Here is a 131,425-nt window from a genome sequence, read left to right as displayed (position 1 = left end):
ACCGCCATTCAATATGATCATGGCTGATCATCCAACTCAGTATCCCGTACCTGCCTTCTCTCCATACCCCCTGATCCCTTTTGCAAAAAGGGCCACATCTAACTCACTCTTAAATATAGCCAATGAACTGGCCTCAACTACCCTCTGTGGCAGAGAATTCCACAGACTTACCACTCTCTGTGTGAAAAAAAACGTTCTCATCTCGGTCCTAAAAGACTTCCCCCTTATCCTTAAGCTGTGACCCCTGGTTCTGGACTTCCCCAACATCGGGAACAATCTTCCCGCATCTAGCCTCTCCAACCCCTTAAGAATTTTATATGTTTCTATAAGATCCCCCCTCAGTCTTCTAAATTCCAGCGAGTACAAGCCCAGTCTATCCAGTCTTTCCTCATATGTAAGTCCCGCCATCCCAGGGATTAATCTGGTGAACCTTCTCTGTACTCCCTCTAAGGCAAGAACGTCTTTCCTCAGGTTAGGAGACCAAAACTGCACACAATACTCCAGGTGCGGTCTCACCAAGGCCCTGTACAACTGCAGCAGAACCTCCCTGCTCCTAAACTCAAATCCTCTTGCTATGAATGGCAACATACCATTCGCTTTCTTCACTGCCTGCTGCACCTGCACGCTTGCTTTCAATGACTGGTGCACCATGACACCCAGGTCACGTTGCATCGCCCCTTCTCCCAATCGGTCACCATTCAGGTAATACTCTGCTTTCCTGTTCTTGCCGCCAAAGTGGATAACCTCACATTTATCCACATTATATTGCATCTGCCATGCATTTGCCCACTCGCCTAATCTATCCAAGTCACTCTGCAGCCTCCTAGCATCCTCCTCGCAGCTAACACTGCCACCCAGCTTCGTGTCATCCGCAAACTTAGAGATGTTGCATTCAATTCCCTCGTCCAAATCATTAATATACACTGTAAATAACTGGGGTCCCAGCACTGAGCCTTGCGGTACCCCACTAGTCACTGCCTGCCATTCCGAAAAGGACCTGTTTTATTCCTACTCTTTGCTTCCTGTCCGCCAACCAATTTTCTATCCACCTCAAAACTGAACCCTCAATACCGTGTGCTTTAAGTTTGTACACCAATCTCCTATGTGGGACCTTGTCGAAGGCCTTCTGAAAGTCCAGATATAACACATCATGTATCAGTACACTGAACAAGTGGGGTAAAGGTACAAGCGAGGGTAGAGGTACAAGTGAGGTACAGGTACAGGTGAGGTACAGGTACAAGTGAGGTACAGGTACAAGTGAGGTACAGATACAACTGGGAGGAGAGGTACAAGTAGGGATGCCAACTATCTCACTCCCAAATAAGGGACAAGGTGACATCCGCGCCCCACGTGACCTCACCCAGCCAGCGGCCAAAAGTGAGTGAAGATAAGTGACAAATCATCCTCTGCAATAATCCTCAATACTGGTGCCCTGCAAGGATCTCACCCCCCATCCCCCCTTATTTACTCCTTATACACTCACAACTGTGAAGACAAAAACAAATACAACTCAATTTTCAAATCTTCAAGATGGTTGAAACAGGCCCCTCGGCCCAACTTACCCATGCTGTAAAACATGCCCCATCCACACTAGTCGCACCTGCCTGCATTTGGTCCATAGAGTCAAACAATGTGGAAACAGGCCCTTTGGCCCAACTTGCCCACACCGAGCAACATGTCCCATCTAGATTTGTCTCACCTGCCTGTGTTTGGCACATATCCTTCTCAACCTGTCCTAACCATATACCTGTCCAAATGTTTCTTAAACATTGCGATATTACCTGGCACAACTATCTCCTCTAACTCGTTCCATACACCCACCGCCCTCTGAGAAAGCTACCCCTCAGGTTCATATTAAATCTTTCTCCTCACACATTAAACCTATGTTTTCTGGTTCTTGATTCCCCTACTCTGGGTAAAAGACTGTGCATTTACCCTATCTGATACCCTCATGGTCTTATTTTGCTCTATAAGATCACCCCTCATCCTCCTGCGCTCCAAGAAATAGAGTCCCAGCCTGCTCAACCTGCCGTGTAGCTCAGTCTATCGAGTCCTGGCAACATCCTCGTAAATCGTCTCTGCACCCTTTTCCAGATTGACACTACTTTCCTATGACCAAAACTGAATACCATGCTCTAAATGTGGTCTCACCAATGTGTTTTACAACTGTAACATGTACTCAGTACTCTGATTATGAAGGCCAATGTGCCAAAGGCCTTCTTGACCACCCTATCGACTTGTGACGCAGCTTCCAAGGAACTATGTACCTGCACTTCCAGTTCCTTCCGTTCTATAACACTCTCCAAAGATAGACAATAGACAATAGGTGCAGCAGTAGGCCATTCGGCCTTTCGGCCCTTCAAGCCAGCACCGCCATTCACTGTGAAGTTCCTGCCCTGGTTTGACTTCCCAAAATGCAACACCTCTTACTTTTCTGTATTAAACTTCATTACCATTTCTTAGCCCAACTGATCAAGATCCTGCAGCAATTTTTGATAACCTCCTTCACTCTCTATGATGCCACCCACTTTTGTGTCATCGGCAAACTTGTCTTTCACCATCCAAATTGTTGATATAAACCACAAACCGCAAAGGATCCAGTACTGATCTCGAAGGCATTCTTCACAGGCCTCTCTATCTGAGAAACACCTTTCCCCCATCACCTTTCCATGAAGCCAATTCCATATCCAGTTTGAGTCTGAAGAAGGGTCTCGACCCGAAACATCTGCCATTCCTTCACTCCAGAGATGCTGCCTGTCCCGCTGAGTTACTCCAGCTTTTTGTGTATATGTCCCTATCCAGTTAGCTAGTGCTCCCTGCATCCCATGCAATCATTCCAGAGTGGCCTACCATCCGGAACATTATTAAATGTCTTGTTGAAGGTACGATGATGTACAGTCACAAGGGAGGCAGAGGTATAAGTCAAGAGTGTTTCGATTGTATGTCCCGAAGCGGAACAATGGAATTCTTACTTGCAGCAGGACCACAGACGTGTAAACCTAACACTCTGTAAACACCCTAAAAAAACAGCATATATTTTTTAAAAAAACGATAATAATGCAAAAACAAAAACAATGCCCCCAAGTCTTTGTAGTTTGGAGCTTATTTGGAGGCTGTAGTGTTTAATAGCCTGGTGGATGTAGGAAGAAGCTGCTCCTGAACCTGGACAATACAGTTTTCAGGCTCCTATACCTTCTTCCCGATGGCAGGAGTGAAACGAGAGCATGGTCAAGGTGGTGTGGGTCTCTGATGATGCCTGTTTGAGGCAGCGACTCTTGAAGATCCCTTCGATGGTGGGGAGGTCAGTGCCCATGAATGACTGTGTGGTGGTCTTTGCTCCCTAGCCCGCTGAGTTACTCCAGCATTTTCTCTTATCATCTTACTCTTCTTGGGCTTTGTGTCTATCTACTTGTGCTTTATATTCGTTCAATGTTTTCAATTAAGGACACGTCTGAGGAAGTGTCTTAACCCGAAACGTCACCTATCCATATTCTCCAGAGATGCTGCCTGATCCGCTGTGTTACTCCAGCACATTGTTGTTGTACTTCGTGGTCTGGTATCTGTCATACCTTTGTTATGACTCTGGACGGACCACAAGTACACGTGTTTAAAAGGTTAGAATGCTGGAGCATAAATCCAGGCTGTTTATTCCATGGCCACCTGGAACCAGAGTGACCACCAAATCACCTCATTCTCTTATATACACATTACTACACAGGCAAAGAAAGTAGTCCTTGTGATACAACAAAGTAGTCCTTGCAATATCACAACATCCCCCTTGTGTTATAAAATAAAATATATTTAACAACAAACTCTAAACACAAATGTTTTTTATAAACACCATAAAATAGTAACGAATATCAACGTCTCATTCCAAGTTTCCGGTGGTGCATAAGCTGACAAGCACCACGAGTGCCATGGTTGCTAATATGGTGACTGCAACATTTGGCCTCCTAGGAGCACCGACGGAAATAATCTCCGACAATGGTCCACAATTTGTTGGAGAACCTTTCAAGTCCATGTGCAGGCAATGGGGAATCACCCATACGACGTCCTCACTTAGGTACCCTCAGTCGAATAGACTGGTTGAGAGAATGGTACGATCGGTGAAATCCGTCATCAAAGTAGTCCTTGTGATACAACAAAGTAGTCCTTGCAATATCACAACAATTGTGTCCTTTTGTGTAAACGAGCATCTGCAGCAACCTTACTTCTGCAATTTCATTTATTGGTTCGTTTGACGACCGTTGGAACTGTTTTCTAGTGGCTTAGTGGAATCAAGTTTGATCCCAAAGTGCTCATCTCGTCTTTAATATACTGTTAAATTTGAGGTTTGTTTTGCAAATTTCCTCTCCGATTAATCATAGTTGAAAATTAGTCATAGTTGAAACCTGTATCAGCAATGCACTGCAATAACCAAAAGCCCTTCAATAACAGACCCATCCTTCTTGTAAGAAACATAGAATAAAATTAATATATTTGGCATTTTCTCCCTCAGCATCCAACCAAATTATTTGCAAATTGCAAACCAGAATAATGAAAAGACCATAATTGATATGACGCATTAAAAAGTTTGGAAATAGTTTGCAACGAGTTAGACAGGATCTCTAGAATGAAAAAGAGTTAACATTTCAGGTCGATCAGGTTTCATCGGAATTTTGAATATCCAGCAACCACAGTATTTTGCTTTTGGAATAGTTTTACATACAATAGCCAAATTGAGCCAAATGTGTCGTAGAGCCACAGGGTCACACAACACGGAAGAGCTCCTTCCACCCAACTCATCCAGCGCATCGTTCGATCAGCCGAGAAGGTTGTTGGCTGCAACCTCCCCCCCCCCCCCCCCCCCATTGAGGTACACTGCAAGGGCCAGGAAGCGAGCGGGTAAGATCATATCTGACCCCTCTCACCCTGGCCACAAACTCTTTGAAGCACTTCCCTCTGGAAGGCGACTCCAGACTGTCAAAGCTTCCATAGCCAGACATAAAACAGCTTTTACCCACAAGCTGTAGCTCTACTCAACAACCAAAAGTCTGTTGCCTCCTTTTGCACTGGTATTTTATTTAATTCTTTACATGTTTACATTGTAATGTTTTATTCTTAATTGTTTACTGTATGTCGTGTTGCTACTTGCGAGCAAAGCACCAAGGCACATTCCTTGTATGTATAGTATAAGAAGTGTAAGAAAATAACTGCAGATGCTGGTACAAATCGAAGGTATTTATTCACAAAATGCTGGAGTAACTCAGCAGGTCAGGCAGCATCTCGGGAGAGAAGGAATGGGTGACGTTTCGGTTCGAGACCCTTCTTCAGACTGATGTCAGGGGGGCGGGACAAAGGAAGGATATAGGTGGAGACAGGAAGATAGAGGAAGATCTGGGAAGGGGGAGGGGAAGAGAGGGACAGAGGAACTATCTAAAGTTGGAGAAGTCAATGTTCATACCGCTGGGCTGCAAGCTGCCCAGGCGAAATATGAGGTGCTGTTCCTCCAATTTCCGGTGGGCCTCACTATGGCACTCGAGGAGGCCCATGACAGAAAGGTCAGACTGGGAGTGGGAGGGGGAGTTGAAGTGCTCAGCCACCGGGAGATCAGGTTGGTTAAGGCGGACTGAGCGAAGGTGTTGAGCGAAGTGATCGCCGAGCCTGCGTTTGGTTTCGCCGATGTAAAGAAGTTGACATCTAGAGCAGCGGATGCAATAGAAGAGGTTGGAGGATGTGCAGGTGAACCCCTGTCTCACCTGGAAAGATTGTTTGGGTCCTTGAATGGAGTTGAGGGGGGAGGTAAAGGGACAGGTGTTGCATCTCCTGCGGTTGCAGGGGAAAATGCCCGGGGATGGGGTGGTTTGGGTAGGAAGGGACGAGTGGACCAGGGAGTTACGGAGGGAACGGTCTCTGAGGAACGCAGAAAGGGAAGGCGATGGGAAGATGTGGCCAGTGGTGGGGTCCCGTTGTAGGTGACGGAAATGTTGGCGGATGATTTGTTGGATCCGCTGGCTGGTAAGGTGGAAGGTGAGAACGAGGGGGGATTCTGTCCTTGTTATGAATGGGGGAGGGGGAGCAAGAGCGGAGCTGCGGGATGTAGAAGTGACCCTAGTGAGAGCCTCATCTATAATGGAAGAGGGGAAGCCCCGTTTCCTGAAGAATGAGGACATCTCTGATGCCCTAGTGTGAAACACCTCATCCCGGGTGCAGATGCGGCGTAGACGGAGGAATTGGGAGAAGGGGATAGACTTTTTGCAGGGGACCGGGTGGGAAGAAGTGTAGTCCAGATAGCTGTGTGAGTCAGTGGGTTTGTATGTATACATACTTGGCTAATAACATTTATTAAATTCATCCATGCTGACTAAGATGCCCCATTGAAGCTAGTTCTAGTTTCACACGTTTGCCCCAGATCCCTCTAAACTATTCCTATCCACGTACCTGCCCAAGTGTCTTTTATAGCACCTGCCTCAACCACTTCCGTTGGCAACTCATTCCCCATACCCACTTCCCTCCGTGTGAAGTTGCCACTCAGGTTCCTATTTAATCTCTCCCCACTGACTTATACCCTTATGCATTCACCCTTTCTTTAGTTTTAGTTTTGGTTTTGGAGATACAGTGCGAAAACAGGCCCTTGTGGCCGACCAGCAATCCCTGCACATTAACACTATCCTATACCTACACCTACTAGGGACAATTTCTTTTATCATTCTCGGAGAAAACCCACGCTGGTCACGGGGAGAACGTACAAACTCCGTACAGACAGCACCCGTGGTCAGGATCGAACCCGGGTCTCCGGCGTTGCATTCGCTGTAAGTCAGCAACTCTACTGCTGCGTCACCCCTCAAGAGTTTATATACCTTTATAAGATCATTCCTCAGCCTCTAGCGCTCCAAGGAGTAAAGTCCTAGGTTTACTCCCAGCTCCCCCGGGCTGGGCGATCTACCCCGGGTCGGGGCTTGTCGAACCCCGTGCAGCTTGAAGCTCCCGACTTCGGTCTCAACCCGAGACTGCAAGCTCCTTGATGTTAAAGTCCACAGGCCGCAGTTGGAGTGTTGATCCAGGCAATGAATCGCACGCTCAGATGGTAAATCCACGCCCCGCGGGGGCTCAAAGTCAGTCCCGGGCAAGGTCGACAGCTCCACGACGTTAGGTTGCAGAACGACCGGAGATACGATCCGGAAAACAATCGCATCTCCGGCAAGGTAAGAGATTGGAAAAAAAAGTTTCCCCCGACACCCTCCCCCACCCCCCACATAAAACAAACCAGAGAACATCAACACAGACTTTTAAAACTCACTAAAAATGACAAAAAAAGGACAGGCAGACTGTAGGCGAGGCTGCCATCAGAGCGCCATCCGGAGGATGGGAAATAATGAGACCATTTTAAATTCATATTGTCTCCTGTCACTTTTATATTACTGTACCCACTGGCTGGAGGCTGCACTAAGGAGTTGGAGGATTTTTTTTGATTAGTACACATCCTGTGTCTATATCAACAGGTGGGGATCTGCTTATTTCCTCCCGAAACAAATAATAGAGGTTGTATCAACATTTGGTTATTGTAGACAATAGACTATAGGTGCAGGAGTAGGCCATTCGGCCCTTCGAGCCAGCACCGCCATTCAATGTGATCATGGCTGATCATTCTCAATCAGTACCCCGTTCCTGCCTTCAGTGCTATTCAAGATATGCTCACTGAAATAAAGTTTTTCATCTGTGAATTCCGTTACTTTGTTTTTTAGTTTATTAGTTTAGAGGTACAGTGCGGAAACTGGCTCTTCGGTCCTCCGAGTCCGCACCGACCAGCACTTCAACTCCCCCTCCCATTCCCAGTCTGACCTTTCTGTCATGGGCCTCCTCCAGTGCCATAGTGAGGCCCACCGGAAATTGGAGGAACAGCACCTCATATTTTGCCTGGGCAGTTTGCAGCCCACTGGTATGAATATTGACTTCTCCAACTTTAGATAGTTCCTCTGTCCCTCTCTTCCCCTCCGCCTTCCCAGATCTCCCACTGTCTTCCTGTCTCCACCTATATCCTTCCTTTGTCCCGCCCCCCTGACATCAGTCTGAAAAAGGGTCTCGACCCGAAACGTCACCCATTCCTTCTCTCCTGAGATGCTGCCTGACCTGCTGAGTTACTCCAGCACTTTGTGAATAAATACCCGCACATTAACACTACCCTACACACACTAGGGACAATATTTTACTCATATACTAAGCTAATCACCCTTCATACCTGTATGACTTTGGAGTGTGGGAGGAAACCGACAATTATCTCATAATTGATCTCATAAATTATCGCTGGTATTGTTGGTATCTCCTTTTCAGGTTTCTGTACCTTCAAATCTTTAATCTATATCAGGGAATATTTTCCTCACAGCGCCAGAGAGCTGGATTAAATCCTGACCTTGGCTGCTGTCCATGTGGGGTTTGTATGTTCTCCCTGCGAGCGTGTGGGTTTCCTCCGGGTGCTCCAATTTCCTCCCACATCTCAAAGACGCGCAGTTTGTAGGTCAAAGATAGACACAAAATGCTAGAGTAACTCAGCGGGACAGGCAGCATCTCTGTTGAGTAGGAATAGGTGACGTTTCGGGAAGGGTCTCGACTCTTTGGTTTAAACCAGCAACTACACGGTTTGTAGGTCGATTGGCCTCTGTGTAGTGAGAAGAGGCAAAAATGGGGTAACATAGAACCCGTGTGAACAGGTGATTGGTGGTCAGCATGGACTCAATTCAAAACATATGACAGGCCATTCAGTCCATCATGCTCATACCCAGTCAAAAAGAAATACTGAGCCTAATGCCAACTTCCAGAATAAGATTTATATCCCGGGAGGTCAGAAAACTCTTCAAGCACACATACTGTATACAGTATTGGTAAGACCGCATTTGGAATACTGTGTGCAGTTTTGGTGTCCATATTTAAGAAAGGATGTACTTGCTCTGGAGGCAGTGCAGAGAAGGTTTACACGGTTAATTCCAGGGATGAGGGGGTTGACATGTGAGGAAAGGTTAAGTAGGTTGGGACTTTTCTCATTGGAGTTCAGAAGAATGAGAGGCGATCTTATTGAAACGTATAAGATCGTGAGGGGCCTTGATCGGGTGGATGCGCTAAAGATGTTTCCGATGATCGGGGAGACCAGAACTAGGGGGCATAGTCTTAGAATAAGAGGGGGCTCTTTTAAAACTGAGATGAGGAGAAACTTCTTCACTCGGAGGGTGGTTAGTCTGTGGAATTCGCTGCCTCAGGGAGCTGTGGAAGCAGGAACGTTAAATAACGTTAAATAAATTAAAAACGGAAATAGACAAGGGAATTAGGGGTTACGGGGAGCGGGCAGGGAAGTGGACATGAGCTATTGTTAGTATAGTAAGACCTGAGTAATCTCCTGGACAAGTTTCGATCGCCTAGTTTGGGTTTGGAGAGGAATTTCCCGGATTTTTTGCTCAAATTGGCCTGGGTTTTTATTCGGTTTTTCGCCTCTCCCAGGAGATCACACGGTTCTTTTGGGTGGGAAGAAGGGCGATAGTGGGAAGGAGGTTGGGGTAGGATTAGCCATGATCGTATTGAATGGCGGAGCGGGCTCGAGGGGCCGGTTGGCCTACTCCTGTTCCTATTTTCTTGTGTTCTTGTGTACTATTGTAGGAAAGGAAAGTTAAGTTAACCTCAGATAGTCCCTGCTTTCCCTCTCTAACCCCTCCCCTTCCCAGTTCTCCCTCTAGTCTTCCTGTGTCCGACTACATCCTATCTTTGTCGCGGCCCCTCCCCTGACATCAGTCTGAAGAAGGTTCTCCACACGAAACGTCACCCATTCCTTCTCTCCAGAGATGCTGCCTGACCCGCTGAGTTACTCAAGCACTTTGCGTCGACCTTACATTTACTATTGAATGTGATGAGGGTTTCTGCATCACATCTTCTCACCCCAAACTGCCTGACCACTGGGTGAAAACCTTTCTCCTCAACTCTCCATTTGCCAATGACATTAAACCGTGGGGCAGCATCTCAGGGGAGAAGGAATGGGCGACGTTTCGGGTCGACACCCTTCTTCAGGTGATCGTTGTTTGGCAGGGACTCGGTGGGCTGAAGGGCCTGTTTCTACACAGTATCTCTAAAGTCAAAAGTACAATAACCAAATGTTGATACAACCTCTATTCTTCAGGGTCTCGACCCGAAACGTCGCCCATTCCTTCTCTCCTGAGATGCTGCCTGACCTGCTGAGTTACTCCAGCATTTTGTGAATACCTTCGATTTGTACCAGCATCTGCAGTTATTTTCTTACGTTAAACCGTGGCCTCCCTGTCTTGTAGCACCCCTACTAATAAAAATAGATATTTCTTATTTATTTTTGTCTAGGCTCCTCTTTACTTTATGCACACACAGTTAAACTTTAGCTCAGCTTCTTCCAAGGAAACCAACCCTTCCTTATCCAGAATCCTGGACCTGAAGCACTAATCCTTGTTTTCTCTCTCCACAGATGCTGCCTGACGTGCCAAGTGTTTCTCTCATTTTCTGTTTTATCTCAAATTTTCCAACATCTGTAGCTGTTTTGTTTCAGTGTACTATTTCATTTAACGTGCTCTTCCATTTGGTGATGGTGTTGGTTTGTTATTGTCACCTGTATTGAGAAATGGTGAAAAACTTTTATTTTTGCTTGCTAGCCAGGCAAATCATGCCATATATCAGGTTGCACAAAAGACCGCCCCGATGTGGCAACTCCAACAGCCTGACCGCGGGAGAAGACGGCAGGGGAAGAGAAAAAGACATTCTGGCCTTCCATCACAGTGAGGAGGTGACTGGAGGAGACTCACTGTGATGGATGTTTCTTTTTGTTTGGTGTTGGTTTATGATTGTGTGTTATTGCATATTCTTATTGCTTATTTTTATTGGTCTTATTGTTGAACTGCGGGTAATTTTTCATTTCACTGCACATTTATGTGTATGTGACAAATAAATTGACTATTGTGAGAAAGTGCAGATTATAAAAGTGTAAGAGCCACAAAGAGGTACATTGCAAGATGGGGAATACATGCTGAGCATACGAGAGGTCCATTCAAGAGTCTCATATCAGCCGTAGGTTCACCAGGTTAATATCCGGGATGGCGGGACTGACATAAGATGAAAGAATGGGTCGACTGGGCTTGTATTCACTGAAATTTAGAAGGACGAGAGGGGATCTTCTAGAAACATAAAATTCTTAAGGGGTTGGACAGGCCAGATGCAGAAAAAATGTTCCCGATGTTGGGGGAGTCCAGAACCAGGGGTCACAGTTTACGAATAAGGTGTAGGCCATTTTGGACTGAGATGAGGAAACATTTTTCCACCCAGAGAGTTGTGAATCTGTGGAATTCTCTTCCACATAAGGCAGTGGAGGCCAATTCACTGGATGTTTTCAAGAGCGAGTTAGATTTAGCTCTTTGGGCTAAAGGAATCTAGGCATATGGGGAAAAAGCAGGAACGGGGTACTGATTTTAGATGATTAGCCGTGATCATATTGAATGGCGGTTTGAAGGGCCGAATGGTGAACTCCTGCACCTATTTTTCCATGTTTCTATGTTTCTATCAGCAGGGAAGAAGCTGTTCCTGAATTTCGTGGAATGTTTTTTCATGCTTTTGTATCCTCTAACTGACAGGAGAAGGGAGAAAAGAAAATAACCCAGGTATAAGTGCTCCTTGGATATGTTGGCTACTTTTTCAAAGTAATGTGATGTAGAGGTGGAGTAGATGGGGAAAGACTAGTTGGCGTGATGGACTAGGCTACATCCATAACTCTCTGCAGTATCTTGCGGTCTTGGGCAGAACTGTTCTACAACTAAGTTGCGATGCATCCCAATAGAATGCTTTCTACGGTGCATCTGTAGAAAGTGGTGAGGGTCTTTTAGTTTAGTTCAGAGATACAGCGCGGAAACAGGCCCTTCGGCCCACCAAGTCTGCATGGCCAGCAATCCCCGCATATTAACACTATCTACTCACACCAGGGACAATTTAGAATTATACCAAGCCAATTAACCTACAACCCTGTACGTCTTTGGAGTGTGGGAGAAAACGCACGCAGGTCACACACGGGGAGAACGTGTACAAACTCCGTAGAGACTATCACCCGTAGTCAGGATCGAACCCATGTCTCTTGGCGCTCGCTGTGAGGCAACAACTCTACTGCTGCGCCCCGCCATTATCAACGTGTTGAACTTCCGCAGCCTTCCGAAGAAGTAGAGATGTTAGTGTCTCCCTCCAGTGATACAGAAGCAGGCCATTCCATAAACTGCCCCTGAGAGAGCAAACTAATTACTCCCATTCCCTGATTTCTTATCACAACCAGCAACTTGTCATTTCCAAATCTTTACTTAATTCCCTTATTGAAAGTGATTACGCACATCAGCGGTGATACTATTTACTGCAGAACATGCCTGTGGAGCCTAACGGCCTTTTGCGACTTCTTTCAATTTATCCGCTCTGTTTCTATCATTCTTTCAGGCAGAAAATTTCACAACAACTCATGCAAAAATTGTTTCTATTTTTCATACCCACTTGCCAATGCCATAAATCAACCGTGTTATCACCAGAAATAATTTCTCCTTATCTACTTGACAAGAAGTTCATACATCGTGGCTCAAAGGAGAGCTTTTCATGTTTTTACATAGCCAGAGACCTACCCCCACTTCCCTCTGGAGCCTAATTACAGCGTCCCTGATTATCGTCAGCCGTTTAACAACATTCCCTTGCCTAGTGAAATGTGCAATTATTTCTGTTTCCGCAATTATTCCCTTCTTGTTCCACGGCCCCCATTTCTAAGCATATCTCTGTCGACGAAGAAACATTAGCATGTTTTAATTCTGAATTTCAACTTATGTTAATAGCAATCTGATATATCACTTAAGATAGACCCAAAAAGCTGGAGTAACTCAGCGGGACGGACAGCATCTCTGGAGAAAAGGGATAGGTGACTTTTCGGGTCGAGACCCTTCTTCAGACTGGGTCTTGACCCGAAACTTCAGATCCGTTCCCATAGTCAACTTCTGAGGCTGAATTTGCGAGCCAGAATCTCGCCCCCACCCTCGCCGAGGCCATGATCTCTGTTGGTCCGGCATAACGGATAATCATAATCATGTAGTATAAGAAAATAACTGCAGATGTTGGTACAAATCGAAGGTATTTATTCACAAAATGCTGGAGTAACTCAGCAGGTCAGGCAGCATCTCGGGAGAGAAGGAATGGGCGACGTTTCGGGCCGAGACCCTTCTTCAGAATGTTTGCAGAAGGGTCTCAACCCGAAACGTCGCCCATTCCTTTTCTCCCGAGATGCTGCCTAACCTGCTGAGTTACTCCAGCATTTTGTGAATAATCATAATCATAATCATACTTTATTAGCCAAGTATGTTTTGCAACATACGAGGAATTTGTTTTGCCATACAGTCATGCCAATTAAAAACAACAGAACACACAAAATACATTTTAACATGAACATCCACCACAGTGACTCCTCCACATTCCTCACTGTGATGGAAGGCGAAAAAAAGTTCAATCTCTTCCCTTCTTTGTTCTCCCGCGGTTGGGGGCTTCGAGCCTTCCGTTGACTGGACGATCTTGACTCCCGTAGCCGGCGGCATTTGGGCCCTCGTGTCGAGACGATCAAGCTCCTGCATCGGGGGGGGAATCTCAGCTCCCCGCGCCGGCCGATCTGACCCGGGTCGGGACTGGTCGAACCTTCTGCGATTTGGAGCTTCCCGACATCGGTCTCTATCCGAGACTGCGAGCTCCTCGATGTTGAAATCCGCAGGCCGCAGTTGGAGCGTCGAGGCAAGGCAAGGGATCGCACGCTCTGATGGTAAGTCCACGGCCCGGCGGTGGGGCTCAAAGTCAGTCCCGAGCAAGGCCTCCAGCTCCCTGATGTTAGGCCACAGAATGACTGGAGATACGATCTGGAAAACAATCGCATCTCCGGCAAGGTTCTGGAACCAACGGTGTCGGAAAAATGATGGAGGACCTGCACAGTGGGATATACTGTTGATCAACTTGAGAAATGGGTGGAGAAATGGCAGATGAAGTTTAACCCAAGCAAGTAAGAGGTGTTGCACCATGGGTGGTTGAATGTAAGGAGAGAGTATACTGTTAATGGTAAGATTATTAACAGCATTGATGTGTAGATGGATTTTGAGAGTCCAAGTTCCTAGCTTACTAAAGTGGCAGCACAGTGGAAAGGGTTGTAAAAAAGGTGTAAGGTATTGGATGCCCCATTGTTAGGGGCATTGAATATAAGAGTAAGAAAGTCATGATGCAGCTCTATATAGGGTTGCCAACTGTCCCATATTAGCCGGGACATCCCGTATTTTGGGCTAAATTGGTTTGTCCCGTATGGGTCCACCCCTGTCCCCTATTAGGCCCGGAGAGCGCTGTAGGCCCGGACGCTGTAAGCCCGTACACTGTAGGCCCAGATGCTGTAGACCCAGACACTGTAGCTCCGGACAGTGTAGGTCCGGACAATTTAGGCCTGGACAGTGTAGGTCCAGAGGCCCGGGCGCCGCCTAACGGAGGTTGCGTTGCAACCCATCTCCCGGCCCGGGCGGCCACCATTGGTGGAACAGGAGCACGTGGCCGCAGGCTGGGTGAGGTCATGTGGGGCGCGTAGCGGTGACTTCACCGTGTTCCTTAATTGGGAGTGAGATAGTTGGCACCCCTAGCTTTATATGACTGGTTAGGTCCCATTTGAAGTATTGTGTGCAGTTTTGGTCGCCCTATAATCGGAAAGATGTGGAGGATTTGGAGAGGGTGCGGAGGAGGTTCACCAGAATGCTGCCTGGATTAGAGGGTTTCACCTTTCGGGAAAGGTTGGATAGACGTGATGGTTTCCTCTGGAATGTCGGAGGTTTCAGGGGAGACTTGATAGAAGTATATTAGAACGGAGATGAGGAAGAACTTTTTCAGTCAGAGAGTGGTGAAGGTGTGGAATTCTCTGCCTCAGAAGGCAGTGGAGGCTAGTTCGTTGGATGCTTTCAAGAGAGAGCTGGATAGAGCTCTTAAGGATAGCGGAGTGAGGGGGTATGGGGAGAAGGCAGGAACGGGGTACTGATTGAGAGTGATCAGCCATGATCGCATTGAATGGCGGTGCTGGCTCGAAGGGCTGAATGGCCTACTCCTGCACCTATTGTCTATTGTCTATATAAAATTATGAGAGACATGGACACAGTGGACAGTCATCATCTTTTTCCCAGGCTGGAAATGTCCAACTAGACGGCATAGCTATAAGGTGAGAAGGAAAAGGTTTAATGGAGATGTGTGCGAGGCAGGTGAGGGTGGTGGGTGCCTGGAACACGCTGCCAGAGGTGGTGGTGGAGGAAGATACGATAGTGGCGTTTCAAAGGCTTTTAGATACACACATGGAATATGTACTGTAAATGCAGGATAGTGATCACAGTAAGACGGCATAGATAAGTGATGTTGGTGAACTTAACTGATGTCCAATTTACAAGTTCATTTGTTATAGGAATAGAATTAGGCCATTCGGCCGATCGGGTCTACCCCCATTCCTGGCAAGGGCCAGGAAGCGAGCGGGCAAGATCATCTCTGACCACTCTCACCCTGGCCACAAACTCTTTGAAGCACTTCCCTCTGGAAGGCGACTCCGGACTGTCAAAGCAGCCACAGCCGGACATAATAACAGCTTTTTTTCCGCGAGTAGTAGCTCTACTCAACAACCAAAAGTCTGTAGTCTCTTTTTGCTCTGGTTTATTTCACTCACATGCTTAAACTGTAATGTTGTATTCTTAATGTTTTATGCTTTAATCTTAATTGTTTACTGTATGTTCATGTTGTTACTTGCGAGCGGAGCACCAAGGCACCAAGGCACATCCCTTGTATGTGTACATACTTGGCCAATAAACGTATTCATTCATTCATTCATTCCTGCCTTCTCCCCATAACCCTTGACATCCGTTCTAATCAAGAATTTATCTATCTCTGCCTTAAAAATATCCACTGATTTGGCCTCCACAGCCCTCTGTGGCAATGTTCCCCAGATTAACCACCCTCTGACTAAAGAGGTTCCTCCTCACCTCCTTTCTAAAAGAGGGCCCTTTAATTCTGAGGCTGTGACCTCTGGTCCTAGACTCTCCCACCAGTAGAAACATCCTCTCCACATCCACTCTATCCAAGCCTTTCATTATTCTGTAAGTTTCAATGAGGTCCCCCCTCAACCTTCTAAACTCCAGCGAGTACAGGCCCAGTGCTGTCAAAAGCTCACCACATGCCAAACCCACTCATTCCTGGAGTCGTTCTTGTAAACCTCCTCTGGACCCTCTCCAGAGCCAGCATATCCATCCTCAGTTATGGGGCTATTTAATGAGAAGTTACAAAATTATTGTAGACTAATGGTTTCAGAAACTGAGACAAGTTAAACGTCTGGAACTCCTAACCAATGAAGACTTGTGACATGCAGCAATGGATTGTTGTTCTGAAAAATGTCATAAAGACTTAACCTTCAAAACTTGACATTCGAGCTGAGATAATTCCATTTGTGGAAATAAAAGTTGAAACAATGTTGGCAGCCACAGAGAATTACAGTATACAAGTATGTAGTCGGACAATTGCAGGTCACATGATGCGGTATGAAAGGCCAGTATGATGGGCAGCTCTGTTCCCACAGTAATGGGTAGTGTAAGAAAATAACTGCAGATGCTGGTACAAATCAAAGGTATTTATTTCACAAAATGCTGGAGTAACTCAGCAGGTCAGGCAGCATCTCAGGAGAGAAGGAATGGGTGACGTTTCAGGTCGAGACCCTTCTTCGGGTCGAGACCCTTCTTCGGGTCGAGACCCTTCTTCCGCGCTGTATCTCTAAACTAAACTAAACTAAAGTACCATTGGCCAATGGTACTTTAGTTTAGTTTAGTTTAGAGATACAGCGCGGAAACAGGCCCTTTCGGCCCACTGGGTCCGCGCCGCCCAGCGATCCCCGCACATTAATACCATCCTATACCCACTAGGAACAATTTTTACATTTACCAAGCCAATTAACCTGCATACCTGCACGTCTTTGGAGTGTGGGAGGAAACCGAAGATCTTGGAGAAAACCCACGGGGAGAATGCACAAACTCCGTACAGACAGCACCCGCAGTCGGGATTAAACCCGGGTCTCCGGCGCTGCATTCGCTGTAAGGCAGCAACTCTACCGCTGCGTAACCTGTGCCTAAATACAGTGAAATTCTATTTTTGCCAACGGTTTGGTGACAATCCTGCTATACACTTGACACAATTATACTAAGTACAAGAGTGTAAGACAATATACCGTACTGCACCAGTACACAAGAGACGCCATGTTTGAGGCGCCAGCCATCTTGTACCTTTGAAGTCCGGATTTTTTTTAAAGATCTTGGAGTCTTAACTTGGCCACAAAGGTCTGTTGTCCTCGTGGCAGCACTGTGTTCTGGAGTTGCAGGGATCATAACTCACAGGAACATTCGGCCCATCGAGCCTTGCCAGGGTCAACCCAGGGTTGTCCTGGCCAGGTGATGTGTCGATGTCCTCCACCGCTGCTCGGCCGCTCCGCGCTGCTTTAGGCCGCGTCCAATCCACGTGGAGCGGAGCAGAATCTAATGGAGCCCCAGGCTGCTTCAGGGCTTCCAGCGGCCCACTCCCCTGACTCGACAGCAGCCAGTGATTGTGTTCACATAGTTAAAAAATCACCAATAATGGTTCAGTGGTGCTTTATTGTCATGTGTGCAAACACGCTGTTATATTCTTTACCTTTCATGCAGTTTGGTAAAGTATTACCATATCTAAGCACAATCCTGATTAGCAACATGTACAGAAATAGTCCACTGAGAAGGCACGTATGAGGCACCAGAGTTTGGCGCCATTTTCGAAGTCCAGTCTGCGCTCTAGGCATTATGAGTGGTGCCTGATCCAGGCAGTCCCCAGGCTGCTGCAGGGCCTCCAGTAGGGTTGCCAACTTTCTTAGTCCAAAATAAGTGACAAAAGGTGGCGTCACCGCCCTGCGCACCACATGACCTCACCCAGCCAGTGGCCACGAGCTCCTGCTCGACCAATGGCAGCCGCCCAGGCCGGGAGGCGGGTTGGTACACAACCTCCATTAGGCGGCGCCCGGGCCTCCGGGCCTACACTGTTCGGGCCTACAGTGTCCGGGCCTACAATGTCCGGGCCTACATCGCTGTCCAGGCCTAATACGGGACAAGAGCGGCCCCGTATGGGACAAACCAATTTAGCCCAAAATACGGGATGTCCCGGCTAATACGGGACAATTGGCAACCCCAGGCAACGCCTGTCCACGTTTGTACCTCGGGAGTGCTTCTCGTTGGTTCGCCCATATGGGACCGCCCTTGTCCCGTATTAGGCCATGGGGGGCACTGTAGGCCCGGACGCTGTAGGCCCAGACACTAGGCTCGGACACTGTAGGCCCGGACGCTGTATGCCCGGACAGTGTAGGCTCGGACACTGTAGGCCCGGACGCTGTAGGCCCGGACACTCTAGGCCCAAACCCTCTAGGCCCAGACATTTAGATTTAGAGATACAGCGCGGAAACAGGCCCTTCGGCCCACCTAGTCTGCGCCGCCCAGCGATCCCCGCACATTAACACTATCCTACACACACTAGGGATAATTTTTACATTTACCCAGTCAATTAACCTACATACCTGTAGGTCTTTGGAGTGTGGGAGGAAACCGAAGATCTCGGCGAAAACCCACGCAGGTCACGGGGAGAACGTACAAACTCCGTACAGACGGCGCCCATAGTCAGGATCGAACCTGAGCCTCCGGCGCTGCATTCGCTGTAAGGCAGCAACTCTACCGCTGCGCCACCGTGCCGCTCGGACACTGTAGGCCCAGACACTGTAGGCCCAGGGGCCGCATTAGGCCCGGACATTGTGGGCCTGGAGGCCCGGGCACCGACTAACGGAGGTTGCGTAGCATCCCGCCTCCCGGCCCGGGCGGCCACCGTTGCTGGAGCGGGAGCACTTGGCCGCTGGCTAGGCGAGGTCACGTGGGGTGCGGGGCGGTGACGTTACCTTTTGTCCCTTATTTGGGAGTGAGAAAGTTGCCAACCCTAATCAGTTCAGAGTAACGAGGTACTTCAATTGTAGAAAACAGACAAACATGGACTCTGGAATCAGGATTAAATAGTAAGTCCGAAGTTAAATAGTGCCCCAAATATAGTTGAATCAGCTGCAGGGACAAAGCCACAGAAGGGAGGTCGCTATAACATTGAGGTGAATGACATATGAGACAAGTACATTTGCCTAACATGAGTGTTGATGAAAAGATCAACTTCAAAATGAGAGTACGTTAATAATCAAGGCATGAGCAAAAAACAAAGTGCAGCCTGAAGAAGGGCGGTAGAGTTGCTGCCTTACAGCGAATGCAGCGCCGGAGACCCGGGTTCCATCCCGACTACAGGTGCTGTCTGTACGGAGTTTGTACGTTCTCCCCGTGACCTGCGTGGGTTTTCTCCGAGATCTTCGGTTTCCTCCCACACTCCAAAGACGTACAGGTATGTAGGTTAATTGGATTGGTGGAAATGTAAAAATTGTCCCTAGTGGGTGTAGGATAGTGTTAGTGTGCGGGGATCGCTGGTCGGCACGGACCCGGTGGGCCGAAGGGCCTGTTTCCGCGCTGTATCTCTAAACTAAACTAAAAAAACTAAAAGGGTCCCGACCCGAGACGCTGTCTTCATTTCCCTCCACAAATGCTGCCTGAGCTGCTGAGTTCCTCCAGCACTCTGTATTTTTTTTGCCTACACATCACAGACTGCTGCATCTAGGGAAGAGGCAACTTGGTAAAGTCAGTCCCTCCCAATAGAAGAACCTCTGGCCAGCATAATATCAATGCATCTCAATCGAACATGGAAGAGGACAGGTCAGGGTCAGGCCCAGTGAGAGGGAGGCCCAACGCAAATTGGAGGATCAGCACCTCATATTTGGCTTGGGCAGCTTACACCCCAGTGGTATGAATATTGATATCTCCAACTTCAAGTAACCCTTGCATCCTCTCTCTCTGTCTGTTCCCCATTCTACTGTCCTCCTGATTAAAGATTACTGTTCGCGCGTTGCCATCTTCCCCTCAGCTAACAATGAAACATTCTACATTTCCTTATCGTCATTTTCTTTGATCTGTTATGTTCGCACATTGCCCCTCTAGATCTTTAGTCTCCCTCTCCCCTGACTCTCAGTCTGAAGCAGAGTCTCGACCGGAAATGCCACCCATTCCTTCTCTCCAGAGATGCTGCCTGTCCCGCTGAGTTACTCCAGCTTTGTGTGTCTATCATTTGTGCCTGTGCCGACCCACAAGGACAGAATAAATTAATCCCATCTGCCTGCGCGTGGTCCATATCCCTGGAGAGAGGCATAACCAGAGGCCAGAAACAAGCTGCTGGAGGAACCGGCAGGACACGCAGCATCTGTGGAATTGACAGACCTTACAGGCATCAGTAAGATTGGATCAGCTATGATCTTACTGCATAACCAGAAGTAATCATGAGAGAGGTGCTCATTAAAGCTGAGAATATTGCCAAGCGATGCTCTGCACATATTGGAATAAACAGAGGCGGCACAAAGGCGCAGCAGTAGAGTTGCTGCCTTGCAGCTCTAGAGGCCCATGTTTGATCCTGACTATGGGCACTGCCTGTCCGGAGTTTGTACGTTCTCCTTGTGACCTGCGTGGGTTTTCTCTGGGTGCCCTGGTTTCCTCCCGCACTCCAAAGACGTACAGGTTTGTAGGTTAATTGGCTTCTGTAAATTGTAAATTCTCTCCACTGTGTGTAGGATTCTCTCCACTGTGTGTGGGGTGATCGCTGGTCGGTGCGGACACAGTGGGCCGAAGGGCCTGTTTCCACGCTGTATCTCTAAAGTCAAAGGTCTGAACACGATTCATCCTTACAAGGCAGGGATTATAGTAGACTGATACTACATGGAAAACTAGTGGGTAAATGTTGAGAAAGAATAATGAAGGTACACCAGTGCTTCTGTGTTCTTAGTTTATAGAGGTTTGGCATGTCACCGAACAAACTTTTATTGATGTACCGTAGAAAGTATCCCAAGAGGATTGGAGTCTAGGAGTAAAGAGGTCCTTCTGCAATTGTACAGGGCCCTGGTGAGACCACATCTGCAGTATTGTGTGCAGTATTGGTCTCCTAATTTGAGGACGGACATCCTTGTTATTGAAGCAATACAGCGTCAGTTCACAAGGTTAATCCCCGGGGATGGCGGGACTGTCATATGAGGAAAGATTGGAAAGGCTGGGCTTGTATTCACTGGAGTTTAGAAGGATGAGAGGGGATCTTCTAGAAACATATAAATTTATAAAAGTACTGGACAAGCTAGATGCAGGAAAAATGTTCCCAATGTTGGGGGAGTCCAGAACCAGGGCCCACAGTCTAAGAATAAAGGGGAGGCCATTTAAAACTTTTTCACCCAGAGAGTTGTTAATTTGTGGAATTCTCTACCACAGAGGGCAGTGGAAGCCAAATCACTGGATGAATTTAAAAGAGAGTTAGATACAGCTCTTGGGGCTAGCGGAATAATGGGATATGGGGAGAAGGCAGACACGGGTTACTGATTGTGGATGATCAGCCATGATCACAATGAATGGCGGTGCTGGCTCGCAGGGCTGAATGGTCTCCTCCTGCACCTATTTTCTATGTTTCTATGTTTCTATTAACTGGGTGCATCATGGCCTGGTATGGCAATTCCAACACACAGGAATGCATGAGGCTGCAGAGGGCAGTGGACTCAGCCAGGTATATGAGAAGCTGCATCAAGAAGGGAGCATCTATCATCAAGGATCGCCACCATCCTGGCCATACCGCCTTCTCGCTGCTTCCATCAGGTACATAGAACATAGAAACATAGAAAATAGGTGCAGGAGGAGGCCATGTGGCCCTTCGAGCCAGCACCACCATTCATTGTGATCATGGCTGATCATCCACAATCAGTAACTCGTGTCTGCCTTCTCCCCATTTCCCTTGATTCCACTAGCCCCTAGAGCTCTATCTAACTCTCATTTCAATCCATCCAGTGAATTGGCCTCCACTGCCTTCTGTGGTAGAGAATTCCTCAAATTCACAACTCTCTGGGTGAAAAAGTTTTTTCTCACCTCAGTGTTAAATGGCCTCCCCTTTATTCTTAGACTGTGTGGCCCCTGGTTCTGGACTCCCCCAACATTGGGAACATTTTTCCTGCAGCTAGCTTGTCCAGTCCTTTTATAATTTTGTATGTTTCTATAAGAATCCCTCTCATCCTTCTAAATTCCAGTGAATACAAGCCCAGTCTTTCCAATCTTTGCTCATATGACAGTCCCGCCATCCAGTGGATTAATCTTGTGAACATCCTCAATAGCAAGGATGTCCTTCCACAAATTAGGAAGAAGTACAAATGCCTGAAGTCTCACAACACTGGACTCAGGAACAGCTACTTTCCTACAACTGTTTTGTAGACGTACAGGTATGTAGGTTAATTGGCTGGGTAAAATGTAAAATGTAAAATGTAAAAATTGTCCCTAGTGGGTGTAGGATAGTGTTAATGTGCGGGGATCGCTGGGCGGCACGGACTTGGTGGGCCGAAAGGGCCTGTTTCCGGCTGTATATATATGATATGATATGATATGAAACAACTTACAGAACCCTAATCTGTCCTTCACAGCGAAACAGGAAACTACGAGCACCACTTGCTATACCATGGACTACTTCCTTTTAGAATTTTATGTATAATTAGTTTTTGTTGTTTGTCTGAGTCTATGTGCCTGTGCTGCTGATGCAAGGGAGATTTTTCATTGTACCTGAATCTCTTTGTACTTGTACATCTGACAATACACTTAACTCAACTTGAAAGGTTTTGGAAAATCTATTCAATGTGACACACCACGACGATGTTTGAGCACGCTTCTGCAACTACATGAAGAAATGCTTCACGATAAAAACCCACACAAATTGCTGGGGTCTGAAGAAGGGTCTCGACCTGAAACGTCACCCATTCCTTCTCTCCCGAGATGCTGCCTGGCCCGCTGAGTTACTCCAGCATTTGTGTCTACCTTAGATTTAAACCAGCATCTGCAGTTTGTTTTCCTACACAAAGTGCTGGATTAACTTAGCAGGCCAGGCAGCATCTCTCAAGAGCATGGATCGGTGACATTTCTGATTGGGACCCTTCTAACCAATACTTAAGGATTCATATAAACGCATCACGTTGCACAAAGCGCACTAATTGTTTCAATTGTTTGAAAGATACAGCATGGAAAAAAAGGCCCTTCAGCCCAACAAGTCCATGCCAACCATCGACCATCCATTCACATCAGTTCCATGTTATCTCACTTTCACATCCTCTCACTCCACACCAGGGGCAATTTACAGAAAGGCATTTACAGAAGGTTGTTGGCTGCAACCTTCCCTCCATTGACGAACTGTACACTGCGAGGGCCAGGAAGCGAGCGGCAAGATCATCTCTGACCCCTCTCACCCTGGCCACAAACTCTTTGAAGCACTTCCCTCTGGAAGACGACTCCGGAATGTCAAAGCAGCCACAGCCAGACATAAAAACAGCTTAGTTCCACGAGCAGTAGCTCTACTCAACAACCACAAGTCTGTAACCTCCTTTGGCTCCGGTTTATTTCACTCGCATGTTTAAACCGTAATGTTGTATTCTTAATGTTTTATGTTTTATTCTTAATTGTTTACTGTATGTTCGTGTTGCTAGTTGTGAGCGGAGCACCGAGGCACATTCCTTGTATGTGTACATACTTGGCCAATAAACGTATTCATTCATATTCATTCTACACATCAGGGGCAATTTACAGAAGGCCAATTAACCTACAAAGTCACACGTTTTTGGGATGTGAAAGAAAGCCGGAGCACCTAGAGGAAAGCAACGCAGTCACAGGAAGAACATAAAAACCCCCACAGAGACAGCACCCGAACTCAGAATTGAACGCAGGTTTCTAGCGTGTGAGACAGCACTACCAGCTGCACCACTATGTTCCCTATGTATATAACTGAGTGCCAAGGTGTGGACTGTAAACCCAGGTTATGGCCCAATGCAATGGAAATTCAGGGGGAGAAAGCTTAGCAAACTTGAGTGCTAAAGATTTTAGATTTTAGAGATACAGCGCAGAAACAGGCCCTTCAGCCCACCAGGTCCGTGCCGCCCAGCAATCCCCGCACATTAACACTATCCTACACCCACTAGGGACAATTTTTACATTTGCCCAGCCAATTAACCTACAAACCTGTACGTCATTGGAGTATGGGAGGAAACTGAAGATCTCGGAGAAAACCCACGCAGGTCACGGGGAGAACGTACAAACTCTGTACAGACGGCGCCCGTAGTCAGGATCGAACCTGAGTCTCCGGCGCTGCATTCGCTGTCAGGCAGCAACTCTACCGCTGCGCCACAGTGCCGCCCATAATAATAATTAATAAAGAGTATTACTGGAAGTGGCAGTGAATTATTGGCTGACAGGACTGTGTACTGTGGAGATTTCAATGAGACCCTTGATCGAGCAGTAAACAATGAGCAATGCCTCTGTCCAGCATCTCTACGTTGATCTAACAAGAGCAAAAATCTAAGGTAAATGGCAAATGTCCCATGTTTCTGCTCAGTTTCGTGTAACAAAGAGTGTTAATTTGTTAAGACATACAAATTCAAAGTGGATGGATAGATTCAGGCACAAGGGACAGCACAGTGGCACAGCAGTACCTTACAGCACCAGAGACCCAGGTTCAATGCTGACTACTGGGTACTGTCTGTACGGAGTTTGCACGTTCTCCCTGTGACCTGTGGATATTCTCCGGGTGCTCCGGTCTCCCGCACTCCAAAGTTAATTGGCTTCAATAAAGATTGTAAATTGTCCTTAGTGTGTTGGATCGGGCGGGTGTATGGTGATCGCTGGTCGGCACTGAGTTGGTGGGCCGAAAGGCCTGTTTCCGCACTGTATCTCTGAAATAAACGAAACTAAAGTGAAAACATGACACCATTTTGTTACCGGCACTATAAGTTGCCAACTAATCTAGACTGTACAAAGTGGGGACAAAGAATCACAATTTCCGATTGTGGGAAGAATAGAAAGAGAGGAATTGCAATGGGAAGTTGTGGAAGAATTCTAGGCAGAGCATTTGGGTGTAATTAAATATTAAGGCAGAAGGTGGTGGGCTTGTTTATTAGTCTGGCATCAATAAGAATAGGCATGTTGGTCCATTGTGGACTTAGCCTGTAAATGCATGGTATGTCCGAATTGCAGAACACAACTTTCTAAAGCAAAACACAAAGTCCTGGAGGAACTTGACAGGTCAGGCAGCATCTGTGGAGAGATGGGATGGGTGACGTCTTCAGACTCTTAAGAAAGGTCTCGACCCGAAATGTCACCCATTCCTTCTCTCCGGAGATGTTGCCTGTCCCGCTGAGTTACTCCAGCATTTTGTGTCTACCTTCAGTGTAAACTAGCATCTGCAGTTCCTTCCTACACGGCAACTGTGAAGGGAGTGGACAGGTGATGTTTCTGACTGGCCTTTCTTCAGACTGTCCATTCCTACCACAGATGCTGCCTAACCTGTTGTGTTCCTCCAGCATTTTGTGTCTTTGATTCCATCTTTTGTATCAAGATTCCAGCATCTGAAGTTCTTTGTGTCTCCACAATCACGTAAGGCAGCGCTCCAGATGTGAAAGTGATCTGCAAGGCCATTGCTTCAATGACGGTGAACTGGAAAGAAAAGTTCTCGGTGTTAAAGGACAACTGTTTGAAATAGGTAGAATTAAAGCATGAGGGGCGATGCAGCACCGCAGAATGAATGCCAGTGGAAATAAGATCCATCGTTGCTACACACACGTGCCCTGTTGAAGTGTGTAGGAAAAAAACTACAGATGCTGGTTTAAACCAAAGATAAACACAAAAAGCTGGAGTAACTCAGCGGGTCAGGCAGCATCTCTGGAGAAAAGGAATTGGTGACGTTTCGGGTCGAGTCCCTTGTTCAGAATGAGAGTCAGGGGAAAGGTAAAGGAGAGATGTAGATGGCGATGGAGAGAAAGATAGAACAAATGAATGAAAGATATGCAAAAAAGTAAAGGTGATCAAGGAAACAGTCCATTGTTGGCTGTGAGCTAGGTGTAAACGAGTTATACAGACAATGAAATTCACATGGACGATAGTGAAACTAGTACAATGACAGGTGGGGGAGAGATGGAGAGAAAGGGGATTGAAGTTATAGAAATCTGCCTCAGAAGGCAGTGGAGGCCAATTCTCTGAATGCATTCAAGAGAGAGCTAGATAGAGCTCTTAAGGATAGCGGAGTCAGGGGGTATGGGGAGAAGGCAGGAACGGGGTACTGATTGAGAATGATCAGCCATGATCACATTGAATGGCGGTGCTGGCTTGATGGGCCGAATGGCCTACTCCTGCACCTATTGTCTATTGTCTAAATCAAAATGCATACCGCTGGGTTGTATGCTGCCCAATTGAAATATGAGGTGCGGTTCCTCCAATTTGTGTTTGGCCTCACTCTGACAATGGAGGAGGCCCAGGACAGAAAGGTCTGCATGGGAATGGGAAGGGGAATTAAAGTGATAGGCAACGGGGAAATTGTGTAGGCCCAGACGGACTGCATGAAGGTGTTCAGTGAAACAAGTGCCCAATCTACTCTTGGTCTCGCCGATGTATAAGAGTCCACACCTGGGACAACAGATATAGTAGATGAGATTGGAAGAGGTGCAAGTGAATCTCCGCCTCACTGAAAGGACTGTCGGTGTCCCTGGACAGAGTCGAGGGAGGAGGTGTAGGGAAAGGTGTTGCATCTCCTGCGGTTGTAGGGGATGGTACCTGGGGTGGGGGTGGTTTGGGTGGGAAGGGATGAGTTAACTAGGAAGTTGCGGAGGGAACGGTCTCTGTGTAGAGCGGTGGAGATAGGAAGATGTGACTAATGGTGGGATCCTGTTGGAGGTCATGAAAATGTTGGAGGATTGTGTTGTATGCGACGGCTGATGGGGTGGAAGGTAAGGACGAGGAGGACTCTGTCCCTGTTGCGACTAGGGGGAGGGGGGAACAAGGGCGGAGCTGCGGGGTACCAAGGAGACACCAGTGTGGGCCTTATCTATGATGTGGGATGGCTTTTGGTTAGCTCGTATAACTTTAGACTTTAGATTTTAGACTTTAGAGGTGCAGTGTGGAAACAGGTCCTTCGGCCCTCTGAGTCCGCGCCGACTGGCGAACACCCCCATATACTAGTTCTATCCTACACACTAGGAATATTTACAATTTACAGAGCCAATTAACCTACAAATCTGCATGTCTTTGGAGTGTGAGAGGAAGCAGGAACACCCGGAGAAAACCCACGCGGTCACAGGATAAACGTACAGGCAGCACCCGTAGTCAGGATTGAACCCGGGCCTATGGCGCTGACAGGTAGCAACTCTACCGCTTCGCCACCTTGCTGCCCCATTTAACGGTTATTAATTGATTTTATTCATGATTATTATCTGTGTGTTACTGCATTTACAGGTCTGTTAAGTTGCAGCAAAGAAGAATCTCATTGTTTTGTTGCCAGTACATATGACACTCAATAACATTGTGGGGGTGGCTTCACCAGAAGGGAGGAAGCAATTCAAGGAAGTACTCACTGCCATCTTCTCAAGGACAAGGAAGGATGGGCGTTAAATATTGGCCTTGACAATAGCATGGCTTTGTGAAAAATGTGAGATGAAGTGTATCCTCAGCAGTACATTGAAATGTCAGCAGAGCTTGGTTTGCCTTCTAGGCAAAATCTAAGGGAATGGCCACAGTGAAGAGGTTGCAGACAGTGGGGAGAGCACTCCCATTCTGCATCTAACCCAAGCTGCCTCTATCAGAACAGACACAAAAAGCTGCAGTAACTCAGCGGGTCAGACAGCATCTCTAAAGAGAAGGAATATGTGATGTTTCGGGTAGAGACCCTTCTTATGTCAGGTCTGAACAAGGGTCTGGACCCAAAACGTCACCCATTCCTTCTCTTCAGAGATGTTGCCTGTCCCACTGACTTACTCCAGGTTTTTATGTCTATCTTCAGTTTAAACCAGCACCTGCAGTTCCTCCCTCCACATGTATCTATCAGAACTTGGTGGAAAATTGTGCAATGTTCTGTTGAAATGCTGGAATTTATGTTCATAACAGAATTAATATTCTTTAAAAGAATAGGTGACTAGGTTTCCCCAGCTGCAGTTAGATGCAGATGCTGGTATGCGTGCTGCATTAGGTTTTATTTTATAATTTACAAGCATTGTATTGAGAAGGCAGCGGTCTGTGCCTGCCATGATTGACGGGCGCACAGACCAATCAGCCGCGAACACCAGGAGAAGGCGGGACATCCGCTCTCCCCCCTCCCGACGTCGGAACATGTGGTCGATGGCCATTGGCCGGCGCCGGTCGCCATGACGCTGCCGGCGGCCAATCAGCAGCAGCCATCTGGGCAGCGGCGCAACCTAGCTTGCTGGCGGCGGGGGGGGCGGTTGAGTGGCGGGGGTGACGACCAATGGGGGAGCGGAGAATCAGCTGCAGTGCGGGCGGCGGCCAATGGGAGCGGAGGGCGGGACTGGCGAGGGAGGTTTGTGTGAGGCGCGGGGGTATATAAGTGGCGGGCGGGCAGCCCGTCTCTCCCGGTGGCTTCAGTCGTGACCAGTCCGTCAGTCAGTCAGTGGGTGGCGGCGGCGGCCCCGCACCAGCAAAACATCCCTTCAGAGGTTTGAAAAAAAATTTAAAAACCCCCACACGATAAGGAAAAGATGAAGACCAGGTTGTTGTTCTGCCTGCTGGCGGCGACGGTGGCGGCCGACCCCAATGTCCATTTCACCGAGGACTTCGACGATGGAGGTGAGTTGGGGGAGGCCCGACCCGGCCTCAGGCAGCCGCGTTAAACCGTGTGTAAAGCTTCACCCCCCCCTCTGGGCATGCAGTGCACGGCCTGCCTCTGATCCGGCTGCTCAAGTGTATTTTTTAATGAGGAGAGGGGTGGGGGGGGGGTTATGAAACTGAAAGAAAAGATGGGTTTGAGGGGGTGGGGAGCAGATCTGACTAATCTGCATTTCTATTGTAAATGTATAAGAAAATAACATAGAAAATAGGTGCAGGAGTAGGCCATTCGGCCCTTCGAGTCTGTACGCACCGCCATTCAATATGATCATGGCTGATCATCCAACTCAGTAACCTGTACCTGCCTTCTCTCCATACCCCCTGATCCCTTTAGCCACAAGGGCCACATCTAACTCCCTCTTAAATATAGCCAATGAACTGGCCTCAACTACCTTCTGTGGCAGAGAATTCCACAGATTCACCGCTCTCTGTGTGAAAAAAAACTTTCTCATCTCGATCCTAAAAGACCTTATCCTTAAACTGCAGATGCTGGTTCAAATCGAAGGTATTTATTTCACAAAATGCTGGAGTAACTCAGCAGGTCAGGCAGCATCTCAGGAGAGAAGGAATGGGTGACGTTTCGGGTCGAGATCCTTCTTCAGACTATTCTATTAAAATGTATCTTCATTTGTAATGCTGGTTTTAGCAGATTGTGGTAAGTAAAGCATCAGTTATCCAAAAAAGAAAAAATCCAATTTGGAAGATCATCAACTGCTTTGGAAGATCATCAACCCCAATCTTTTTTGGGGTTTTACAATCATATTACTTTTACTAATGTTTGAATCTGAGCGGGCATTTTGTAAAGGTCTGGTTTTAAATTGATTCTTGTTCCCTGGACCCTGCCGAACGGATGACTTTGTTCATTGGTGGTAGTCCTTCTCAAGTCAAGTTTATTTGTCACATACACGCAGTGAAATGAAAGTGGCAATGCCTGCGGATTGTGCAAAAAACAAAAAAAATCACAATTACAGCATATAAATTAAAATTAATACAGAAAATAAAATTTAGTCCCTGGAGTTATAATAGTTAACAGTCCTGATGGCCTGCTGTGGGAAGAAACTCGTCTCATCATCTCCGTTTTCACAGCATGACAACTGATGCAGCTTGTCTATTCAATTTTAATGTTACATTATTACTTTTGAGTGTTTTAATTTGCGCAAAGCAAATCAAAATTTGGGCTCAACGAACTGCAGATGCTGGAATCTTGCACAAAAAAACACAAGGTGCAGGAGGAACTCGGCGGGTCAGGCAGCTTCGACTCAAGAGAGTCTAATTGTCATTTGTACTGAAATTGAACAATGACATTCTTGCAGCAGCATAACTGGTTTGTAAGCTCCATACATAACAGAATTAAAATGAGCAAAATAAAATTCAATTAAAAAAAAAATAGTATGAAACAATAGCCCCAATCCCTATTGCATCCAAGACTGTAGTTTGAAGTTTAGTAGGGGTTTGAAGTGTTCAATAGTCTGATGGTTGCTGAGATGCTGTTCTTGAACCTGGAGGTCATGTTTTTTAGGCTATATCACCTTCCTGGATGGCAGGACTGAAATGAGGTGTGGCCAGGGTGGTGTGATGAACTGTATTGATCAATGATGGGATGTATTGGGATGGGTTTAAAGATAACTTTAGTTTAAGAACTCAATGATTTTGAATATGACCTATAAGAACTCAAATCCTTTTAAACTAAAACAGTAAATGAATAGTGGGAAAGTAATGTTCTTGTCAAGTTTGTTGTTCTGAAGATAGACACACAGTGCTGGAGTAACTCAGCAGGTCAGGCAGCATCTCTGGAGAAAAACGATGGGTGATGTTTTGGGTTGGGACCCTTCAGATTGATATTTGATGTGGTTTGGTCGTACAAAAGCCCAGCATTTTGACTGTCTCGTACTAGTCTGAGTGACTGGTGAGATTGGAGGAACTGCATGGTTTCACTCAAAAGAGAAACCTAAATCTTTTGCCACAATCTAATGTCCTTTGACAGCAGATTCAGACAGTGCCTCCTTGTGAGCTTTTCTCTGCAAAAGAATTGTGCTTAGTTGCCTGATTTGGGAAATGTAGGATGGCTTGCCCTTCAGTAGAGAGCAAAATGGGGAAGTGTACCAAAAGCAGGAATACAATGGCATTTAAGGATGGCTATATGTTTTAAATTATTTTTTCCTTTTTTTAATGTAATGTTGTACACAACATACTTTTTTTTTGCTAAGGCAGCATTCCACTTGTGTTAATCCTGGAATCATGCTGTCTTATCTGGGATGATAAACGTTTTCATTAACTGTGTCCCTGGTTCTTTGGTAGAGATAATTCCTTAAGTTTTTCACTAGCTTGTATTTTTTTTACATCCTGAATCTTGTGAAACAAGAGATAGTCTCTAAGGGAAGAGGTTACATTGAGACCAATGTCTTAAAATGGGTTTGGAGATATCTTAAAGGAAGGGGGAATTGAGGAGTTGATTATTTTATATTTCCTTGTATCTAGATTGGGGGCCATTTAGCCAACGCCTGTTAGTTCTTGGCAAATTTGCACTTCCCTGTTGATTTGGGGAATTCCAGAGGTTAGATTTATTCCCAGCACCAAGATAATGTTGAAAGTATCATGGGTGTGATCTGTAATTGGACTTGAGGTAATGGGGAGAGGTGGTTTGAGACTAATTAGATTATAACAGTGGAACATTTCCTCGGTGTAAACTGATTTTGTACCAAAGCACCTCTATTCTCTGTCATCTGGTCATGGTTAATGGGGTGTATGAGTGCGTCTAGTTCAGTTGTTTGAGTGGTGTGACTGATGGATTAACAGGTATTAAGTGGGTGGAAGGCTTTTTGACAAGAGCTGATTTTTGTGAAAGACATCTGGACCTTCTGGGGACTAGGCTTTGGCACCATTCACTAGGATATAAACTATAGTACACCGGTTTTATTTTTCTTCTTGAGCTATGTTTTCTCTAAATTCTTCTGTTGAGTCAGCCAATTCCTCAGGCTTGACAAGTATTTGTTGTGTTGAGATGATCCATCTGAAACCATATCTTGTCTGGAAGAATGATTGCCTAAGTTCTCTGACATCAGTCTGAAGAAGGGTTTGACCCAAAACATCACCCATTCGTTCTCTCCAGAAATGCTGCCTGTCCCTCTGAGTTACTCCAGCATTTTGTGTCTAGCCTGGTGGGTATGATTTGGCTGAGGGTTGCTTCATTAAGTAGCTGCAGACTGTTGAACATGAGTGTTGGGCCAGTACAAATGCTTCAACCAGTTAAGAGCAAATGCAAAATGCTGGAGGAACTCAGCATGTCTGGAATATCTGTGGAGGGAATGGACAGGCAATGTTTAGGATTGGATCCTTTAGATTGGAATAGGAAGCTGGAAATGAGGGGGTGGGGATTGGAGCAAAGCATGCCCCAAGATTGATACAAAGATTGGGGGTGATTGTCACTTACTCCACCCATCTTCCTAAGGCTAGAAGTGAAAAGAAACCGAAAGGTTGTGAAGTAATGAAAGGGGAGGATTTAAATGTGAACCTGGGGGGTTCGATATGGGCGGAAGGGGAAGAGGGGTAAAAGAAAATATGAAATGAGTGTACAGAAGAGCGGAAGACAGCAGGGTGACTGGGGTGGTGGACGATTTTGGAAGTAATGTGTGTGTGTGCACTGCGGTAGGGAGGGGGTTATTGCTTGAAATTTGGTATGGGAAGAATCGCAGGGCTTGGGTCGGCCCGCTGAGGTCCTTTCACCGTCCGGCGCGGCCTGGAACGTGGCAACTTCAACAGCCTGACCACGGGAGAAGACGGCAGGGGAAGAGAAAAGACATTCTGGCCTTCGATCACAGTGAGGAGGTGACTGGAAGAGATCACTGTGATGAATGTTTCTTTTTTGTTTTGTGATAGTGTGTTATTGCTTATTTTTATTGCTCTTATTGTTGGACTGTGGGTAATGGAATCTCGTCCAAAATACATTTTTGGATGAAAATAAAGGTTATTCTGATTTTGAGTTACAATGGTTTGCAACTAGGAACTCCAGCGTAAGTGTTTGGTGGAATGGTTGCCTTGTCTATGCTTGGCCTCTGTAACATACAGAAGGCCACATTGGGAGCACTGAAATGCAATGGGCGGTAGGAAGACAAGCATGTAACCTGTCTCACATGGGGTCCCCGGATGGCAGTGAGAGCAGACATGGCATCTCCTGCAGTCGCAAGGGAAAGTGCCCGTGGAGAGGGCTGGTTGAGTGGGAATGAGGGAACCAAAGGGTTGTGGGGTCATCTCTATGGAAAGTGCAAAGGGGTGTGATAGGATTTACAAATATGATTACAACCCAAGACAGACACAAAGCTGGAGAAACTCAGCGGGTCAGACAGCATCTCTGGAGAAAAGGAATAGTTGACGTTTTGGGTCGGGACCCTTCAGGCAACTGCAACCTATTTAGTCGTCAGAACTACAGCCTTGAGCTGTATGATTGCAGTACCATTGACCATTGTAGTTGCTGCTGGATCTCTGGTAAAATAGATAGACTAACCTTGTATTAAAACTGGTTTCTAACTAGTTTGTTTAGTGTTCTCTTGAAAGATAAGCCCGTGAATACTTGAGCAGCTGGCTGGCCATGGTATCGGTTCTCTTGTATTAATGACTCACTTGGTACTGAAATGACTGCTAACAATCTGTTTTATTGGTGATGTATACTTTCTTATAGATTTAACAAGCTGTTAACCATGTTAAAACAAAACCTCACTATGAATTGAGAAAACAATTTTAAATATACTGCAGGTAAGGAGTCATTTGGAGAAAGAAATAGTTGATTTGTCATCCAAGTCTAAAAAATATTGCTTGAAGTTGACCTTTTTTCTCTTCCTTGCCCAGTGTTCTGGTACCAGGTTTTCTTTAGTTTTAGAGATACTGCGTGGAAACAGGCCCTTTGGCCCACTGAGTCCACACTGACCAGCGATCCCCACTATCCTATACATACTAGGAGCAATTTACACGTACACCAAGCCAATTAACCTGCAGACCTTTGGAGTGTGTGAGGAAACCGAGGATCTTGGAGAAAACTCACGCGGGTCACAGGGAGAACTAACAAACTCCGTACAGACAGCACCCGTAGTTGGGATCGAACCCGGGTCTCTGGCGCTGTAAGGCAGCAACTCTACCGCTGAGGGTCTCGACCCGAAACGTCACCCATTCCTTCTCTCCTGAGATGCTGCCTGACTCCAGCATTTTGTGAATAAATACCTTCGATTTGTACCAGCATCTGCAGTTATTTTCTTGTATTATAACTCTACTGCGGTGTCGCCCTTAAAAGAACTTGGAACTCCTACTTTTAATTTGTTTAATTTTAATTTTAGATGAGCCATTTTCTTCTGTGATGCTTCATTTCATGCATATTGTGTTTCAAGTCTTTTTGCCCTGTCAACATCTATCTTGTAAAGGAATCTGAAGGATCTCGACCCAAAATGTCCTATTCCTTTTCTCCAGCGATGTCTGACCCGCTGAGTCACTCCAGCATTTTGTGTCTATCTTGTAAATCCACTGTTACCTCATTCGCTTTGGTAGAAAAGCAGCCATTATTTCCCCTGGTTAATTGGGACTCCTGGAGTATGAGCGCAAAAAAGGAGTGGGGATCCACCCTCTTGTTCCTTCCTTGTTCCTGATCTTCAACTTCAGACCTGAAGCTGGTGAATTCTCTTCATGCTCCCTGTATGGCAATGATATTTTTGGACAAGGAAACCAAAACTGCATGCATGCCAGGTTTGGTTTCACAAATAATCTATGATTATAGTCAGAAATTTTACAGCTTTATTCAGGTGCTCTCAATTAAGGCCATTCTCGCCATTAGCCTGGCATCTGGTCTCTTTTGAATATCAGCATCTCCCAATGTCACTTTTCTTAAATTGTGCTCTGCAATACAAATGTATGAGCTTGCATTTTTCTACATTATATCCAACTGTAGTGTTCTTCAGCCTGTGCATTTTAGCCTGTCTATTTCCTTGAAGCCTTCACCCTAAAAACATGGGTTGTTTTTAAATGTGCTATACAAATAAAATTGACTTGACTTGCAATCCTGCCAGCTTTTGTATTATCAACAAGCTCAGAGGTTTTGTATTTGGTCCGCTTGGTCTAATTGATTGTAAATAGCCTGGGTCTATGCTTTAGTTCTTGCAGTACCTTGCTTTTGTAGAAAGGTCCCACCTTAATTTGTCTATTAACCAGTGTTCAATTTGTATCAGACAAGTTACTCTTTTTCTCCAGAGATGGTGCCCGACCTGCTGAGTTGCACCTGCACTTTGTCTGTCTTTGGTATAAACCAGCATCTGCAGTTCCATTCCACATGTACTCAGTTGCATGTGCTCTAACTCTTCAGTTGGACCTGATCAGGAGATTTCTGAAAATCTCAAATCTAAATGCACCATATCTAATGGTTTCTCTTTTTCCTTTCAATTAGCTACATACTTACTCCAAGACCTCCAGTGAACACAAAAGAGATTGCATGTGCTGCAATCTAGAGCAAAGGAACTTGGTGGGTCAAGTAGCATCCATGGAGGCATATGTACGAATTGATGTTTTGGGTTTCTGCTTGAAACACCGACTTGTACCTTTTCGGATACTATTTAAGCCACTGAAGTCTGGGTTCTATAATGTTTTTAAAAGATTAGAACCTGGGTCTCTGGCGCTGTAGGGAAGCAACTCTGCTGCCGTGCTGCTCCTATTGACTGACAAAGGGTTGCAGACCTGAAACATTAACTTGTTTTTCTTTTGTATGTCTGCTAACTTGCTGACCTTTCCAGCATCTTGTTTTTAATATTTAGATTTGGCTTTTTTTTCTGCGCTGGCTTGTGCTGATTAACTGGTAAGACTATTTAGCTGAAATTCTTGAATCATTAAGTCAGGACTGATGAGATTCAGTTGCTGTAGCTTGCTTTGGGCTTGCATTGGAAGACCATGGTCCATGCACAAAATTCTGCTGGACTTGATGAGTATTTCTATATTTTCCTAATTGCAATTTTGTGCTCTTGAGCAGACACCACAATGTCAATTTGTACATTTGCTTTCACAGGTGCTACTTGACCCACCAAGTTCCTTTGTTCCAGATTACAGCACCTGCAGTCTCTTTTGTCTTTAATCTACTAGAGGTCTTTGAGTATGTGGCTAGTTGAAAAGAAACCAGTTCCTCTGTCCCTCTCTTCCCCTCCCCTTCCCAGTTCTCCCTCTATCTTCCTGTCTCCACCTATATCCTTCCTTTGTCCCACCCCCCTGACATCAGTCTGAAGAAGGGTCTCGACGGAAACGTCACCCATTCCTTGAATAAAATCCATTAGATATGGTGTATTTAGATTTTTAGAAATCTCCTGCAGTTACTCTATTATAAATGTGTGTATTTCCTTTAAAGGGGTCTCGCTGTTTGCAAATGACCTGACTGGACATCTGACACACTAATTCTCGCATAGATCTTTGGGCATTTCCCAACCTGAGTCTTAATTCATTAATGACTTGATGCAGTATCTATTTCATTAAGGTAATTATGGGTAGTGTTGGTGAAATGGGAGGATTACAGCAAGGGAGCGATACTATATATTACTATGAAAATGGGCTAGTATTTGCCCATCTACTGGATTGCTGGTGCTGCTTTTTATTTAACTAATAAAATTTTGTTTGTCTCTAATCCCTTTTGCTTGTCCCTGGAGCTGATGGTCTGGTATGAAACATAGGAACATTGAAAATAGGTGCAGGAAGAGGCCTTTTGGCCCTTCGAGCCAGCACCGCCTTTCATTGTGATCATGGCTGATCATCCACAATCAGTAACCCGTGCCTGCCTTCTCCCCGTATCCCTTGATTCCACTAGCCCCGAGAGCTCTAACTCTCTTTTAAATCCATCCAGTGAATTGGCCTCTACTGCCTGTTGTGGCAGAGAATTCCACAATTTCACAACTGTCTGGGTGAAAAAGTTTCGTCTCACCTCAGTTTTAAATGACCTCCCCTTAATTCTTGGACTGTGGCCCCTGGTTCTGGACTCTCCCAATATTGGGAACATTTTTCCTGCTTGTCCAGTCCTTATATAATTTTATACTTTTCTATATGCATAAGTTTTTCTATATCCTTGGATGATGGTGGACTTTCAGGTGGAGTCAATGGGGAATAATTGTCATGGGAGGTGAAATTGTTTTTTTGCCTTTTGAACCACTGCAAAAACAATGCAGTCTACAGTATTGATTTAGACCTTCCTTTTCTGTTTGGTCAAGTGCTTCTTGAGTGAACATGTTATGCAGTTGAGGAATCACTATGCCTATTGATGTGAAATGAAGAATGTAGTTGATGCTGTAAATGGAGCAAATGAATTGGATTGTAGTTTATTCCAAAAGATTAATTCACAGAGCTCAACATAGTATAAATGTCACATTGTTTGGTGAAATGGTTAAATTCTAAATTCAAGATTCAAGATGGCTTTATTTGTCATCCAATATTGGACGAAATTCAGTCACCCACAGTCCAACAATAAAAGCACTAAATAGGCATTAAAATTACACAACCCCAAAAACACACAAAAAAAGAAACATCCAGCAAAGAAACATCCATCACAGTGAGTCTCCTCCAGTCCTCTCCTCACTGTGATGGAAGGCCACAATGTCTTTCCCTTCTCCTGCCGTCTTCTCCCGCAGTCAGGCTGTTGTGGGTAACTGAGATCTAGGTTGGTGCTAGTGTCCCAATCTAAAGTCATTTTTTAAATGGAGTTGGATAATTGATCATGTTAATATCTAATGATCCAATCATTTAATAAAATTCCTTGTCCATGCATCTCTCCAGCTATTTGGTTTTACCATAGGATTGAAAAATACGGTATGGAAACATAACTTTGACCAACTGACTCCATGCTGATCATCGATCACCGATTCACGCTACTTTATCCCACATTCTCATCCACACTCGGCAGTTTACAGAATCCAATTACCTTACCAGGACTACTCAAAACTTCTGGAGTCCCAGAGAAAACAATCCAAATCTGTCCAACTTCTTGTCGCTACTGCCACCTAATCCAGGCATCATTCTGGTAAACCACCTCTGCACCCTTTCCAAAGCCTCCACGTCCTTCTGGTAATGGAGCAACCAGAAACATAGAAAATAGGTGCAGGAGTAGGCAATTCGTCCCTTTGAGCCAGCACGTTCAATATGATCATGGCTGATCATCCAAAATCGGTGCCTTTTTTCTGCCTTCTCCACATATTCCTTATTTCCGTTAGCTCTAGGAGCAGTATCTAACTCTACGAAATACTCAATGTGACCTGACCAAACGGCAATGAATGTGCATCATGACTTCCTGACTTATAGTTCAGTTTAGTTTATTGTCACGTGTACCGAGGTACAGTGAAAAGCTTTTGTGTGCTAACCCGCCATAGAAAGACAATACATGCTTACAATCGAGCCATTCAGTGTACAAGTACATGATAAGGGAATAAAGTTTTGTGCAAGATAACGCCAATAAAGTCCAATCAAAGATAGACTGAGGGTCCCCGATAAGGTAGATAGTAGTTCAGGACTGGTCTGGTTGTGGTAGGATGATTCAGTTGCCTGATAACAGCTGGGAAGAAACTCCCTGAATCTGGAGGTGTGCGTCTTTTGCCCAATAGGAGAGGGGTTAAGGGGGAGCCGGGGATGAGGTAGCGCAAGGTATAAATGCAGTCCATGAAAAGGAGATTGGTTTGTGTGATGATCTGAGCTGTGTCCACAATTCGCTGCAATTTCTTGCTGTCTTGGATGGAGCTGTTCCCAAACCAAGCTGTGATGCATCCTGATGAAATGCTTTCAGGGCTGCATCACGAGTTCTTGACTTGCATACTCATTGCCCTGATCAGTACTTCGGCAAGCACTTACCACTTTCTTCTTGTGAGGTTGTCACTTTCAGGGAGTTATGGGGTGGGGCCAAGATCATTGGACAATCTTGGTTTGTTCCATTTTGGTAATTCTGTTTTGAACTGTGGAGAAGCCATGCAATGGCACTACCAGAGATGGATAATAGAGAATTGGCACTGTCTTGGTTTAGTAGTCAATGGCACTACCAGAGATGGATAATAGAGAATTGGCACTGTTGGTTTAGTCAATGTCAAGCCTCATTCATGCATGGATGATGATGTGTGTGTTGAGGTCACCTGCAGCTGAACACCACCGACAAGTCTAAGGAGTTAGTTGTGGACTTTTGGAAGAAGGGAACATCCCTTCCCCCTGTCTCCATCAAGGGTGTGGATGTGCAGGTCACCCAGGAGTAAAGTACCTTGGAGTTTACCTGGACAGTACACTGGACTGGGCCAGGAAAGCAGAGGCCCTGTATAAGAAGTGGCAGCCATCTGTACTTTCTGAGGAGGCTCTGCTCTTTCAACATCTACAGTAAAATGCTGCAGATATTTTATCAATTGGTGGTGGCCAGTGCCATCGTCTACACTGTTGTATGTTGGGGTAGCACGGCAAAAGCTGTGGATGCCAACAGAATCTGTGCTGTGTAATAACTGGTCACTTAAATTTCAATGTTATAATGCAAGTGACACTTTGATGCCTTGTAACTATTTTCTGACGTGGCAGATCAATTTCCCTCCGGGATAAATAAAGTTGTATCCTAATCGTTTTTTTAGTTTAGAGCGCAGAAACAGGCCCTTTCAGCCCACCTGGTCTGCGCCAGCCAGCAGTCCCCGCATATTAACACTATCCTACACCCACTAGGGACAATTTTTGCATTTACCAAGCCAGTCAACCTATATACCTGTATGTCTTTGGAGTGTGGGAGGAAACCGAAGATCTTGGAGAAAACCCACACAGGTCACAGGGCGAACATGCAAACTCCGTACAGACAGTCCCCTTAGTAGGGTTCGAACCCCGGTCTCCGGCGCTGTATTCGCTGTAAGGCAGCAACTCTACCAACTCCGTGGGGAATCTACAAGTGTCTTGTGCAAAGTCAGGGCACAGTAACTGTTCAATGCTGTCCTTTTCAAGTGGGGATGTGAAGTTTCAGACCTGTGCTACTCCATTTTGTGATTTGACTTTATTAGAATGCGTAATTTTGTTGAGATGCCACCTAGAGGCCTGAATAATGTGTACACGTAGAAGGAATTACATTCAGTGTTTCACAATTCGCAAGTGAGGAGTTCTCATTCCAAAGGAGGTCTTTGTTTTAGAAGTGTAACAATATTTTCTGTTTCTTTGAATCAGATGCCTGGACACAGAGATGGTCTGAATCGAAGCACAAAACTGATTATGGAAAATTCAAGCTGACTGCTGGCAAATTTTACGGTGATGCAGAGAAAGATAAAGGTGGGAGAATTTCTGTTTTGGTTGAAATTACTAACAGTGAATGGTTTATGCTCTCCCGTTGCTACAATCCCCCCCAGTCAAGTTTCCTGTGACCGATGCAAAAATATTTGATTTTATATTTAATGCAATTTTCGTCTGACTTCCCCTCATTCGATTTAAGCACAGCCTTGGATTTGGTGTAGTGTATAGAAATAGTCCACTGAGACAACATACCAGAATTGCCAAGTTTGGTGTCATTTTCAAAATCCAAGTTGCTTTAAATGTAGCTGGCCATGAATAGACAATAGGTGCAGGAGGAGGCCATTCGGCCCTTCGAGCCAGCACTGCCATTCAATGTGATCATGGCTGATCATTCACAATCAGTACCCCATTCCTGCCTTCTCCCCATACCCCCTGACTCCGCTATCCTTATGAACTTTATCTAGCTCTCTTGAATGCATTCAGAGAATTGGCCTCCACTGCCTTCTGAGGCAGAGAATTCCACAGAAGGCCCGTTGTCCTAGTTGCATTACAGGGTTGGCCTGGCCAAGCGAAGTTGTGGGTGGCACCTTATCCAGTCAAGCCCCAGGCTGCCAGTGAACCGTCTTCCTCTTCTTCCCCGTACAGCCTTTGAGCCGCTAGGGCTCCCGCATCTGACCTTGAGATGGCGAAAGGCAAGCCAACAGTTCCTCGTTCTGGCCGTCTGTTCTTTGCGTTCGTTGCCACCCTCTTGTCTCTTCCCAGCTCCGCCACAAGCAAGCCAGGCCTGCTGCTGTTTGCTGGGCGCAGGACCACACCAAACCTCGTCGCTCCCTCGCCCCCCCCCCCTCCTCCCGAGACTCCACAGAGCAGCCACACTTGCCAATCTCCGGGGCCCAACCCTGCCACATGGCGCTGCCCCACCTTGGCAGCCAGAAGAGGAAACTTTTAACTTGCTTTTTAAGCATGAAGTGTTGCTACCTTTGACCACCCAGCTCGGACATGCCCCCGCAAAGAGTGGGTCGCCCTTAACTGACTCCACGCAGGGGTCTGCCGGTTCAACGCCAACATGCATCGTTGGGGGTTGCATTTATCAGCAGCTTGCGTGTGTGGAGCAGACCAGCAAGCAGTGCAGCACGTCATTTGTGACTGCTGTCCTCCCCCCCCCCCCCCCCCCCGGTTGGGGGGGGTAGACCTCACGGCCCTCGACAACAGCACATTGAACTGGCTACAGCGCCTGGAGGGCGTTACATAACCTCTATGCCTCAAACGCCAGAAGAAGAAAACCTTTGACTATGTTGGATGTTCACTCGTCTCGTGCCTGTTTTAAACTACATTCTGGTACACAAAATAATTTATCTGATGGGAATCAAATGGCATATTTCCATTGGTGTCATTTGACAAAGCAATTGATAAATCTCTCATTATTGCTGTTTGCTGTCCTAGCACTATGTATTTCCATTTTTTCATTGTCTTTGAAAGCCACCTCTAGTTAGTCGAGTGCTTTGTTGTAATCTCTACCAACAGAACAATTAAATTCTTATTGCCACAACATAACAGGCCTTAAATGCGACATAGAAATAGTTATACAAAAAAAATCAGTGAATTATTTTGCGCAAACATTGGGGGTGAAATGAGACTGGTTGGGCGGTGTGGGTCTATGATATTGTCTGCCTCTTTGAGGCAGTGACTCCTGTTGATCCCTTCAATGGCAGGGAGGTCAGTACCAAAATCTTAAGTTGGTAGATGATGGCTCAAACTCGATGCTAATTGGCACCATCTAGACAGTCCACTAGATGGCGCCAATTAGATTCTGAGTTTGGGCCATCATTAACCAACTTACAATTTTAAGTTGCCTGGTTCTCTAAGGGATGAAGGAACATGGAACGGTTTGGCATAGGAACTGTCACCCACGGTTTTGCATGTCTGGTTCCTTTTGGCTGAGAAGTTCAGGTTGGCAGGTTGTTCAGATATGCTGATATGGTTCAGCACAGCTTGAGCTTGCTGACTAGAACTGTTCTTCAATCCAATTGCAAGTAATATACCCTTTCCCCTGCCCCCCCCCCCACTCCAGTGCACACACATCTCTCGCTGTCTCCCACCATCCTGTCATGTGTGCCTTTCCCTTCCTCTGCAGGCACTTCATATCCCTGCTGTTCATTTCCCTTTTAACCCACATTGCCCTTCCCCCCATATCCCACCCTTGTCTTTTCACTTGCCTCCTGCTCTCTTCCTTGCCTGACATCGTTTCGCTGAACACCATTGTCAGAGTGAGGCCCAGCGCAAATTGGAGGAACAGCACCTCGTATTTCGTTTGGGTAGTTTACACATTGGTATGAACATTGACTTCTCTAATTTCAGATAGTCCCTGCTTTCCCCCTCTATCCCCTTCCCAGTTCTCCCACTAGTCATCCTGTCTCCGACTACATTCTATCTTTGTCTCACCCCCTCCCCTGACATCAGTCTGAAGAAGGGTCTCCACCCAAAACGTCACCCATTCCTTTTCTCCAGAGATGTTGCCTGACCTGCTGAGTTACTCCAGCATTTTGTGTCTATCCTTATTTTCCTATTCGCCTCTAGCTTTTGTCACTGAGCCAGGCTGGCTGAGTTCCTCCAGTACTTTATTTCTTTGTTAGTTATCTCCCTGGCGCAGTGAGACTGGGATAACTGGTGTTTCTGTGATGGCCCACCGAGTCCACGCCAAACAACAATTCCCCACACATTAACACTCCTGCAAACCAGTGTCAATTTACAATTTTACCAAGTCTATTAACCTACAACCCTGTATGCCTTTGGAGTGTGGGAGGAAACTGGATCCTAGAGAACGTACTAACTGTACAGACAGAACCTGTAGTTAGGATCGAACTGTGGTCTCTGGTGCTGTGAGGCAGCAACTCAACTGCCCAAGTAAAACATTTAAATGTGGCAATGATAAAATTGGGATGACTAGAAATTATTGGGTACTTGTGCTTGAACAATGTTCCTGGGACTTTGTTACAAACGTTAGCACTTTTTGGTTTAGCACTAACCCTTTCTGGTGGATCTTATGTACTTCTGCAGTATTGGTGATTTTGTGCTTGGTGATTGTAATATGGTGCGTGGTGTGGAAGATAGAGTTGGTATCTCTGGAATCATTAAGCAGGGCTCATTATCCTCTGAATGCGTTCTATTTCTAGGCCTCCAGACAAGTGAGGATGCCAGATTCTATGCACTGTCAGCAAGGTTTGACCCCTTCAGCAATGAAGGGAAGACCCTTGTTGTCCAATTCACAGTCAAGCATGAACAGACCATCGACTGCGGAGGTGGCTACGTGAAGATCTTCCCTTCGGACCTCAACCAAGCTGATATGCATGGAGACTCTGTCTACAATATTATGTTTGGTAAGTGACCCTTTTGGGTAACATCCATCTTCACAGCTATCCAAGAGCACCACAGGTGGTAGTGATGTTCAGAGATAAAGTGCTGAAATAGGCCCTTCGGCCCACCGAGTCCACGCCGACCAGCGATCACTCTGCACATATACGCTATCCTACACACACTAGGGACAATTTACCATTTTACTGCAGCCAATTAACCTACAAACTTGTACTTCTTTGGGATGTGGGGGGAAACTAGAGCACCCGGAGAAAACACACACGGTCACATACAAACTCCAAACAGACAGCACCCATAGTCAGGATCGAACCCGGGTCTCGGGGCCTGTAAGGCAGCAGCTCTACCACTGTGCCACCGCATGATATTATTCATGGACACTTTGAAATTGGAAAGACAAAGCTGTAATGTGGCTTCATTGTTCCATAATACGTACACCTGAAAATGCTTAGCATTTGGGGAGAGCTAGCTTTTGGTTCAATTTTCGTCAGCGATTGCCAACTTAAGACACCTTTTCTTCGAAGTTTCGATGGCGGCTCTGTTCTGATGCAAGTATTTCCAAGATTTTTTTGTTATTTAAGATTGTCAGTGTCTGAAGTATTTTGCGGTGTCGTCTGTTTATACATCCATCTGCTAACAGTTATGAAGTAAAGGTTTGTAACGAGTTAAATTGGACATTTGGGAGAAATCCTTTCCTGCAGTGTTTCCTGCAGAGACGAGTGTTTAAAGGTTTCAACTGTTTTAGTTTCTTTTCTGGGCTAGTCCTCGATCAATTAGCAGTATCCTGTTGTGCTGTAATGTGGTTGAACAATTGTTTATCGGTCATGTGTTTTAAAAAAGGTTTACTATTAAATTCTAGGCCCTGACATCTGTGGCCCGGGAACAAAGAAAGTCCATGTCATTTTCAACTACAAAGGAAAGAATCATTTGATATCCAAGGATGTTCGTTGCAAGGTGAGTATATTGGTCTGCTCAGAGGAGTGATCAAAGCCGTGGGTTTAATATTGGGCATTGGGTCTCATCAAAACTGGGAAATAAACTATATCCCTGCACATGTCTCCTATTCTTTTATATTAGCTTTGGGGCTTTTCAGGGATAGGTCACTTTTGGTGTGGTGATTTTTGTTTGACTTAGTGTGTGCGCAAAAAGGTCGCATGTGGTATCACTTGCATTCAGTTTAGACTGGAGATACAGTGTGGAAATGGGCATGTGGCCCATCGAGTCTGTGCCGACCAGCGATCACCCTGTACACTAGCACTATCCTACACGCTGGGGACAATTTACAGTTTTACAGAAGCCAATTGACCTAAACCTGTACGTCTTTAGAGTGGTGGACATCAGGACACCCGGAGAAAACCCACGTGGCCACAGGGAGAATGTACAAACTCCGTACAGACGGCACCCATAGTCAGGATCAAACTGGGTCTCTGCTGCTGTAAGGCAGCAATCCGACTGTGCCACAGTCTTGGAACATTTCTGTACGGATGCTAGAACGAATTCAATTGGAAATACTTAGTGGCAGAAGTAAAATTAAATGTTTCATGTTGATTACTTGTTTACTGTACACTACTTCCTTTGGGTGGCTGTTGTAGTAATAATTGGAGAGTTCCCGTTACAGTGACCAGATGAAGTGATGCAGTTTAGTGCTGCAGCCTTGCATTAAGGTGTGTGTATTGTACGTGCTCGAGACTATGTTGTAGTCCGTGACCGATTAACAGAATAGTCAGACAACCAAATTCGTTTAACCTCTTTATTCTACTCACCCAGGTGGGAGAGCCTAGGCACTGGAACGTTCAGAAACGCTCAGGCAGCTAGTACAGCCTCTCTCTCTCCGAAAGCTTTCATTTACACACATTTTATATCCGAAATGCATGTGCCAGTATTTTCCATTGCTGCCTTATATGGCAAGTTTACAGTGCCCTATAAATCTTTGTGTCCTCCGTGTCCTCTTCTTTCTTGGGAACAAAGGGCAGTCCATATGGCAAGATGTTCTTCTTAACACTTCAAAGCTTTGAATGCCGGTTGCTGATATCAGAGGATGCTATCAGCCATAAGCCACGTTTCCCTGCTGACAACAGGATGCCCCCGCAATATAATCGAGCTGGAGCTTTTACGCTCCCGCAATAAAACCCACATGACTGTATTCCTAATGTTAGCCCTTACAACTAGCTGAAGCATCTTCCCTTCATTTTTCTAGGATGATGAGTTCTCGCATCTGTATACCCTTATCGTCCGTCCTGACAATACTTACGAAGTAAAAATTGACAACCAGAAAGTTGAATCGGGTAGCTTGGAAGAAGACTGGGACTTCCTGCCACCAAAGATGATTAAAGATCCAGAAGCCAAGAAACCAGAGGACTGGGATGAGCGTGCCAAGATTGATGATCCCGAGGATGTAAAACCTGAGGTAACTGGGGCTGTTGTGGTAATGGTGTGGTTGCGTATTTACACGGTTATTTCCTTGGTGGTCTCTTTAGCTTCTGTTTTTGCCCCCATCAGGACTGGGATAAACCCGAGCATACTCCTGACCCTGATGCCAAGAAACCTGAAGATTGGGATGATGAGATGGATGGGGAATGGGAGCCACCTATGATTCAGAACCCTGATTACAAGGTAACCCCTGACTTTGTTTTTCTTACTGCATTAGCTTGCCTATTCTGCATCAATGTATTTTGATATCTCATCCATGGAGCATCTCAGCGGGTCAGGCACCATCCCCGGAGTACAGTACTGAGGGTGTGCTGCATGAATGTCAGCTTAGATTCTAGATCAAACTTCCACTCTTGCCCCGAAGGATGGACACAAAAGGGTGGAGTTTTGGGTCGAGACCCTTCTTCAGACGTCTAGCCCCGAAACGCCACCTCTTCCTTCTCTCCAGAGATGCCTGTCCTGCTGAGTTACTCCACCATTTTGTGTCTATCTTTGGTTTAAACCACCATTAGCAGTTCCTTCCTACACATTCCACTCTTGCCCCCACTGGTCCTCCTTCCTGTGCCCTTCGTGGTCCCCGGCCCAAAGGTACCTCAGTGACTAACCTCTGACTGCTGCAGCTCTCCCCAATTCTGTTTGTGGTACCCGACCCACTACTTAGTAGAGGACTTGGACCTACAACTTGGTTCTGGCAGGACCTTGTTCCTTAACGGGGGTTCTAAAGCTCCCATCACAATCACTATTTGCTGTGATTGATATCCTCCCTCCCTCACTTTGGCACCCGATTTATGGCATGCTTCAACTGCTCCACAGAGGAAAAAATTTGCCTTCCACTGGCTGGCTCTGTCCTATCTGCTCCCACATGAGCTGACGTGGACTCTGGACTGACCGGTCGCTGGGGCTCACTTTGTTTTCCTCCTGAGCAAAGTGAAAGGTTATGTAAGAAAATAACTGCAGATGCTGGTACAAATCGACGGTATTTATTTCACAAAATGCTGGAGTAACTCAACGGGTCAGGCAGCATCTCAGGAGAGAAGGAATGGGTGACGTTTCGGGTCGAGACCCTTCAGACTGATGTCAAGTGGGCGGGACAAAAGAAGGATATAGGTGGAGACAGGAAGATAGAGGGAGAACTGGGAAGCGGGAGGGAAAGAGAGGGACAGAGGAACTATCTAAAGTTGGAGAATTCAATGCAAGTTAAAGGTTATCTTTCCCAGCAAATCCTCCGAGAACTGTCGCCAATCAACTGGGCTCTTGAGAACTTGCATTCAGACACGTGCTATTCTAAAAAGTTTCAACTTTTATACAGATTAATGGGAATCTTACACACTTTAATTCCTTATTACAAATCACAATATGTTCTTGGAAACATTAATATCTAATAAAAGCTACATGCTATTCTTTCCTCTTTGCGTCTAATCTTTTTTTAAATTAAATATTTTTATTTTTGAAAAGCATATGTACAAATAGAAATAAAAGACAAATTTGTTACAAAGTTCTTACATAGCTTCAATTTTTAAAGAGAGAAAATAAAAAATAAAGCAGAAAGAAAAAAGAAAAAAACCTATAAACTATTGGAAAGAGAGAATAAGAAAATTAAAAAAAGGTATAACTATAAAAATTAAAGCGTCTAATCTTAGCAAAGATAATACTAAAGAACTATATGCTGTACAGATATAGCTAGCTGTACATTAAAGATTGACTAACCTTGTAGGAAAAAAAACTGCAGATGCTGGTTTAAATCAAAGGTAGACACAATGCTGGAGTAACTCAGCGTGTCAGGGAGCATCTCCTGAGAAGGAATGGGTGACGTTTCGGGTAGAGTCTGAAGAAGGGTCTCGGCCCGAAACGTCACCCATTCCTTCTCTCCCGAGATGCTGCCTGACACGCTGAGTTACTCCGGCATTTTGTGTCTGCCTTCGACTCTAACCTTGTGCTGTACATCAAAGGATGTCCAAAGGTCCTTGTGCTGTACAGTTATCTTAACCGTTGTTGTACTGGTACTTCAACATTGTACCTCTTGCCTGGTAGGAGCATCTGTGGAAAGTGAGTTGGCATTTCAGGCAAACATCCCTTGTCAGAAGTTGTAGATCAACCAAAATAGTGATGCCAACAGCTTATCACTGTTTTGGAGATATCCTTTGTTCTATTTTTCTTCCCCCTCTATCCTCAGCATTTGTTTTCTCTCCCAGTTCTGAAGTGCCTTGGAAATGTTAAGTGTATCTCTTCTCACAGTTGCTGCCTGACCTGCATTTTCTATTGAGATATACGAGACCAGAGTTGTGCTTGCTTGTGTCAGGTTTCCTGGTGTCTGATTTAGAATTAATTCTGAATTGCAAGTTGAAGCATGTTTGCTGAATAGTATTTTCTTTAGGAAACAAGAATTGCCTAGGCTGTAACCTCCTTCGGGTGATTGCTGTGGGTCGGTTTCATTATGGCATGAGTCGAAATGGCTGGTTGCTACAATCAATCTTATCTCTCAATGTCTCACCTGTGGACAAATGAGATATCGTGTGTGTGTATTCTGTGTGCCATGTGCACATAATGACCCTTGAATGATGCCAAGTTAGCTGATTGTTGATTTGAAGATTTAAAGAGTAGCTCTTAAGTGCTCTTGTAATTCTCTTAAGTTCCTTGTAATTCCCTTTTTATTATCTGACAGACGCTACCTGATCTAATCAACATATGGAGATGCATGGCAATTGTCAGTGTTCATTAGGTCCTGACAGGAGCAGAATTGAGCCATTCAGCCCATTAAATCTACTCCGCCATTCAATCATGGCTGATTATATCTCTCCCTCCTAACCCCATTCTCCTGCCTCCTCCCCATAACCTCTGACACCCATACTAATCAAGAATCTCCATCTCTGCCTTAAATATATCCACTGACATTGTCTCCACAGCCTTTTGTGGCAAAGAATCCACAGATTCACCACCCTCTGACTAAAGAAATTCCTCATCTTCCCAAAAGAACACCCTTTAATGCTGAGGCTATCAGGCATGTGAAGTTTCTGCGGATTTCTGCAATTAATAAAATCCATTTCCTGTGCTTTTTGCATGATTTCCGTGTTTTTCACTTTACCAAAATCGCGTTTATCAATGGAGAAATCTGATCGGGAAAAAAATTAAAATAAACGATGTGTAGACTTTTCATAAACACTAGGTTTTCGCTAGGGAGTTCCGTGAGAAATCCCCGCGCCCTGGAACTCTCCCCGAAAATGTGGCACCTAGTCTGGGCAAGGCAGCCATTTCGACCTCATAGGGACTTCCACGGCCGATCGGTGGGTTGAATTTGCAACCTGTGGCCGCGGCTCTGGAACTCCAGCCCAGCTGGAGCCAGCACATCTATCCCCATCGCCGAGCAACTTCCTTGGCCAGCTGGATAAACCAGCAAAGCTCTGGAACCAAGAGTGCCAGAAAATCAGTGGTGGAACTGTAATGAGTAAATATTAAATTTAAGTGCAAGATTATATAACTAAATCAATGAAGGCGGGATTAAAATTTAAAACACAGCAGAAAAGCCAATTACCACCTTTTTGGGCTGATTATCAATTAATGTGTGAAATTACTTAAATGTTATTAAAAATATACAGTGACATATTTAAGTTATTTTGTAATGTCCCCTTTTTACTTTGAAATGCACTAAATGAGGCTTAACTGGTAATTTTGTGTAAATTTTCCCCCCAAAAAATCAGTTTTTTTGACCCCCATTGCAGGCACGTGGGTCTTTTCCTCTTTTTTTTAAACCTCACTCGCATGCCTGGGCTATGACCTATCCCTGGATGCTCCCACTGTTGGAAACATCCTCTCTGCATCCACTCGATCCAAGCCTTTCCTATTCTGTACGTTTCAATGAGTTCCTCCCTCATTCTTCTAAGCTCCAGCAAGTGCAGGCCCAGTGCTGACAAGCGTCCTGGCAGTCTGTCGAGGGCACCCCGTCAAGAACAGAGGGACGCAGCGTGAGGGGCTGTGGCGAACAAAGGGGGTGAGGATGAAGAGGGACCATTGGGACTCTATTGAATACTTTTTGTGACTTTGTCGGCGCCCTGTACATGGCACCTCTTTGCATACTTGTGTGTTGTATGCAAAACAAAGAATTTCACTGTAGCAAGTACACGTGACAATATAGAATCAATCAACACTTAAAATGCACATGATTCCTACCCATTTAGCTGGAAGCATTGTAATTCAGGTGAAAATTAATTGTAATCTGGGTTAATAGTTTGTATTGCTCTCTGGATGCTGCCTGACCCAATCTTAACACCATTCCTTTGTTTTTTATTGTCACCAGGGTGAATGGAAACCAGGACAGATTGATAATCCAGAGTACAAAGGAAAATGGATTCATCCTGAAATTGATAATCCAGAGTATACTCCAGACTCCAACCTGTACAGTTACAAAGATATTTCTGTGATTGGCCTGGATTTGTGGCAGGTTAGTGCCTTGTTTGTTCCACAATAGAGGGCTACAAATATCTACCCAAAGAGTATCTAAATTCCATTTTAGTTTTGCACGCATTTAAGGTCTGTGTAATGCAGGTACTGAGTTTATTTTCACGTTTGCTCTCCATGTTTTGAAGTGAAGCTTGGGGCCAAAGGATTGGAAATTCCCAATCTTGGTCTTCCTACCTCATTAGCAAAGGTTTAGTTTGGTTTAGAGATACACTGTGGAAACAGGCCCTTGCAGCCCACCGAGTCCGTGCCGACCAGCGATCCCCGCACATTAACACTATCCTACACACTTTTTTACATTTAGCGACAATTTTTTACATTTAGCAAGCCAATTAACCTACAAACCTATACATGCGTCTTTGGTTTAGAGAGGGAAAGCTGATGCTGACCAGTAATCCTGTACACTAGCACTATCCTACACACTAGGGACAATTTACAATTTTTAACCAAAGGCAATTAACCTACAAACCTGCAAGTCTTTGGTGTATAACCGGAGAAAACCCACTCGATCACAGGGAGAAAATACTAACTCTGTACAGACAGCACCCCTAGTCAGGATCGTACCTGGGTCTCTGGCACTTTAAGGCAGCAACTCACTCGCTGTGCCACCTCTTAACTTCCATCCTGCGATGTATTTTAAACCATGGCCGGCAGCAATTTGTATTTCAATCTGTAATTCACATACTGCAGCAACTGATTTAGCAGTATTCCACACTTTGATTCTACGTGCATTTTGGCTAGTGTTTAATTTGTGGAGTCAGTGATGTCAATGGCGGCATGTTTGTATTTAAAAATGGGGATAATTAAGTTTCTTGGATCAAATTTTTCCATCGTTCATTCAAAGGCAAATATTAAAATGTATTCATTATCTTAGTAACTCAACTTTCCACTGGCTGTAGTTCAATTTTAAATTTTCATTATTTTAAATTGGCATCAAGATCAAAGATGGAGTAGCTGGACATCAAACTGCCTGCCACAAGCACTGAGGGTTGTATTTTCACTGATTTATGGGTAGCTACTTTGTATCTGGAGTTGGTACCTTGATCTTGTTCAACATTTGGTCGTAACCCCACAATGTATATTTTAACTTTTCAGGTTAAATCCGGAACAATATTTGATAACTTCTTGATCACAGACGATGAAAAATATGCTGAGACGGTTGGAAAGGACACCTGGGGAACCACCAAAGTAAGAAGCAACCTGTCTCTGCAGGAAGGGAAATGATTAGTACGGTTGCAGCTTGGCAGCAGTGTTTAAAAAATATCCTATGGAATATTTCTAGCTTGCAGAAATTGTTGACTTTCTGACTTGTCCCAATCGATCTGGTTTGAGAATTGAAGCTGCCCTCTCTCGGAATAAAAGGTGGATAAAATTCACCTGAGGGCATTGTAGTTGGGAAATGAATGCTGACAATTCAGTGAATTAAGGTGCCTATCTTGTCGCCCATTTTTGGGGTGGGGATAATGGGTGGAAAGTCCTAGAGCTATACAGCATGGAGCTAACCAATCTGGTCCCATTTGCCTGCATCTGGACCTATCCCTCCAAAGCTTTTCTAACCATGTGCCTGTGCAAGATCCAGCTTATCATCTTTGTTTTAATGGCACCCTGTAGCACGGCAACCAGGATTATATATAGTACTCCATAGAAAGCGGAAACTTTCCGCCAAATTCAGAAGGGTTCGTTTCCGCCATTCCAATTTTGCCTCGCATTTTTCCGCAAAACAGTTGGTAATTGCAATTTGTCAATTCGGCTGCTAGAGGTCGCTGGGGGTTTCCGCGAGAAATCCCCCCACCCTGGAAGTCTCCCCAAAAATGTGGTACGTAGGCTGGGCAAGGCAGCCAATCTCGACCTCATTGGGACTTCCATGGCCGATCAGTGGGTTGAATTTGCAACCTGTGGCCGGGGCTCTGGAACGCCAGCCCAGCTGGAGCCAGTACATCTATCCCCATAGTGGACGGACTTCCTTGGCCGGCTGGATAAACCAGCAAAGCTCTGGAACCAAGAGTGCCAGAAAATCAGTGGTGGAACTGTAATGAGAAAATATTAAATTTAAGTGCATGATTATATAATTAAATTAATTAAGACTGGGTTAAAATATAAAACACAGCAGAAAAAGCCAATTACCACCCTTTTGTGCTGATTATCAATTAATGTGCAAATTTACTTCAAGTACTTCCATATGCTTAGTCTAGTCTCATATATCAACTTTCTTAACTTAGTCATACATTTTATAACCATTGTTCTTTTATTCAGTACCAAGAGAATTGTGATGTGTAAGGAAAAAGCAAAATAGAAAAAACAAAACAATTCTTTTGTGTTGCAAGAAGTATCTCTGTTCAATAACCTTTCTATAACTAGCAGAATATACTCATGATAGGCCTGATATTGTACATCTGGTCCAAGAACTACAGACTGTTGGAAATAATTGTCGTTTTTCACAAATGAATGTAGTGCAACACCTATGCGCATTTGGCGTGCATACCTTTTTTTTGCTGAAAAGTTGCATTACGTGCCATATGAATTTTGATGTCATATTCTGAATTTTGGACATCAAAATTATGAATTTGTAAAATCAAATGTTGGGAGGTCTGTATTCCTGCCTCAACTGCTGTTTCGTGTGCTAGAGAGAATTGATTACTTTTTGTTGTCTTCAGGATCCTGAAAAGAAAATGAAGGAAACACAGGATGACGAGGAGAGGAAGAAACGCGAGGAAGAGGACAAGAAGGATAAGGTGGACGATGAGGGTGATGAAGATGATGAGGAAGAGGAAGATGAAGATAAGGAAGAAAAGGAGGAGGATGAAGAAGAGGAGGAGGAGGAAGAAGAAACAGAAGCTGCTCTTAAAGATGAGTTATAAGGAATGTAGTATAATGTTGGGAGATGAAATGGCAGCAGGGCAATGTACAGAGAACCTTTACACAAGCAATTGGAACCCCTTATTGGAATGTGCTCTTTTCATTTTTGTTTACAAAAGGTTAGAAAAATGTGGCTTGGGTTCTTTTAGTTTGGGCTAGGAAGCGAGGGACAGTTTATTTCCTGTTTAAAACAATGCATCCACAGAAGGGATTAATCTGGAAGTTGAGTACTAAATTACTAAATGCCAACACATCGTAGGTTTGGGAAAGCAGAAGTTCCAATCTGACTGGAACTGGAGATTGTTTTGCACACTGACAACATCCACCTGACTGCAATGAAGTAGCCACATTAAGCCTGGAAATCAACTGAGCATCATTTATCAATACAGGCTTTCATCAATATTTTTTTGACTGGGGATTTTCACTTTGGTTTTCTAATGGGTCAACCCCTCAGTAAAGTGTTTTTGCAGTAATTTCAGTCTTGTGCACTGAAGAGTGTCTTTAAGCCTGAAATTTTGCAGTTGATGCCTGTTAATTTTCCAGCACGCACTGGTTTAGATTTATTCAACCACTTGATTCTTTAGACGATTAAATCTGGTGGTGGGGATTTTGCATTCAATGGGAATGATCTGAATTAAATTAGAACATTTTCACTTCCATCATGGGTTTACCATTAACGGGCTTCAACTGTAAGTGTAATTGTACAACTGCCTTTGCTCATTCATTTGGAGAACAATTAGGTCTTGCAGGACTGCACAGGTTAAACAATTTTTTGGCTCTTTCCAAATCCAGGGTCTTCTTTGTATTTTGCATTCTTTATATAGGGGTTTCAAGAGGAGGAGGAAAATCTTTATTTCCAAAAAATACAAAACAAAACTTAATTTCTGTACAGACCAAGTAAAGTTTGTCATTTTAACCTGTTATTTAAATGTTGTAAATTGGTGATTTAATCGATGACCGTGTTTTTGGAAAACTTAAGTTCTGTGTGCAATACAGATACGTTTGATCACATTTCTACAATAAATACCAAATGGAAGTGATGAGTTTTGTGGATTTCTTGTTCGTTCTTGTCTGAGGCTTGCAACTTCTGCACACTTTATTGGATTTGTATGGCTGAGGATTGGGTTGGAAATTTCACCATTTGAAGATAGACACAAAATGCTGGAGTAACTCAGCAGGGCAGGCAGCAACTCTGGAGAGAAGGAGTAACATTTTTGTACTGCTGCACTTCACAGATGATGCACTGAGCTCCTATGTGCCCTGTGAGATTCATTTTGGAAGAATAGAACATTTAGGTAGCGCAGCGGTAGAGTTGCTGCCTTACATCACTTCCAGCGCCAGAAACCCGGGTTTGATCCTAACTACGGGTGCTGGCTATACGTTCCTGCGCGGGTTTTCTCCGAGATCTTCGGTTTCCTTCTACATGCCAAAGACGTACAGGTATGTAGGTTGATTGGCTTGGTAAATGTAAAAGTTGTCCCTTGTGTGTGTAGGATCACTGGTTGGTGCGGACCCAGTGGGCCAAAGGGCCTGTTTCCGTGCTGTATCTCTAAACTAAACATTTGTTTCTTGATTCATGGCCAATATTTACACCTTGTTTAGCACTTGCAAAATCTGATCATGGTGTCACAGGGCACATTAATAATAGTCGGTCGTAGTGTGGAAACTCATCCATGGCAACCAAGATGCCTGATCTAAACTAGTTCCATTTGCACATGTTTGGCACATATCCTTCTGCACCTTTCCAATCCATATCAGTCCAAATGTTAATTTATTTAAAGCATACCTATGCCCTTCATTTTCCCCAACCCCGTGAAAAAGACTGCATTCATCCTATTTATTCCCCACTGATTTTCTACGCCTAGGATTGCTACTCGGCCTCCTGTGCTGCAAGGAATAAAATCCTAGCCTGCCCAACCTTTCCCTACAGCTTAGTCCTGACATCTTATGCACTCTTCCCAGCTTAATGGCATTCTTCCTATAGCAAAGTGTTCAAAACTGAACAAAGTGCTTCAAATGTACCTCACTCAGTTACAAAATGACTGAAAACACTGGGTGGCACAGCAGTAGAGTTGCTGCCTTGCAGTGTTGACCGTACAAGAGACCCGGGTGCGATCCTGACTGGGTGCTGTCTGTACGGAGTTTGTACGTTCTCCCCGTGATTGCGTGGGTTTTCAGACCCACACTAGATGCTCAAAGATCAGAAGATTGGGGCTTCTATTTTCAACCGTCCTGATGCCGGAGTTTCGATTATCCTGACCTGAGGGCTGGACAGTTGGCAGCGGCAACAGCCCCGACTGCGGGTGAACAAAGAGGAAGATGATTGAACTTGTGATTGATCACAAGTGAGGAATGTGGAATCTGCTGTGGTGAATGTTTATGTTAAATTTTACTTGATGTGGCTGTGTTGTTGCTTTTCACTCAGTATGGTAACTCGCATTTCACTACCTTAATTGGTACATATGACAATAAATTGATCTTAATCTTGAAGTGTGACCATAATTTGAGGAGCAACCCCTTCAATTATTTGAAGAGTGGCTGCAACCTCTCAGATCCCATGTACATGTGGTTGGTACACTGACTCCAGGCTGCAGAAGTGCCAGGCGGACGAGTCCATGAACTGACGAAAAATTGGTTGCATTGCATGGGTCTGCAGCACACACCACCCCAGGCCACTGTTGTAAAGGGGATGGACTCCTGTGCACAGACACCGTCACTGGGGACCTGCCAGACTGCTGTAGTGTTTCTAGATTGCAGGTGTGCGAGAGCAGCCAATAAAGAAGACATTTCCCTGCATCATGGAAGGAAACATGAGTCACAGTTTAAGAATAAGTTGTAGACCATTTAGAATGGGGATGAGGACAAACTTTCACCCAGAGTTGTGTATCTGTGGAATTCTCTGCCTCAAAAGCCAGTGGAGGCTAATTCTCTGGATGCTTTCAAGAGAGCTAGATAGACCTCTTAAAGATAGCAGTCAGGGGATATGGGAAACGAGATACTGATTGTGGATGATCAGCCATGATCACAGTGAATGGTGGAGCTGGCTCGAGGGGCCGAATGGCCTACTCCTGCACCTATTGTCCATTGAATGGAGGGAACTTTCTGTACTTTGGTAGAACTTTGGTTCACCTGTAATGGGTGAATTCATGCTGCTCCAGCTCCAGGCTTCCGTCCGATGAGAAATTCTGACCAAGGAGAGGTGAGCCAAGTCTGAATCGCTCCACGCTCACGAGACCACCGTGACTGTGGGCATTGACACAAAATGTTGGAGTAACTCAGCGGGACAGGCAGCATCTCTGGAGAAATGAAATGGGTGGCGTTTTGGGTCGAGACCCTTCTTCAGACTGAAAGCCACGAGAGATATAGAGAGTCAAGTCAATTTTATTTGTATAGCACATTTAAAAACAACCCACGTTGACCAAAGTGCTGTACATCTGATTAGGCTCCAATGGAAAAAAGAAAAAAAATGAAACAGTTCACAGCGCCTCCTCAATGAGCCTCAAACGCTAGGGAGTATCATATCATATCATATCATATATCTACAGCCGGAAACAGGCCTTTTCGGCCCTCCAAGTCCGTGCCGCCCAGTGATCCCCGTACATTAACACTATCCTACACCCACTAGGGACAATTTTTACATTTACCCAGCCAATTAACCTACATACCTGTACATCTTTGGAGAGAAATAGGTTTTGAGCCTGGACTTAAAGGAGTCGATGGAGGGGGCAGTTCTGATGGGGAGAGGGATGCTGTTCCACAGTCTAGGAGCTGCAACCGCAAAAGCGCGGTCACCCCTGAGCTTAACCCTAGACCGCGGGATAGTGAGTAGCCCCAAGTCGGCCGACCTGAGGGACCTGGAGTTAGAGAGGGGGGTTAGAAGATTTTTGATGTAGGGGGGGGAGTGTCCATTTAGGGCTTTATACGTGAATAGGAGGAGCTTGAAGTTGATTCTGTACCGTACAGGGAGCCAGTGGAGAGAGGCCAGAATCGGGGTGATGTGGTCCCTTTTACGGGTACCCGCCAGGAGTCTCGCTGCGGCGTTTTGGACCAGTTGCAGGCGGGACAGGGAAGATTGGCTGATCCCAGTGTATAGGGAGTTGCAGTAGTCTAGGCGGGAGGAAATGAAAGCGTGAATGATGTAGAGAGATTATAGAACAGTGAATGAAAGATAGACAAAAAAGGTTATCCTTATCTTTATTTTTATTTATTATAATGAATGTCTCTTGCTATCCACTTTGTTGCTGTTACACTGTCCCCGGTGTGGGACAAATAAAGGAATATATTACTTATTATTATATTAAAACCCACCCAGTCACAGGGAGAACGTGCAAACTCCGTACAGGCAGCACCCGTAGTCGGGGTCGAACCGGGGTCTCTGGCGCTGTAAGGCACCAGATGGGGAGTCTAGGATGAGGAAATCTATAAACGGGAATGGAAGTTTCAGTACTGAATGTACTAGAGGCAGGAAACATGTTCCCAATGTTGGGGGAGTGCAGAACCAGGGGCCACAGTTTAAGAATAAGCGGGAGACCATTTAGAATGGGGATGAGGAAAAACGTTTTGTTGTGTATCTGTGGAACTCAGAAGCCAATGGAGGCTGATTCTCTGGATGCTTTCAAGAGAGTTAGGTAGACCTCTTAAAGATAGCAGAGTCAGGGGATATGGGGAACGAGGTACTGATTGTGGATGATCAGCCATGATCACAGTGAATGGTGGAGCTGGCTCGAGGGGCCAAATGGCCTCCTCCTGCACCTATTGTCCATTGAATGGAAGAAACTTTCTGCACTTTGGTAGACCTTTGGTTCACCTGTAATGGGTGAATTCATGCTGCTTAGGAAAGTAGGTAATGCTGGTTAAGCAGTATGCTGGAGACATGAGAGGGAGCTGCAGGTCATTGGGATCTACCTGGGCTTAAAGGAGACAACTGCAGATGATGCAATCTTGAGCAAATCATAAAAAAACTAGAGGAACTCAACAGGTCAGGCAGCATCTGTGGAGGAAATGGCTTTTCCCAATAACCTCTGACACCTGTACTAATCAGGAATCTATCTCTGCCTTAAAATTATCCACTGATTTGGCCTCTACAGCCTTCTGTGGCAAAGAATTCCACAGATTCACCACCCTCTGACTAAAGATATTCCTCCTCCTCTCCTTCCTAAAGGAGCGTCCTTTAATTCTGAGGCTGTGACCTCTAGTCCTAGACTCTCACTAGTGGAAATATCCTCTCCACATCCACTCTGTCCAAAACTATCTGTCCTCCAGTTTGAATGTAGCCTCACTCTGAAAATGGAGGCGGCCGTGGACAGAAATATCAGTGTGGGGATGGGATCCAGGGAGCCCAGCAGCACTTCCAGGTGAGACAGGTTCACATGCCCCTTCTTGTAACCTCATCTGCTGCATTTGGTGCTCCAGATGTAGCCTCCGTTACAAGTGTAGAGCAGGTGATAGTTTCACCGAATGCTTGCGCTCAGTCCGCCAAGACCTACTGGATCTTCCAGTTGCCAATGACTTTATCGCCCACTCCCCTTCCTTTTACTCTACCATAATTTTAGGTAGCACTGCCCTGCCCCCCATTCCCCCCTCCTGCACCCCACACAGGGGTGTGCAGCCATTTCTCTCACTATCCTTTCCTCTGGCTTCACATTTCACTTCTCTCATCTGACACCCTTTTATCTTTTCATTTGTAACATTTGTTCACCCATGTAGCAATCAAAAACCATTTCTCCGGACTTTAATGGTGTAACAAATTAGGCTGGATCTTGGAACATGGAACGGTACATGTTAAGGGCGGCACGGTGGCACAGTGGTAAAGCTGCTGCCTTACAGCGCCAGGGACCCGGGTTCGATCCTGATTGTGGGTACTGTCTGTACGGAGTTTGTACGTTCTCGTGATCTGCGAGGGTTTTCTCCGGGTGCTCCAGTTTCCTACCACATCCCAAAGACGTGCGGGTTTGTAGGTTAATTGGCTTCTGTAGATTGTCCGTCGTGTGTTGGATGGAACTGGTATATGGGTAATCGCTGGTCATGTGGACTAGGTGGCCAGAAGGGCCTGTTTCCATGCTACCTGTAAACTAAAGTACAGCATAATAAAATGCTAAAAGTGGACACAAAATGCTGGAGAAACTCAGCGGGTCAGGCAGCATCTCTGGAGAGAAGGATGACGTTTCGGGTCGAGACCCTTCAGACTTCTTCACACATAATAACACCCACGCAGTCCACAATGTTTTGCTAAACATGATGCCATGACCATCACTAATCTCCTGCATGTGATCCATATTCCTCCATTCCCTGTGTATCCATGTGCCTTCTCAAAAGTCTCTGAAGTGCCTCTATTGTATTTCCCTCCACCACCATCCCTGGCACCACATTCCAGGCACCCACCACTCTCTGTGTAATACACTTGCTCCTCTAAACTTTGCTCCTCTCACTTTAAAGCCTCTAGTACTTGACATTTCCATATGGGAAAAAGGTTATGACTGTCTGCTGTATCTATGCGTCTCATCATTTTATATACTTCTATCAAGTCTCCCCTCAACCTCCAACCTTCCAGAGAAAACAGTCTAAATCTAAAATAGACACAAAATGCTGGGGTAACTCAGCGGGACAGGCAGCATCTCTGGAGAGAAGGAATGGGTGACGTTTTGGGTCAAGACCCTTCTTCAGACCAATCTTCAGCCTAACCAACCTTTCCCTAGAGGTGAAACCCTTCAAGCCAGGCAGCATTCTGGTAAACCTCTATATTTCCATTTTGGAGAACAAAGGTTCTGACTGTCTACCCTTTCTGTGCCTCTCAGTTAAAATACCTGACACTATTATTTCTCCTATCCCATTCAGTATGCTATCGAAGGAGTAAGGTCTTCAGCAAAGATCTGTCCACGTTGATTAAACTGAACATTTTATCTCGTTTATTATGTTGTTTACAGTGTGCTGTGATTACATATTCTGTTGTGCAGCTGCAAGTAAGAAATTCATATATAGGAAGGAACTGTGAATGCTGGTTTACACCAAAGATGGCCTGTTTCTGTGCTGTTTGACTCCATGTCTCTACCTTTACAGGTATAAGCACTTTGAGCAGGGATCAGTACTGTCAGGATAGGAAATGATAGTACATCTTACCCTCGAAGGTATTTATTCACAAAATGCTGGAGTAACTCAGCAGGTCAGGCAGCATCTCAGGAGAGAAGGAATGGGTGACGTTTCGGGTCGAGACCCTTCTTCAATCTGATGTCGGGGGGGCGGGACAAAGGAAGGATATAGGTGGAGGCAGGAAGACAGGGAGATCTGGGAAGGAGGAGGGGAAGAGAGGGACAGAGGAACTACCTAAAGTTGGAGAAGTCGATGTTCATACCACTGGGCTGCAAGCTGCCCAGGCGAAATATGAGGTGCTGTTCCTCCAATTTCCGGTGGGCCTCACTAAGGCACTGGAGGAGGCCCATGACAGAAAGGTCAGACTGGGAATGGGAGGGGGAGTTGAAGTGCTCGGCTACCGGGAGATCAGTTTGGCCAACGCGGACCGAGCGCAGGAGCGGAGGTCAGGAACAGGTGACTGGTTTAGGGGTGGATCCATGCTGGTTGGGTAACCAACCTAACACCCTTATCCAGGTGGGATGGCAGCAGCAAGTGGAGCTGGAGGACAGGGTATCCGCAACACCCTGCGTGTATCGGTGAAGGACCTCAGGGAGGGGACCCCTTTCTCAAGGGACCTCTTCATCAAGAAGGTGCTGCTGGAGGCCTGTGGATTCAAGGCCGGGGACGTCTTCTGCCTCCAGGACTTCCCAGGTAATGGATATTTTGACGTTACCTTCCAGAACCCGGCGGGATAGCAGAAGATGCTGCAAGACTTCCGGGAGAAGGGGGACGAAGCCCCGCTGTCGCTCCTGAAGGTGCAGCCGCTCTTCACCCTCCCCACCCAGAGGGAACGGATGATCACAGTGCACATGTTTAACCCACATGTGCCCGTCGTGGATGTCCTCACCTTCCTTGCGCGCTACGTCGAAGGGGCAGGGAACTGTGTGGACATAAAGGACTTGTTCGGGATCTGGACGAGCAAGAGGCAAGTGAAGGTGAAGCTGAGGGTGGACGGGAAGGGATTCATCATCCACCCTCCCTCGGTGTTCGCCATCGGAGGGAACCGAGGCTACATGACCTACGCGGGGCAGCCCAGGGTGTGCAGGAAATGCAACAAACCTCGGCACGTGGCGGCAAAATGCAGGACAGTCGTCTGCAGAAACTGCAAGCTAGAAGGCCACGAGACAAGGGACTGTAAGGAGAGCAAGAGCTGCAACCTGTGTGGGGAGGCAGGCCACCTTTGCAGGGCCTGCCCTAAAAGAGCTAGCACTTACGCACAGGCGATAAGAGGGGCCGCTGCCAACACCCCCAGGGTGGTCGAGACTCCTCCCACCACGGCTAAGGCCCAAATGGGAAAGGAGAGCAGGGACGATGACAGCTCGACCACCTGGAGCCCCCAACCGCCGGACAGAGCCCCACAGCCCCCTGCCCAGGAGGGCGAGTCGATGGAAGAGGGGGAACAGGAAGATTGGAAGTTGGTACAGTCGAGGAAAACCCTGAAGGCGCTGCTCACAGAGAAAAAGCCGGAGGTAGCAAGCATGTCCCAAAAAAGAGTCCTCTCCCAGGACGAGGCCAGCAACCTCTCCTCGTCGGAGGATGAGGCGACCGGGAGGAACCGACAACGGAGGCAGAGGAAGAAAACGGGGGAGGAGGAAGGTAAGAGGAAGAACATGTCTGTTGTCCCCCAGCCCCAGGAGACTGGGAGCAGTGCCAATGGGCCCCAGCCCCAGGAGACTGGGAGCAGTGCAGCGGCCAACGTGCGGTCACTACCTCAAACCGTCAGAGACTCCTCCACACTCACCACATTCAAAACATCACTGAAGTCTCACCTATTCAGTACTGCCTTCAACCACTGAAGGTCACCCCACCCTCTGTCTCCTTTCTCTGTTCGTTTACTTATTTATCTATTTATTCACTTCCCTATGTTCTCTAAATCCCTGTAAAGCGTCTTTGAGTGTATGAAAAGCGCTATATAAATGTAATGTATTATTATTATTATTATTATTATCTATGTGTGTGTAATATATATATATATATATATATATATTTCATTGCTCCATCTGGAACATATGTCTGAGTGTATATTTATATATTTTTCACTGTTTTATATGGGACATATGACAATAAAACACTTAACTCTTGACTAAACAAGGAGCCACCATTGCTGGGGCCCATAATCACGTGACCATACCTGAGCTAGGCGACGTCCATGCGTCATCACGCAGCCGGTCTCCCTGGCGATGACGTTACACGCTGACGCGGGCCTTGCGTCAACATGGCGGCTGTCTGAGGCTTTGACACCTGTCCGCCCGCTAGAAATTTCCAGCAAGTTGACGGAGAAGCGGCAACGCGAGCGCGACACCCCCCCGGCGGGGGGAAGACAGGACAGGCGCACCCGCGCGCGGCCACCGTCGCCATCATCATGCTGGTCACCGTGAAAACGCTGCAGCAGCAAACGTTCAAAATCGAGATCGACGCCGAGGAAACGGTGAGGGGCGGCGCCGTGGGGGCGGGGCGGGGATTGGGCGGGGGCGGGGTCGAGAAGGGTGAGGTCACAGCAAGGTGGGCGGGGCGATGGGCGGGACACATGACGGTGTGATGGACAGGTCCTGGCGGTGGGCGGGAGCCGTCGTTGGAGGGAGCGAGGGGGCGTGGTCAGGGAGGGGCGTTGCCATGGGCGCGGGTGTGGTCAGGGAGGGCCGTTGCCATGGCCGATTGGTGATTGGCGGGGGGTGGGGCGGGGCGAGTCGGAGACAGTGCTCACAGGGGTGTGGCAAGGGGCGTTGCCATGGTCGTGGCTTAGGGGCATCTAAGGGGCGGGTCCGGAGCCAGATCACATGGGCGGGGCATCCCGGTGACGCACAGGTCCTGGGGGAGGGGCAGGTTGGGGGAGGGGCAGGGCTTGATGTCGGTAACGTGGAACAGCTGGACAGATGGGTGACCCATCTTCAGACTCTTGGCTTCAATCAAATTTCCTCAAACTCAACTGCAACAAATCTGAAATCATCATCATTGGTCCAAAAACGCTCACCAAATCCACCCAAAACATCATCCTCAATATTGATGGTTTCCCAGTATCCACCTCCCCTCACATCCGGAATCTTGGAATCATCTTTGATCAAACCCTCTCCTTCGACAAACACATCACAAAGACAGCCTTCTTTCACCTCAAAAACATTGCCCGTCTCCGTCCATCCCTCTCCTTCACAGTTGCAGAAACCCTCATCCACGCCTTCATCACCTCCCGTCTGGACTACTGCAACAGCCTCCTCTATGGCTTACCCTCAAAAATCATCAGTAAACTTCTATACATTCAAAACTCCGCTGCCCGTCTACTCACCCACTCCCCGATCCGTGACCATATCACCCCCGTCCTTTACAAACTCCACTGGCTCCCCATCCCCCAGAGAATCCAATACAAAATCCTCCATGACCTACAAAGCCCTCCATAACCTGGCCTCATCCTACCTGACTGACCTCCTCCACAGGCACACTCCCACCTGCACCCTCCGCTCTGCTGCTGCCAATCTCCTGTCCCCCCCCATCCGGACCAAACTCAGATCCTGGGGGGACAGGGCTTTCTCCATCGCTGCACCCACCCTATGGAAATCACTACCCCAAACCGTCAGAGACTCCTCCTCACTCACCACATTCAAAACATCACTGAAGTCTCACCTCTTCAGCACTGCCTTCAACCACTGAAGGTCACCTCATCTTCTGTCTCCTTTCTCTGTTCGTTTACTTATTTATCTATTTATTCACTTCTCTATGTTCTAGAAATCCCTGTAAAGCGTCTTTGAGTGTTTGAAAAGCGCTATATAAATGTAATGCATTATTATTATTATTAAACCCAGGGGAGAGGGGGACAGAGGACAGAGATTAGGAGCGGCAAGGTGTGAAAACGAAACATCAGAGGAGATGCAGCTCAAGGAAAATGTAGACTAGATCATTGTTAGCTTGGGGAAAGACAACGAAGCAAACAGATAAAGTTTAATCAGGGGGACAGTCAGACTGTTTGGAGAAGTGGGAGGGGGGAGAAATGGAGAGAGAGGCAAAGCAAGGTTACCTGAAGTTAGAGAAGTCAAAGAGTGTAAGAAAATAACTGCAGATGCTGGTACAAATCGAAGGTATTTATTCACAAAATTTAGATTTAGAGATACAGCGCAGAAACAGGCCCTTCGGCCCACCGAGTCCGCGCCGCCCAGCGATCCCCGCACATTAACACTATCCTACACACACTAGGGACAATTTTTACATTTACCCAGTCAATTAACCTACATACCTGTACGTCTTTGGAGTGTGGGAGGAAACCGAAGATCTCGGAGAAAACCCACGCAGGTCACGGGGAGAACGTACAAACTCCGTACAGACAGCACCCGTAGTCAGGATCAAACCTGAGTCTCCGGCGCTGCATTCGCTGTAAGGCAGCAACTCTACCGCTGTGCCACCGTGCCGCAAATGCCGTGCCGTGAATGGGTGACGTTTCGGGTCGAGACCCTTCTTCAGAGTGATCTGAAATCAATGTTGATACCTGTAGGAGATAGGTCTCAAACCCGAAACGTCACCATTCCTTCTCTCCAGAGATGTTGCCTGTCCCGCTGAGTTACTCCGGCTTTTTATGTCAATCTTCAATATTGATGCCACTGGGGTGTAAGCCGACTAAGCAAACGTTCCTCCAATTTGGATGAATTGGAATTTGGAGGAATCAGGAGCTGCCATTGGGATGGGTCAGGATCTGTTTCAGGTGTGGATTGGACAGATCCTGGTGGTGGGAGGGAGACATCCTTGGGGCGAGGGCAGGCTCAGGCCCGGAGGAGGGGCTCTAGGGATAAACTAGCAGTCTGAAGAAGGGTCGCAACTCGAAACGTCACCCATTCCTTCTGTCCAGCTGAATTGCTCCAGCTTTATCTGTTTGCTTCGTTGTCTTTCCCCAAGCTAACAGGCAAAAGAATATGCATTGCAACATGTCAAGTAGGAGATATACCTGGTTGCTCAGACTTTCTGAGAAAGGAAAAAGATGAGCCAATATGATGCCAACACCTATACTATCTTTGAAGGCTCACGAGGTTCGGCATGTCCCGAACAACTCTCCAACTTTTGCAGATGAACAGTAGAAAGCATCTCATATTTCGCCTGGGCAGTTTGCAGCCCAGTGGTATGAACGTCGACTTCTCCAACTTTAGATAGTCCCTCTGTCCCTCCCTTCCCTTCCCCCTTCCCAGATCTCCCTCTATCTTCCTGTCTCCACCTATATCCTTCCTTTGTCCCGCCCCCCTGACATCAGTCTGAAGAAGGGTCTCGACCCGAAACGTCACCCATTCTTTCTCTCCTGAGATGCTGCCTGACCTGCTGAGTTCAGCAATTTGTGAATAAATCGATTTGTACCAGCATCTGCAGTTATTTTCTTAAGCATCTTATTGGAATGTATTAAACCTGATTTGAGAACAGTTCCATCTAAGACTCAAGAGAGTTGTGGACGTAGCCCAGACCATAACACAAACCAACCTCCCTTCCATTGAGGGTGGACACAAAGTGCTGGGGTAACTCAGCGGGACAGGCAGCATCCCTGGATAGAAGGAATCTGACGTTTCGGGTTGAGTCCCTTCTTCAGACTGTAGGGGTACAAAGAGCATGCAAAGTGTGAAAAAGACAGATCAAAGCAGATGGTGATCAAGGAAATGTCTAATGGTTCATTGTTGGCTGAGAGGAAGGTGACAACGAGGTGTAATCAGGACAGTGAAAGTTGTAAAAGAACAAGGGTGGGGGAGGGACGGAGAGAGAGGGAAATCAAGGATTACTTGAAGTTAGAGAAATCAATATTGACACCGCTGGGTTTTAAGGCCTATATGAGGTGCTGTTCCTCGGAATATTCATACCTCTAGATTCAGAAACAGTTGTTACTAGGCAACTGAATGGTCCTTTCATCAGCTAGAGTGCCATCCTGACCTCCCATCCAGCTCATTGGAGACCTTTGATCAATCTTTAATCAGACTTTATGGGACCTGAATGTTATATCGTGCACTAAATTCTGTACCCTTTATCAATTTGTATGTACACTTGTGGACATCTAGATTGTATTCATGTTTCTTTGACTGGATTACATGCAAACAAAAGCTTTTCATTGTCTCTCAATCATGTGATATTAATAAACTATACTAAACAAAACTATCTCAGATGGGCAAATGAAACAAACAGGAAAATCAGGATGCCTTAAGCTGTAGAAGTTAATATTGACTTGTGTTCAGATGGAACCTGAGACATTGTTCCTCAAGCTTATGTTGGGCCTCATTGTAACAACGCAGATACCAGTCAGTGAGAATGGGATGGAAAATTTCCACAGATGCTGCCTGACCTGCTAAGTTACCCCAGGACTTTGTGTTTTGCTAGAGTAAAATGGTGCTTGATGGCTGGTGTGGATTTAAAATGTATTAAACAGATTTAGTACAGCTGAGGAACAGGCCCTTTGCCCACAATGTTTGAGCTAAACATGATATCCAGACTATCTCTTATCTGCCTACTCACAATCCATATACCCCAATCCCTGCGTATCCATGTGCCAAAAGTCAAAAATCTCTTAAATGTTGGGCCAAAGGCCCTGTTTCTATCCAGATAAGACCATGACTTAATGAAACTTTTAATGCCCATTGGAAAGGGATAGTTTAATTTCTTGCCTAACAGATTTCAACCATATCCTTTGTCCCGCCCCTTGACATCAGTCTGAAGAAGGGTCTCGACCCGAAACGTCGCCCATTCCTTCTCTCCTGAGATGCTACCTGACCTGCTGAGTTACTCCAGCATTTTGTGAATAAATACCTTCGATTTGTATCAGCATCTGCAGTTATTTTCTTATATTATTATGACCTTGAATTTCTAATTTAAAGATAGCGGCTCCACCTAGACTTTGTGCTCAGGCCTCTTGAAACATTAATCCATTACGACTTGGCAGAGTGGATCAAATGGAAACATTCTGACCGAGTTGCACCGTGAAACCTGATTTTGTGCGTACAAGAAGATGTCAGAACTGCTTCCCACAGGGGTTTAAAATACAGTCATACAGCTCAGAAGACATGGTGGGCATCTGGGTCTTCGCAGCTGTATGGCAGGGTGGGCATCTGATGCACGATGCAGAGTGGGCATCTGATGTACCAGCGGTAGAGTTGCTGCCGTACAGCTGCAAAGACCCAGATTTGATCCTAACTACGGGTGCTGTCCGTACGGAATTTGTATATTCTCCCCGTGACAGTGTGGGTTTCCTCCCACATTCCAAAATGTACAGGCTTGTAGGTTAATGGTTACAGTAAAGATTGTAAATTGTCCCCAGTGTGTAGCGTGTGGTTGTGTACAGGGATAGCTGGTTGGCGCGGACTTGGTGGGCCGAAGGGCCTTTTTCCTATATGTAGATGTATCTCTAACCTAAATTAAACTAAACTAAACAGTCCCTTCAGTCCACCATGACCTTGCTTATCATCAAGTACCTGGCTGTATTTGTTTATCAGCACTTGGTTTATAGCTTTCAAGTGCTTATCTAGATAATTTGCAAATGTGAGAGTACCTGCTTCCACACCCAAATAAGTAGTGAGTTCCAGTTTCCATGCGCTATTTGGGTGAAAACATTCCTCTAAGCCTCTTATGGTGCACTTATACCCTCTTGTTTTAGATACCTCTTTCTTGGAGAAATGTTTCCTCACATCTACCATTTCTATATCTCATAATTTTGCATACTCTGTCAGATCACCTCTCAGCCTCCATTACTCCAAGGAAAACAAGGCCAGTTTAACCAATTTCTCCTCATAAATGAAATGTTTCATCCTGGAGAATCTCTGCACCCTCTCCACTCCACTACAATTTTGTTTGTATTTTGGGGTGACCAAAATTGCACCGAGTTCTTCAACTGTGAACAGAAGGCTGTGGAGGTCAAGTCAATGGATATCTTTAAGGCAGAGGTAGATAGATTCTTGATTAGTACGGGTGTCAGGGGTTATGGGGAGAAGGCAGCAGAATGGGGTTAGGAGGGGGAGATAAATCTGCCATGATTGAATGGTGGAGTAGACTTGATGGGCCAAATGGCCTAATACTGCTCCTATCACTTATGATCTTATGAACCACATACATTGATTTTTTGTTATTATATATCAATAGACAATAGACAATAGGTGCAGGAGTAGGCCATTCAGCCCTTCGAGCCAGCACCGCCATTCAATGCGATCATGGCTGATCACTCTCAATCAGTACCCCGTTCCTGCCTTCTCCCCATACCCCCTCACTCCGCTATCCTTAAGAGCTCTATCCAGCTCTCTCTTGAAAGCATCCAACGAACTGGCCTCCACTGCCTTCTGAGGCAGAGAATTCCACACCTTCACCACTCTCTGACTGAAAAAGTTCTTCCTCATCTCCGTTCTAAATGGCCTACCCCTTATTCTTAAACTGTGGCCCCTTGTTCTGGACTCCCCCAACATTGGGAACATGTTTTCTGCCTCTAATGTGTCCAATCCCCTAATTATCTTATATGTTTCAATAAGATCCCCCCTCATAAGAGTCTCGACCCGAAACGTCACCCATTCCTTCTCTCCTGAGATGCTGCCTGACCTGCTGAGTTACAGCGAGGTGTTCCCTACGTTCTACACTGTTTAATTCATTGTGTCGTCCAACTCTATTTACCCCATTATAGGGATACTTACTATCCCTATAATAGGGTATAATTAGATACCAGTGATAACTAGTAACCTTTGAAAGGATCAATACTTAGAAACATAGAAACATAGAAAATAGGTGCAGGAGAAGGCCATTCGGCCCTTCGAGCCCGCACCACCATTCATTGTGATCATGGCTGATCGTCCCCAATCAATACCCCGTGCCTGCCTTCTCCCCATATCCCTTGATTCCACTAGCCCCCAGAGCTCTCTTAAATCCATCCAGTGATCTGACTTCCACTGCCCTCTGTGGCAGAGAATTCCACAAATTCACAACTCTCTGGGTAAAAAAGTTTTTTCTCACCTCAGTTTTAAATGCCCCCCCCTTTATTCTAAGACTGCGGCCCCTGGTTCTGGACTCCCCCAACATTGGGAACATTTTTCCTGCATCTTGCTTGTCCAGTCCTTTTATAATTTGATATGTTTCTATAAGATCCCCTCTCATCCTTCTAAACTCCAGTGAATACAAGCCTAACTCCAGTGAATACCTTGAAGGTATATTCGGGTTAGTAATTATCATTGACATTTGGAAATATTATTAATATCTTGGCTGTGCTCTATGGTCAGCAACTTAATAGCTTGTTGGATAATTGATTCCAAATGTGTGGTGTAATTTGCTACACTCTGGAAATATTAATAATCCACATAAACTGAAATGTTTGGCCATGAGAATATCAGGTACCAAGAAGCTGTATCTGCTTGCACATAAATGGGATAACTAAATGTACTGAAGTATAAATGCTAGACCCAATGGGAGCATTTATACCTCATTGCATAAAACTAATGGAGTGTTAACTTGTATTGTACAAAGATTTTATTTAACTCAGAAAATGTCACTTCCACCATTAACACACTCTTGATTCTCCTCTCTGTTGGAATACCAAAGATACAGTATGTACATACTTGGTGCAGAACTGAATGCTGCATTGTTGGAAGCCATGGCCATTTACAGAAAACATATTATTTCTACTCTTTCTGCTTGATCAGGTGGATTCGGAATAGATGTAGCAGTTCTTTTAAAGGATAGATTAACCCCTTGGTGAACTCATAATACAAATTAACTAGTGACTTCATTGCATTAACGCTAATAGAATGTTGCTTTTGTGCACACATTGTTTATATAATAAGAGGTTTAAAGAGCTTTGATATTATTTTTGTTTGGCCTGCTCTATGCAATTGTGGCCATATATTACACGTGCCAGCAGTATTGTTTTTATTATGCAGTGTGTTAAAATAATGTTATGTGCAATAATCACTTAAAGTGTTCATAACTGTTACAGAACAGCAGTTTTTAAAAATACATTCACAAAATTAATAATAATAATTAATTAAATTAAGTAAATTAAGTAAATCAATTAAGTAAAATGGCAAATAGTTTAGGGCAGACAACGTTTCAGGCCAGGGCCCTTTTTCAGACATCAATAAGATTGGGTCAGCTATGATCTTACTGCAGAAGGAGAAATAAGATGTCATTAGACAGGTGCACATTAATCCTGAGAATATTGGCATACGAGGCTGTGTAGATAGTGGAACAAACAGGGCTGTTTTGAACAAAATAAAATTTCAAGGATGGATGAGGAAGGGGGACTGTAGATGTGAAAACTGTGTCAATAGTGCGCCTATTGTTGGTGGTGCAGCGGTAGAGTTGCTGCCTTACAGCACCAGAGGCCCAAGTTCGATCCTGACTGCCTGTATGGAGTTTGTACGTTCTCCCTTGTGATCGCATAGGTTTTTTCTGGGTGCTCCGGTTTCCTCCCGTACTCCAAAGATGTAGGTTGATTGGCTTTGGTAAAATTGTAAATTGTTCCTAGTGTGTAGGATTGTGCTGGTGTACAGGGTGATTGTTGGTTACCACGGACTCTGTGGGCCGAAGGGCCTGTTTCTGTGTTCTATCTGTAAAGTCTAAAGTCTAATTAAATTCCATTGTTGAGGAAACTTATGATGCAATTTTTAAGCCGACATTATTTTTTTGGACTGCATCTTTCATCTTTTACTCTTCTGAAGACATTAGCTCTTGAGTCATGGTTCCAGAGGCATTGGCAGATTTTATCTACTTGTTCAGGGAAGCACTCAGTACTGAAACCTCAGATTAACATTTTGATATTTAACATGCAGGCACAGAGGCTATTGAGGAGTTTATCACTATTTGCCTAGTTGTAATCAGTTAACGTGATACATTACAGGAGGAGTGTATAAACGGCAGGGGTGGCACGGTGGCGCAGCGGTAGAGTTGCTGCCTTACAGCACTTGTAACACTGGAGATCCAGGTTCCATCCCGACTACGGGTGCTATCTCTACGGAGTTTGTACATTCTTCCCACGTGGGTTTTCTCCGAGATCTTCGGTTTCCTCCCACACTCCAAAGACATACAGGTTTATAGGGTGATTGGCTTGGGTTTGTATACTTGACATAAGTGTAAATTGTCCCTAGTGTGTGTGTAGGCTTGTGTTAATGTGCAGGGATCGCTGGTCGGTGCGGACTAGGTGGGCTGAAGGGCCTGTATCCTGGCTGTATCTCTAAAACTAAAACTAAACACAGAAAATGCTAGAAACCTCTCAGCAGGTCAGGCTGCACTTTGGAATGAAATTGAGTTAACATTTCAGGTCAGGCCTTAGTATTAATTTAATGTTTTTTTCCCGATTTCCAGCATCAGCAGTTTTACTCTGCATTTTTCATCTTTTACTCTTCTGAAGACATTAGCTCTTGTGTCATGGTTCCAGGGGCATTGGCCTCTGGTAGCTGGTGTGGTTCAGCAAGACATTATATTGTGCTTAAAACCTGAAAATTAGTAGGGAAGAGTTAAAAGACTTTTGAGTGGACCTTCAGGAAATGTTAAGCATGATATATATAAAATTTGGGAGTCACATTTGAGCTGCATGGTTTATTGTTCTGATTATTTCCAATTATATGTTTGATTATTTATCAATAATCTATTAAAATGTTACTTGGCAGGTACTAGTCCTGAAAGAACGTATAGAAGCGGAGAAGGGCGTTAATTTCCCTGTTGCTTGCCAGAAGCTGATATATGCTGGGAAGATTTTAAACAATGAAGTTCAACTCAAGGAATACAAGATTGATGAGAAGAATTTTGTTGTTGTTATGGTAACAAAGGTGTGCAATCGTTTCTGATTAAAGCAATAGTTTCTTTTCTATGTGGGTACTGCATCTTCTGGGAGCCTTAGCTAATGCAAAGTTATTATTTCCCAGTCAACGATTTCCTGCATAAATGGAGGCGTTTCCCTTTCATATAACCTGATTTAACATGCTTTTGCATTTGGACAGTACTTTTCCCATGGTGAAAATGTTATGCCACCATTTTGATTAGTCTCAGTCAAAACTCTCTAAACTCGGTGATCCCAGAATGAAGAAGGGTCTCGACCTGAAACGTCACCCATTCCTTCTCTCCAGAGATGCTGCCTGTCCCGCTGAGTGACTCCAGCATTTTGTGTCGATCAAAGAATGACCCTGGGTAAGATGTACTGCCATTTCCTATCCTGACAGTACTGCTCCCAGCCCAAAGTGCTTATACAGTGCCCTCCATAATGTTTGGGACAAAGGTCCATCATTTATTTATTTGCCTCTGTACTCCACAATTTGAGATTTGTAATAGAAAAAAATCACACATGGTTGAAGTGCACATTGTTACTTTAACCACATGTGATCTTTTTCTATTACAATTGACAATAGACAATAGGTGCAGGAGGAGGCCATTCGGCCCTTCGAGCCAGCACCGCCATTCAATGTGATCATGGCTGATCATTCTCAATCAGTACCCCGTTCCTGCCTTCTCCCCATACCCCCTGACTCCGCTATCCTTAAGAGCTCTATCCAGCTCTCTCTTGAATGCATTCAGAGAATTGGCCTCCACTGCCTTCTGAGGCAGAGAATTCCACAGATTCACAACTCTCTGACTGAAAAAGTTTTTCCTCATCTCAGTTCTAAAAGGCCTACCCCTTATTCTTAAACTGTGGCCCCTTGTTCTGGACTTCCCCAACATTGGGAACATGTTTCCTGCCTCTAACGTGTCCAACCCCTTAATAAACTTATATGTTTCGATAAGATCTCCTCTCATCCTTCTAAATTCCAGTGTATACAAGCCTAGTCGCTCCAGTCTTTCAACATATGATAGTCCTGCCATTCCGGGAATTAACCTAGTAATCTCAAATTGTGGGGTACAGAGGCAAATAAATACATTGTCAGATTTAAATAAATGTTATTTTTATACATTTTGGTTTCACCATGTAGAAATTACAGCAGTGTTCATACATAGTCCCCCCCATTTCATGGCACCTTAATGTTTGGGACACTGCAATGTCATGTAAATGAAAGTAGTCATGTTTAGTATTTTGTTGCATGTCCTTTGCATGCAATGACTGCTTGAAGTCTGCTAATCCCACCTGCCTGCGTTGGCCCTTATCCCTCCAAACCTTTCTTATCTATGTACCTGTCCAATGTCTTTTCAATGTTGTATCTGCCTCAACTACTTCCTTTGGCAGCTCATTCTATCACCCTGCCACAGTTCTGCTATAATGCGTGTTTCCATAACACAAATTGATCTAATGCGAATGATAAATTAAAGAACACTATTTTCATTATGTGAGCTGAATTGGTTATAATGTGATTTTGATTTGGGACTAGAGAACCACTTGAAAGTTACTTTGGAAATAGACAGCAGAAAACAAAACTGTCTTGGATTTAAACAGGTAAAATGTTTTGATGCAACATCCCCCAGGAATCAAATACCATCTATGTACTAAAACTCTCGTTTGTTATCTTGTTTGTGACTGAACTTCAGCCAAAACGGTACATGATAGCGCGAGAATTTTAGGCCCACCTTGCTCACCATTGTCACTTTAGTGATAATGCAAGTAGTTTTATTGAAATCGGTCTTATATTTTTTAAGTTATTTACATTTTAAAGTTCAAAAGGAGGGGAGGAGGGAGGAGCGAGGGAGGGGGGGAATGGGGGAAAAGGGAGAGGGCAGGAGGGGTTGAGGAGAGAGGGGGGGGGGGGGGAGGACAGGGTGCTGCACCAATGCAGGAGAGGTTTGGGCCCAACGGGTCCACTTTGTCTAGTTGTCTATAAGGACACAACTGCTACTTTAGCCAGGGGTGGCCATAGAAATTGACAAGCAATTGCTTCTATTGACAAGCATGCAACAATGCTCTATTAACAATGTAACATACAACCTTTAGTATTTTTATCTTGCAGTAATAGAAATAAGCTTTGGGAAAGACCTTTATTTTTGAAATCCTGCAGGAAAAATAGCTCTATTATTCCGAGAAACTCTCGAGCCCTTAATCCTAATTTCCCCACTGTCTTTTTAATACAATTTTCTATAACATGAGGTTTTTTATGAATCAACTATGACATTATAGCAGAGCTACCAGCATCCAGTGTGGGGAATGTGCTGTTCAGATATAGGACACTTGTAAAGTTATTGAAATAGTGCTGTGATATCTGAGATGTTCCTCAATATATTTCTGATAATTTACTGCTTTGAAACATTATTTAATGTGTCCTTTGCATTGCATATGTGTTGGTAGAGTTTGTGCTTTCTTTCATTTTCCTCAAAATACTACTCATGTTAACTAATGTTAAAGAAAAAATGTTGTCATTCTATATATCATATATCACAATATGTAATGTTTTTTTAATTCAATAATTAATTAGAAAGTACCTTTTTTAATTAAAACTCTGCAGCCTAAAGTTGCCTCGGCAGAAGTGGGGTCTACTTCTACAGTTGGGTTGTCAACCCAGTCAGAGGGAGATAATCAGAATACAGATGAAGGAAGCCAAGCCCAAACTATCACCAGCTCTGTTTCAATATCCAGGTACTGAAAATTTAAAAAAATCAAACCATTGAGGGGCAAAGGGGAGTGCCGAGCTGTATCTCTTTTCACTACCCCTGTGTCTCTTGGTAATACTCCACTTTATGCTTAGAGGCTATGTGTTCTCCTTGCTGTGTTGCAACATCTAGGGGTTCCTTGGTCAAATCGCAAGCATGCCATGGTCCTGCATAGACTGGCACTAATATGGTTGCAGCAGGACCCTGTCCTGTGAGAAAGGGAGGAATAAGTTGCAGTGGCGCATTGGCGCAGCTGGTAGAACCGCTGTCTTACAGCGCCAGAGACAGGGTTCGATCCTGACCTCGGGTGCTGTTTGTGTAGAGTTTGAATGTTCTCCCTTTGACCGCGTGAGGTTCCTCCGGGTTCCACCCACATCCCAAAGACATGCGCGTTTGTAGCTGAGTGGCTTCTTCAAAATTGCCTCTACTGTGGGAGGGGGTGGATGAGAAGGTGGGATAATGTAGAACTAGTGATCATTGGTCAGCGTGACTCAGTGGGCCAAAGGGCCTGTTTCCATGCTGTATACCAAAACTAAACTAAGTTATGCACAGGACCGACTAATAGACATTGACACACAAGAAGATGCTGGTATCGTGAGTAAAACACAGAGTTCTGGAGTTACTCAGCATGTCAGGCATCTCTGGAGAACATGAATAGGCAATGTTTTAGATCAGGACTCTTCTTCAGACTGATTGTAGTAGAGGGGGGGAGAAAGCTGGAAAATTGGTGGGGTGGGGTCGGGACAAAGCCTGGCAAGTGATAGGCGGTTTCAAGCGAGGGGGGGTTTGTTGGCAGATGGATGACAATAGACAATAGGTGCAGGAGCCAGACAATAGGTGCCAGCACCGCCATTCAATGTGATCATGGCTGATCATTCTCAATCAGTACCCCATTCCTGCCTTCTCCCCATACCCATGGACAAAGGGTAGAGATGAAAAGGAGACATAAGAGTGTCCAATAAACTGAAATGTGAAACCAGAGGGAGGATATGGATGGATCGGGTGGGGGAGAGGGTAAAGGGACTAGGAAAGTGAGATAAATGGATGTACACTTGCCAGGTTAGACCCACCACCATCTCCTTCCCAGCTTTCTCACCTGCACTACAATCAGTCTGAAGAAGAGTCCCAACACTTATCTATTTCCTCCACAGATGCTGACTTACTCTAACACTTTGTGTTTTACTAATAGACATTGATGTCCAGGGAACTGATCCAAAACCAGAATAATATAACAGAAGTTTTGGGCAATTTACTGTAATTAAAAGTATTTTAAATATTATTGTCTTCAGTTTTGGGCACCATGTTATGGGAAAGATGTTGTCAAGCTGGAAAGGGTGCAGAGAAGATTTCCAAGGATGTTGCCAGGACTCGAGGGCCTGAGCTCTGGGAAGAGGTTGAGCAAGCTAGGACTTTATCCCATGGAGCGCAGGAGGATGAGGGGTGATCTTATAGAGGTGTACAAAATCATGAGAGGAATAGATTGGGTAGATGCACAGACTCTTGCCCAGAGGAGAGGATTCGAGAACCAGAGGACATAGGTTTAAGGTGAGGGGGGAAAGATTTAATAAGAATCTGAGGGTAACTTTTTCATGCAAAGGGTGGTGGATGTATGGAACGAGCTGCCGGAGGAGGTAGTTGAGGCTGGGACTGTCGCAATGTTTAAGAAACATTTAGACAGGTACATGGATAGGACAGGGTTAGAGGGCTATGGGCCAAACGCAGGCAGGTGGGTCTAGTATAGATGGGACATGTTGGCCAGTGTGGGCAAGTTAGGCCGAAGGGCCTGTTTCCACACTGTAAGACTCGATGACTCTACGACTCTATTGGTTAAAGATGTCTCTTAAATCTGTATTCACAGTTCAATGCCTTCTTCTGGGAGTGACATACTCTCTGCTCATTCTGTCACTGATTTACTTCCTACGCAAGTATCAATGATCGATTTACTCTCGGAGCCCAGTTTGCAGAGTGAGGATATGCACCATAACAATGGTATAATGACATCAGGTCAGTAAATTCATACCTGCATTTTATAAACATGAAGAAGGGTTGTGGGAATAGACTAGGAAATGCAATGAACATGTAACATTTTGTTGTTAAACTTTCTCTATTGTCAATTTATGATCTGCTGTTGCCGTGAAAATCAGTTGTAATAGCTACTGTATGAAAGAGTGATGTGCAGTGACAAGCATTGTGCAGTCATAATGTGTAGGAGCGATCTGTACATCGTCACGATTGTCTGATTTCTTGAGTATTATTAATGGCAGCCAATTGATGCGTTATTTTCTAAAATAATGTCCTATGAAGGGACTGTTTAGGGACAGCACGGTGGCGCAGTTGCTGCCTCACAATGTCAGAGACCTGGGTTTGATGTTGTCACAAGTACAAGAGTAGAATTAGCCCATTTGGCCCATCAGGTCTACTCCGCCATTCAATCATGACTGATCCTTGCCTCCTCATCCCATTTTCCTGCCTTCTGCCCATAACCCTTGACACCTGTTCTAATCAAGAATTTGTCTATCTCTGCCTTAAAAATATCCCCGGACTTGGCCTCCACAGCACTCTGTGGCAAAGAGTTCCACAGATTCACCATCCCAGGTGAGAAATTCCTCCTCACCTCCTTTCTAAAAGAGCACCCTTTAATTCTGAGGCTGTGGCCTCTGGTCCTAGACTCTCCCACTAGTGGAAACATCCTTTCCACATCCACTCTATCCAAGCCTTTCATTATTCTGTAAGTTTCAATGAGGTCCCCCCTCACCTTCTAAACTCCAGCGAGTACAGGCCCAGTGCTGTCAAACGCTCATATGCTAACCCACTCATTCCTGGAATCATTCTTGTAAACCTCCTCTGGACCCTCTCCAGAGCCAGCACATCCTTCCTCAGATATGGGGCCAAAATTTGCTCACAGCAAATTTGCTCACTGTGTATAGGTACTGTCTGTGTGGATGCTGTCTGTGTACGTTCTCTCTGGGACCATGTTGGTTTTTCTCCAGGTGCTCTGGTTTCCTCCCACATCCCAAAGACATTCAGGTTTATTGGTTAAATGGCTTTGTAAAATTAACCCTAGTGTGCAGGACAGAACTAGTGTATGGGGTGATTGTCGGATGGCGTGGACTAGTGTATGGGGTGATTGTCAGCCGGCGTGGACTCGGTGGGCCGAAAGGCCTGGATCCACGCTGTATCCCGAAAGTCTAAAGACTGTGCAGTACAGGTGCTCCTCAACTTACAATGGGGTTATGTTCTGATAAACCCTTCGGAAACCGAAAATATTGTATGTCGAAATGCATTTAAATACACCTGATCACATGGCCGGCCGGAAGCGAGCTGCCGTTGGCTAGCGTTTCCACCATTGAAAAGTCGAAATATCGTACGTTGAAGCATCGTTAGTCGGGGAGCACCTGTACTTCTCTGTACTAGTTTTACTTTGGTAACAATATAATATAATTGCTGCCTCGATGTACAATGGTGTGGATGTGTTTGTGTAAGCTACATAATCTAACATTTTGAGTATTTATTGCTATGTTCTACCCCCGGTAGTTGTAGATATCGACGGTTCTACTGAAAGATGTAAGTTTGCCATTGATCACCAGCACACCATAGAAGAGTACAGTAAACCCTCAATATAACATACCATAGAGGGGGGAATGTTGTCCTTATCTTATAGAAACATATAGGATCTTATAGAAACATATAAAATTCTTAAGGGGTTGGAGAGGCTAGATGCGGGAAGATTGTTCCCGATGTTGGGGGAGTCCAGAACCAGGGGTCACAGCTTAAGGATAAGGGGGAAGTCTTTTAGGACCGAGATGAGAAAACATTTCTTCACACAGAGAGTGGTGAGTCTGTGGAATTCTCTGCCACAGAAGGTAGTTGAGGCCAGTTCATTGGCTATATTTAAGAGGGAGTTAGATGTGGTCCTTTTTGCTAAAGGGATCAGGGGGTATGGAGAGAAGGCAGGTACAGGCTACTGAGCTGGATGATCAGCCATGATCATATTGAATGGCGGTGCAAGCTCGAAGGGCCGAATGGCCTACTCCTGCACCTATTTTCTATGTTTCTATGTCCGTTATTGCTGATTGTCCGCTATGACCGAGAAAGGGTTCACTCCAACCACCTAGTGGACATTCCGTGAAACGAGCTGTTTTCAAATACAAAAATCTTTTTAACAGCTAAAAATATGTTTTTGTTACTGCAAGCTAAAAATATTAAAGGCTGTTTGTTACATTGTTTAATAGTTAAGTGTCGATCCAAGCGACCAGTTGTCAATTTCAATGCATTGTCAGTTTCAATGCCTTGTCAATTTCAATGCCTCGTCCATTTCAATGCATTGTCAATGTCAGTGTCTTGTCAATTTCAATGCCTTGTCAATTTCAATGCCTTGTCCATTTCAATGCATTGTCAATGTCAGTGTCTTGTCAATTTCAATGCCTTGTCAATTTCAATGCATTGTCAAGTTCAATGCATTGTTAATTTCAGTGCATTGTCAATTTCCATGCCTTGTCAGTTTCAATACCTTGTCAGTTTCAATGCATTGTCAATTACAAAAGCCTCCACAATATAACGAGCAACACACAGTTCTTAAAGAGACAGTCTGCTCTAACCAAAATCTGTTGTAAAGAGGTCTGTAATAGAGGGTTTATTGTATTGAGATCCTAAAATGTTCATTTAGTTTACTCCTTCCACTTCCATTTCCAGTGACGAACCCAGCCTACGAGACCATGGTGTCGGAAATCGTATCGATGGGTTATGAGCGTGAGCAGGTAGTGGCAGCACTAAGAGCAAGCTTCAATAACCCACACAGGGCAGTGGAATACCTGCTGACGGTAAGGGACATGGTTGGCTGTTTTTGAGGGAAGGTCTTCATGGGTATATGTGAACGCATATGTACTTATGTTGGGTGCTCCTCAACTGTATTCAGCGCAGCTCTCTCAGATTGTTCCAGGTAAAGCAATGTAGGCGATGGTTTTTTGTGTGCCAGGTACAGCTCAGAATGAAGCGCTTTCACTTCTGTCAGAGATTGGCTAACGGCCATAGAGTCATGCGGCGTGAAAACAGGCCCTTCGGCCCAACCTGCCCACGCCGACCAACATGCCCCATCTACACTAATCCCACCTGCCGGCTTTTGGCCCATATCCCTCTAAACCTACCCTATCCATATCCTACCCTATCCACAACGTTAGGTAGACACAAAATGCTGGTGTAACTCAGCGGGTCAGGCAGCATCTCGGGAGAGAAGGAATGGGGAACATTTCGGTTCAGACTGAAGATGGGTCCCGACCCGAAACGTCTCCCATTCCTTTTCTCCCGAGATGCTGCTTGACCCGCTGAGTTACTCCAGCATTTTGTGTCTATCTTCGATTTAAACCAGCATCTGCAGTTTTTTCCTAACAGTACTACGTTGTTGTACTGTTGGATGAACCATCCTTTGGATGTGATGTTAAACCAAGCCCTAATGTCAGGTAGGCATAAAAGATCCAGTGTTGTAGAATTAAATATCGACTGCCATAATACACATCTCTTAATTAACACCAAAATCAAATAGCCTCATCATTGTCACGCTTAGGTTTGTAAGAGCTTACTTTGGACCAAGCGGCTGCTGCAGTTTCTCTGTGACAAGCGTGGCTACATTTAAAAGTGCTACACTGACTGCTCTTTGAAATTATGCTGAGGTTGTATAAGGTGCTATTTAAATGTGCAGATGCTCCTCGACTTACGATGCTCCTCGACTTACGATGCTTCGACGTACGATATTTCGACTTTACAATGGTGCAAAAGCCATACCCATTCAGTAGAAACCGTACTTTGAATTTTGATCTTTTCCCTATCGGGCTGGCGATATGCGTTTTCGACTTACAATATTTTCGATTTACGATGGGTTTATCGGAATGTAACCCCATTGTAAGTCGAGGAGCTCCTGTATGTCTTAAAGTCGGTTAAAATCCAAACTATCACATGCAGGCAAAGGAATTACTGAGCCTCCGCTCAGACCGCCTCAACCAACCTGATCTCCCGGTGGCTCAGCACTTCAACTCCCCCTCCCACTCCCAGTCTGACCTTTCTGTCCTGGGCCTCCTCCATTGTCATAGTAAGGCCCAGCGCAAATTGGAGGAACAGCACCTCATATTTCACTTGGGCAGTTTACACCCCAGCGGTATGAACATTGATGTCTCTAACTTTAGATAGTTCCTCTGTCCCTCTCTATCCCCTCCCCCATCCCAGTTCTCCCTCTATCTTCCTGTCTCCTACTAAATCCTATCTTTGTCCCGCCCCTCCCCTGACATCAATAGACAATAGGTGCAGGAGGAGGCCATTCGGCCCTTGGAGCCAGCACCGCCATTCAATGTGATCATGGCTGATCATTCTTAATCAGTACCCCGTTCCTGCCTTCTCCCCATACCCCCTGACTCCGCTATCCTTAAGAGCTCTATCTATCTCATCAGTCTGAAGAAGGGTCTCGACCCGATATGTCACCCATTCCTTCTCTCCTGAGATGCTGCCTGACCCGCTGAGTTACTCCAGCATCTTGTGTCTACCTTCAGGCAAAGTGATTAGCTTAGTTTGCCATCATATTCAGCATGGGCATTGTGAGCGGAAGGGCCTGTTGCTGTGCTGTACTGCTGTACGTTCTATACAATGTTCTGGGTGGTATAGTTTTTATTAATTTTTCAGCATTTGGGCATTGCAGGCAAACTGACTATTTGTTGCTCAACACTTATTGCTCTTGGGAAGGTGGCGGTGAGCTGCAGTTGGAGGTGAAGCTGCTCCCATGGTGGTGTTCAGAAGGAAGTGCCGGGGTTTGGACCCAGTGATGATAGTCACTATACATCAATGTTGATTTATTTATCACATACGCAACTGCACAGTGAAATTCTTTTTGCACTTACACCGATCAGCCAAAACATTATGACCATTGTGACAGGTGAAGTGAATAACATTGATTATCTTGTTACAATGGCACCTGTCAAGGGGTGGGATATATTAGGCAGCAAGTGAACAGTCAGTTCTTGAAGTTGACGTGTTGGATGCAGGAGAAATGGGCAGGGGTAAAGACCTGAGCGACTTTGACAAGGGCCAAATTGTTATGGCCAGATGACTGGGTCAGAGCATCTCTGAAACGGCAAGGCTTGTGGGGTGCTCCCGGTCAGCAGTGGTGAGTACCGACCGACAGTGGTCTGAGGAGGGACAAACCACAAACAGGGTGTTGGGCGCCCAAGGCTCATCGATGCGCGAGGGCAACGAAGGCTATCCAGTCTGGTCCGAACCAACAGAAGGTCGACTGTGGCACAAGTCACAGAAAATGTTAATGGTGGTCACGGGAGGAATGTGTCACAATACACCGTGCAATAAACTACATTGAACTCAACTCAAACGGCTTCCTCCAGCACTTTGTAGTTTGCTCATGGTAGCCTATGCAAATAACTGCATTGCATTATATAGAAGGTACAAATTCATAAGTCATAGGAGCAGAATTAGGTCGTTCGGCCCATCGGGTCTACTCCGCCATTCAATCATGGCTGATCTACCTTTCCCTCTCAACTCCATTCTCCTAACTTCTCCCCTTAACCCTTGACACCAGTACTAATCAAGATCCAAAGAATTCCAACAGATTTGTCAGGCAAGATCTCCCCTTCACAAAACCATTCTGACCCTAGCCTATTAGTCCCAGAGTACCACCGACAAAATATTAAATGGGATTAGTGTAAGGTTAGCATAAATAGATGTTGATGATTGGTGGGCTAAAGGGCCAGTATTTGTGCCGTGTGACTCTGACCCATTTACATGTTTACTGACTTTACAGTGATGGTACGTAAGCTGACACTATTAAGTTGTTGAGGAGGGAGAGTAAATGACGTGTTTATTGCCATGTCATTTCATATAAAAGGTACATTAAATGGTGTGTTGTAAAATTAGAATTTCAAAACCTGCAAACAGTGATTGTAAACTATTTTAATCTTGTTCGCACAGCCACATTGAACCTGTTTTCTTTGTTTATAGGGTCTGCCCGACAGTCCAATGGGTCCACAGGAGGAGAGTACAGCACCTCAAGCCAGTCCTGAAGCTGGTCAAGAATACAATCCAGAAACACTAGGCAAGGAGCAATGCTTTTAGTAAATAATTTGACAAAGCTTCCTCAAAGACCATTAGACATAGAGGCAGAATTAGGCAGTTCAGCCCATCGCTTGCAGCGCCAGAGACCCGGGTTCAATCCCGACTGCGGGTGCTGTCTGTACGGAGTTTGCACGTTCTCCCCGTGACTGCGTGGGTTTTTTCCGAGATCTTTGGTTACCTCCCACACTCCAAAGACGTACAGATTTGGTGTAAGTGTAAATTGTCCGCAGTGTGTGTAGGATAATGTCAATGTACGGGGATTGCTGGTTGGTGCGGACTCGGTGGGCCGAAGGGCCTGTTTCCGCACTGTATCTCTAAACGAAACTAAACTAAACTAAAAATGTTATACAGTGCTGGTCTGAGGAAACAGACGAGCTCCTATGTGTCTGCTTAATGTCAGTCGTCGAGGAACAGTCTTTAATCATTGTTAAGGAGGTGATAACAAAGTACTTACAATAAGATGAGTAGACGGAGCCAATGGGGACTTTATCAAAGGGAAATAGTGTTTAACGTTTAGAGTCATAGAGACAGCATGGAAACAGGCCCTTTAGCCCAACTTGCCCACACTGACCAACATGTCCCATTTACACTAGTACCACCTGCCTGCGTTTGGCCATATCCCTCTAACCCTGTCCTATCAAATTTATTGGAGTTCTTTCTTTTAGTGTCACTAACAGAGTTGATGAAGAGTGGTTCGTGTATTAGATGTGTATGTGGATTTCAATAATGTGCCACATAAAATATCACAGGGTGTGATAATGACTTATGGAGTGTTGGCATTGAGTGTTCCTGTTGGAGAGTCGTAAAGTGTAGACAAGTGGCATAGTCTTTCTGTTACAAGTTAGTTAGTATTAGTACCCTCACTTCAGTGAGGTCCTACTGTATCTGTCTGTCCACGACTGAAGAAGGGTTCCAACCCATCTCGTCACCTATTCTGTTTCTCCAGAGATGCTGACTGACCCGGTATTACTCCACCGTTTTGTGTCTATCTTTGGTATAAATCAGCATCTGCAGTTCCTTCCTACACATTTCATACTGCATCAAATTCTTCTTTCTTAATCTTAGCCCACCTCGGTCATGGCTGACCATGGGTGATGCATCCTAGTCGGCTGCTTGCTCCACACCTCGGCTAGAGCAGCGTCGCTTGTGGCTGAAGAGACTAATGCGGGAGTGACAGTCTCTGTCGCAAAGGACACATTTGTGTGTGGTCTCTGGTCTGTTGAAGTTGCTGCGCTCCTTTCTGCGTGCCCGCTTGTCTGCCGCTGCGTTCATCAGTTTCTCTTCCCCCGTTTTGAGATGTTGGTTCAGGGTACCTCTCCACCTTGTATTGTAAGAAAATAACTGCAGATACTGGAACAAATCAAAGGTATTTATTCACAAAATGCTGGAGTAACTCAGCAGGTCAGGCAGCATCTCAGGAGAGAAGGAATGGATGACGTTTCGGGTCGAGACCCTTCTCCAGAATATGGTCTGAAGAAGGGTCTCGACCCGAAACGTCACCCATTCCTTCTCTCCTGAGATGCTGCCTGACCTGCTGAGTTACTCCAGCATTTTGTGAATAAATATCTCCATCTCGTATGGTCAGCTGCAAGGCTCTCCCAGGACTCCACATCGATGTGAGAATTTTTTATTTTGAAGAGTTAATTCTAACAGAGATTGTAACTATACTAAGGAATTTCCAAACGTAAGTACAATTTTTGCAAGCTATTATAAAACATACAACTAGATGGTAAACAACAAACAAGCCATCCATCATGGAACAAAGACTCTAGACCTGGGCTGAGGAGAAAATTCTGTGTCTCCCCTCTAACTTCTACCAACTTCTGCTATCTTCTATATTTTATATACATTTTACATTTGTCACTACCTGTTATTCTCTAACTACATCATCTGAATATGATGTTTGACAACTGCTGCTGTGTTTTTGTGGTATTGTTGGTCTTAATCAGGTCAACATGGATAGTGTGTAAGAAGGAACTGCAAATGCTGGTTTCAACCGAAGAAAGACACAAACATCTGGAGTAACTCAGCGAGTCAGGCAGCATCTCTGAAGAGAAGAAATGGGTGACGTTTTGGGTCAAGACCCTTCAGACTGGTTAGGGATAAGGGAAAGGAGAGATATAGACGGTGATGTGGAGAGATAAAGAACAATGAATGAAAGACATGCAAAAAAGTAACGATAAAGGGAACAGGCCTTTGTTAGCTGTTTGTAGGGTGAAAATGAGAAACTGGTGCGGCTTGGGTGGGGGAGGGATCAGAGGCTAATGTGACGTGGGTTGGGGAGGGATAACATGTGGGCTCTTATACATCGACGAGACCAAATGCAGACTGGGAGATCGTTTTGCGGGACACCTTCGTTCAACCCGCCTGAACCTACGTGATCTCCCAGTTGCTGGACACATTAATTCTCCTTCCCATTCCTACACAGACCTTTCTGCCCTAGGTCTCCTCCATTGTCAGAGTGAGGTTAAACGCAAACTGGAGGAACAACATCTCATATTTCGCTTGGGCAGCTTAGTGGTATGATGATTGATTTCTCTCACTTCAGGTTGCCCGGCATTCCCTCTCTCTCTCTATCCCTCCCCCACCCAAGTCGCACCAGCTTCTCATTTTCACCCTGCAAACAGCTAACAATGGCCTGTTTCCTTTATCGTTACTTTTTTGCACATCTTTCATTCATTGTTCTTTATCTCTCCACATCACTGTCTATATCTCTCCTTTGAAAAGTCTCGCTCCAAAACATCACCCATTCCTTCTCTCCAGAGATGCTGCCTGTCCCACTGAGTTACTCCAGCTTTTTGTGCCTATCAACATGGATAGTATTGTTTCCTTCATTGTGGCAAGTGGATGGGCAAAGGTTACTGATTAGAAGTGGAAACTGTTGTGGTTGAAAGTATTGAGTTTACCAATTGGCATTTTGAACCTTGGGACATTTTTTCTTGCTGCACTTAAGAGCTGAGGTCAGCCATACATTTCTTGGCCCTAGACAGTGAATATCCATCATAGAGGGGTTGAAGACACAATATTAGACTGTGTAGAGGATTGGTTAAAGGATAGAAGACCGGGAATGGGTGTAAATGAATAATTACATGGAACATAGCGGTAGAGTTGCTGCCTTACAGCGCTTTCAATGTCAGAGACGCGGATGGGATCCCGACTACGGGTGCTGTCTGTACGGAGTTTGTACGTTCTCCCCATGACCGCGAGGATTTTCTCCGAGATCTTCGGTTTCCTCCAAAGCCGTACAGGTTTGTAGGTTAATTGGCTTGGTATGATAGTAGTGTGTGTGCGGGGATCGTTGGTCAGTGCGGAATCGGTGGGCCGACAGGGCTTTTTATGCACTGTATCTCTAAACTAAACTAAACTAAACTAAACATGGCACCAAAGCTGGTCTTAAATCCTCTCTCATTCCGACTGGGATTAAGTGTTTGAACAAACAATATGAGACCTCGCTGAACTTCTAGGGAGCTTGCACTACCTTTTGTAGGTGATCTTTTCACTAATAACATAATACTAATTAAGTGAAGAGGTGGTGAAAATCCCACAGAAGTCCCTACCAATAAAATTGAGTTTAGTTTATTGCCACGTGTACCGAGATACGGTGAAAAGCTTTGGTTGCGTGCTAACCAATCAGCGGAAAGACATGATTACAATTGAGCCGTCCACATTAATTTTTTTAAAAATTTAATTATTTTCCGGTCAATACAATACAACAGACTGACCATACAATTGTGAAAGTTAAATAGTACGAAATCATTGTATCAAAATTAAAACAATATAATCACACATGATATTTTCTGACTGAAAAAAAAGGTGTAGGCAGAAACCAAAGCTTATTGTGCCTACCCTTAATACTCAACAAAGCATTACCCTAACTAGCCAAAATAGCAGTGAAACAAAACAATAAAACAAAATATAATAAAATAACACAACATCATAAATCAGAAGCAGATAAACAAAGCATAGAAAGAAACACAAATATAGTCGAACCATCATTTCTGTCATGCCAGTTATTTCTCAGTGCTGATCACATATTTTGTATCTTTCAAATATAATGTTTTTGAACATTTTCTTGAATTTACACATATTACTACACTCTTTCAATTCACTGTTGCAACTATTCCATAAATGGATCCCTTTAACAGTCACATATCTGTTTTTCACATTTGTCCTTACCCTCTTTTTTTCAAACATATAATTCCCCTGAGTGGATACCTGTTCTCCCTCACTGAAAACAAACCTTGGATACAGTCAGGAAGTGTTCTTTCTTTTGCTCTAAACATTATACAGAAAAGAGTGGAGCGATTGTAATGCATGATTGTAGAGATCCACTTCTACGACCAGCACATAAAGAATCATTAAGGGATTGGACAGGCTAGATGCAGGAAAAGTGTTCCCCATGTTGGGGGAGTCCAGAACCAGGGGTCACAGTTTGGGAATAGGGAGTAGGCCATTTGGGACTGAGATGAGGGGAAACCTTTTCAGCCAGAGAGTTGTGAATCTGTGGCATTCTCTGCCAGTGGAGGCCAATTCACTGGATGTATTCGGGAGAGAGTTGGATATGGCTCTTGGTGCTGATGGGATCGGGAGATATGGGAAGGAGGCAGGAACAGGGTGCTGAATGTGGATGATTGGCCATGATCATATTGAACGGCAGTACTGGCTAGAAGGGCCGAATGACCTACTCCTGCACCTATTGTCTACAGTCGCCTGCCTTGGGCGCCATCTTGGAAGATTTTTCCAAGAAAAGAAGAAGCACTCGATGTCCTAGTGCGTTTAAAGGTGGATAAATCCCTGGGCCCATTTAGGATTTATCCCAAATTCCTTCAGGAGGCAAGGGAAGAGATTGCTGGGGTTCTGGCTAAGGTTTTTAAATCTTCACTGGACATAAATGTACCAGGTAACTGAAGGGCAGCAAACATGGTCCCCCTTTTCAAGAACGACAACAAGGTAACTCTTGACCTTTGAGCCTAACGTCTGTGGTAGGGAAGAGGCTGGAAAAAATGCTGAGAGAAGGGATTAATGACCACTTGGAAAGGTAAGGACTAACCAGAGACAGTTAGGTATTGGTTTAGGTTTGTTGTCATGTGGACCAAGGCACACTGAAAAGCTTTGTTTTGCATGCGAACCGTACAGATCAGGTAATACCAAAGATAGACACAAAGTGCTGGAGTAACTCAGACTAAAGTAGGGTTCTGACCCGAAACATCACCCATCCTTTTTCTCCAGAGATGCTGCCTGACACGCTGAGCTACTCCAGCACTTTGTGTCTTTCTTTGGTATAAACCAGCATCTGCAGTTCCTTTCTACAGATCATATAATACCATACATAAATACAATCAAGTCAAACTCAAGTACAATGGGTAGCCAAGTGCAAGATTCAGAGTGGAGAATATAGTTCTCAGCATTGTAGCGCATCAGTTCCGCAGACAAAGTCCAATGTCCGCAATGGGGTAGAGGTGAATCGGACTGTATGCTGACGTATGGAAGGACCATTCAGAAAACTGATGATAGAAGGGGAAAAGCTGTACCTGAGTCTTCTATAACTTCTGCAGGAACTGAGCGTGGAGAAGAAAGAATAACCTGGGTGGGAGGAGTCTTCGATTATGTTGGCTGCTTTTCCAAGGCAGCATGAAGTGTAGAAGGAGTCGATGGTGGGAAGTCTGGCCTGTGTGATGGTCTGGGCTACATATACTACTCTGTATTTTATTATGGTCTTGTACAGAGCTATTCCCAAATCAAAGGTAGATGCAAAATGCTGGTGTAACTCAGCGGGTCAGGCAGCATCTCGGGAGAGAAGGAATGGGTGACGTTTCAGTCTGAAGAAGGGTCTCGACCCGAAACATCACCCATTCCTTCTCTCCCGAGATGCTGTCTGACCCGCTGAGTTACTCCAGCATTTTGTGTCTATCTTCGATTTAAACCAGCATCTGCAGTTCTTTCCTACACATATTCCCAAATCAAACTGTGATGCAATCCAACAGTACGCTTACTTATTGCATCTGTGGGAGTTTGTACGAGTTATTGGAGACATGCCAAAGTTTCTTAGTCTCATCAGGAAGTCGAGGCGTTGATGTGGCGCCTTGGCTATCACCATCGATGTGGTCGGTCCATGACAGATAACTGGTAATATTAACGCCAAGGATCTCTCAACCATTTCCACCATTTCAATTCCACCATTTCCACCATCTCAACCATTTCCACTTCGGCACTATTGATGCTGATGGGGGCATGTATGCCTTGGTGCTTCCTGAAGTCAATAACTAACTTTATCTTGCTGCCATTGAGGGAGAGTTTATTGTCCTGACTCCATGTATGGTTTTGTCAAGGACAGATCCTGAACTAAGCAATTTGATTGAATTCTTTGAAGAGTAAACAAAATATATTGATGTGGGCAAAGCATATGTGATTTACATGGACTTTTGGCAAGGTTCCTCATGGGAACTGGTTCAAAAGGTTAGAGCCCATGGGATTCAGGGCGAGATGGAAATATTGGATTTGACAACAGGGGAAAGAGGATGATGGTAGAGTGTTGTTTTTGCAACTGGGTGCCTACTGCTGGTGGTGTCCCAGTAGGATCAGTGCTGGGATCCAAGCTGTTTTCAATGCACATGACTGACATGGGTGTGGATGTAAGAGGCAAGCTCAGAATGAGGACTGCAGGAGTTGTTGATCGTGAGATGGGTGGTTTCAGGCTGCAGAGAAACATCAATGTGCTGGTGAAACGGGCAAAGGAATAGCAGATGGAGTTTAGTTCAGATAAATGGGCGGTCACGGTGGCGCAGCGGTAGAGTTGCTGCCTTACAGCGAATGCAGCGCCGGAGACCCGGGTTCCATCCCGACTACGGGTGCTGTCTGTACGGAGTTTGTACGTTCTCCCCGTGACCTGCGTGGGTTTTCTCTGAGATCTTCGGTTTCCACCCACACTCCAAAGACGTGCAGGTTTATAGGTTAATTGGCTTGGTATAAATGTAAAAATTGTCCCTAGTGTGTGTAGGATGGTGTTAGTGTGTGGGGATCGCTGGTCGGTACAGCTCCGTGCAGACAGCGCCCGTAGCCGGGATCGAATCTGGGTCTCTGACGCTGCATTCGCTGTAAGGCAGCAACTCTACCGCCCAGTTACACGGATAGACTGGGGAAACTGGGTCTATTTCCCCGGTTGCAGAGGAGGTTAAGAGAAGAATTGATTGAGACGTGTAAAATTATGAGAGGTATATATAGGGTAGACTGCAAGAAACTTTTCCCCTTATCAGAGGCAGATAAAACTAGAGGATTTGGTTTAGGGTCAGGCGGAAGAGATCCAGACGGACTCTGAGGTGAAGTCTCCTCACCCAGAGAGTGGTAAGTACCTGGAGTGTGGTTGAACCTGGGTCACTGACAGCAGTTAAGAAGTATCGAGGTATGGAATCACACTGTCCAGGCATAGAGGGCTTTGGACCAAGTGCTGCGAGATGGGATTAATGTGGTCGAGTGCCTTTAGTCATTGTGGATGAGTTGGGTCGAGGGCCTGTTTACATGCTGTATAATTCTGTGACTGTTTGACTCAAATGCATGAAGGAAACACACAGCAGGTTCGGCAGCACCTGCGGAAAAAGAAGCAGGATTTTGGGCGGCACAGTGACGTAGCGGCAGACCCGGGTTCGATCCTGACCTCGGGTGCTGTCAGTGTGTGGCTTCCTCCGGGTGCTCCGGTTTCCTCCCACATCCCAAAGACGTGCAGATTTTTATCAAGGGATATGGGGAGAAGGCAGGCACGGGTTATTGATTGGGGACGATCAGCCATGATCACAATGAATGGCGGTGCTGGCTCAAAGGGCCTAATGGCCTCCTCCTGCACCTATTTTCTATGTTTCTATGTAATATTGTGTGATAGAAACATAGAAAATAGAGGAGGCCGTTTGGCCTTTTAAGGCAGCACCGCCATTCATTGAGATCAAGGCTGATCATCCACAATCATTAACCCGTGCCTGCCTTCTCCCCATATTCCTTGATTCCACTAGCCCGTAGAGCTCCATCAAACTTTCTTTTAAATTCATCCAGTGAATTGGCCTCCACTGCCCTCTGTGGCAGAATTCCACAAATTCACAACTCTCTGGGTGAAAAAGTTTTTTCACAACTCAGTTTTAAATGGCCTCCCCTTTATTGTTAGACTGTGGCCCCTGGTTCTGGACTCCCCCAACATTGGGAACATTTTTCCTGCATCTAGCTTGTCCAGTCCTTTTATAATTTTATACGTGATCTACCAGACATTTGAAGTATAATGAGTTAGAAACATGACACAGCTGTGAACCTCCATCTTTTCATCTGCTCCTGTCACCTGCTTCTCCTGTTTAATGCTTCAATCTTGACCGTTTTAAAATGTCCTTTTCTCCCGCAGGTGAGAGCCCTCTGGAGTTCCTGCAGGATTTACCTCAGTTTCAGAACATGAGGCAGGTACTTCAGCAGAACCCATCGATGTTACCGGCCCTTCTCCAGCAACTGGGGAGAGAAAACCCACAACTATTGCAGGTACGGGGGACAACTGAGCATCAGATTTTGTTCTCGAATAGGTCCGTTTCTGACCTGAGAAACAGAATGTAGGGAGATCGGTGTCTGACCAAGTCTACCCCTCCCCCACCCAAGTCGCACTAGACTCTTGTTTTCACCCAACAAACAAACCCAACCCAGCTAACAATGGCCTGTTTCCTTTATCACCACTACTTGTTTGCATGTCTTTTATTCATTGTTCTTTATCTCTCTACATCATCGTCTTTATCTCTCGTTTCCCTTATCCTTAACCAATCTGAAGAAGGGTCTCGACCCGAAACGTCACCCATTCCTTCTCTCCAGAGATGCTGCCTGTCCCTCTAAGTTACTCCAGCTTTTTGTGTCTATCTTTTCGAAGGAATGCCATTCCTGTACATGGTGTACTTTGTGATAATGGTCACTGCCATTTGTTGGTACACTAAACATTGGCCTAGATGCTTTGATCAGCAGTAAAGTACTCACCACTGATCACAGAGATCCAGTGTGGCTTGGACTCCCCCTTCTCTAGGATTTGTTGCTGTCACACATCTGTTCAAAGTACGATTCTTAGCGCCCAGCAACATTGAAGCCAGCAAGCAGAGCAACAAATCACATTGAAGTAGGAAGGAACTGCAGATGCTGGTTTACACTGAAGATAGATACAAAATGCTGGAGTAACTCAGCAGGACAGACAGCATCTCTGGATAGAAGGAATGGGTGACGTTTTGGGTCGAGGGTGAAGGAATGGGTGGCGTGTCTGAAGAAGGGTCTCGACCCGAAACGTCACCCATTCCTTCTATCCAGAGATGCTGCCTGTCCCGCTGAGTTAAGGGCCTATCCCACTTAGGTGATTTTAAGGCAACTGCTGGTGACTAGGCTGTCGCCGACAGTTCGCCAGAGTGTCGTGGGCATGATCGTGAGGAGTCTTCCAAAAATCATAGTGGATCTCGGCGCGTCGCTGAGAAATCATCCGGTTTGAAATTTCTCGGCGACAGCTGGCTTGTCGCCAGGTATCGTTGCTTATTGCGGGCGCTGTCCCATGCTGTCTCCAGGTTTGCTAGGTTCTCTTAGATGCATTTAGAAGCACATAATATTAAAATAAGTAAAGCCATTTCAAAATACCATAAAATGCTTGTGTTTAACCAATTTATTTACCGTCAGGATATTTGACAGGTAGATTGGAGGCAACAGTTTGACGGTCAGGTAAGCGTGGGAATTTTGCGATGTTTATGGCCATCAGCGATTACATTTAAAGTGGGCTCCCAACCCAGATATGCAACCCAGAAACCTGATATACATCTCCTGTACATGTTCAAAGAATGCCCACACACTTTTCACAAAAATCCACTTAACCACTTTTTAAAATATTTTTTTTAATACTGCTGTTAGTAAACTGGAAGTAAATCCAGTTTATTCCTTGTTACAGTGAAGCTTGGTTTTCAAGTAACCCATACAAGGTGTTTGTTCAAAACTCTCAAGTACTTACCGACTTGTCAGTGATTTCAGCGAAAACTAGGACGCTGGAGAAGCATTGACAGCGTGGGAATTTCCCGATGTTTCTGAAGACGGTGTAATCTCGACCTGACTCGGCATTGTCGTGGGCATTGTCGTCGGGTAAAAGAAAATTTTGGCGATCTGCTACGACTTTGACAGTCGCCGGCAGTCGCCAAAAAAATCGCCTAAGTGGAACAGGCCCTTTACTCCAGCATTTTGTATCTATCTAGAAGTGGAAATGGTTGAGTGTTTCAAGGTTCTTGGTGTAAATATGACCAACAATTTGTCGTGGACTATCCACATTGATGCGACATCAGCAAGGCCCACCAACGCCTCCACTTCCTGACGAGATTAGGGAAATCCTGCATGTCTCCAGTGATTCTTACAAGCTTCTACAGTGTTTGACAGCACTGGGCCTGTACTCGCTGGGGGTTAGAAGAATGAGGGGGGACCTCATTGAAACGTACCGACTAGTGTAAGGCCTGGACAGAGTGGATGTGGAGAGGATGTTTCCACTAATGGGAGAGCCTCGGACTAGAGGTCAAAGCTTCAGAATTAAAGGACGTTCCTTTGGGAAGAAGATGAGGAGGAATTTCTTTAGCCAGAGGGTGGCGAATCTGTGGACTTTTTCACTACAGACAACTGTGGAGGCCGTCAATGGATATTTTTAAGACAGAGATAGATAGATTGTTGATTAGTGCAGATACAGGGGTTATGGGGAGAAGGCAAGAGAATGGGGTTAGGAGGGAGAGATAGATCAGCCATGAATGAATGGCGGAGTATTGATGGGCTGAATGGCCTAATTCTGCTCCTATCGCATGACTTTATGACCTACGGATGCACAAAATGTTGCATCACAGCTTGTTTTGGGAACAGTTCTGCCCAAGACCGCAAGAAATTACATTCAGATGTAGATGTAGCCCAGTCCATCACACAGAGCAGACTTCCCACGATTGACTCCATCTACACAATTCTGCCTTGGAACATAATCAAAGAATTGTCCCACTCCAGTCATTCCTTCTTCCCCTAGCTCTCGTCCTGCAGAAAGTACGGAAGCTTGAAAGCACGTACCATCAAACTCAGGAGCAGCTTTTTCCCCTCTGTTATCAAGCATCTGAACAGTCGTTCCATTGTCCGATTCACCTCTACCCCATTGCGGACATTGGACTTTGTCTGTGGAACTGATGCGCTACAATGCCGAGAACTATATTCTGCACTCTGTATCTTGCGCTTGGCTCTATCCATTGTACTTGAGTATGACTTGATTATATTTATGTGTGGTATTATATGTGTGGTATTATAATTGTGTTCTGCACTCTGTATCTTCCCCTTTGATCTACCTATGGAACTTGAGTTTGACTTGATTGTATTTATTTATAGTGTTATCTGATCTGTTTTATTGTAGCATGCAAAACAAAGCTTTGCATTGTACCTCATTGTACGTGACGATAATAAACCCAAACGTAAAATGATTATGATTTGAATATCCTCATCAGGAAGGCTGGCTCTGTCCTGGGGGCAGAGTTGGAGTTGGATTCATGTGGGGTGGCCTTGGAGGGGAGGATGCTCCTCAAACTGCGGAGCGTCCTGGACAATACAGCTCACCCCCTCCATGACACACTGGCCATCCTGAGGAGCACCTTCAGCAACAGACTGGTCCCACCAAGATGCAGCACAGAACACCACAGGAGATCCTTCTTCCCTGTGGCTACCAAACCGCACAACTCCTCCCCCTTCTGTTGTGGGGTCGACTGAGACTGAGACTGACTCCCCTCCACAATCTTTGCACATCCCCAATCCTTTCCACTCATCACTTTAGTTTCATGTTTCATGTATCTTGTGTTTTATGACTGTTGGCAGATCAATTTCCTTCCTGGGATAAATCAAGTTCTATCATATCATATCATATCATCGTATTTATTTGAAAAGATTCATTTATTTTAGCATCTGAAAGCTTGTTCTGCACTTGTTTGACTTAGTATATTATTGATTGATTGATTGATTGATCATTATCATTCAAAATAAATTTGAACGAGATGTCGTTGCCATACAGTCATAACAATAAAAAAGCAAACAAAACACACAATTACATAAATTTAACATAAACATCCATCACAGTGACTCTCCTCCAGGCAGTCCTCACTGCGATGGAAGTTGAAAAACAGTCTTATCTCTTCCTTGCTTCTGGTACAAATTACCTGCAGTTTACAATGAGTTAATGGTATGTGAAGTGTTTGCAGTTGTTTTGATGTAACAGGGTGCTCCATGGGGCAAATCTAATGCTGAGTCATATCTTTCTTGCAGCAAATCAGCCAGCACCAGGAACAGTTCATCCAGATGTTAAACGAGCCCATGGAGGAACCTGGAGAGATTGAAGAGGAGATGGGAGCGGTCGGAGAGGATACATCGCAAGCAAACTACATCCAGGTTACACCCCAAGAAAAGGAAGCCATTGAGCGGGTCAGTACAATTCACTAGTAAAGGGCAACCTTTCTTCTCCTTAGGCCCCCATGGCTGACCATGGGTGAAGTGCAACCAAACCAGAAGAAACCTTGGTGTTGGACTGAAAACAAACATTTTCCCCCTCTATTCATTATCAATGGCATTTCTAACATTGGCTTTGTTAAAACAAAGATAATCAACATCTCTTGTCAACTCTACAAGCATCTTAATGATAGGGGTGGCATGGTGGCACAGCAGTAGAGTTACTGCCTTACAGCGCCAGAGATCCGGGTTCGGCCCCGACTACGGGTGCTGTCTGTACGGAGTTTGTATATTCTCCCCGTGACCGCGTGGGTTTTCTCCGTGTGCTCCGGTTTCCACCTACACTCCAGAGACGTGCAGGTTTATCAGCTAATTGGGCTTCGGTAAAAATTGTAAATTGTAAATTGTCCAAAGTGTGTAGGATCGCTGGTCAGTGTGGACTCGGTGGGCCGAAGGGCCTGTTTACACACTGTATCTCTACACTAAACTAAATGTCAACTTTTTTTTAAAGTGGTACAATTCATTCTCTATTAGTTCCGATCACCTTTGATATCTAGGGGACAGGCAGGTAGAGGTACAAGTACAATGGTTGTCCAGGATGGGTATGATGTCTTCCTGGTGCCAGGGTGATTGAGGTGCAGATGATCCTGAAGGGGAGGGTGAACACCCAGAGACTGTGGTCTCCATCATCAGCAGAAATTGAGTTTAGTTTATTGCCACATGTACCGAGGTACAGTGAAAAGCTTTTTTATTGCGTGCTAACCAGTCAGCGGAAAGACAATACATGATTACAATCGAGCCGTCCACAGGCCGGATGGCGCTGTAGGCCCGGACACTGTAGCCCGGGGGCCCCTGTAGGCCCGGACAGTGTAGGCCCGGGCGCCGCCTAACAGTGGTTGCCTAGCAACCCGCATCCCGACCCGGGTGGCTGCCATTGGTGGAGTGGGAGCACGTGGCTGCTGACTGTGTGAGGTCACGTGGGGCACGGGGCGGTGACGTCACCCTTTGTCCCTTATTTGGGAGTGAGGAAGTTGGCAACCCTATTGCTGATCCACTTCTGGGGCAAGCACACAAAGAGTTGCCTGGCTTGGGGGTAGTCAGATTTCAAGGAGATAAGAATGACATTAAAAAGCAAGAACTCAAAGGTAGTTGTTGCTGGGGTTACTGTTGGTTCCATGTGCTAGAGAGTGCAGGAATGGGAGATGGTGTGGATGCATGTGTGGCTGAAGAGCTGGGTGGAGGTCCCTGGGTTTAGTTTATTAGTTTATATTAGCGAAACAAGACCCACTGGGTCCGTGCCGACCAGCAATCCCTGCACATTAACACTATCCTACACCCACTAGGGACAATTTTTACATTTACCAGGCCAATTAATCTACAAACCTGCACGTCTTTGGAGTGTGGGAGGAAACCGAAGATCTCGGAGAAAACCCAGGCAAGACACGGGGAGAATATACAAACTCCGTACAGGCGGCGCCCGTAGTCGGGATGGAACCCGTGTCTCCGGCGCTGCATTCGCTGTAAGGCAGCAACTCTATTGTTCTGGCAAGGCTGAGTCCAATATTTTGCCTTTCAGCAGTATAGTGGCGTGCATTGTCTTGCGGAGGTTTGCTGATAACACTATGTGGGTTTGAGCTCACTTGGCAGGCAGAAAGGAACAACGTAGCTTCAGAAACAGCAGCAAAATAGAGAAGGCGGGATATTGTTACAACCATACAGCAGCTTTCATGACCACGCTGAATTTACTGAATGCAGCCTCAGCCCTGGTTACAGTGGGATTTGAACTCACGACCTTGGATTTGCTAACTTTGTACCATAAACCAAGGTACTTGGCTGATCTCCAAGAACAGATTCCTGTCTCAGATCTGAGGTGCGGTGCTTTCGAGAGTGTTCACGATGCCTTCATGCAGGTGGACTGCAATTAGGGTTGCCAACTGTCCCCTATTAGCCGGGTCATCCCGTATTTTGGGCTAAATTGGTTTGTCCCGTACGAGACTGCCCTTGTCCCGTATTTGGCCCAGGGGCTCTGTAGGCCCGGACGCTGTAGGCCTGGACACTGTAGGCCCGGACGCTGTAGGCCTGGACACTAGGTCCTGACAGTTTAGGTCCCGACACTCTAGGTTTCCGACATTTTAACTCCGGACAGTCTAGGTCCAGAGGCCCGGGTGCCGCCTAACGGAGGTTGTGTTGCAAACCACCTCCCGGCCCGGGCGGCCGCCATTGATGGAGCGGGAGCACGTGTTCGCTGGCTGGGTGAGGTCATGTGGGGCGCAGGGCGGTGACGTCACCTTGTCCCGTATTTGGGAGTGAGAAAGTTGGCAACCCTAACTGTAATGAAATTGATGATAATCATTAGGAGGCACAAGGAACTGGAGGCTGGAATCTTGCTTAGAACACATGGAGGTGATGATTTGCATCATGTCTCTTCTTCAATGATGATAATCATTGCTTTAGATAATGTGGACTGATTACAGTGATGCTTTTCTGAAGCTAACGGTTGTTAAAGTGCAAACTATGACCTGAATCCTATTCAAATTCTTATTTGATTCTGGCTCTGCAAGGCCTCTTGTTTCTCACGAAGCTCAAAGTAAATGTTATCTTAACGATAGTAGTCAGGAATTAATTTATCTTATTTCATTTCATTGGACATTTGGGCAAGGACTTCCCAGAACTACTCTTCTCTGAAGGTTGATCAGATGTTTGATTGCACCCATCTCCAACAAAACCCTAAACAAACACAAAATGCTGGAGTAACTCGATGGGTCAGGCAGCATCTCTGGAGAAAAGAAATAGCTGACATTTCCGGTCAAGGTCCTTCTTCAGACTGAGAGTCAGAGCCGACACCGATGAACCAGGAGCCCACAATGATCCATTGTTGGCTGTGGAGGAGGTGATAATGAAGGTATACGGACAGGAAAACTAGTCGGATGTCTAGGGTGGAGGAGGGATGGAGAAAGAGAGAATGCAAGGGTTACTTAAAATTAGAGAAATCAAAATCATACCGCTGGGTTGTAAGCTGCCCAAGCGAAATATGAGATGCTGCTCCTCCAATTTGTGAGTGGTCGCACTCTGATAGTGGAGTATTTGTTCTGTACCTTTTCATACCTGTAGTTTCCCTCTCCCTTGACTCTCAGTCTGAAGTAGGGTCTCGACCCGAAAAGTCACCCATTCCTTCTCTCCAGAGATGCTGCCCTGTTACTCCAGCATTTTGTATCCTCAGTTTAAACCAGCATTTGCACATTCCTTCCCTCCAGAGATGCTGCCTGACCTGCTGAGTTACACCAGCATTCTGTGATACCTTCTCCTTGAAGACAATGTCAAATACTAGAGGGCATAGCTTTAAGGTGAGAGGGGCAAAGCTTAAAGAGATGTGCGGGGCAAGTTTCTTTTACACAGACGGCCTTCATGGTGTTGCCAGGGGTGGTGGTGGAGGCAGATACAGGAGTAGTGTTTAAGAGGCTTCTAGGTAGGCGCATGGATATGCAGGGAATGGATATGTATTATGTGCAAGTAGATGAGTTGATCTTGGCATCATGTTGGGCACAGACTGAGTGCCGAAGGGCCTGTTCAATTGCTGTACTTCTCTATGTTCTGCATGCAGGGAACATAGGCATATGGATTACGTGCAGGCAGATGAGATTGGTTTAGCTTTGCATCATGTTTGACACAGACACTGTGGGCCGAAGGGCTTGATCCTGTAGCAGGGCTTGACAGACCTCCCAACCCTTCTGAATTTGGCGGAAAGTTTCCGCTTTCTTATTTCATTTCCGCCATTCCGATTTCACCTCACATTTTTCCGGAAAACACACGCCTCGCCCCCCCCACTGGCCCAGCCTCGCCGCTGGTCTCGCCCCCCACTGGCCCGGCCTCGCCTCTGGTCTCGCCCCCCACTGGCTCGGCCTCGCCGCTGGTCTCGCCTCGCCTCTGGTCTCGCCCCCCACTGGCCCAGCCTCGCCTCTGGTCTCGCCCCCCACTGGCTCGGCCTCGCCGCTGGTCTCGCCCCCCACTGGCCCGGCCTCGTCTCTGGTCTCGCCCCCCACTGGCCCGGCCTCGCCGCTGGTCTCGCCCCCCACTGGCCCGGCCTCCCCGCTGGTCTCGCCTCGCCGCTGGTCTCGCCTCGCCGCTGGTCTCGCCCCCCACTGGCCCGGCCTCGTCTCTGGTCTCGCCCCCCACTGGCCCAGCCTCGCCTCTGGTCTCACCCCCCACTGGCCCAGCCTCGCCGTTGGTCTCACCTCCACTGGCCCGGCCTCGCCGCTGGTCTCGCCCCCCACTGGCCCGGCCTCGTCTCTGGTCTCGCCCCCCACTGGCCCGGCCTCGTCTCTGGTCTCGCCCCCCACTGGCCCGGCCTCGCCTCTGGTCTCGCCTCCCACTGGCCCGGCCGTGCAGTTGGTCTCACCTCCACTGGCCCAGCCTCGCCTCTGGTCTCGCCCCCCACTGGCCCGGCCTCGCCGTTGGTCTCACCCCCCACTGGCCCGGCCTCGCCTCTGGTCTCGCCCCCCACTGGCCCGGCCTCGCCTCTGGTCTCGCCTCCCACTGGCCCGGCCTCGCCGTTGGTCTCACCTCCACTGGTCCGGCCTCGCCGTTGGTCTCACCTCCACTGGTCCGGCCTCGCCGTTGGTCTCACCTCCACTGGCCCGGCCTCGCCTCTGGTCTCGCCTCCCACTGGCCCGGCCTCACCGTTGGTCTCACCTCCACTGGTCCGGCCTCGCCGTTGGTCTCACCTCCACTGGTCCGGCCTCGCCTCTGGTCTCGCCCCCCACTGGCCCGGCCTCGCCGTTGGTCTCACCTCCACTGGCCCGGCCTCGCCTCTGGTCTCGCCCCCCACTGGCCCGGCCTCGCTGTTGGTCTCACCTCCACTGGCCCAGCCTCGCCGCTGGTCTCGCCCCCCACTGGCCCGGCCTCGCCTCTGGTCTCGCCTCCCACTGGCCCAGCCGCGCCGTTGGTCTCACCTCCACTGGCCCGGCCTCGCCTCGCCGCTGGCCTCGCTTCGCCTCGCCGCTCACCTCGCTGCTGAGCGTGAGGCCCGTTGATGTTGAGAGGGGATGGGGGTGAGGGGGTAAGGGTGCGGGGGAGTGGGGCAGTGGAGTGGGAGGAGGGAGTGGAGGTCGGGGGGGTGGAGGAAGGGAGGGGGAGAGTGGGGGTGGGAGGGGAGTGGGGGAGGAGGGGTGGGGGAGTGGATTTGGGGGGAGGGGAAGGGGGGTAGAGGGGAGGGGGGGGAGTAGGGGGGAGGGGTGGGGGGAGTAGGGGGGAGGGGTGGGGGGAGTAGGGGGGAGGGGTGGGGGGAATAGAGGGGTGGGGGGAGTAGGGGGTGGGGGGGAGTAGGGGGTGGGGGGGAGAGGGGGGGTAGGGGGGAGTAGGGTTGGGGGGGACATGGACCATTGTGATTTGCTGTTGAAGACCACTGGAGCAAGTATGTCTTCAATTAAATTAGGTATGTGCAGTTTTTTAAATGAAACTCTTTCTTCATAACTTAGTCATACATTTTATGACCATTGTTCTTTTATTTAATACCAAGAGAATTGGGATGTGTACGGAAAAAGCAAAGTAGAAGAAACAAAACAAAACAATTTTTTCTTTGTTGTAAAAGGTATCGCTGTCCAATAACCTTTCTATAATAGTAGGATATACTCATGATAGGCCTGACATTGTACATGTAGTCCGAGAACTATAGACTATTGGAAATAATAATCGTTTTTCACACGTGAATGTAGCACGCTTACGCGCATTTGGCGTGCATACTTTGGTTTTGCTGAAAAGTTGCATTACGTGCCATATTATGATTTTTGATGTAAAATTTGTAAAATCAAATGTTGGGAGGTCTGGCTTGATCCTGTGATCCTAGGGCAGCACAGTGATGCAGCGGTAGAGTTAGAGTAAGAAAATAACTGCAGATGCGTTACAAATCGTAGAGGTAGCGGTAGAGATGCTGCCTCACAGCGCCAGAGACTCGGTTTCAAACTTGATCGCATGTGCTGTCTGTACAGAGATTGTATATTCTGCCTGTGACCACGTGGGGTTTCTCCGGGTGCTCCGGTTACCTCCCACACTCGAAAGCCACACAGGTTTGTAAGTTAATTGGCTTTGGTACAATTGGACATTGTCCCTATTGTGTTAGTGTATCATTGGTCGACGCGGACTCGTTGACTGTTTCCGCGCTGTATTTCTAAAGTCTAAACTCTGTGCTGCACTTTTCTATGTTCTATGACACCACTTAAATGTTTTCAAGCATGTTTTAGGTCCAGTTTTGCTTGGTAGCCCTTCGCTGAGCCAATGGAGAATATTTAAAAACTTTTACAAAACTTTGTAAGTGTTGCTGGTTAAGGGCGGTCACGGTGGCGCAGCGGTAGAGTTGCTGCCTTACAGCGAATGCAGCGCCGGAGACCCGGGTTCCATCCCGTCTGTACGGAGTTTGTACGTTCTCCCTGTGACCTGCGTGGGTTTTCTCCGAGTTCTTCGGTTTCCTCCCACGCTCCAAAGACCTGCAGGTTTGTAGGTTAATTGTCTTGGTAAATGTAAAAAGTGTCGCTAGTGGGTGTAGGATGGTGTTAATGTGCGGGGATCGCTGGTCGGCGGGGACCCGGTGGGCCGAAAGGGCCTGTTTCCGCGCTGTATCTCTAAACTAAAAAATAAGTGAACCTATTGGTCATGATGTTTCTGCCCTTTCACAGTTGAAAGCCTTGGGATTTCCTGAAGGACTGGTGATCCAGGCTTATTTTGCCTGTGAGAAGAATGAAAACCTGGCAGCAAACTTCTTGCTACAGCAGAACTTTGATGACGAATAAAAAAACAGGAAAGAAACTTGTAATCAGAATATCTCGCACACACGTTAATGCACTCTCCGAGTTTGTAAGCCAGCTTTAACAAATGAAAGCTTTCATTCGGGTTCTGTATGTGAATGATGAGATTGAGATGACAGTAGAGATTGTACATGACAGTTTATGTGGCGGGCGGCTAGAAATGCACCTAATGTTAACATGCAATGCTGAAAACTGCATGAGTGGAAATGAAGGGGGTTGCTTTAACACTAACAAAAGAAAAGTGTAAATACAATTTGTTTACTTTGTTTACAAAGATCAATTTGTTTTAACCTGATACAATACAAAAAAACAAGAGTCAGTACTGACTTCCTGAAGGGTGTCTCCGTTTCAGAACACTAGTCACTGACTAGAGGGGTCTACAAGTTGCAGATAAACTGGTACAGTCATGAACTTTATTCTATAGTTTTCTGGCTGTCCATAATTGCCATGTTCAGTGTGTGTGTATGTGTGTGTGCGCTTAATAGAAAATCTGGCCTCAGTATCATCTTTTGACCACTATACGTAACAAAGAAATGGTTTACTTTAGCACAGCGGCTGTGATCGGCAAGCCTACAGAGATTATTTTTCCCCGTCATCTCACAAGAATGGATTCAGTCTGAAGGAATAGAATTTGTTTTTCTCCATTGTGTCATATTGTTTTCCTAATGAAGAAGATACTCACATGTCTTCAATTGTTTCCATGTAATTAAAAAGTTATTTTTACTTAATACCTGAGGTGTGAAAGGTGAAGATGAGATCTTAAACTAAGTCCCTGCCTCCCGTTACGTTACAGAAGATAGACACAAAATGCTGGAGTAACTCGGTGGGACAGGCAGCATCTCTGGAGAGAAGGAATGGGTGACGTTTAAACCCAAAACATCACCCGTTCCTTCTCTCCAGAGAAGCTGCATGTCCCGCTGAGTTACTCCGCTGAGTTGTGTCTATCTTCGGTGTAAGCCAGCATCTGCAGTTCCTTCCTACACATTCCATTACATTAATTTAGACTTTAGAGATACAACATGGAAACAGGCCCTTCGGTCCACTGAGTCCGCACTGACTAACGATCACCCCGTATACTAACACTATCCAACACACTAGGGGCAATTTACAGAAGCCACCTACAAACCTGCATGTCTTTGGAGTGTGGGAGGAAACCGGAGCACCTGGAGAAAACCCACGCGGTCACCAGGATTGTCACTGAACGCAAGACAAGGTCACATTATTTAGTTTAGTTTAGTTCAGTTTAGAGATCCAGTGCCGAAACAGGCCCTTTGGTCCACCGTCCGTGCTGACCAGCGAACCCCGTACACTAGTACTGTCCTACACACACTAGGGACAATTTACAATTTAAACTGAGGCCAATTAACACACGTCTTTGGAGTGTGGGAGGAAACCGGAACACCCGGAGAAAACCCACACGGTCACAGGGGGAACATACAAACTCCATCCAGACAGCACCCGTAGTCTACCATTATGCCACTGTGTTGCCCATTGGATTGTTATCGAGTGAGCAAAGGACTGTGCATTCAGAGAGGGATTGAGGATTGGAGTGGGTAAGGGGAGTGGAGGAGTCAAGACAGTTGATGTGGTACCAGCAGCTGGAAATAAAAAGGTCCAGAGAGGGTAGAAGGTGGGCACGGAGAGTCCACGAGGAGGAGGGATGTTGGAGACGGGGGGCAGGGATTGCCATTAGGAGACTGGGACTCACCAGTGGTAAAGGCATGGAGGCAGAGGTGACGGAAGAAGAGCTCAATATCATGTTGTAACTTGTTGAGGTGTGGGTGTGGGTACAAAGGTGAAGCCTCTGCTGACGACTGACCATTGGGCATCAGAAAGGGAGGTCGGGGGAAACCCGGGTTCAATCCTAACTACGGGTGCTGTCTGTATGGAGTTTGCACGTTCTCCCCGTGACTGCATGTTTTTTCTCTGGGTGCTCCGGTTTCCTCCCACACTCTAATGACGTGCAGGTTTGTAAGTTTATTGGCCTCTGTAAATTGTTCCTAGTGTACAGGATAAAACTAGTGTAGGGTTGCCAACTGTTCCGTATTAGCCGGAACATCCTGTATTTTGGGCTAAATTAGTTTAGAAACATACAAACATAGAAAATAGGTGCAGGAGTAGGCCATTCAATATGATCATGGCTGATCATCCAACTCGGTATCCCGTACCTGCCTTCTCTCCATACCCCCTGATCCCTTTAGCCACAAGGGCCACATCTAACTCCCTTTTAAATATAGCCAATGAACTGGCTTCAACTACCTTCTGTGACAGAGAATTCCACAGATTCACCACTCTCTGTGTGAAAAAAAAACTTTCTCATCTCGTGACCGCCCTTGTCCCATATTAGTAGGGTTGCCAACTTCCTCACTCCCAAATAAGGGACAAAGGGTGACGTCACGTGACCTCAGCCAGCCAGCGGCCAAGTGCTCCCGCTCCACCAAGTTGCGTAGCAACCCACCTCCTGGCCCGGGCGGCCACCATTGGTGGAGCGGGAGCACGTGGCCGCTGGCTGGGTGAGGTCACGTGGGGCGCGGGGCGGTGACGTCACCCTTTGTCCCTTATTTTGGAGTGAGGAAGTTGGTCAACCCCTAAACTAGCGTGAACTGTTGGTCGTTGGTCGGCGTGAATTCGGTGAGCCGAAAGGCTTGTTTCCAGGGTGTACAACTAAGCTAAACCAAGTTAAACTAAGCTGGGCTAAACTAAACTAAAGATAGACACAAAATGCTGGAGTAACTCAGCGGGACAGGCAGCATCTCTGAGAGAGAGAAGGAATGGGTGAAGTCTCAGGTCCAGACCTTTCTTCAGATTGATCATCAATCTGAAGAAGGGTCTCCACCCAAAACATCGCCCATTCCTTCTCTCCAGAGTTACTGCCTGTCCCACTGAGTTACTCCAGCATTTTGTGTCTATCTTCAGTTTAGATTGTGCCAGCCAGCCCAGAAGTGCAGTCTGACTTGCTAGTAGCCGAGAGTGAGAGAATGAACAGTAGAGGGCAGCACTGGGAGCATATCTCTCCCTTTAATCACAAGGATGAGACCTGGAGACAGACACAAAATGCTGGAGTAACTCAGCGGGACAGGCTGCATCTCCGGAGAGAAGGAATGGCCGACGTTTCGGGTCGAGACCCTTCTTTGTCTGAACCCAAACCGTCACCCATTCCTGCTCTCCAGAGATGCTGCCTGTCCCTAGGGTTGACAACTTCCTCACTCCCAAATAAGGGACAAAAGGTGACATCATCACCCCGCGCCCCACGTGACCTCACCCAGCCAGCGGCCCCGTGTTTCTGCTCCACCAATGGTGCCTGCCCGGGCCGGGAAGCGGGGTGCTATGCAACCTTCGTTAGGTGAACACACTCGGCCCCGCTCCCCAAACACACTCCGTTAGCCTACACTGTCCGGGCCTACAGCGGCCTACCGGCCTACAGTGTCCAGGCCTTTTGTGTCCGGGCCTACAGCGGCCCATGGGTCTACAGTGTCCGGGCCTACAGCGGCCTGCGGGCCTTCAGTGTCCAGGCCTTTTGTGTCCGGGCCTACAGTGCCCCCCAGGTCTAATAAGGGACAAGGGCGGTCCCGTACAGGACAAACAAACAAATTTAGCCCAAAATACAGGATGTCCCGGCCACCCTACTCCAGCATTTGGGTCTATCTTCGATGTGAACTGGCATCTGCAGTCCCTTCCTAAACTAAACTAAAGTAAACTAAACTAAGTGGGTATTGTATGATGGCACTGAAGGTGGGGATCCTTTGTGAACACCAATTTATAGTCCCATAAATTGATGACTGAAGTACAAAAAGAGACAGGAATTGTGTTTTTCATTACTGGTGCTCAGAATGTCCTCTAGCCGTGAGCTTGCTGGAGGCTCCAAGCACGACACGCCGCGTGAGCTCATTGCCAAACGCAGTGTCGCATTACCGACCTCCTGAACTCTGTGGGTTTGCTATCTGGAAAGCCAAACAAACGTGAATGAGGAAAGTGTGAACAGGAAAGGACCACTTGCCTCCTCGCCTTTGATGGAAAATCAATGTGATGTTAAAACTGCAACAATTGATTTCGTTTGGCACTGTGTGACGTTGCAGGGTAAACTCCTGTGGACAGATTCAACACTGAGAATAAAGGATTTGGAAGACCCTCCTTACAATCCGCCCTCATTCTTTCTGTCACCGCCCTGGGACTGTAATTGCCAAATTGAGTGCATACCGACTGCCCCTGTGTCAGGTGATCAGTCTGAGTTCAGAGCTTGCCAGCTTGAAAATAATTTTAAACGACTTAATGTGTATGAAGGAACTGCAGATGCTGGTTTAAACCGAAGATAGACACAAGAAAGCTGGAGTAACTCAGCGGGTCAGGCAGCATCTTGGGAGAGAAGGAATGGGCGACATTTCGGGTCGAGACCCTTCTTCAGAATGGTTCAGGATAAGGGAAACGAGAGATGTAGACAGTGTTGTGGAGAGATAAAGAACAATGAAAGAAAGATCTGCAAAAAAGTAACGATGATAAAGGAATCTGCCCATTGTTAGCTGTTTATTCGGTGAAAATGAGAAGCTAGTGGCTACTTGGGTGGGGGAGAGATAGAGAGAGAGAGAGAGAGAGAGAGAATGCCGGGGTTACTTGAAGTGAGATAAATCAATATTCATACCACTTGACTGTAAGCTGCCCAAGCGAAATATGAGGTGATGTTCCTCCAATTTGTGTTTAGCCTCACTCTGACAATGGAGGAGACCGAGGACAGAAAGGTCATTGTGGGAATGGGAAGGAGAATTAACGTGTTTAGCATCCGGGAGAACAGGTAGGTCCAGGCGGACTGAGCGAAGGTGTTCTGCAAAAAATGTATTAGTGTTACACTAATAACACTAATAATAGGTTATTAGTGTAAATAGCCTTACACTTTTAGGTTATTTTTGAAGAAGGGTCTCGACCCGATACGTCACCTATTCCTTCTCTCCAGAGATGCTGCCTGACCCGTTGAGTTACTCCAGCATTTTGTGTCTACCTTTGATTTAAACCAGCATCTGCAGTTCTTTCCTACACATTAATTTTTTTAACTTATGGGAGAGTACAGAATCAAATATTTAGTTTTAAACATTAGGCACACTTAGGTGAGATAATTTATTTGAAGAAGGGTTCAGACCTGACACATCACCTATCCATGTTCCCCAGAGATGCTGCTGCCTGACCTGCTGAGTTACTCCAGCATTTTGGGTCTATCTTCAGTATAAACCAGCATCTGCAGTTTCTTGTTTCTACATTTCTAAACATTAAATGCAAAGTCAAAATCCAATACGTTGGTTAGTAAAAGGAGTTACCACTGGTTACAGGTGTGACCGGAAGTCCTGGAAGTCCCTCAATAGGCCTGGTACAGGGATGGGCCGATGCAAGACCAATATGAGCAAATGGGGCTGTGCAGATGCGACAGGCACAGAATGTGAATGTGGAATATCCGTACAATCCGTGCCACACCTACCAAGATGCCCACCTCTTGGCGAACAATGCTGCCTGGGTGATCTAGTGGTGGCAAAGGAGAAGGCCCAAGAGCCAGGCCCAACATTTGAAACATAGATGACAGACATGAAAGAAGAAGTAAAAGGAGCATTGATTCAGGTGCTGGGTATCGGGATTGTAGGATCACCGAATGCTCAAAGATTTGCTGAGTCCAGTAGTCGTGTTTTAAAGCTTTTAATTCAAGCACGACAGTTATACGGCATCAGGGCAAAGCATTAAAATATCTGCAGACATTAACTTAAAAAATGAACAAAATATAACATAACTAACAAAACAAACAAACTATGGAACATTAACTAAAAGATTGAAGACTGAACATGACAAGAGACAAAATATACTCAACTAACACCTTTACAGACACAAAATGCTGGAGTAACTCAGTGGGACAGGCAGCATCTCTGGAGAGAAGGAATGGGTGACGATTCAAACTGTGAGGATGCTGCCAGTTCCTGGGCAGTAATGCTCTGTTTAGTTTAGTTTAGAGATACAGCGCAGAAACGGGTCCTTCTGCCAACCGAGTCCGTGCTGACCAGCGATCCCCACACACTAACACTATCCTACACACACTAGGGACAATTTACAATTTTTACCGAAGCCAATTAACCTACAAACCTGCACGTCTTTGGAGTGTGGGAGGAAACCGGAGCACCCGGAGGAAACCCACACGGTCACAGGGAGAACGTACAGACTCCGTACAGACAGCACCCGTGGTCGGGATGGAAACCGGGTCTCTGGCGCTGTAAGGCAGCAACTCTACCGCTGCACCACCGTGCCGAAGTTCGATAAGAGCAGCTTCCAATGGCTGAACAAGTTTCAGCTTGAACTTTAGTAACCTTGCTCTGAGGCAACAGTCCCTCACAAACGCCGGCTCCTGTTGCTGCCACAGGTGTTGCAACACTCCACTTATTCACTAACACAACGCTATCATTGGGGAAATTCTTCAGCTGACGTGCCCTAACCCTCCCCGATGACACACCCAGATCCACAGTAGGCCCGCACTGCCTCTGTTTTTAAAATTCTCACCTTTCTAATCAAAAGGGTGGCGCAGCGGTACAGTGAGATCACATCTGGAGTATTGTGTGCAGTTTTGGTCTCCTAATTTGAGGAAGCACATCCTTGCTATTGAGGCAGTACAGCGTAGGCTCACCAGGTTAATCCCCGGGATGGCAGGTCTGTCATATGAGGAAAGATTGGAAAGACTGGGCTTGTATTCACTGGAGTTTAGAAGGATGAGAGTGGATCTTACAGAGACGTATAAAATTATGAAAGGACTGGACAAGCTAGATGCAGGAAAAATGTTCCCAATGTTGGGGGAGTCCAGAACCAGGGGACACACAGTCTAAGAATAAAGGGGAGGCCATTTAAAACTGAGGTGAGAAAAAACGATTTCACCCAGAGAGTTGTGAGTTTGTGGAATTCTCTGCCACAGAAGGCAGTGGAGGCCAATTCACTGGATAAATTTAAAAGATAGAGCTCTATAGGCTAGCGGAATCAAGGGATATGGGGAGCAGGCAGGCACAGGTTACTGATTGTGGTTGATCAGCCCTGATCACAATGAATGGCGGTGCTGGCTCAAAGGGCCAAATGGCCTCCTCCTGCATCTATTTCCTATGTTTCGATGTTTCTATGACTCGGTGGGCTGAAGGGCCTGTTTCCGCGCTGTATCTCTAAACTAACCTAAACGAAACAAATGTCACTGAGGATTAAGCCTCTCGAACCCTGTAATCAGTTCTGATCCTGTGGCCCCTAACACACCTCTGCTCCTTCCAAACAACAGTCCCTAAGTGCCAAGCTCTCAAGAGTCAAGAGTGTTTAATTGTCATATGTACCAACTGTGGAACCATGAAATTCTTAATTGCACCAACTTAACAGGTCTGTAAACACAGCAGACATTGAAAATATAAAATAAACAAAAAAAAACAATAAATTAATAACACCAATCTGTGCAAATATGCCTGTGCAACCAAGACAGCCCATAGTTCATTGTTTAGTTAGTGTGTGGACTTCAAACTGAAGAAGGGTCTCGACCCGAAACGTCACCCATTCCTTCTCTCCTGAGATGCTGCCTGACCCGCTGAGTTACTCTAGCATTTTGTGTCTACCTTCGTGGCAAAGCCACAGAGATCAGTGGTTTGGACATGTTACCGAACACTGGGGAAGTGACGACTTGTGGGAATCACATTGAGAATGAAGGAGTGAATGGTGTAAAGAGGTGCATTTAGTCTGAAGTAGGGTCTCGACCCAAAACATCACCCATTCCTTCTCTCCAGAGATGCTGCCTGTGTTACTACAGCATTTTGTGCTTATTTTCGGTTTAAACCAGCATCTGCAGTCACTTCCTGCACCCTTCTTCCCGATGGCAGGGGTGAATGAGAACGTGACCAGGTTTTGTGTGGACTTAATCTGTGGCAATCAAATGTAAAACTGCAGACACTGGATCCTCTGTAACTCCCTCCCTGAAACTTTGCCTGTCTCTCTGCTGAGCTCTTAAAAACCAACCCTACACACCTAAAGGTCTAAATGTGTAGGTAGACACAAAATGCTGGGGTAACACTGCGGGTCAGGCAGCATCTCGGGAGAGAAGGAATGGGTGATGTTTCGGGTCGAGACCCTTCTTCAGTGTAGCTCGTTCCACATTTTATCCACTGACTTTGCTGCAGATTTTGTTGGAGCGTTATATGGTGTGAAAAAGCACCAGTTATCACTGACTTAACATTTGAACTATGTACACCAGTCTCATGACACTCTGGCTGTTTTTGTGCTGTTCTGTGCAAAATAAGCTAATTTAATTGAATTAAATCCTTAATTTGGCCCAATCCAGTAATGAACTTTAATTAGAACATATTACTGGACTAGGACATTTTAAGGATTAGTTTAGAGATAAATCGCGGAAACAGGCCCTTCGGCCCACCGAGTCCACTCCGACCAGCGATCCCCACACATGAACACTACCCTACACGCACTAGGGACAATTTACACCAAGACAATTAACCTGCAAACCTGTATGTCCTTTGGGTGTGGGAGGAAACCGAAGATCCTGGAGAAAACCCAAACGATCACGGGGAGAACGTACAAACACCGTACAGACAGCACCCGTAGTCGGGATGGAACCCGGGACTCTGGCGCTGCAAGCGCTGTAAGGCAGCAACTCTACCACTGCGCCACCGTGCCGCCTACTGGACTGGGATTTTAAGGATTAGTTTAGTTTAGAGATGCAGCATAGAAACAGGCCCTTCAGCCCACCGACCAGCGATCACCCATTCGCGCTAGTTCTATGTTATCCCATTTTAACATTGCACACTCGGAGCGATGTTACAGAGAGCCAATTAACCTACAAAGCTGCACGTCTTTGGGATTCTCCAATATATTTGTAAATTTACCTTTTCTTTGCTTATTTCTGGACTTTGGCATTTTAGTTTTAGAGATACAACATGGAAGCAGGACCTTCGGCCCGTCAAGTCCATGCTGACCATCGATCATCCGTTCACACTAGTTCCATGTTTTCCCACTTTCTAATAGACTCCCCACACACTAGGAGCAATTTACAGAGTGCCTATTATCCTACAAACTCTTTGGGATGTGGAAGGTAACCAGGGGAAACCCAGGGGAAACCATGTGGTCACAGGGAGAACGTGCAAACTCCACAGAGACGGCACCTGAGGTCAGGATCCAACCCGGGTCTCTGGTGCTGTGACTGTATAACAAAGATATTCCATCAGTTTTGCATCCAAGAAGGTGAGCCTTGACCTTTTTCAACTCTGAAGAAGGGACCCGACCAAAACGTCACCTATCCATGTTCTCCAGAGATGCTGCGTGACCCGCTGAGTTACTTCAGCACTCTGTGAAACGTCACCTACCCATGTTCTCCCGAGACGCTGTCTGGCTCGCTGAGTTACTCCAGCACTCTGTGAAACGTCACCTATCCACGTTCTCCACAGATGCTGCCTGACCCGCTGAGTTATTCCAGCAGTCTGTGCCCCTTTATTAAATGTCTGTTGCAAGTGGATGCTTGCAAAACAAGGATGAATGATGATCCTTCTAATCCTGGCTCCGTCTCGGGAGGAGATTCCCAGGTGGATGGGTGGCAGGATTTGAGGATGAGCCTAATGCCACATCTCGACTGTCTCCCGGGAACCTCTGGCCCAGGGCTGTTCAAGGTGGGGTGTGGGGTGTGTTTGGGATGGGACTGAGAAGCTCGGACCCTGGAATTTGAGATACCAGCTATCAAGACAGATGTGTATAGCAATTTATTCTTCCCTCGCACAATTAAAGCATGGAATAGTCTTCACCCTACTATAGTTACTCAACCAAACGCAACTAAATTTAAGGCAGCTCTTCTCCAAGAAGGCCTTCTTGCTTAAGTCCATACTCTGCCACCTCCAGTTTAAATTCCATTTGGAATATTTTGGAGGACCAAGGACCAAGAACCAAGAATCAAGAACCAAGGATCGCACCATCTAACAACCACGCCCTTCACCGTACCAAATGCTTGCCATTTCAGGCTGCCAATCCGGGTTTTTCCAAATTTCACACTGCCTCGGCAAGGTCAGCAGCATAATCAGGGACCAGTCTCACCCTGGCCACTCCCTCTTCCCCCCTCTCCCATCAGGCAAGAGGTACAGAAGTGTGAAAACGCACACCTCCAGATTCAGGAAGTTTCTTTCCAGTTGTTATCAGGCAACTGAACCATCCTATCACCACCCAGAGTGGTCTTGACCTACCATCTACCTCATTGGAGTCCCTAGGACTATCTTCAATCAGACGTTATTAGACTTTATCTTGCACTAAACGTCATTCCCTTTATGTTGTAGGAAGCAACTGCTGATGCTGGTTTAAATCGATACAACTTAATCTGTCATTTCTCCATACATTCATGTAGCTGATCTATATCCAATAGTAGACACTAAGTTTCCCGTTCCCCTATCTCTCAGTCCAGCTAGTGTTAGTGCGCGGGGATCGCTGGTCGGCGCAGACCCAATGGGCCGAAGGGCCTGTTTCCGCGCTGTATCTCTAAAAAACATGGATATACAAGGAATGGAGGGATATGGATCATGTACAGGCAGAGGAGATCAGTTTAATGTGGCGTCATGTTCAGTACAGACATTGTGGGCCAAACGGCCTGATCCTACACTGTACTGTTCTATGTTCTATGTATATTGGAGAATGTTAACCTCTCGTGGAGGACAATGGACAGTCTGTTTGTTACCATGAAAATTGTTGGACCAGGGGGTTAGACGGCTGTGGGGCAAAATGCAGCCAAAAATGACGAGCCTGCTGTGGCAACTTGGTCGGTATGGACAAAGTGGGCCGATGGGACAAGCTCGATGCTGAAAAAATGTTCCCAATGTTGGGGGAGTTCAGAACCAGGGGCCACAGTCTAAGAATAAAGGGGAGGCCATTTAAAATTGAGACGAGATTTTATTTTTCACCCAGAGAGTTGTGAATCTGTGGAATTCTCTGCCACAGAAGGCAGTGGAGCCCAATTCACTGGATGAATTTAAAAGAGTGTTAGATAGAGCTCTAGGGGCTAGCGGAATCAAGGTATATGTGGAGAAGGCAGGCACGGGTTACTGATTGTGGTTGATCAGCCATGATCACAATGAATGGTGGTGCTGGCTCGAAGGGCCAAATGGCCTCCTCCTGCACCTATTTTCTTTGTTTCTATGTTTCTATGTTTCCTTGCTGGACAGGGCAGTCTCTATGACCAAACCAAAGTAAATGTAATGGCTACACTTTATTGCCCTTTTTTCGGAAGAAAGTCTGTGAGTCAAGTATCTAAATATTTGCTGAACATAATTAATAAGTAACTATATGTGAGAAGATAAAACGTTGCTATTTTCTCACCATTGCTAATTCTAATTCAGCTGCAGGATGAGAGGATTAGAGACACGGTTGATGTTACGCCCACCGAGTTTAGCTTAAGTTGCAATGTCTGTGCCCGACACGGTTCCACCATCCACATTTTTAGCTCCAATGTTTGAGTATTTGGGAACATCAAAGACGCTGGTGCACAGGACGATAAGGGGTGATCTTACAGAGGTGCTCAAGATCATGAGAGGAATAGATCGGGTAGATGCGCAGAGCCTTTTGCCCAGTGTCGAGGACCAGAGGACATAGGTTTAAGGTGAAGGAGAAAAGATTTAATAGGAATCTGAGGGGTAACTTTTTCCACACAAAGGGTGGTGGGTGTATGGAACAAGCTGCCAGAGGAGGTAGTTGAGGCTGGGACTATCCCAACGTTTATGAAACAATTGGACAGGTACATGGATAGGTCTTTCCTTTGTCCCACCCCCGACATCAGTCTGAAGAAGGGTCTCGACCCGAAACGTCACCCATTCCTTCTCTCCCGAGGTGCTGCCTGACCTGCTGAGTTACTCCAGCATTTTGTGAATAAATCGATTTGTACCAGCATCTGCAGTTATTTTCTTATACTACATGGATAGGACAGGTTTGGAGGGATATGGGCCAAAAGCGGGCAGGTGGGACTGGGGTAGCTGGGACATGTTGGCCGGAGTGGGCAAGTTGTGCCGAAGGGCCTGTTTCAATCCTGTATCACTCTATGGCTCTATGATTCCACCGGGTGGCGCCAGCAATGGCTGCCTCGCCAACAGTCTGTCTGTCGCTTCCTTCTTTGTGTTTTAATAGTATGTGTTAAATGAATGTTCTGTGTTCTTTAGCTTGTTTTATGTGGGGGGTGAGGAGGTGGGGGTTGGGGGAAACTTTTTCTAATCTCTTACCTCGACGGAGATGTGATTTGTTTCCGTATCGTATCTCCATCCACACTACGGCCTAACATCTAGGAGCTGGAGACCAATTTTGTGAGCTCCACCACGGGTGCCTACGGGACTTTAACATCGCGGAGCCCACGATCCCTTTGCCAGGGATCAACCTCGAAGCTCCAACCGTGGGTGCTTGCGGACTTAACATCGCTGACAATAGATGATTACATAGAAACAAAAATAGAAAAAAGGGCAATAAAGTGTAGCCACTACATTTACCTTGGTTTGGTCATAGAGGCTTTGAGCTGTACAGCAAGGAAACATAGAAACAAAGAAAATAGGTGCAGGAAGAGGCCATTTGGCCCTTTGAGCCAGCACCACCATTCATTGTGATCATGGCTGATCATCCACAATCAGTAACCCGTGCCTGCCTTCTCCCCATATCCCTTGATTCCGCTAGCCCCAAGAGCTCTAACTCTCTTTTAAATTCATCCAGTGAATTGGCCTCCACTGCTTTCTGTGGCAGAGAATTCCACAAATTCACAACTCCCTGGGTGAAAAAGTTTTTTCCTCATCTCAGTTTTAAATGGCCTCCCCTTTATTCTTAGACTACCGCAGGACGTCACGGTGGCGCAGCGGTAGAGTTGCTGCCTTACAGCGAATGCAGCGCCGGAGACTCAGGTTTGATCCTGACTACGGGCGCCGTCTGTACGGAGTTTGTACGTTCTCCCCGTGACCTGCGTGGGTTTTTTCCGAGATCTTCGGTTTCCTCCCACACTCCAAAGACGTACAGGTATGTAGGTTAATTGACTGGGTAAATGTAAAAATTGTCCCTAGTGTGTGTAGGATAGTGTTAATGTGCGGGGATCGCTGGGCGGCGCGGACTCGGTGGGCCGAAGGGCCTGTTTCCGCGCTGTATCTCTAAATCTAAAAAAATCTAAGACTGTGGCCCCTGGTTCTGGACTCCCCCAACAATGGGTACATTTTTCCTACATCTAGCTTGTCCAGTCCTTTCATAATTTTATACATTTTATAATTTTATACGTTTCTACAAGACAATCCAGCCATTTGCAGTATACAGATACATGATAAGGGAACATAATTTCATGCAAGGTAAAGCCAACAAAGTCCCATCAAGTGTGTAGGAAGGAACTGCAGATGCTGGTTTAAACCGAAGATGGACACTAAAAGCTGGAGTAAGTCTGATCAAGGATAGTCCGAGGGTTACCAAAGAGGTAGACAGTACTTCACCATGGTTAAAGTCACCACGGACAATGTCTCCATGGTTACAGCCTCCACAGTTCTGGTCAAGGTGGTCAGGTACATAGTTACAGTTACCATGGTTCCAGTGTCCCTGGTCATGGTAACCATGGCTCTGGTTACCACGGTTTCAGTCTCCACGGTTTCAGGAGAAAGATGTCCTTCTGCAGTTGTACAGGGCAGATGAGAGACCACATCTGGAGTATTGTGTGCAGTTTTGGTCTCCTAATTTGAGGAAGGACATTCTTCCTATTGAGGGAGTAGCTAGGTTCACCAGGTTAAATTCCCGGGATGGCGGGATTGTCATATGTTGAAAGACTGGAGCGACTGGGCTTGTATACACTGGAATTTAGAAGGATGAGAGGGGATCTTATTGAAACATATAAGATTATTAAGGGATTGGACATGCTAGAGGTAGGAAACATGTTCCCAATGTTGGGGGAGTGCAGAACCAGGGGTCACAGTTTAAGAATAAGGTGTAGGCCATTTAAAACGGAGATGAGGAAAAACTTTTTCACTCAGAGTAGTGAATCTGTGGAATTCTCTGCCTCAGAAGACAGTGGAGGCCGATTCTCTGGATGCTTTCAAGAGAGAGTTAGATAGAGCTCTTAAAGATAGCGGAGTCAGGGGGTATGGGGAGATGGCAGGAACGGGGTACTGATTGTGGATGATCAGCCATGATCACAGTGAATGGCGGTGTTGGCTCAAAGGTCATGCCAACACATCACGTGTGTCACCAGGGGGGAAATAACTTTGGACCACTGCTACACGCCGTTCAGGAAAGGCTACAAGGCCGTTCCTCTCCCTCCTTTTGGAAAATCTGACCACGCTGCCATTTTCCTGCTGCCGGAGTATAAACAACGGATAGTACGGGAAACGGCGGTGACGAGGGACGTAAAGTGGTGGTCTGACCATTCAGAGGCCATGCTGCAAGATGCACTGAGCAAGTTCCAGAGACGTCAGTGAGTTTGCGGAAGCGGTTCATTGCAACAATAGCCGATAACATCGTCCCCACGGTAAGGGTTAGTATCTTTCCTAATCAAAAACCCTGGGTGGACAGGTCTATTCGCGTTGCCTTGAATACTCGCACCGCTGCTTACAACTCTGGCCTGGCATCCGGCAATATGGACGACTAGAAGGTAGAGTCCTACCGACTGCGAAGGGCAGTGAAGGACGCAAGAAGGAGGTACAGGGACAGGATGGAGTCGGAGATGGAGCAGCAGGACACCAGATGCCTTTGGCAGGGGGATACGGACTATAACTAGCTACCGGTGCAGCCCCCCCTCAACCGGAAGTGCCGACACCTCCCTAGCTGATGACCTGAACTCCTTCTACGCACGGTTCGAGACGGGTAACATCACCCCTAGCTCGCCGTCTAAAAACAACACCGCCAGCGTGCTGGCTAGTGAGGCGGGAGGGGGATCCACCGCCGGGGATGTGCACACATTCTCGGTGTCCGAGCACGACGTGAGGTGGGCTCTGACGCTTGTGAACACGAGGAAAGCTGGAGGCCCAGATGCTATACCTGGGCGAGTACTAAAGTCTTGTGCTACTCAGCTTGCTCCAGTGCTCACCACAATATTCAACCTCTCCTTGGTGAAGTCCGTGGTCCCTGCATGCTTCAAAAGATCCATCATCGTACCAGTGCCAAAGAATGCCTCTCCAGCTTGTTTGAATGACTACCAACCAGTAGTCCGGTGACCCTCACCTCGGTGGTCATGAAATGCTTCGAGAGACTAAACAAGAACCACATCTGTGCCCTCCTTCCTCGCAACATGGACCCGCTGCAGTTCACTTACCGTCCGAACAGATCCACGGTTGATGCGGTCTCCCAGGTCCTGCACACCGCTCTCTCTCATCTGGACAGCCAGAAGCGGGGCTATGTGAGGATGCTGTTCATTGATTTTAGTTCAGCTTTCAACACAATAGTCCCCACCAGACTGGCTGAGAAGCTGCTGAAACTGGGGCTTAACATTCCCCTGTGTGCCTGGGTCCTGGACTTTCTCACCGCCAGGCCCCAAGTGGTCAAGATGGAGACATCTAACCCCCTCACCCTGAACACAGGATCCCCCCAGGGTTGCGTCCTTAGCCCCCTACTGTACTCCCTTTACGCAGATGACTGTGTGGCCAGGTTCAGCTCCAACTCCATCAAGTTTGCTGATGACACTGTGGTGGTGGGCCTGATCTCCGATAACGACGAGAAGGCCTACCGGGAGGAGGTGGCTGATCTGGCACTCTGGTGTCAGGACAGCAGCCTCCTCTTGAATGTCACAAAAACTAAGGAGCTGATTGTAGACTTTAGAAGGGCTCAACATCCGAGGACGTACACGCCACAAATGGGATTACTGTGGATAGGGTGAGCAGCTTTAAATACCTGGTAGTCCACATCACAGAGGATTTGACATGGACAACACACATTGCGCACTGGTGGGTAAGGCAAGGCAGCACCTTTACCACCTCAGACAGTTGAGGAAATTCAGAGTGTCTCTGAGGATCCTTCAGTGCTTCTACTCTGGGGCTGTAGAAAGCATCTTGTCCGGGAACATCACAATCTGGTTTGGGAACAGCTCTGCCCAGGACAGGATGGCCCTGCAGAGAGTAGTGCGTTCGGCTGAACGCACTATGGGAACTACACTCGCCTCCCTGCAGGACCTATACATCAGGAGGTGCAGATCCAGAGCCAGCAACATTATGGGGGACCCCTACCACCCCAGCAATGGACTGTTCCAGTTGCTACGGTCAGGCAAACGCCTCCGCTGTCACGCTGTGAAAACAGAGAGGATGAGACGGAGTTTCTTCCCACAGGCCATCAGGACTGTTAACTCTCATATCACCAGGGACTAATTTAATTACTGTATTAATTTATTTTTTGTGTGAATTTTTTTTCTTCTATTCTGTTTGTAGTTTAGCACAATCCGCAGGCGTTGCCACTTTCATTTCACTGCACATCTTGTATATGTATGTGACAAATAAACTTGACTTGACTTGAAGGGCCGAATGTCTATTGTCTATGGTTCTGGTCACTGTGGTTCCGGTCTACATGGTTACAGTCACCATGGTTCCGGTGTCCCTGGTCACGGTCACCATGGTTATGGTCTCTCTGGTTATGGTCACTGTGGTTATGGTCACCATGGGTCTGGTCACCACTGGAGCCTGAGGGAGCACCAATACTGCCCAGGTTCTGCCGTTGTGCGCTGGCAGCAGGTTTCTCCGTCCAGCTGTGTGTTCTCCCCACAACAGCAGGAGCAAGGGAGTTGTCCAGGGTATGGACACCTGGTGAACTTCAGTGAAGACCTGACCCATCACTCTTCCCTCACTCAGCAAGGCCAGACTATGCAGAACATCTCCAAGAGTGAGCATCTCCCCTGTCTCAATCCTCTCCACCAGCTGGAGAAATATTGGATATGATGATATTCATATAGTCATATGGAATGGGAGCAGAATTAGGCCATTCGGCCCATCAAGTCTACTCTGCCATTCAATTCTGGCTAGACACAAAATGCTGGAGTAACTCAGCGGGTCAGGCAACATCTCGGGAGATAAGTAATGGGGGACGTTTCGGGTCTGAAGAAGGGTTTTGACCCGAAATGTCACCCATTCCTTCTCTCCCGAGATGCTGCCTGACCTGCTGAGTTACTCCAGCATTTTGTGTCTACCTTCGATTTAAACCAGCATTTGCAGTTTTTTTTCCTATTCAACCATGGCTGATCTAACCCCATTATCCCTCCTAACCCCATTCTCCTGTCTTCTCCCGTACTAATCAAGAATCTCAGATATTCTCACCGAGTTGATGAGGATAAAATAATTGGATTGTGTAAGACTATTGTAACTGGATGGCTGATGGCCTGCACAGAGTTGATGGGCCTGTTTCCATGCTGTTTGGCATGTGAAAACAGAGAGGAAGTGGGAGACTGGGACGATGATTGGATGTGAGGACAAGGATGGCACTTGCTTTGCTCCGCTCCTGACTCAGCCACAGGTTTATCTGCTCTGTTACACAACCACTCATTCCCCATCGATGAGTCAAGGCAGCAGCACCAATTACACTGATGCACGGCTTTCTAATGTGATTTACAGAGTCAAGAATTTAGTTTAGAGATACAGCACGGAAACAGGTCTTTCGGCTACTCACACTGCGCCGACCAGCAATTCCCACATTAACACTAACCTTCACACACACATAGAAACAGAAAATAGGAACAGGAGGAGGGCATTTGGCCCTTCGAGCCAGCACCGTCATTCATTGTGATCATGGCTGATCATTCACAATCAGTAACCCGTGCCTGCCTTCTCCCCATATCCCTTGATTCCACTAGCCCTAGAGCTCTAACTCTCTTTTAAATTAATCCAGTGAATTAGCCTCTACTGCCCTCTGTGGCAGAGGATTCCACAAATTTACAACTCTCTGGGTGGAAAAAGTTTCTTCTCACCTCAGTTTTAAATGGCCTTCCCTTTATTCTTAGACTGTGGCTCCTGGTTCTGGACTCCCCCAACATTGGGAACATTTTTCCGGCATCTAGCTTGTCCAGTCCTTTTATAATTTAATACGTTTCTATAAGAGCTCACTAGGGACAATTTTACATTTATACCAAGCTAGCATTTATACCTATTTTACAAATAGGTTGATTGTAAGCAATCAACCTACAAACCTGTACGTCTTTGGAGTGTGGGAGGAAACCGGAGATCTCGGAGCAAACCTATGCGGTCATCGGGAGAATGTGCAAACTCAGTACAGACAAGCACCTGTAGACTCGGTGTTGACACTCTCCACCACCGTCCCATCGAGGAAGTGGGTCCTTGGCCTTCCTCTTCTAAAGTCAACAATAAGCTCCTTAATGACTTTAAGAGCGAGGTTACTGTTCTGGCACCGTTTCATCAACCGATCTCGCTCCTTTACACTGACTCATCATTAGCCATAGTTCATCCAACAACATCGGCAAATTTAAAGATGGAGTTGGAATTGTGTCCGACTTAGGGTTGCCAACTGTACCCTATTAGCTGGGTTATCCCGTATTTTGGGCTAAATTGGTTTGTCCCGTACGGGACCGCCCTTGTCCTGTATTCGGCCCGCGGGCCGCTGTCGACCGTAACACTGTAGGCCCGGGCACTGTAGGCCCGGTGGCCGCAGTAGGCTCAGACACTCTAGGCCCGGTGGCCGCTGTAGGCCTGGACACTGTAGGCCCGGGGGCCGCTGTTGGCCGGGACAGTGAAAACTAACGGAGCGTGTTCGGGGAGCGGGGCCGAGTGTGTTCGCCTAAGGGAGGTTGCCTAGCAATCCGCCTCCTGGCCCGGGCGGCCGCCATTGGTGGAGCGGGAGCACGTGGCCGCTGGCTGGGTGAGGTCAAGTGGGGCATGGGGCGGTGTCGTCACCTTATCCTGTATTTGGGAGTGAGAAGGTTGGCAACCCTAGTCCGGCTACACACTGTCATGGATTTAGTGCAAGTAGAGCAGGGAGCTGAGCACACAGCCTTGAGATGCTCTTGTGCTGATGGTTATTGAGGAGGAAGTTATGTTGCCAATTTGTACCGATCGCGTTCTGTTGATGAGGAAGTCGAGGATCCATCTGCAGAACGACACGGTGGCGCAACGGTAGGACTGCTGCCTTACAGTGCCAGAGACCTGGGTTCGATCCTGACTGTGGGTGCTGTCTGTATAGAGTTTGTACGTCATTCCTGTGACCGTGTGGATTTTCTCCGGGTGCTCCGGTTTCCTCCCACATTCCAAAGACCTACAGCTTTGTAGGTTAATTGGCAACTGCAGGTAAATTGCAAAATTTGTAGGTAAATTGCAAAAATTGACCCTAGCATGGAGGATAGTGCTAGTGTATGGTGTGATCGCTGGCTGGCGCGGACTCGATGGGCCGTAGGACCTGTTTCCATGCTGCATCTCTAACGTCCAAAGTAATGCACGGAGACCCAGTTTCGTGAGCTTGGTAACAAGTTTAGATGGGATGACGGTATTGAACACAGAGCTGTAGTCTTTGAACAAGTGGAGAGCCAGTGAGATCGCATCCTCCATTGACCTGTTGTGGCGGTAGGCAAACTGTAGTGGATCAGGATTCTTGCTGGGGTAGGAGTTGATATGTACCATAACCAACCTCTCAAAGCACTTGTGTAGGAAAGAACTGCAGATGCTGGTTTACACTGAAGATGGACACAAAAGGAATAGGTGACTTTTCGGGTCGAGACCCTTCTTCAGACAAAGATGGGTCTCGACCCGAAACGTCGCCCATTCCTTCTCTCCAGGGATACTGCCTGTCCCGATGAGTTACTCCAGCATTTTGTGTCTACCTCTCAAAGAGCTTCATCACCACGGATGTTAGTGTCACAGGTCAAGAGTCATTGTTGGGGTTTGCAGTGAGTTGCTGGAGTGAGTTTGTTGGCAACTGCTGGCTCCTTGAATAGAACAGTCTGTGAACCAAAGGTCAGGGACAAAGAACATGCTGTCACTTCAGGTAACCAGAGACCAGCCACTAGCCTGAACCAGCTAGAATGAATAAAACCAAGACAGAATTGTGAACAACAACCCCTTATTTGGATAAAGGTAATGAGGTAATGTCAACTGCTCCCCTGGGATCAGGACCAATAAGGATGGGACAGTTGACTGGTTTTTAATTACCTTAGGTGGAAGTTGCCAGGACTCAAGGGCCTGAGCTATAGGGAGAGGTTGAGCAGGCTAGGATTCCATTCCTGGGTAGACACAAAATGCTGGAGTAACTCAATGGGTCAGGCAGCATCTCGGGAGAGAAGGAATGGATGACGTTTCAGATCGAGACTGAAGAAGGCTCTCAACCTGAAAAGTCTCCCATTCCTTCTCTCCCGAGATGCTGCCTGACCCGCTGAGTTACTCCAGCATTTTGTCTCTGCCTTCGATTTAAACCAGCATCTGTAGTTCTTTCCTACACTCTATTCCTGGGGCGCAGGAGGATGAGAGGTGATCTTATGGAGGTGTACAAAATCATGAGAGGAATGGATCAGGTAAATGTACAGACTCTTTTGCCCAGAATAGGGGAATTGAGAAAATAGAGTACATACAGTAGGTTTTAGCTGAGAGGGTAAAGATTTAATAGGCACTGGAGGGGTAACTTTAGCTCAAGATTCCGGCATCTGCAGTTGCTTGTGCTTCAAAATCTGAATCACACTAAAACCACTGGGCCAACAACTCACAGATTTGAAAATAAAAATAAATGCAGATGCAGCAAATCTGAAATAAAAACAGAAAATGCCAGAAACACTCACAGGTCAGGCAGCATCTGTGGAGAATGTTACAGTACAAAAACCTCGACAGAACTGGGAAAGAGTGAAAAAGGCAAGTTTTCAGTTGCAGAGACAAATGGTTTAGGTTTGCTATTATCACGTGTACTGAGGTTTGCATGCTATCTAATCAAATCAAACAATCCTACCAGTAAGAACAATGAAGTCAAACTCAAGTGCAATAGTTAGAGCAAAGGGGAAGATACAGAGTGCAGAATATAGTTCTCAACATTGTAGCGCATCAGTTCCATATACAAAGTCCAATGTTGCAATGGGGTTGAGGTTAATCAGACAGTACCCTGATAACAGAGGGGAAGAAGCTTTTTCCTGAGTCTGGTTGTGCGTGCTTTCAAGCTTCTGTATCTTCTGCCAGACGGGAGAAAGGGGAAGAAGGAAGAACAGGGGTGGGACAAGTCTTTGATACTGTTGAAGATAGACACAAAGTGCTGGAGTACCACAGCGTCTCTGGAGGAAAGGAACAGGTGACTTTTCGGGCAGAGTTCTTTCTTTGATTATGTTGGCTGCTGTACCGAGGCAGAGTGAAATGTGGATGAAGTCACTGGTGGGGAGTCTGGTCTGTTTGATGGACTGGGCTGCGTCCACCATTCTGTAACTTCGTGTGGATTGGATAGGATGAAGAAAATATCTACGATAGGGCGACACCTGGGTTGCAGTGAGGGTAAACACAAAAAGCTGGAGTAACTCAGTGGAACAGGCAGCATCTCTGGAGAGAAGGAACGGGTGTTGTTTCGGGTCGAGACCCTTCTTCAGTGAGAATTGGGGGAAAGGGAAACGAGAGATATAGATGGTGATATAGAACAAATGAATGATATGCAAAAAAGTAATGATGATAAAGGAAACACGTCATTGTTAGCTGTTTGATAGGTGAGAATGAGAACCTGGTGCGACTTCAATGGGAGAGGGATAAAGAGGGAATGTAGGGGTTACTTGAAGTTAGAGAATTTTCCCCGGTGTGGGACGAATAAAGGAATATATAGAAATCAATATTCATACCACTGGGTTGTTCATTTTAGTTTGTCACATGTACTGGGGTACAATGAAAAGCTTTTGCTGTATGTTAACCAGTCAGTGAAAATCTATACATGATTACACAAATTATTGGAGTAGAATTAGGCCATTCAGCCCATCGAGTCTTCTCCGCCATTCAATCATGGCTGATCTCTGCCTCCTAATCCCATTTTCCTGCCTTCCTCCCATAACCCTTGACACCCGTTCTAATCAAGAATTACAATCGGGTCATTCAGAGTGTGGAGCGACTGTAACATTTGATTGGTAGACACAAAATGCTGGAGTAACTCAGCAGGTCAGGCAGCATATCTGGAGAAAAGGAATGGGTGACGTTTTGGGTCAAGAGCCTTCTAAAGGCTTTGATTGGTTGAGTTTTGAAGGAAGAGATGGTATCTTACAGAAACATATAAAATTCTTAAAGGATTGGACAGGTTAGATGAAGGATTCCCCCCCCCCCCATGTTGGGGAAGTCCAGAACCAGGGGTCACAGTTTATAAATAAGGGGTAGGCCATTTAGGACTGAGATGAGGAAAAACCTTTTCATCCAGTGAGTTGTGAATCTGTGGAATTCTCTGCCACAGAAGGCAGTGGAGGCCAATTCGGATGGTCACATCGCACAGTGAACAGGCACAGATCTACTTGCACTTTATTCTGTTTTAAAACTGTTCTAATTTGTTTCATTGGGTTGTTTAAATTAATACTGACTAGCTAATTAATTTATTGCATCGTATGGGAGGCGCATTCCCAATCTCGTACCCCCGTACAATGACAATAAAGATATATTGTATTGTATTTAGCTCTTGGGGCTAAGGGAATCAAGGGATATGGGGAGAAAGCAGGAACGGGGTACTGATTTTGGATGGTGGTGCTGGCTCGAAGGGCCGAATGGCCTACTTCTGCAGTTATTTTTTCCCTGTTTTTATTGTAGATCTGCTTCTGGGGCCAGCAGGTAAATAGTCGCCTGGGGTTGGGTGAGTAAGGAGGGTGAAGTTTTGCAAAAAGCAGGTTAGGCTGTGCTAGTGGCGGAGGAGAGAGACTGAGCGATTTACAGCAGGAAGGATTTACAGAAGGCTCTGACACACTGCCATCTCTCTGAACAAAGCCTGAACAACGCTGCGGTGTGGAAGACACTTCGACGGAGCAACACCTCAGGAAAACACAGCAAAAAAAACTGCAAGAGGGAGTCTGAAGAAGAAGGGTCCCCTTCCCGAAATATCAGCCATGCCTTGAATCCAGAGATGCTGCCTGTCCCGCTGAGTTACTCCAGCACTTTGTGTCTTGAAACCAGCGCCTGCAGTCCCTTCCCACACAACTGCAAAAGGATCGGGTTTCTCTGAAGACATTTTCCTTTGGCTGGTGTTTGTTTTAAAGCAACGCGTCTCCTTGGGGGCAGGTGCACGTGGAGGTGAGGTACTTACCGGGTTGGGAGAGGGGGAGAGCTGACACTTTGTACCCTTCACTGCGTGTTGGGGAGAGGGGGAGAACTAGAGAGAACTATTGAGAGCTAGAGAGAGACAGAGGAAGGGAGTTAGGGGAGAGGGAGGTGGGGGAGAGGGAGTTGGGGGAGAGGGAGTTGGGGGAGAGGGAGTTGGGGGAGAGGGAGTTGGGGGAGAGGGAGTTGGGGGAGAGGGAGTTGGGGGAGAAGGAGAGGGAGTTAGGGAGGGGGAGTGGGGGAGGGAGTTAGGGAGGGAGTTAGGGAGGGGAGAGGGAATTAGAGTCAGGGAGGGGAGAGAGAGGAGAGGGGGAGTTAGGAGAGGGGGAGTTAGGAGAGGGGGAGTTAGGAGGTTAGGGGGGAAGAGCTGACATTTTCTATCCCTCACTGCGTGTAGGGGAGAAGGGTTAGGGAGAAAGAAGGGATTTAGAGTCAGGGAGGGGAGGGAGAGAGGGGGAGTTAGGGAGGGGGAGTTAGCGAAAGGGATTCTAGTTGGGGAGTGGGAGGGAGGTGAGAGGGGGTTAGAGGGTTGGAGGGAAGATCTGACTCTGTCCACTGCGTGTAGGGGAGAGAGTGTGAGAGGGATTTAGAGTCGGGAAGGGGGAGTGTGGGAGTTAGAGAGGGAGTGAGTTAGGGAGGGAAAGAGAGTGTTAGAGTTAGGGAGGGGGAGTGAGGGAGTTAGAGGGAGTGGGATTTAGAGTTAGGGAGAGGGAGGGAGTTAGAGAGGGAAAGAGTGTTAGAGTTAGGGAGAGGGAGTGAGTTAGGGAGGAGGGGAGAGAGCGTTAGAGTTAGGGAGAGGGAGGGGAGGGGTTTAAAGTTAGGGAGGGGAGAGGGGGGGAGGAGTGAGGGAGTTAGAGAGGGGGATAGGTAGGGGGAGAGGGGTTTAGAGTTAGGGGGAGAGGGGTTTAGAGTTAGGGAGGGGAGGGTGAGGGAGGGGCGGAGTGAGGGAGGGGAGGAGTGGGGGGGGGGGGAGTGAGGGAGGGGAGGGGTTTCGAGTGAGGGGAGAGGGGTTTAGAGTTAGAGAGGGGGAGGGGAGGAGTGAGGGGGAGAGGGGTTTAGAGTTAGAGAGAGGGAGGGGAGGAGTGAGGGAGGAGTGAGGGAGGGGGAGTAGGGGAGGGGTTTTTGAGTTAGGGAGGGGGGAGGAGAGGAGGAGTGAGGGAGTTAGAGAGGGGGATAGGTAGGGGAGAGGGGTTTAGAGTTAGGGAGGGGAGGAGTGAGGGGAGGGGGAGTGAGGGAGGGGAGGGGGAGTGAGGGAGGGGGAGTGAGGGAGGGGAGGGGGAGGAGTGAGGGAGGGGGAGGAGTGAGGGAGGGGAGGAGTGAGGGGAGGGGAGGAGTGAGGGGGGGAGGAGTGAGGGGAGGGGGAGTGAGGGAGGGGAGGGGGAGGAGTGAGGGAGGGGAGGAGTGAGGGAGGGGAGGAGTGAGGGGAGGGGAGGAGTGAGGGAGGGGAGGAGTGAGGGGAGGGGAGGAGTGAGGGGAGGGGAGGAGTGAGGGGAGGGGAGGAGTGAGGGGAGGGGGAGTGAGGGAGGGGAGGGGAGGGGGAGTGAGGGAGGGGAGGGGTTTCGAGTGAGGGGAGGGGCGCGCGCGCGCGGTGACGGTTGGCCGTCCATAGTTCCCGCCCACGCCGCGCGCCGCCCGGACTCCCCTCCCCTCCCCGGGTGCGCGTGCGCGTGCGCGGGAGAGAGGCGGTACCGCGAGCGCCGGAGCCGTCGTGCCCTCCTCTCCCACCTCTCCATCCTGCTCTCCCCTCCTCCCTCAGGGGATCAGTGCGGATCCCCGCCGCCCCAATAACAACAACAACAACAACAGCGGCGGCGGCAGCGACTCCGCTCCATCCCGGCAACCTGTCCCGGAGTGAACGGCAGCTGGCGATGCGATGGCGAACTGTGGCAGGCAAGTGCTGCAGACAGACTGAGGGAAGGAGGGTGTCGACCCGAAACGTCGCCCATTCCTTCTCTCCACACACACACACAGATGCTGCCCGTCAGTCCCGCTGTCAGTTACTCCAGCATTCGTGTCTACCTCCAGATAGGCCCAGCGCAAATTGCAGGAACAGCACCTCATATTTGCCTTGGGCAGCTCACACCCCACCCCAGTGGTATGAACATTGTGACTTCTCCAACTCCAAGTAACCCCTGCTTCCCCTCTCTCTCCATCCCCTCCCCTCCCAGTCTGACTGTCCTCCTGATCATCTCTGCTTGCTTGCATTGGCTGTCAGCTTTTCCCCAGCTAACAATCATCTACTCTGCATTTTCCTTCAACCTCACCCCCTTTGATGTTTCGTTTTCACACCTTACCCTCCCTTATCTCTGTGTCTCCCTGCTCTCCTGACTCAGTCTGAAGACGGGTCTCGACCTGAAACGTCGAGATGTAACACTGAATTTAGCCATCTGTAAGGTGAAGGCTGACACAAGATGCTGGAGTAACTCAGCGGGACAGGCTGCATCTCTGGAGAGAAGGAATGGGCGACGTTTCGGGTCGAGATCCTTCATTTTGTTTCTATGTTAGGTTTGTAGGTTAATTGGCCCTCTGTAAATTGCCCCCTAGTTGGACGTACTAGAACCAATGTGTATGGATGATCGCTGGTCAGCGCAGACTCGGTGGGCCGAAGGGCCTGCTTTCACACTGAATTTCTGAACGAAAAATATCCACTGAACTCCTGGTATGATTTGGGATTTGTGTTTGACAGAGATAGAGGGATATGGGCCAAATGAAGGCAAGTAGGACTATCCCAGTATGCCAACTTGGTCAGCATGGACAAGGTGGGCCGAAGGGCCTGTTTTGATGATACACAGCTCTATGACTCTTTAGCAGGCCTGATTGTAACCAGAGGAATCCAGTTGCTGCCGTGAGCTACTGCATTTATGATGGCACATCTGGGATTGTCAAATACTTTGAGAGAATACAAGTCCCAGGCTTCATAAAATGAGAATTGACGCTTGCAGCATTTCTTTGAATCCTATCTGACATAGGATCTAAAGTTAATTACTGTGAAGTAGAAATTCAGAAAATAACTCACTTTTTGGAGAAGAAATTATTTTTTTCCATTTGACTGCGTCTGGCAACTCTTGACGGTTGTTATTGATCCCCTGCTGCCCATGAAGGGGGTGGTGAGATGTATCACTGACTTTAGCTATCTGTAAGAAGGTAAAGATAGACACAAATTGCTGGAGTAACTCAGTGGGACAAGCAGCATCTCTGGAGAGAAGGAATGGGTGATGTAATGGGTCGAAACCCTACTTCAGACTGAGAGTTAGGGGAGAGGGAGACACAGAGACATGGAAGGGTAAGGTGTGAAAACATGACACCAAAGGGGATGTGGCTCAAGGAAAATGTAGAATAGATCATTGTTAGCTAGGGGAAGGTGACAACAAAGCAGTAACAGAGATAACATTTAATCAGGGGGACAGTCAGACTGGTGAAAGTGCTCTTGCTACACCACCGGGCAGGGAGTTGCAGAAATCTAACCCTTTGATGGATAGGCAGTTTATAACCCTGGCAAGTGTAACCTGACCATATTCCAATGCACGACTCCCTTTGCCATTTTAGCTGGCGAAGGTCAAGGGCGGTGGCATGGCGCAGCGGTAGAGTTGCTGCCTATAGTGCCAGGGACTCGGGTTCGATTCCGACCTTGGTCTCCGGCGCAGCGGTAGAGTTGCTACCTTACAGCGAATGCAGCGCCGGAGACTCGGGTTCGATCCTGACTACGGGCGCCGTCTGTACGGAGTTTGTACGTTCTTCCCGTGACCTGCGTGGGTTTTCTCCGAGATCTTCGGTTTCCTCCCACACTCCAAAGACGTACGGGTTTGTAGGTTAATTGACTGGGTAAATGTAAAAACTGTCCCTAGTGTGTGTAGGATAGTGTTAATGTGCGGGGATCGCTGGGCAGCGCGGACTCGGTGGGCCGAAGGGCCTGTTTCCGCGCTGTATCTCTAAATCTAAAAAATCTAAAATCTGGGGGTCATGTGAAGCTCAATTGCTGCAGGAGTTTTAAAGTTTCCACCCTCCTGGTTTGGGTCTGCTTTGGCAGTGAAGGTTTGGTGGAGATGGAAACATTGAACATCAGGGGAGGTGGTCGATGGTCTTTTGTTGTCGCTATCTACCACCAGCCTCTTTGTACTCCAAAAGGGACAAAACCCAGGGCTGCACAGAGTTTTGTAAGTTCTCCCCATGACCTCATGGGTTTCCTCCTATGTTCCTTCCAATGGTGTAAAGGTTTGTGGGTTGATAGACACAAAAAGCTGGAGTAACTCCGTGGGTCAGGCAGCATCTCTGGAGAATAGAAATGGGTGATGTTTCGGGTCAAGACCCTTCTTCAGACTGCATCTTCGGGTCTCGACCCGAAACGTCATCCATTCCTTCTCTCCAGAGCTGCTGCCTGACCCGCTGAGTTACTCCAGCATTTTGTGTGTATCTCAGGTTTGTAGATTAATTGGCTTGGTATAATTGTAGAGTCAGGAGAAAGGCAAACAAGAGATATAGAAGGCAAATAGAACAAATGAATGAAAGGTATGTAAAAAGCAATGATGATCAGGGAAAGGTGGAGCCCACAATGGTCCATTGTCAGCTGTGGGATAGGTCATGGAGGAACAGCAACTCATATTTCATTAGGGCAGCTTACACCCCAGTGATACGAATATTGATTTCTCTAACTTCAAGTAACCCTTGCATCTCCCCATCCCTCTCCCCCTCCCCCCCTACTAGTTTCACTGCCATCCTGTTGAGTTCCACTGTCTGTATAACCAGATATCACCGATAACCAGATATCACCGACTGGTCAACTGTCCTGAATATCTCTTTGACCATTTTTGACTGCCAGTGGGGGCTTGGGTTTAAGCGGCCAGATGCAGGAAAAATGTTCCCGATGTTGAGGGAGTCCAGAACCAGGGGACGCAGTTTAAGAATAAGGGTAGGCCGTTTAGGACTGAGATGAGAAAAACTTTTTCACCCAGAGAATTGTGAATCTGTGGAATTCTCTGCCTCAGAAGGCAGTGGAGGCCAATTCACTAGATGTTTTCAAGAGAGAGTTAGATTTAGTTCTTGGGGCTAATGGAATCAAGGCATATGGGGAGAAATCAGGAATGGGGTACTGATTTTGGAGAGAAGCTAATTATGCCATAATCATATTGAATGGCGGTGCTGGCTCGGAGGGCCGAATGGCCTACTCCTGCTCCTATTTTTCTATGTTTTTATGTTTCTAAGCAACTTCTGAGGCTTCCTCTCCTGTTCAGGAGCTGGCTCTGGGGATGTCCTCTGGGCTACTTCTGCTGGGGGGTGGAGTGGTGATGCCCTGCCTCCAGGTGGACCAGGTGAAACTCCCTGCAGTGTGCATCAGGCACTGCAAGGTGCTGAGAGCCCTGTACCAAGTCTCTGTATTTAAAGAACGAAGGAGTTTAACACAGTCAATATTTAACACCTGACCCACACCCAAATAATATTGTTGACAGGATTTATTGTAGGCAAATTGGTTCTCCATTTATGAACTATCAATGCTTCAAAATGCAATGGCTATGAATTGCTTAGATACAGGAGGTATTTTTAATAAAAATTCATGTTTGTCTTCCTTGTTGGAGGTGGCTTGTTATAAATTCATTCATTCATTATGAGATGACGATTTTAGTATATTTGATAAAGTACCTGCGGGTAGGCTGATCCAGAAGATTAAGATGCATGTGATCAGTGACAGTTGTTTATATTCCGAACTGGTTTACTGATAGAAAATAGATAATATGATAAGACAGGTTTAGAGGGATATGGGACTAGTGCAGGCAGATGGGACTAGTGTAGATGGGACATGTTGGTTGGTGTGGGCAAGTTGGGCCATAGGGCCTGTTTCCATGTTGTACAACTCTGACTATGTGACAGGTTGTGGTGTAAGGATGCAATTTTTGGTTAGAGGTCTGTGACCAGTGGAGTTCCGCAGGGATCTGTGCTGGGACCTTTGCTGTTTGTGATATATACAAATGACTTGGATGCAAATGTAGATGGATTGGTTAGTAAGTTTGCAGATGTCACTAACATAGGTGGAGTTGCAGACCGAGATAAGTGTGAGATAAGTGAT

The 131,425-nt window shown here is 46.4% G+C and overlaps 3 protein-coding genes across 3 annotated transcripts in view; all 3 read left to right on the top strand.

Moving 5' to 3' along the window:
• Positions 1-28,569: 28,569 nt before the first annotated feature.
• LOC144610688 (calreticulin-like) lies at positions 28,570-54,223 on the top strand. The gene is made up of 9 exons (XM_078429574.1): positions 28,570-28,805; positions 40,014-40,115; positions 43,250-43,453; positions 44,305-44,399; positions 45,643-45,852; positions 45,945-46,058; positions 50,167-50,310; positions 51,423-51,515; positions 52,982-54,223. Exons 1-9 carry the CDS (start codon positions 28,718-28,720, stop codon positions 53,183-53,185), a joined length of 1,254 nt encoding a protein of 417 aa, XP_078285700.1. The 5' UTR covers positions 28,570-28,717; the 3' UTR covers positions 53,186-54,223.
• An 8,291-nt stretch (positions 54,224-62,514) lies between these two features.
• Positions 62,515-102,972, top strand: LOC144610689 (UV excision repair protein RAD23 homolog A-like). The gene is made up of 9 exons (XM_078429576.1): positions 62,515-62,739; positions 71,894-72,052; positions 74,645-74,775; positions 76,648-76,793; positions 79,482-79,609; positions 82,782-82,875; positions 91,273-91,403; positions 95,199-95,354; positions 102,047-102,972. Exons 1-9 carry the CDS (start codon positions 62,674-62,676, stop codon positions 102,158-102,160), a joined length of 1,125 nt encoding a protein of 374 aa, XP_078285702.1. The 5' UTR covers positions 62,515-62,673; the 3' UTR covers positions 102,161-102,972.
• Positions 102,973-127,062: 24,090 nt separating this feature from the next.
• The window catches only part of LOC144610725 (tetratricopeptide repeat protein 39A-like), a 104,433-nt gene continuing 100,070 nt past the window's right edge, over positions 127,063-131,425 (top strand). Inside the window, exon 1 of the mRNA XM_078429643.1 lies at positions 127,063-127,257. Coding sequence (XP_078285769.1) covers positions 127,241-127,257 — 17 coding nt within the window. The 5' untranslated portion in view covers positions 127,063-127,240. The remainder of the gene's footprint in view (positions 127,258-131,425) is intronic.

This window comes from Rhinoraja longicauda, chromosome 37 (genome assembly GCF_053455715.1).
Source record: "Rhinoraja longicauda isolate Sanriku21f chromosome 37, sRhiLon1.1, whole genome shotgun sequence".
In the NCBI taxonomy this organism is placed as follows: domain Eukaryota; kingdom Metazoa; phylum Chordata; class Chondrichthyes; order Rajiformes; family Arhynchobatidae; genus Rhinoraja; species Rhinoraja longicauda.
The sequence above is the reverse complement of the archived record's forward strand: the minus strand, read 5'-3'. Positions and strand labels throughout refer to the sequence as shown.

Bases quoted from the DNA above. Each gene is read 5' to 3' on its own strand.
- LOC144610689 (XM_078429576.1), top strand. From the start codon at position 62,674: ATGCTGGTCACCGTGAAAACGCTGCAGCAGCAAACGTTCAAAATCGAG. The intron at 62,740-71,893 runs GTGAGGGGCGGC...GTTACTTGGCAG, and splicing joins AGATCGACGCCGAGGAAACG to GTACTAGTCCTGAAAGAACG. The intron at 95,355-102,046 runs GTCAGTACAATT...GCCCTTTCACAG, and splicing joins AAAAGGAAGCCATTGAGCGG to TTGAAAGCCTTGGGATTTCC.
- LOC144610688 (XM_078429574.1), top strand. From the start codon at position 28,718: ATGAAGACCAGGTTGTTGTTCTGCCTGCTGGCGGCGACGGTGGCGGCC. The intron at 44,400-45,642 runs GTGAGTATATTG...TCATTTTTCTAG, and splicing joins CCAAGGATGTTCGTTGCAAG to GATGATGAGTTCTCGCATCT. The intron at 45,853-45,944 runs GTAACTGGGGCT...TGCCCCCATCAG, and splicing joins CCGAGGATGTAAAACCTGAG to GACTGGGATAAACCCGAGCA.